Source organism: Loxodonta africana, chromosome 27 (assembly GCF_030014295.1).
Source record: "Loxodonta africana isolate mLoxAfr1 chromosome 27, mLoxAfr1.hap2, whole genome shotgun sequence".
Classification (NCBI taxonomy): domain Eukaryota; kingdom Metazoa; phylum Chordata; class Mammalia; order Proboscidea; family Elephantidae; genus Loxodonta; species Loxodonta africana.
Genome location: NC_087368.1, coordinates 14,525,803 through 14,669,981, shown reverse-complemented (window position 1 = coordinate 14,669,981; position 144,179 = coordinate 14,525,803). Strand labels below are relative to the sequence as shown.

At 44.4% G+C, this 144,179-nt stretch overlaps 1 long non-coding RNA gene and 1 pseudogene across 2 annotated transcripts; one reads left to right on the top strand and one right to left on the bottom strand.

The window, feature by feature from the left end:
* Window positions 1–28,264: 28,264 nt before the first annotated feature.
* On the bottom strand, window positions 28,265–92,829 carry LOC135228755 (uncharacterized). Of its 2 annotated transcripts, XR_010319566.1 has the most exons (7): window positions 92,638–92,829; window positions 79,255–79,413; window positions 78,962–79,076; window positions 70,491–70,658; window positions 60,776–60,873; window positions 30,429–30,647; window positions 28,265–29,969 (listed from the first exon to the last, which is right to left on the bottom strand). It is a non-coding gene; the product is annotated as an uncharacterized LOC135228755 (long non-coding RNA). The 2 variants fall into 2 exon arrangements; XR_010319567.1 differs by lacking the exon at window positions 70,491–70,658.
* Window positions 84,347–85,681, top strand: LOC100673935 (cellular tumor antigen p53-like; annotated as a pseudogene).
* Window positions 92,830–144,179: the final 51,350 nt, after the last annotated feature.

Genomic DNA, 144,179 nt, shown 5'->3' with positions numbered 1-144,179 from the left:
CCTGCTTGTTCAGTTTTTTACCTGTAGAATGTTTCAATATTGCACCTTGAGGCTTCAATTTTTTCTTCAATTCTTTCACCTTGCGAAGTGCCGAGCTTATTCTTCCCTTTTGGTTTTCTAACTCCAGGTCTTGCACATTTCATTATAAACTTTATGTCTCCTTGGATGCCATTTGAAATCTTCTGTTCAGCTCTTTTACTCATCATTTCTTCCATTTGCTTTAGCTACACGATATTCATGAGTAAGTTTCAGAGTCTCCTCTGACATCCATTTTGGTCTTTTTTTTTTTTTTTTTTTTGTCTTTTTAAGGACCTTTTGCTGTCTTCATGTATGATATGCTTTATGCATGATCCTACAACTTATTGGCTCTTCATTCATTAGTGTTCAGTGCATCAAATCTGTTCTGGAGATGGTCTCTAAATTCAGTTTGGATATACTCAAGGTTGTACTTTGGCTCTTGTGGACTTGTTTTAATTTTCTTCACCTTCAACTTGAACTTGCATATGAGTAATTGATGGCCTGCTCTGCAGTCAGCCCCAACCTTGTTCTGACTGAGATACTGAATGTCTGTTGTCTCCACATATGTAGATTGCAGATATGTCGATTTTATTCCTTTGTATTCTATCTGACAAGGTCTACGTGTGTAGTCATCATTTATGTTGCTGAGAAAAGGTATTTGCAATGAATAGTTTACTGGTCTTGCAAAATTCTACCATGCAATCTCCCACATAGTTTCTATCACCAAGGCCATATTTTTCAACTACTAATCCAAATTTTTTTTTTTTTAATCCTTCATGTGTGTTTCCAACTTTCTCCTTCCAATCACCAGTAATTACCAATGCATCTTGATTGCATATTTGATCAATTTCAGGCTGCAGAATTGGTAAAAATCTTCAATTTCTTCATCTCTGTCATTAGGGGTTGGTGTGTAAATTTGAATAATAGTTCCATTAACTGATCTTCCTTGTTGCAGTTGTTGTACTTAGGCACTGTCGAGTCAGTTCCAACTCATAGCAACCCTATGCACAACAGAACGAACCACTGCCTGGTCCTAAGCATCCTTAACAATCATTGTTACGCTTGAGCTCATTGTTGCAGCCACTGTGTCAATCCACCTTGCTGAGGGTCTTCCTCTTTTCTGCTGACACTGTACTCTGCCAAGCATGAGGCCCTTCTCCAGGGACTGATCCCTCCTGACGACATCTCCAAAGTATGTAAGATGCAGTCTCGCCATCCTTGCTTCTAAGGAGCATTCTGGCTGTACGTCTTCCAAGACAGATTTGTTCATTCTTTTGGCAGTCTGCGGTATATTCAATATTCTTCACCAACGCCACAATTCGAAGGCATCAATTCTACTTCGGTCTTCCTTATTCTTTGTCCAGCTTTCACATGCATATGATGCGATTGAAAATACCATGGCTTGGGTCAGGCGCACCTTAGTCTTCAAGGTGACACCTTTGCTTTTCAACAATTGAAAGACATCCCTTGCAGCAGATTTACCCAATTCAATGCGTCTTTTGATTTCCTGACCGCTGCTTCCATGGCTTTTGATTGTGGATCCAAGTAAAATGAAATCCTTGACAACTTCAATCTTTTCTCTGTTTATCATGATATTGCTCATTGGACCAGTTCTGAGGATTGTTTTTCTTTATGTTGAGGTGCAATCCATACTGAAGGCTGTGGTCTTTGATCTTCATTAGTAAGTGCTTCAAGTCCTCTTCACTTTCAGCAAACCAGGTTGTGTCATCTGCATTACGCAGGTTGTTAATGAGCCTTCCTCCAATCCTGATGCCCTGTTCATCTTCATATAGTCCACATTCTAGTATTATTTGCGCAGTGTACAGATTGAATAGGCATGATGAAAGAATACAACCCTGACACACACCTTTCCTGACTTTAAACCAATCAGTATCCACTTGTTCTGTCTGAACAACTGCCTCTTGATCTATGTAAAGATTCCTCATGAGCACAATTAAGTGCTCGGGAATTCCCATTCTTCGCAATGTTATCCATAATTTGTTATGATCCACACAGTCGAATGCCTTTGCATAGTCAATAAAACACAGGTAAACATCCTTCTTGTATTCTCTGCTTTCAGCCAGGATCCATCTGCCATCAGCAATGATATTCCTGGTTCTACGTCCTTTTCTGAAACCGGCCGGAATTTCTGGCAGTTCCCTGTTGATGTACTGCTGCAGCTGTTTTTGAATGATCTTCAGCAAAATTATGCTTGTGTGTGATATTAATGATATTGTTCTATAATTTCCACATTCGGTTGGATCACCTTTCTTGGGAATAGGCATAAATATGGATCTCTTCCAATCAGTTGGCCAGGAAGCTGTCTTCCATATTTCTTGGCATAGACGAGTGAGCACCTCCAGCGCTACATCTGTTTGTTGAAACATCTCAATTGATATTCCATCAATTCCTGGAGCCTTGTTTTTCGCCAATCACTTCAGAGCAGCTTGGACTTCTTCCTTCAGTACCATCGGTTCCTGATATATGCCACCTCTTGAAATAGTTGAATATCGCCTAATTCTTTTTGGTATAATGACTCTGTGTGTTCCTTCCATCTTCTTTTGATGCTTCCTGCGTCGTTTAATATTTTCCCCATGGAATCCTTCACTGTTGCAACTCGAGGCTTGAATTTTTTCTTCAGTTCTTTCAGCTTGAGAAACACCGAGCATGTTCTTCCCTTTTGGTTTTCCATCTCCAGCTCTTTGCACATGTTCTTATAATACTTTACTTTGTCTTCTCAAGAGCCCCTTTGAAATCTTCTGTTCAGTTCTTTTACTTCATCAATTCTTCCTTTTGCTTTAGCTGCTCGACGCTCAAGAGTGAGTTTCAGAGTCTCCTCTGACATCCACCTTGGCCTTTTCTTTCTTTTCTGTTTTCTCAGTGACCTCTTGCTTTCTCCATGGTTGATGTCCTTGATGTCATTCCACAACTCATCTGGTCTTTGGTCACTAGTGTTCAATGCATCACATCTATTCTTGAGATGGTCTCTCATTTCAGGTGGGATATACTCAAGGTTATATTTTAGCTCTCGTGGACTTGCTCTGATTTTCTTCAGTTTTAGCTTGAACTTACATATGAGCAATCGATGGTCTGTTTCACAGTCGTCCCCTGGCCTTGTTCTGACTGAAGGTATTGAGGTTTTCCATCTTCTCTTTCCGCAGATGTAGTCAATTGGATTTCTGTGTGTTTCATCTGGTGAGGTCCATGTGTATAGTCACCGTTTATGTTGGTGAAAGAAGGTATTTGGAATGAAGAGGCTGTTGGTCTTGCAAAATTCTATCATTTGATCTCCGGCATTGTTTCTATCACCAAGGCCATATTTTCCAAAAACTGATCCTTCTTCCTTGTTTCCAACTTTCGCATTCCAATCGCCAGTAATAATGCATCTTGATTTCATGTTCGATCAATTTCAGACTGCAGCAGCTGATAAAAATCTTCTATTTCTTCATCTTTGGCCCTAGTGGTTGGTGCATAAATTTGAATAATAGTCGCATTAACTGGTCTTCCTTGTAGGCATATGGATATTATCCTATCACTGACAGCGTTGTACTTCAGGATAGATCTTGAAATGTTCTTTTTGATGAAGAATGCAACACTATTCCTCTTCGAGTTGTCATTCCCAGCATAGACTATATGATTGTCTGATTCAAAATGGCCAATACCAGTCCATTTCAGCTCACTAATGCCTAGTATATTGATGTTTGTGTGTTCCATTTCATTTTTGACGATTTCCAATTTTCCTAGATTCGTACTTCATACATTCCAGGTTCCAATTATTAATGGATGTTTTCCCCACGTGTTTCAATTTGTCATACTGTGGGGGCTTGTGTGTTGCTGTGATGCTGGAAACTATGCTACCAGTATTCAGATACCAGCAAGGTCACCCACAGAGGACAGGTTTCAGCTGAGCTTCCAGACTAAGACGGAGTAGGAAGAAGGATCCGGCAGTCTTCTTCTGAAAAGCATTAGCCAGTGAAAACCTTATGAATAGCAGCAGAACATTGTCTGATATAGTGCTGGAAAATGAGCCCCCCCCCCCCCCCAGTCAAAAGATGACTGGGGAAGATCTGACTCCTCAAAGTAGATTTGACCTTAATGATGTAGATGGAGTAAAGCTTTCGCGGCCTTCATTTGCTGATGTGGCACGACTCAAAATGAGAAGAAACAGCTGCAAACATCCATCAATAGGCTGGAGTACCACACCCAAATGAGGGGTACGTTGCTTCCAAAATACAAAGACGTACAGCAGGGGTTGTGCCTCCTTTTCAGTTGTAGAAGGGGCCAGATACATCAACTTATCCTTGACTTTACAAGGAACATCTTGACATGACCACACCACTGGAGCCCTAGAAAGTTTACTGAGGTGGAAGACATCTGAATTTTTTTGGAATAATTCCCACCCTGTAGCAATATTCTACCAATAACTGTAGAGTCATTGATATGTCTTTCTTACTAAGTCCACTCAGCAGAATGTCATCAATGTGATGGGCCAGCGTGACATATTGTGGAAGGAAAGGGCGATTAAGGTCACTGTGAATTAAATTATGACACAGGGCTAGAGAGTTGACATACCTCTGAGATAAGACAGTGAAGGTGTACTGCTGTCCTTGCCAGCTGAAGGCAAACTGCTTCTGGTGGTCCTTCAAAACAGGGATGGAGAAAAACACATTGGCCAGATTAATGGCTGCATACCCCAGGAAATGTATTAATTTGCAGGCCACATTCCCAAGGAAACGCCTCTTCCAACTGATTGCTCATATCAGATCATAAAATGGAGTATGCTTACATAATGTCTGCCAAAACCCTGAGAATCATGGCCTACCCAAGTTGACACATAACATTAATCATCACAGTGGTGATGAAAATGTTCTGAAGTAGACGCTGGTGACGGTGAATAGGATTGTGAAAGTACATAAAGCCACTGTATTACACACTCACAGGCTATTAAAACAAAACTTTATTTAATGAGAAATTTACCAGTTAAAATACTATAAACTATACAGAATAAATTCAGCTGGAAAAATACTAAAACAAAACTAAATAGTACCTACTGAGGTGAGGAGAAGTAAGGGTCTGCTTCTGGAGTGGATGTTCCCTGGCTGTCAATAAGGAGCTGCTGTGGAGGAGGTGTGGCAACTAGCTCAGCCTCTGGTGCCCCAGACTGAGCTGGAGATGGGGCTCCAGTGTTGGAACAGAAGCTGGATCAATATTAGCTGTTCATCTGGGATGCAGTTGGAAGTGGCCCAGGATGGAAATCCACCCCTCCAGCTGGCCCTTCATCTGCTGTTGGTGATGAAGCTGGAGAAGGAAGACCTGTGGCTCCAACAAGTTCCAGTGTTGGTGCAGGATCAGAATGGACATCAGCCGGTGGTATGGAAGCTGGTTCTGCAGGTGGCCAAGGATACGAATCCAATGCTCCAGCTGGCTCTTTGTCTAGTGCCACTGCTGGAGCTCTGAGGAATTCCAGTGTTGGTGCAGGAACGGGATCAACATCAGCAGGTGATAGAGGAATCATTTCTGGAGGTTGTGCACGGTTGGAATCCAGCTCATCCAGCCAGCTGTTCTCCTGGTGCCCAGGCCAGACCTGGAGATGAAGGGTGGTGGGTTACAGCGAGCTCTGGTGTTGTTGTAGCAGCAGGAGTAGGGATGACATCAGCTGGTGGTCCAGGAGGCAGTTGTGGATGTATCCCAGGATAAGAATCAGACCTTCCAGCCAGCTGTCCATCTGGTACCAGTGATGCAGCTGGTGATGGTGCTCTATGGAGGTCCAGTGTTAGTCCAGGAGCATGATCAACTCCACCAGGTGGTCCAGGAGCCCATTATGGTGTTGGCCGAGGAAGAGAATCTGATCTTCCAGCAAGCTCTCTGCCTGCTCAACTTGGTGATGGAGGACCTGTTGTTGTACCCGGCTCCAACGTTGCTGCAAGGACAGAATATAACGCAGGAATTGGTCCTGGATTCTGTTCTGGAAGTCGCCCAGCGTAAAAATCCAGCTCTCCATCTCTTGGCAGTGCTGGAGCTGCTGATGCTCTATTGAGCTTCGGTGTCGATTCAGGACCAGGATCTCCATCACCAGGTTGTCCAGTGTCTCACTCTCTAGGTGGTCCAGGTTAAGAATCCGAACGTCCATCGGGCTATTCCTCTGCTGCCACAGCTGAAGCTGGTCATGGAACAGCTGTTGCTCTACGGAGCTCCTGTGTTGGAGGAGGAGCAGGATCGACATGAGTTGGTGGTCCAGGTTCCGGTTCTGGAAGAAGCCCAGGATGGGAATCCACCTCTCCATCCAGTTGTCCATCGGATGCTGGTGATGGAGCTGGAGGAGGGCCTGGGCTACATCGAGCTCTGGTATTGGAGCAGGAGCAGGATTGACAGTAGCCAGTGGTCCAGGAGCCAGCTCTGAAGGTGGCCCAGGATAAGACTCTGACCCTCCAGCTGGCCCTCCATCTGGTGCCAGTGCAGGCGCTGGTGATGAAATAGCTGGTGTGGTATGGAGCTCCGCTGTTGCATCAGAAGCAGGACTGACATCAGCCAGTGATCCAGGAGCCAGTTCTGGAGGTGACCCTGGCTGGGAATCCACCCCTCCAGCTGGCTCTCTATCTGGTGCCGGTGCTGGAGCTGGCGATATAATAGGTGGTGTGCTGTGGAGCTCCGGTGCCAATACAGGAGCAGAATATACCCCAGAACATGGTGCAGGAACCAGTTCCTGGGGCAAAGATGGATCTTGAGCTACTTTTACAACTGGCCCTGGCCTTGGCTCTGGAGCTGCAAGAAGAGAAATGTTCACCAATATGACTGCTTTTCCTCATGCCTTTCCGATGATGAAAAACATCTCACTGCCATCAAGAGAAGCCCATTCCCAAGATTTCCACCCCAGAAAGTCTTCCCAGACCATGGTCCACCAGAGGAGGGTCTGAGGTTACTCTGCGCTATAGGCCAACCCCAGCCTCTGGGGGTCTTCCCGTGTCCCCCTCACAAGCTCACATGCAAGCATGCCCAGTCCTCCTCACCCTCTGGCTGTGGCTCAGTGACCTCCATTTGATCCAGCTGGGCCAAGAGAAGCTGGGCATGGCGCTCCAGATGTGAGCCTGGCATGTTCACCTGCACATACTCCACCATGAGCTTTAGGCAGGGGAAGTATGGGGGCTGATCGAAATCCTCCAAGTATTCCTTCAGCCATGTGTCCAGGATAAAAGAGATGGCGCTGGGGGTGGGTGGTGAAGAGCAGGGTCAGAAGCCTTGCTTTCCTGCCACACTTCCCTCCCAGGGCACCCCTGCAAAGAGCCCTGTGTCTGCCCGTCCTTCCAAAGGTCAGCACCACCCTGCATCACACCCTCTGGCTATCCTGGCAGTAGCAGGCCTGGTCACTGAGCAGAGGGCTAGCACACAGCCTCCATCCCAGGGAGCTCCCCATCAATGGTCTGAACAACTCTCCCTCCTTGGAAAGCCTGAATTACATCCCTTTCTCTCCTCTGGCCCTCTCCCCACTGGACAGTAACCCTCTAAGGGCACAGAGATATGTGTCTGCATGTTCATCTCACAGCCTGGCACACAGTAGTGCTCTAGGATTATCTGATGCTGGGCAACATATGGAGGCTGTCCCCTGCCCCAGCTGCCCAGGCCATAGGGCCCCTCCTCTGGAGATTGTGCACCAGCATGCTGCCTGATTCTCTGCATGCATGTGATGGTCTTTTCTCCCATGGATGCTATTCTCCCCTGGGACAGGGGCCCCACATGCAGCTGAGCACCCACGACTGGGGAGTGAGATTCAGGAGCAGATTTCTCTCCCTCCCACCCCACACCTCCTATTTTGGGCCCCCAATAGGGGAGGGGGCAAGTGGAAATGTGAGGGGACTGTGGGGGGATGGGTTCTCTCAGAGGCCTCTCTGAGCCCCCAGCCTCCCCTCTGCTCCCCAGGACGCCCAGGTTCCACCCTCAGCTCTGTATGACTGCTTATGTCTTGCAGGGGGCGCTCCTAAACTCATTCATCTAGTGGAATCTAGATGTATGGGGTGCAGTGTCTGCCCAGCCCCAATCCAGACACAGGCCCCATACAGCCTCCACCCTTCTGTATAGACAGAAGCCCCTCTTTCTCCACCCAAAGTCCACTCACCCTTTCAGCTGCTCCTGGGGTTCACCGTCCTGGGCAGAAGAGGGGTGATTACATCCATACCTAGAGGTGGCGTGAGGGTGTCACATCTAATGCACTGTGGACACTATCTGCTTAAGGTATCTGGTGTTCCTGTCTGACTGCCCGACTAGAATGGAGGCCCAGGAGGGCAGGGCTTCCTATGTGCTCCATCTACTGAACGATGCTAAGTGCCTAGAACAGTGTCTGCAACAGTAGGGGCTTCATGGCTAACTGGTGAAGGAGTGAACCCAATCAGCACCTTCCCAGGTATCTGAGAGTCTTAGGACCCCTCTACTAGCCTCCAGGGATCCCTATTCTGGCTATACCAAGGTCAAGGACCCACTAAAAAGAATCTCAACCCCCCTTTACAAATGGGAAATAGGCTTGCTCAAGGGCACACGGTCACTGAGGGCTGAGCCAGACAGCTTCTTCATGGGTGAGAAGAAAATAATGAATGTGAACATCCCAGCCCTTCCAACACCCTTTACCAAAGAGCTGGCCTCTGATACACACTTCCCATGGCTTGTCCCACAGGGTCCTGATAGTAATTCTAGCTGATTTGTCCTTTCCCACCCCATTTGTCAGTGGAGCAAACAGGCTCTGAGTGGTGAAGTGACATTCTCCAGACTCACAGCTGGTAGGGGGCAGAGTCTCCACTGGCCTGTGGAAGGCAGGCGCTCACCTTTGGAGCAGCTGGTCTAGGACCTGCTGGGTGGTGGCATAGGTTCTGTAGGTTCCAAGGAAGATTTCGATGTAGGAGAAGTCACCCTTTAGGAAGGCGGGCACCAAGTTCTCCACCAGCTTCTCCAGTGAGCCTGCCTTGAAAGTTTTTGTCACCCAGGCCTCATCCAGGTCCTCTTCAGAACCACAGACACACTGGGGAGGGACAGAGGAGGGACATAGTGTCAGAGGCAGCCCCATGAACCACCAGGAGGGTTGGGGCCTGGAGCTCAGCCCAGGCACTCCCTCTCCTTCAGTGACCTGTGGCAGGAGGTGGGACAGGAGTGCCTTCAGCAGCAAACAGGCCTCGGCTTTCCAAGCAGGATTGGAGGTGGGGGATGATTACAGACATTAGGAACCTGAAGGGATTTTGTTAACTAAGTAACAATGGCATCTCCCTGGAGGAAGAGCAGTATCCCAGTGAGTCCTCACAGAACACCCCATTCCACAGATGAGAAAACAGAGGCTTGGTGACGTCTAGTGTCTGCTCGAAGTCACCTAGTCAGTGCCCTGAACCGTCCGATGCTAGGGCTCTGTGATGTTCCCTTTGTGCTACATGAGGCCTGTTCTGCTCCTGACTTAGAGGGGAATGTCTGGTGCAAGCTCACCCTTTCCCAGCTGGAGACAGTGCACAGAGCAGACACGCCCATGAGATAAGCAAGACATGGATTTTTCTTTCTGTACATTAAAGGGGGCTTTGAGAACCTGAAGCTGTGGAGCACCCAGATCCAGCCACGGGTGAGAGCTTGGAGATCCTGGGGTGGGAGAAAGACCTCCACAGAACTGAGGGTCTGAACAAATGACTCAGGAAGAGTGAATCCGAATGGCCAGTAAAGGAGTGAGGGGGGCTCCGCTTCCCAGGGCCAACAAACACCTCAAAGCCACCCTGCAGTTCCATTGGCCACCCTGACAGCAGATTGGCAAAATGGAAAAGAACTCTAATACCCAGAACTGGCTCGATGCAGGGACACGGCCATTGCCATAGAATACTGGGCCACAGGACTGCGAACGCTGTCTTGGGAAGGAGCCTGGCTCTAGTGATCCTAACTTGAAATGTGCACATCCTTCCCCTAGCATGCCACTCCTAGGAGTCTGTCCTTGGTGGGTCACTGTGTGAGGACACACATAAGCATTCCTGCAGCCCTGCTGAAAGGGCGGCAGAAGGAAATCAGTCCAGGGCCAGCAGCAGTGAGAGGCTCAGTCACTGTGGGGACAGGCCCCCCTTCTGGAACATTCTGCAGTGAGTGAGGACACAGTTCGTGAACTGGAGGGGTCACGTGATGTGTTCCTCGAGCTTGCAGGTGGCAGAAAAAGATGTTTCATAGCCTGAGCCCTGCGCTTCAGGGTAAAAGAAGCCTGCTAAGCGTGACGATGTGTGAGGCTGGGAGAAGGTGTGGAAGGACAGTCCAGCCGACTGCTGCCCAGGGCCCTGGGATTGGAAGTTAAAACAGCAGCAACACGCAAAAAGACGCATGGGCTGATGTGAAGCCACAACACTATGAAAAACCCCTTTCTGATATTCCTACAAATATGGGAAAAGAGGCTTTGTAGCTGGCCAGGGCAGGGAGGGCAGTGGCAGGGGCTTGGGGGGACAGGAAAGGTTGGTGGTCAATTTCATTGAGAGGGGACTGGGGGCCCTCGAGAGGGAAAGTCCTGGGAGGGAACTGGTGGTCTCCAGGATGGTGTCTGGGCCCCGGGCGCCCCCTGGTCATCTAGGGTCCCACCCGGGGACCTACTCCCCTCACCTGCACTTACCCTGAGCCTACACCAGCCCTTCCTGGACCCCGAGTGGATGATGCCATTCTCCTTTTCCTTGGGGATCTTCTTCGCCGGGCTCTGGAGAAACAGTGCTGGCAGTGGCCCGGGAGGCATCAAGGGCCCCTCTGTGCCACCTCCTTCACGTTCTGCCCCTTTAGGGCCTCGTGCCCCCTGGGCCTCAGAGCAGCTCCCAGTTTCCCATCTGTCACCATGTGATGAGCGGGTCGGCCTGGGGGCTGCACCACCCAGCCCCAGCCAAGCCCACGGATAGAAAAATCAAGCTCTGAGTATTGCAGCAGGATCTGGCAGAAGCTGGGCTGGCACAGGGTCAGCAGTGTCCCAGGCAATGCCAGTAGTTAGGACTGCGATTTGATTGCCCCACTCAAGGCGAGCCGTATCTCAGAGAAGGCCCAGGTGAGCGTGCTGACTCAGACTGTGACCCCGACAGTCCCTCCCTAAAGCCCTGGACTGAACTGGGACCTCTGGGCAGACTTAGGTTGCAGAGTTCTATGTGATCAGTGGGGTTGGGGCAGGGACGTAAAGGAGGTCTCCGCCTTGGTGCTCCAGCTCCCAGTCTCCAAGGCACCCAACCTGATGGACTAGGTCCGGCCACCACCCCATTCCAGGTCAGACCCAGCCCCATGAACCCAGTGACGGTGAGGGGCTGTGGGCCTGGAGCTTGGGGTTGCCCTCAAGCAACAGCACCATTTTCATCATCCTCATCCCCACCTCTCCCCTCCCAAATCTCCCCAGATCACATGGCCCTCCTTCTCTGACTCCCACCCACCTTTCTCCCAAATGGACCCTGCCTCAGCCAACAACTTTCTGTCTCAGCGGTTCTGTCCTCATTTCCTCCCTGCCCCTGTTACCAGGGACCCCATGAGGACAAGGGTCGACATGGCCTGGGGGCTGGTATAACCTGGGGTGGGATGTGAGGCCACCCAGGTGGGATCACAGTGGTGGACTGGCTTGGACTGGCAGCTCTGGCCACCCTGTGTTACCTTCGGTTTCCTTTTGGAAAGTGGCCAGAGCTGTCGGGGGTGGGATATGAGACCTTGTCTCAGCCTTTGGGACAGGGTCGAACTCCTGGATTTCTCAAGCTTCGGTACAAAAGAGGATGAGAAACAACAAGAAAACATGTTCTCAGCTCGAGTGTCTCCACTCAAGTGAGCTGGGTAGGGGGCCTTGTTTTGCATGTGGGTGCCTGGTTACCAGGGTTCCAAGTTCTATGTACTCTGTTGTCAAGGAAGTGAAGCCATGTCCTGGGTCCCCTTACCTGGGCCCGACCTCAGATGAGACCTCCCAAAAGTCTTCTCTGGGCTGCCTAATGCTCACCTCTCCCCATGCCATCTCCATAACTGTACACAGTGACACCAACACAGTCCTCTCTCCTCAGCCCACGGAACCTGGGGAAGGCTTGGGTGCAGCAAACAGCTGGGTTCAGACACAGCTCATCCCTCTTAACCAGTCTGCAACCCTATACAAGTCTTTCTGCTTCCCAGAGCCTCCCTGGTCCCCCACCCTTACAGTGAGGATCATTCTAGCATCTTCTTCTTAGGGACGTCAGCAAGTGTATGTGAGATAAGAACCTGTTGGCTGACGTTGCATGTAGCTAATTAGGGGCAGATTATCCAATAGGCAAGGTAAGCACAGGGCTTACCTGCTTACCAGGCCATCTATAGTGAACATTTTCATATTTTGTCACCACATCAAAGTCTCTGCTTCTAGGTATGGCTGGCATCTGTTTCTCTCAACCCCACAGCACCTTCCTACAGAATCAAAGCCTCTTTTCAAATTGACAATCCCTGATGGGGGCAGATAACCCAGTAAGCAAGGTAAGCACAAGTTTACTTGTGCTTAATTACTAATCTGTAGTGAACAATTTCACATGGGTTTCACCACATCAAAATGTGGTGTTGACAATGCTTACCTTGCCTTTTGGAATATCTGCCCCTGTAGCTAATGCACAAACTCAGAGGCTCAAGAATTTCAAGCAGGAGTGGGAAGCAGCATGCATGGTGGACACCTTCAAGCAGGGCTGGGTTCTGGTGGTGTGATCTTGGGAAAGTCAGTTCCCCTCTTGGCCTAACTGCACTAGTACCATTTACATCTTCTATTTTTTAAGTGAAGAAAACAAAAATATTTGATGCACACATACAGGGAAGAAATACTCATAACAATTATAGTCCTCATCTCTTCAGCTGATTACGTGGTCATAACTGGTATTTAAAACTACCTTCTTCTACCACCACTTCTGCATTCCTTTTACCCTCCACAAGCACCTCAACTGGCATGGTTCTTTGCCTGGTGGGGCGACCCATACCTTCTGGGCCATTAGCAATCATGTCAGAATTGAGTTCCTGTAGTTTTCCATTGCCTTTAATCACAGGGCATGGTAGTACTACGAGACGTCCTCAGGGATCTTCTGTGTCCCAGAAATCCTCTTCTTTACTTTTATCATGCAATATCACTCTGATTTCCCCTTGGTAATCAGGATCAATCACATGAGCCAATATGGTAACCCCTTTCTTTGCCTGTTGATCCAGAGGCACGAGGAGCCCAAAGTGGCTAGTGGCATTCTTTTTTTTTTTTTTTTAATTAATTTTTATTAAGCTTCAAGTGAACATTTACCATTCCAATCAGTCTGTCACATGTAGGTTTACATACATCTTACTCCCTTCTCCCACTTGCTCTCCCCCTATTAAGTCAGCCCTTTCAGTCTCTCGTTTCGTGCCAATTTTGCCATCTTCCCTCTCTCTCTATCTTCCCATCCCCCCTCCAGTCAAGAGTTGCCAACACACTCTCCAGTGTCCACCTGAGTTAATTAGCTCACTCTTCATCAGCATCTCTCTCCCCCTCCACTGACCAGTCCTTTTCATGCCTGATGATTTGTCTTCGGGGATGGTTTCTGTCCTGTGCCATCAGAAGTTCTGGGGAGCATTGTCTCTGGGATTCCTCTAGTCGCAGTCATACCATTAGGTATGGTCTTTTCATGAGAATTTGGGGTCTGTATCCCATTGGTCTCCTGCTCCCTCAGGAGTTGTTTGTTGTGCTCCCTGACAGGGCAGACATCGATTGTGGCCGGGCACCAACTAGTTCTTCTGGTCTCAGGATAATGTAGGTCTCTGGTTCATGTGGCCCTTTCTGTCTCTTGGGTTCTTAGTTGTCGTGTGACCTTGGTGTTCTTCCTTTGCCTTTGCTCCAGGTGGGTTGAGACCAATTGATGTATCTTAGAAGGCTGCTTGTTGGTATTTAGGACCCCAGGCGCCACAATTCAAAGTGGGATGCAGAATGTTTTCACAATAGATTTTGCCAATTGACTTAGAAGTCCCCTCAAACCAAGTTCCCCAGACCCCAGCCCCTGCTCCGCTGACCTTTGAAGCTTTCATTTTATCCCGGAAACCTCTTTGCTTCTAGTCCAGTCCAATTAGGCTGACCTTCCTTATATTGAGTGTTGTCTTTCCCTTCACCCAAAGCAGATTGATCAATAAAAAGCTCTCTCCCTCCCTCCCTCCCCTCTTTGTAACCACAAAACTCTGTGTTCTTCTCCGTTTTTTCTATTTCTCAAGATCTTATAATAGTGGTCTTATACAATATTTGTCCTTTTGCAACTGACTCATTTCGCTCAGCATAATGCCTTCCAGATTCCTCCACGTTATGAAACGTTTCAGAGATTCGTCACTGTTCTTTATCGATGCGTAGTATTTCATTGTGTGAATATACCACAATTTATTTACCCATTCATCCATTGACGGACATCTTGGTTGCTTCCAGCTTTTTGCTATTGTAAACAGAGCTGCAATAAACATGGGTGTGCATATATCTGTTTGTGTGAAGGCTCTTGTATCTCCAGGGTATATTCCAAGGAGTGGGATTTCTGGGTTGTATGGTAGTTCTATTTCTAACTGTTTAAGATAACGCCAGATGGATTTCCAAAGTGGTTGTACCATTTTACAATCCCACCAGCAGTGTATGAGAGTTCCAATCTCTCCACAGCCTCTCCAACATTTATTATTTTGTGTTTTTTGGATTAATGCCAGTCTAGTTGGTGTGAGATGGAATCTCATCATAGTTTTAATTTGCATTTCTCTAATGGTTAATGATCGGGAGCATTTTCTCATGTATCTGTTGGCTGCCTGAATATCTTCTTTAGTGAAATGTGTGTTCATATCCTTTGCCCACTTTTTGATTGGGTTGTCTTTTTGTGGTTGAGTTTTGACAGAATCATGTAGATTTTAGAGATCAGGCGCTGGTCTGAGATGTCATAGCTGAATATTCTTTCCCAGTCTGTAGGTGGTCTTTTTACCCTTTTGGTGAAGTCTTTAGATGAGCATAGGTGTTTGATTTTTAGGAGCTCCCAGTTATCTGGTTTCTCTTCATCATTTTTGGTAATGTTTTGTATTCTGTTTATGCCCTGTATTAGGGCTCCTAGGGTTGATCCTATTTTTTCTTCCATGATCTTTATCGTTTTAGTCTTTATGTTTAGGTCTTTGATCCACTTGGAGTTAGTTTTTGTGCATGGTGTGAGGTATGGGTCCTGTTTCATTCTTTTGCAAATGGATATCCAGTTATGCCAGCACCATTTGTTAAAAAGACTATCATTTCCCCAATTGACTGACACTGGTCCTTTGTCAAATATCAGCTGCTCATACGTGGATGGATTTATATCTGGGTTCTCAATTCTGTTCCATTGGTCTATGTGCCTGTTGTTGTACCAGTACCAGGCTGTTCTGACTACTGTAGCTGTATAATGGGTTCTGAAATCAGGTAGAGTGAGGCCTCCCACTTTCTTCTTCTTTTTCAGTAATGCTTTGCTTATCCGGGGCTTCTTTCCCTTCCATATGAAATTAGTGATTTGTTTCTCTATCCCCTTAAAATATGACATTGGTATTTGGATTGGAAGTGAGTTATATGTATAGATGGCTTTTGGTAAAATAGACATTTTTACTATGTTAAGTCTTCCTATCCATGAGCAGGGTATGTTTTTCCACTTAAGTATGTCCTTTTGAATTTCTTGTAGCAGAGTTTTATAGTTTTCTTTGTGTAGGTCTTTTACATCCTTGGTAAGATTTATTCCTAAGTATTTTATCTTCTTGGGGGCTACTGTGAACGGTATTGATTTGGTGATTTCCTCTTCGGTGTTCTTTTTGTTGATGTAGAGGAATCCAAGTGATTCTTGTATGTTTATTTTATAACTTGAGACTCTGCCAAACTCTTCTATTAGTTTCAGTAGTTTTCTGGAGGATTCCTTAGGGTTTTTCATGTATACGATCATGTCATCTGCAAATAGTGATAGCTTTACTTTCTCCTTACCAATCTAAATACCCTTTATTTCTTTGTCTAGCCTAATTGCCCTGGCTAGGACTTCAAGTACGATGTTGAATAAGAGCGGTGATAAAGGGCATCCTTGTCTGGTTCCCGTTCTCAAGGGAAATGCTTTCAGGTTCTCTCCGTTTACAGTGGCATTGGCTGTTGGCTTTGCATAGATGCCCTTTATTATGTTGAGGAATTTTCCTTCAATTCCTATTTTGGTAAGAGTTTTTATCATAAATGGGTGTTGAACTTTGTCAAATGCCTTTTCTGCATCTATTGATAAGATCATGTGGTTTTTATCTTTTGTTTTATTTATGTGATGGATTACATTAATGGTTTTTCTGATATTAAACCAGCCTTGCATACCTGGTATAAATCCCACTTGATCAGGGTGAATTATTTTTTTGATGTGTTGTTGGATTCTATTGGCTAGAATTTTGTTGAGGATTTTTGCATCTATGTTCATGAGGGATATAGGTCTAAAATTTTCTTTTTTTGTAATGTCTTTACCTGGTTTTGGTATCAGGGAGATGGTAGCTTCATAGAATGAGTTGGGTAGTATTCCGTCTCTTTCTATGCTTTGAAATAGCTTCAATAGTAATGGTGTTAAGTCTTCTCTGAAGGTTTGGTAGAACTCTGCAGTGAAGCCGTCTGGGCCAGGACTTTTTTTTGTTGGAAGTTTTTTGATTACCGTTTCAATCTCTTTTTTTGTTATGGGTCTATTTAGTTGTTCTACTTCTGAATGTGTTAGTTTAGGTAGGTAGTATTGTTTCAAGAATTTATCCATTTCTTCTAGGTTTTCAAATTTGTTAGAGTACAATTTTACGTAGTAATCTGAAATGATTCTTTTAATTTCATTTGGCTCTGTTGTGATGTGGTCCTTCTCGTTTCTTATTTGGGTTATTTGTTTCCTTTCCTGTTTTTCTTTAGTCATTCTAGCCAATGGTTTATCAATTTTGTTAATTTTTTCAAAGAACCAACCTTTGGCTTTGTCAATTCTTTCAATTGTTTTTCTGTTCTCTAATTCATTTAGTTCAGCTCTAATTTTTATCATTTGTTTTCTTCTGGTGCCTGATGGGTTCTTTTGTTGCTCGCTTTCTATTTGTTCAAGTTGTCGGGACAGTTCTCTGATTTTGGCTCTTTCTTCTTTTTGTATGTGTGCATTTATCGATATAAATTGGCCTCTGAGCACTGCTTTTGCTGTGTCCCAGAGGTTTTGATAGGAAGTATTTTCATTCTCGTTGCTTTCTAAGAATTTCCTTATTCCCTCCTTGATGTCTTCTATAACCCAGTCTTTTTTCAGGAGGGTATTGTTCATTTTCCAAGTATTTGATTTCTTTTCTCTAGTTTTTCTGTTATTGATTTCCAGCTTCATTGCCTTGTGGTCTGAGAAGATGCTTTGTAATATTTCGATGTTTTGGATTCTGCAAAGATTTGTGTTATGACATAATATGTGGTCTATTCTAGAGAATGTTCCATGTGCACTAGAAAAAAAAGTATATTTTGCAGCAGTTGGGTGGAGAGTTCTGTATAAGTCAATGAGGTCAAGTTGGTTCATTGTTGTAAGTAGGTTTTCCGTGTCTCTATTGAGCTTCTTACTGGAAGTCCTGTCCTTCTCCAAAAGTGGTGTGTTGAAGTCTCCTACTGTAAATGTGGAGGTGTCTATCTCACTTTTCAACTCTGTTAAAATTTGATTTATGTATCTTGCAGCCCTGTCATTGGGTGCATAAATATTTAATATGGTTATGTCTTCCTGATCAATTGTCCCTTTTATCATTATATAGTGTCCTTCTTTATCCTTTGTGGCGGATTTAAGTTGAAAGTCTATTTTGTCAGAAATAGACTCTTCTTTTTTGCTTATTGTTTGCTTGATATATTTTTTTCCATCCTTTGAGTTTTAGTTTGTTTGTGTCTCTAAGTCTAAAGTGTGTCTCTTGTAGGCAGCATATAGATGGATCGTGTTTCTTTATCCAGTGCGTGACTCTGTCTCTTTATTGGTGCATTTAGTCCATTTACATTCAGCGTAATTATAGATAAATAAGTTTTTAGTGCTGTCATTTTGATGCCTTTTCATGTGTGTTGTTGGCCATTTCATTTTTCCACATGCTTTTTTGTGCTGAGACGTTTTTCTTATTAGCTTGTGAGATCCTCATTTTCATAATGTTTAACATTGTGTTTGTTGAGTCGTTACCTTTTTTCTTGGCTTTTTTCTTGAGTTATGGAATTGATATTCCTTTTCGTGGTTACCTTATTATATACCCCTATTTTTCTAAGTAAAAACCTAACTTGTATCCTTCTATATCGCCTTGTATCACTCTCCATCTGGCAGTTCAATGCCTCCTATATTTAGTCCCTCTTTTTGATTATTGTGATCGTTTATCTATTGATTTCCATGATTTCCTGTTATGTGTATTATTTTGTTTATTTATTTATTTTTTAGAAGTAGTCTTAATTTCTTTGTTTTTGTGCTTTCCCTATTTGAGTTGCATTGATATCAGGACGTTCTGTTTTGTGACCTTGTATTGTGTTGGTACCTGATATTATTGGTCATCAGGCCAAACAATCTCCTTTAGCATTTCTTGCAGTCTTGGTTTAGTTTTTGCAAATTCTCTAAACTTGTGTTTATCTGTAAATATCTTAATTTCTCCTTCATATTTCAGAGAGAGTTTTGCTGGATATACGATCCTTAGTTGGCAGTTTTTCTCCTTCAGTGCTCTGTATACATCATCCCATTCCCTTCTTGCTTGCATGGTTTCTTCCGAGTAGTCTGAACTTATTCTTATTGATTCTCCCTTGAAGGAAACCTTTCTTTTCTCCCTGGCTGCTTTTAAAAATTTTCTGTTTGTCTTTGGTTTTGGCAAGTTTGATGATAATATGTCTTGGTGATTTTCTTTTTGGATCAATCTTAAATGGGGTTCGATGAGCATCTTGGATAGATATCCTTTTGTCTTTCATGATGTCAGGGAAGTTTTGTGTCAGGAGTTCTTCAACTATTTTCTCTGTGTTTTCTGTCCCCCTTCCCTGTTCTGGGACTCCAATCACTCGCAAGTTATCCTTCTTGATAGAGTCCCACATGATTCTTAGGGTTTCTTCATTTTTTTAAATTCTTTTACCTGATTTTTTTTCAGCTATGTTGGTGTTGATTCCCTGGTCCTCCAGAAGTCCCAGTCTACATTCTAATTGCTCGAGTCTGCTCCTCTGACTTTCTATTGTGTTGTCAAATTCTGTAATTTTATTGTTAATCTTTTGGATTTCTACATGCTGTCTCTCTATGGATTCTTGCAACTTATTAATTTTTCCACTATGTTCTTGAATCATCTTTTTGAGTTCTTCAACAGTTTTATCAGTGTGTTCCTTGGCTTTTTCTGCAGTTATCCTAATTTCATTTGTGATATCTTTAAGCATTCTGTAAATTAGTTTTTTATATTCTGTATCTGATAATTCCAGGATTGTATCTTCATTTGGGAAAGATTTTGATTCTTTTGTTTGGGGGGTTGGAGAAGCTGTCATGGCCTGTTTCTTTATGTGGTTTGATATGGACTGCTGTCTCCGAGCCATCACTGGGAAACTAGATTTTCCAGGTAATCAGCTAAAAAAAAATGCAGTCAGATCCCTATCTGAATTCTCCCTCTGGCTCCGGGTATTCGGATGTTAATGGAACTGCCTGGGGAGGGTGGGGGAGGGATCAGAGAGCTAGGAGTGTAGCACCACAGAATATAGAGGTGAACACTGCATTCACGCTCCGCCCCCGTCGGCCAAAATCCGGGCGGGATAGGTCCCCGGCTGGGACGCTGCTTTCCCCGCTCCGAGACCAGTCACTTCCTCCCAGGGACTTCTCCCTCCGGTGCTCGGCACTGCTAGCGCGAACTGGGTGGGCGTCCCCCCGCACGAACGTGCGGGCTCCGCCCCTGGGTCGCTTTAGGGAAATATAGCTGACCCCCCCCCCTGCTCGCGCCCCGCCCGCTTCCCGCCAAACTCCTGGCGGGACGGCTCCCCGGCTAGGACGCTGCTCTCTCTGCTCCAAGATTAGTCACTGCCTCCCGGGTGCTTCTCCCTCCGGCTGTGCCGCTACGCCGCCCGCACCAACCAGCTAGACTCCCTCCCGGGATGGGTTCGGGGGGGTAGGGCTGGGCCCTTTGTCTGTGCCGTCTGCGCCCTTGGGCTCTGCCCCAGATCGGGCTCCGAAGGTCACCTGCCTGGTATGCTGGCTCCTAGTTCTGAAAACGGTCGCTGTCTGCCCGTATTTGTTCGTTTTCCATCTCTAAGTCTCTGCTTGTTGTTCAGAGTTCGTAGATTGTTATGTATGTGATCGATTCACTTGTTTTTCCGAGTCTTTGTTGCAAGAGGGATCCGCGGTAGCGTCCATCTAGTCCGCCATCTTGGCCCCCGGCTAGTGGCATTCTTAACTTCCAGTTCAATCAGTGTTTTGTTTCCTGCTTAGATCATCCCTCACTTTGAAACTAAGCCTCTAGGCCTGCAGAGCATAAAGTCTTGAGGATAGGAAGCAAAAATTTTGCAAGTGAATCTCCAGGGGTAATAGTGAATGGTGCCACTTCCATTTCCATCCCTTGATTCCTGGACCCATGAATCCTAGCTATGGGATGGCAGGGCTTTCTTCCAAAATCCTAAGGATCTGCACTGTGATTCACTAATAGGAGACTCCACACAGCATCTCTATCTGCCACGGACACTTCCAGAAGCATTGGATCTGCCAGATCACATGACCCAAGCGGCAGAGCAGCCTGCACCATCAGCCTGCACCTGCTGCAAGGCCTTCTCTTGTTCTGGGCCCCACTCAAAACTAGCAGCTTTCCGAGTCACTTGATAAATAGGCACAGTAGCACACCCAAATGAGGGATAAGTTACCTCCACAATCCAAAGTGGCCCGACAGGTGTTGCGCCTCCTTTTTAGTTGTGGGAGGGGCCAGATAAATTGACTTTTCCTTCACTTTACAAGGAATATCTTGACATGCCCCATACCACTGGAGCCCTAGAAATTTCACTGAGGTGTAGGGAAACTGAATTATGGTTGGAATAATTTCCCACCATCTAGCATACAAATGTCTTACCAATAAGTCTAGAGTCATTGATACTTCTTTCTTACTAAGTCCAATCAGCATGATGTCATGAATGTAATGGACCAGTGTGAGGTCTCGTGGAAGGGCAAGAAGATCAAGATCTGTGACGGTTAAGATTGTGTGTTAACTTGGCTGGGCCATGATTCTCAGCGTTTTGGCAGTCCTGTAATGTTGTGATCACTTCCCTGTTGAGATTTGATACGGGATCACCCCATGATGGGATCTGCTGTGAGTAGCCAATCAGTTGAAGGGAGCTTCCTTGGGCATGTGGCCTGCATTGAGTGTGGGCAGACATTCGGGCAGGGCTCAGGGGTTTTCACTCATTCGGGGTCCTGCAGCTGGCTTCTGTTTTTCTGACTTCTACTTCTTGGGACTTGAGCTAGCAGCTTACCTGTGGTCTTCCTGCCAATCTTGGGATTTGCCCATTTTCACAGACTGTGAGCAACAGCCCTGGTCTCCGGCCTGCCCATCTTGAGTTTATAGCTCCTGTGGCTATGTGAATCAGAAGCCTCTTTCCTGACCCATGGACTTGGGACATTCCTGTCTCTCCAGCTTCATGAGCAATACACTTTCAGTTGCCTATCTCATGGCTACATCAACTCTCCAGCCATAGGTTGTAATTTACACTGCTGGGAACTTTATCACCTTCCCCTTCCACAAGACATCACATGGGTCCATAACTGATTGGACGTAGTAAGGAAGAAGTGTCAGTGACTCTGGACTTATTGGTAAAACAGCTGCATGCTAGAGGGTGGGAAATTAATCCCACAAAAATTCAGGCACCTTCCACCTCAGTGAAGTTTCTAGGGGTCCTGTGGTGTGGGGCATGTCGAGATATTCCTTCTATTTTCCTTCTTCACTGTCCACCTTTGGCATGCATATGAGGCTACTAAAAATATCATGGCGTGGGTTAGGTGCACCTTAGTCCTCAAAGTGATACCTTTGCGTTTTAATGCTTTAAAGAGGTCTTTTGCAGAAGATTTGGGTACAGATGACAATATTTAAAGACTAAAAAACAACAGGCTATCTCCAGCTTGTCAGGGAACACGAAACGTTAGATGCTAGTCATCAGGTCTAATGTAGAGATGAAAAAAGTGGCCAATACAGCAGCCTCCTGGACTCTGCCCTAACCCCTGGCTGGGTTGCTCTAGCTTCCTGATCACCATTGAGTTATTCCTCTGAGGTTCCCTTACACAGTGGCCTTTGGGTGCTGAAAGTTCAGCTCTGTTTCATGTTTCAGTTAAGCCAAGAAAGAAAATTCCTTAGTCTCTGTCCTTCATCTGTCTCAAATACTGCTTTAGTTTTCTTTTCCACAGTATCTTTCTCCCCTCCTTCCTGTCTCTTTTAGCTCAGCACACACACAGACACACTTACTCTTTCAGCCCCTCTTCACACAGAGGATCCCAACCAGAGGACTTATGACTACAGCCGAGCCCATGTTCACAGGCGACAAGTGATGACCACTACTACTCCTCTAGGTGGATAGGTGACACTCTGCACCACACACTTGGTGACCCAAAATCAGATTCTACTCAAGAATAGTGAATGGACTCTTAGGCTTCTATATCTGGTAAGAGCCCAAACCAGCTGGTAATAGGACATAAGTGATTCAAGGGCTACAATAATCATGACAGCGCAATCTAGTAGCCCATCTACGTATATTGAAAGAAAACAAAACAAGACTCAGTGAGAAAATATAAAATAAATCATTACAATTTCTTATAGATGGCTCAGAGACAGCAGTCGACATCAAACCACATAAAGAAGCAGACCATGATTGCTTCTACAACTCCCCAAACTAAAGAATCAAAATCTTTCCCAAATGCAGATACAATCCTGGAATTGCCAGATGCAGAATATAAAAAACTAATTTACAGAATGCTTCAAGACATCAGGGGTGACGTCATAAATGAAATAAGGCAATCCACAGAAAAAGCCAAGGAAGACACTGATAACACAGTTGAAGAAATCAAAAAGGTTATTCAAGAACATAGTGGAAACATTAATAAGCTGCAAGAATCCATAGAGAGACAGCATTCAGAAATCCAAAACATTAACAATAAAATTACAGATTTAGACAACGCAACAGGAAGTCAAAGGAGCAGACTCGAGCAATTGGAATGCAGAGTGGGAGATCTGGAGGACCAGGGAATTGACACCAATATAGCTGAAACAAAATCAGATAAAAGAATTAAAAAAAATGAAGAATCTCTAAGAATCATGTGGGACTCTACCAGGAAGAAAAACTTGCGTGTGATTGGAGTTCCAGAACAGGGAGGAATAACAGAAAACACAGAGAGAATAGTTGAAGATCTGTTGGCAGAAAACTTCTCTGACATCAAGAAAGATGAAAGAATAGCTATCCAAGATGCTCACTGAACCCCATTTAAGATGGATACAAAAAGAAAATCACCAAGACATATCATCATCAAACTTGCCAAAACCAAAGATAAAGAGAAAATTTTAAAAGCAGCCAGGGATAAAGGAAAGGTCTCCTACAAAGGAGAATCAATAAGAATAAGTTCAGACTACTCAGCAGAAACCATACAGGCAAGAAGGCAATGGGATGACATATATAGAGCACTGAAGGAGAAAAACTGCCAGCCAAGGATCATATATTCAGCAAAACTCTCTCTCAAATATGAAGGCGAAATTAAGACATTTACAGATAAACACAAGCTTAGAGAATTTGCAAAATCCAAACCACAGCTAGAACAAATATTAAAGGAAATTGGTCACAAAATCAGTAATATCAGATACCAACACAACACAAGGTCACAGAACAGAACATCCTGATATCAACTCAAATAGGGAAATCACAAACATAAATTAAGATTAATTTTAAAAAGAAAAAAATGCTCAAAACAGGGAATCATTGAAGTCATTATGTAAAAGATCACAATAATCAAAAAGAGGGACTAAATACAGGAGGCACAGAACTGCCATATGGAGAGGAAAACAAGGCGATATAGGACGATACAAGTTAGGTTTTTACTTAGAAAAATAGGGGTAGATATTAAGGTAACCACAAAGAGGTCTAACAATTCCATAACTCAAAATAAAAACCAAGAAAAACATAACAACTCAACCAACATAAATTCAACTACTATGAAAATGAGGAACACACAATTTACAATGAAAAACGTCTCAGCACAAAAAAGTAAGTGGAAAAATGAAATTGTCAACAACACACACAAAAAGGCATCAAAAGGACAGCACTAATCTATAATTACACTGAATGTAAGTGGACTAAATGCAGCAATAAAGAGACAGAGAGTCTCAGACTGGATAAAGAAACACAATCCGTCTATATGCTGCCTACAAAAGACACACTTTATACTTAGAGACACAAACAAACTAAAACTCAAAGGATGGAAAAACATAAACCAAACAAACAACAAGCAAAAAAGAGCAGGAGTAGCAATATTAATTTCTGACAAAATAGACTTTAAAGTTAAATCCACCACAAAGGATAAAGAAGGACACTACATAATGATTAAAGGGACAATTGACCAGGAAGATAGAACCATGTTAAATATTTATGCACCCAGTGACAGGGCTGCAAGATACATAAAACAAACATGAACAGGACTGAAAAGTGAGATGGACACATCCACAATTATAGTAGGAGACTTCAACACACCACTTTCGGAGAAGGACAGGACTTCCAGTAAGAAGCTCAATAGAGACACGGAAAACCTAATCGCTACAATCAACCAACTTGACCTCATAGACTTATACAGAACACGCCACCCAGCTAGCTGCAAAGTATACTTCTTTTTCTAGGGCACATGGAACTTCCTCTAGAATAGATCACATATTAGGTCATAAAACAAACCTTTGCAGAATCCAAAACATCGAAATATTACAAAGCATCTTCTCAGACCACAAGGCCATAAAAGTGGAAATCAGTAACAGAAAAATCAGGGAAAAGAAATCAAATACTTGGAAACTGAACAATACCCTGCTCAAAAAAAAAACTGGCTTATAGAAGACATTAAGCAGGGAAGAAAGAAATTCATAGAATGCAATGAGAATGAAAACACTTCCTATCAAAACCTCTGGGACACAGCAAAAGCAGGGCTCAGAGGTCAGTTTATATCGATAAATGCACACATACATAAAGAAGAAAGAGCCAAAATCAAGAGAACTGTCCCTACAACTTGAACAAATAGAAAGCGAGCAACAAAAGAATCCATCAGGCACCAGAAGAAAACAAATAATAAAAACTAGAGCTGAAGTAAATGAAATAGAGCTAACAGAAGAACAATTGAAAGGATTAACAAAGTCAAAAGCTCGTTCTTTGAAAAAATTAACAAAATTGATAAACCATTAGCCAGACGGACTAAAGAAATACAGGAAAGGAAACAAATAAGCCAAATAAGAAACAAGATGGGCCATATCACAACAGACCCAACTGAAATTAAAAGAGTCATATCAGATTATTACGAAAAATTGTACTCTAACAAATTTGCAAACCTAGAAGAAATGGATGAATTCCTAGAAAAACACTACCTACCTAAACTAACACAATCAGAAGTAGAACAACTAAATAGACCCATAACAAAAACAGAGATTGAAAAGGTAATCAAAGAACTCCCAACAAAAAAAGCCCTGGCCCGGACGGCTTCACTGAAGAGTTCTACCAAACATTCAGAGAAGACTTAACACCACTACTACTAAAGGTATTTCAAAGCATAGAAAATGATGGAATACTACCTAACTCATTCTATGAAGCCACCATATCCCTGATACCAAAACCAGGTAAAGACACCACAAAAAAAGAAAATTACACACCTATATCCCTCATGAACATAGATGCAAAAATCCTCAACAAAATTCTAGCCAAGAGAATTCAACAACATATCAAAAAAATAATCCACCATGACCAAGTGGGATTTATACCAGGTATGCAAGGTTGGTTTAATATTTGAAAAACCATTAATGTAATCCACCATATAAATAAAACAAAAAACAAAAACCACATGATCTTATCAATTGATGCAGAAAAGGCATTTGACAAAGTCCAACACCCATTCATGATAAAAACTTTCAGCAAAATAGGAATTGAAGGAAAATTCCTCAACATAACAAAGGGTATCTATACAAACAAAAAAAAAAAAAATTTTTTTTTTTTTTTTATACAAAGCCAACAGCGAATATCACTCTAAATGGAGAGAGCCTCAAAGCATTTCCCTTGAGAACGGGAACCAGACAAGGATGCCCTTTATCACCGTTCTTATTCAACATTGTGCTAGGGGTCCGAGCTAGAGCGATTAGGCTAGACAAAGAAATAATGGGCTTCCAGATGGGCAAGGAAGAAGTAAAATTATCTCTATTTGCAGATGACATGATCTTATACACAGAAAACCCTTAGGAATCCTCCAGAAAACTACTGAAACTAATAGAAGAGTTTGGCAGAGTCTCAGGTTATGAGATAATCATACAAAAATCACTTGGATTCCTCTACATCAACAAAAAGAACAACGAAGAGGAAATCACCAAATCAATACCATTCACAGTAGCCCCCAAGAAGATAAAATACTTAGGAATAAATCTTACCAAAGATGTAAAAGACCTATACAAACCAAACTACAAAGTACTAGTGTAAGAAACGAAAAGGCACCTACATAAGTGGAAAAACATACCTTGCTCCTGGATAGGAAGAATTAACATAGTAAAAATGCCTGTTCTACCAAAAGCCATCTATACATACAATGTACTTCTGATCCAAATTCCAATGACCATTTTTAACGTGATGGAGAAACAAATCACCAGCTTCATTTGGAAGGGAAAGAAGCCCCGGATAAGTAAAGCATTACTGAAAAAGAAGAAAGTGGGAGGCCTCACGCTACATGATTTCAGAATATATTATAAAGCCACAGTAGTCAAAACAGTCTGGTACTGGTACAAGAACAGGCACATAGACCAATGGAACAGAATGGAGAACCCAGATATAAATCCATCCACATATGAGCAGCTGATATTTGACAAAGGCCCAGTGTCAGTTAATTGGGAAAAAGAGAGTCTTTTTAACAAATGGTGCTGGCATAACTGGATATCCATTTGCAAAAAAATGAAACAGGACCCATACCTCACACCATGCACAAAAACTGAATCCAAGTGGATCAAAGACCTAAACATAAAGACTAAAACGATAAAGATCATGGAAGAAAAAATAGGGACAACGTTAGGAGCCCTAATTAAAGGCATAAATGGAATACAAAACATTACTAAAAATGACAAAGAGAAACCAGGTAACTGGGAGCTCCTAAAAATCAAACACCTATGCTCATCTAAAGACTTCATGAAAAGAGTAAAAAGACCACCTACAGATTGGGAAGAAATTTTCAGCTGTGATACCTCCGACCAGCACCTGATCTCTAAAATCTATATGATTCTGTTAAAACTCAACCACAAAAAGACAAACAACCCAATCAAAAACTGGGCAAAGGATATGAACACGCTCTTCACAAAAGAAGATATTCAGGCAGCTAACAGATACATGAGAAAAATGCTCTCGATCATTAGCCATTAGAGAATGCAAAGTACAACTACGATGAGGTTCCATGTCACTCCAACAAGGCTGGCATTCATCCAAAAAACACAAAATAATAAATGTTGGAGAGGCTGTGGAGAGATTGGAACTCTTATACACTACTGCTGGGAATGTAAAATGGTACAATCACTTTGGAAATCTATCTGGCGTTTTCTTAAAAGGTGAGAAATAGAACTACCATACAACCCAGAAATCCCACTCCTCAGAATATAACCTAGAGAAATAAGAGCCTTTACACGAACAGATATATGCACACCCATGTTTACTGCAGCACTGTTTACAACAGCCAAAAGCTGCAAGCAACCAAGGTGTCCATCAACGGATGAATGGTTAAATAAATTACGGTATATTCACAAAATGGAATACTACGCATCGATAAAGAACAGCAACGAATCCGTGAAACATTTCATAACATGGAGGAACCTGGAAGGCATTATACTGAGTGAAATTAGTCAGAGGCAAAAGGACAAATATTGTATAAGACCACTATTGTAAGAACTTAGGAAATAGTACAAACTGAGAAGAACACATACTTTTGTGGTTACGAGAGGGGGGAGGGAGGGAGGGTGGGAGAGGGTTATTTGCTGATTAGTTAGTAGATAAGAACTACTTTAGGTGAAGGGAAGGACAATACTCAATACAGGGAACGTCAGTTCAACTGGACTGGACCAAAAGCAAAGAAGTTTCCGGGATAAACTGAATGCTTTGAAGGTCAGCGGAGCAAGGGTGGGGGTTTGGGGACTATGGCTTAAGGGGACTTCTAAGTCAACTGGCAAAATAATTCTATTATGAAAACATTCTGCATCCCACTTTGAAGCGTGGCATCTGGGGTCTTAAATGCTAACAAGCGGCCATCTAAGATGCATCAGTCGTTTTCAACCCATCTCGATGAAAGGTGAATGAAGAACACCAAGGTCACAAAATAACTATGAGCCCAAGAGACAGAAAGGGCCACATGAACCAGAGACTTACATCATCCTGAGACCAGAAGAACTAGTTGGTGCCCGGCCACAACCCATGACTGCCCTGACAGGGAGCACAACAGAGAACCTCTGAGGGAGCAGGAGATCAGTGGGATGCAGACCCCAAATTCTCATAAAAAGACCAGACTTAATGGTCTGACTGAGACTAGAAGAATCTCGGCGGTCATGGTCCCCAAACCTTCTGTTGGCCCAGGGCAGGAACCATTCCCGAAGACAACTCATCAGACATGGAAGGGACTGAACAATGGGTTGGAGAGAGATGCTGATGAAGAGTGAGCTACTTGTATCAGGTAGACACTTGAGACTGTGTTGGCGTCTCCTGTCTGGAGGGGAGATGGGAGGATAGAGAGGGATAGAAACTGGCAAAATTGTCACGAAACGAGAGACTGGAAGGAGGGTGCGGGCTGACTCATTGGGGGAGAGTTAGTGCGAGTATGGAGTAAGGTGTATATAAGCTTATATGTGACAGACTGACTTGATTTGTAAACTTTCACTTAAAGCACCATAAAAATTATTTAAAAAAAAGAAAGGAAAGGAGTTATCTGCAGAGGATGGCAGGGCTTTGCTCCAAAATCCTGCAGATCTGCGCAGTGATTCACCAAGAAGGGCCTGTCCTTCAAAAGAAGGATGAAGAAAAAGGCATTGGCCAGATGAACGGCTGCATACCAGGTACCAGGAGATGTGTTAATTTGCAGTTCACTCCTCCAAGGAAACTCCTCTTCCAATGGATTGGCTGCTCACATCAGATCATAAAATGGAGGCTAATTACATAACGTCTGCCAAACCCTGGGAATCATCACTGAACCAAACTGACACATAACATTAACCATCACAGTGGTGATGAAAATGTTCTGAAGTAGGAACTGATGATGGTTGAATAAGATTGTAAAAGTACATAAAGCCAGTATACTACACACTTAAAAATTATTAAAACAAATTTTATGAGAAATCTACCAGTTAAAATAGAATAAACTATGAAGTATAAAGTGATCTGGAAAAATATTACCACAAAACCAAAGAAATTCCCGCTCAGGTGAGTTGAAGAAAGGGTGTGTTTCTGGAGCTAACGTTCCCTAGCTGTGAATGAGGGGTGGCTGTGGAGGACTTGCAGCAAATGGACTTGCAGGCAGAGCTGGAGATGGAGGACCTGGTGTTCTATAGAGCTCTTATGTTGAGCAGGAGCCGGATCGACATCAGCAGGTGGTCTGGGAGCCATTCAGGAGGTGGCTACGATTGAACTCTACGCCTCCAGCTGACTGTCCATCTGACGCTGGTGATGGAGCTGGTGACGGAGGAGTTGGTGCACTATGGAGCTCCAGTGTTGGTGCAGGAGCAGGATCAACATCAGCAGGTCGTCCAGGAGCTGGTTCTGAAAATGACCCATGTGGTCCCTGTCCGCTGGAACTCACAATCTGTAGGGGAGATATGAAGATGGATAAAAGCATGAAAACAAACACATGCAAAGAAAAAAGCATATTTTATAGAGAAAATAAAGCAGGGTGCTGTGAGATAAAGTTGGGGTGTGGTCCAGGAGGTCTCACTAAGGTTACATTTATGTCTGACCAGAATGACAGGAGGCACCAGCCCTGCGCGAGTCTGGGGACAGCGTGCCAGGGAGAAGACAGAGCTGTTGTGGAGACTGGGACACAGACGTGAGTTTGTCCAGAGAAGTGGTTGAAATGCAGCCAGTAGAGCTAGAGGAAGCTGAGGAGGAGAGGAGGCAGGGAGGAGGAGAACAGGTCCAGGACCCATGACCTGGTGGGCTGGTGGAGTTCTCTCTTGCTCTGTGATAACAACACCCCCAAAACTAATGACTCACAACACACAACAGCACACAGTCTCTGTGGGCCAGGAACCCAGGCATGGCTTACCTGGTGACTTCTCCAAGTTCTCAGGAGCCTCTGGTTGTGGTCTCAACTGAGTCTTGACTGGGGAGGATCTGTTCCCTACTCACTTCCGTGTTATCAGCAGGACTCCATGAGCTTTTGGACTGGGGGGCCTCACTCCTGTCTGTCTGTTGATCAGGACCCTCCCTCAGGTCTTCGTCACATGAGTCTCTCCACGGGCAGGTCATACATCACAGCTGCTGCCTGGAGGGAGAGAGAAAAATAAATGACAGACACGGGATGACTGAGAGAGAAACAGAGAGAGAGGATAAAAGAGAGCCACCACGGTGACCCCACTTGGGTGGCCCCACACCCCTCCTCAAGGTCATACCACCCCCCAGGCCATGCCAGCCCTTGTCCTCATGGGGTCCCTGGTAATGGGGGCTGGGAGGAAATGTGGACAGAACTGATGAGGCAGAAAGTTGTTGGATGAGGCAGGGTCCATTTGGGAGAGAGGTGGTGGGGGTCAGGGAAGGAGGAGCCATGTGACCTGGGGAGATCTGGGAGGCGAGGAGTAATAATGAGGATAAAGAAAATTGGGCTGCTGCTTCAGGAATAGCACACATTGAGGGCAACCCCAAGCTCCATCCCCACAGCCTCTCACCACACTGGGTTCATGGGGCTGAGTCTGACCGTGGCTGGGCCTAGCCCATCAGGTTGGGTGCCTTGGGGAGGCTGGGGGCTGGGGTGGCACATGGGGAGGCCTCTTTCACTTCCCTGCCCTGACCCCGCTGATCACACAAAACGCAGGGATGTAAGTCTACCCAGGGGTTTCAGTTCAGACGAGGCCTTAGGGAGGGACTGTCGGGGTCACTGGCTAAGTCAGCACTCTCACCTGGACATTCTCTGAGATCCAGCTCACCCGGAGTGTGGCACTCAATGTGCAGCCCTGGCTGCTGGCATTGCCTGGGCCACTGCTGACCCTGTGCCAGCCCAGCTTCTGCCAGATCCTGCTGCAGTAATTAGAGGTTGATTCCTCTATCTGGGGACATGGTCAGGGCTAGATGGTACAGCCCACAGGCCGACCCATCCAGCATGGGAGAACTGGGAGCTCCTCACAGGCACAAGGGCTTGAGGGGCAGAAAGAGAAGGAGGCAGCTCAGAGGGGCTCTTGACGCCTCCCTGGCCGCTGCTGGCACTGTCTCTGCAGAACTCCCCGCAGGAGATCCCCAAGGAAAAGGAGAATGGCATCGTCTCCTCGGTTTACCCCAAGAAACGGGCGATGAAGGGCTGCCGCAGGTTCTGGGTGAGTGCAGGGGGAGGGGAGTGACGTCCCTACCCAGGGACCCAAGGTGACCAAGACACCACCCTGTGGACCTCAGGTCACTCCCAGGGCTTTCCCTTTCGAGGGTCCCCAGTCCCCTCACAAGAAAATGATCTCCCCCGCTCCGCACTGTCCACCCTGCCCTGGCCAGCTAAAAAGTCACTCTTCCCATATTTGTAGGAATATCAGAAATGAGGTTTTTATACCGTCTTCACTTCACAAAAAAAAAAAAAATTTTTTTTTTCTTCTTTTCACATAAGCCCATGCATATTTTGCCTGTTGCTGCTGTTTGTGTTTAACTTTCAACACCAGGGTCTCAGGCAGCAGTCGGCTCGGCTCTCCTTGCACAACTTCTCCCAGCTTCACACATCATCACACTTGGCAGGCTTCTTTTATCCTAAAACGAGGGCTTAGGCTATGACACATCTTTTTCTACAACCTGTAATCTCAGGGAACACATCACGTGACCCCTTCAGGTCAGGGACTCTAGCCTGACTTGCTGCAGAATGTTCCAGAAGGGAGGCCTGTCCCCACAGTGACTGAGCCTCTCTCTGTTGCTGGTCCTGGACTGATGCCTTCTGCAGGGCTGCAGGAACGCTTACGTGTGTCCTCACACACTCACCCACCCAGGACAGACTCCCAGGAGTGGCATGCTTGGGGGGAGGATGTACACATTTCAAGTTAGGATCACTAGAGCCAGACTCCTTCCCAAAACAGCAGTCACAGTGCTGTGGCCCAGCAGTTTGTGATGCTGGCCACGTCTCTGCATTGAGCTTGTTCCAGGTATTATGGTTCCTTTCTGTTTTGCCAGTCTGCTGTCAGGGTGGCCAACAGAACTGCAGGGTGGCTCTGAGGCACCTGTTGGCCCTAAGAAGCTGAACCGCCTCTCAGTCTTTTACCGATCACTCACATTTGCACTCCCTGGGCCACCTGTTCAGATTCTCAGTTTTGCGGGGGTCTTTCTCCCACCACAGGGTCTCTAGGTTTTCAACCTTGTATGCGTCTGGGTGCTCCATAGCTTCATGTTCTCAAAACCCCCTTTAATGCACAGAAAGAAAAATCCATGTCTTGCCTATCTCATTGGTGTGTCTGCTGTGTGCACTGTCTCCACCTGGGAGGGAGTGAGCTTGCACCAGACCTTCCCCTCCGAGTCAGGAGCAGAGCAGGCTTCATGTTGCACAGAGGGAACATCATGGAACACTAATGTCAGACAGTTCTGGGCTCTGACCAGGTGAACTCGGGAAGACACTGGATATCACCAAGCCTCTGTTTTCTCAATGGGGTGTTTTGTGAAGACTCACTGGGATACTGCTCTTCCTTCAGGGCGATAACAATGGTTACATAGTTAACGAAATCCTTCAGGTTCCTAATGTTTGTTATCAGCCCCCACCTCCAATTCTGCTTGGAAATCCACGTCCTGTTTGCTGCTGAAGTCACTCATGTCCCACCTCCTGCCACAGGTCACTGAGGGACAGGGAGTGCCTGGTCTAAGCTCCGGGCCCCCAACCCTCCTGGTGGTTTATGGGGTTGCCTCTGACAATATGTTCCTCCTCTGTCCCACCTCAGTGTGTCTGTGGTTCAAACGAGGACCTGATGAGGCCTGGGTGATGAAAACCTTCAAGGCAGGCTCACTGGAGAAGCTGGTGGAGCTCCTGGTGCCCGCTTTCCTAAAGGGTGACTTCTCCTGCATCGACATCTTTCTGCGAACCTATAGAACCTACGCCACCACCCAGCAAGTCCTACACCAGCTGCTCCAAAGGTGACTGCCCTGCCCTCCAAAGCCCAATAGGGCCTCTACTCCCTACCAGCTGTGAGTCTGGAGAATGCCACTTCACCACTCAGAGCCTCAGTTTTCTCCCCTGAGAAGTGGGCTGATAAAGGTCCAATCAGCTAGAATTACTGTCAGGACCACATGGGATAAGCCACAGAAAGTGTATACCCGGAGCCCAGCTCTATGGTAAAGGGTGCTGGAGGGGCTGGGATCTTCACATGTTCTCCATCGCGAAGAAGCTGTCTGCCTCACTCCTCACTGACTACGTGCCCTTGAGCAAACATACCTCCCATTTGTAAAGGGGATGTTGAGATTCCATTTAGTGTGTCCTTGTCCTTGGTATCAACGGCACTGGATTTAGTTTTTCGTTTTGGCTTGTCCTTGGTATAGCCAGAAAAGAGATCCCTGGAGGCTGGAAGAGAGGCTACAGGAGTCTCAGATACCTGGGAAGGTACTGGGTGGGTTCACTCATTCACCAATGATCCGTGAAGCCCCTACTGTTGCAGACACTGTTCTCGGTATTTAGCATTGTTCAGTGAACAAAGCAGATAGGAATCCCTGCCCTCCTGGGCCTCTGTTCCAGTCCGAGAGTCAGACAGGAACACTAGACATCTTAAGCAAGTAGTGTCCACAGTGCATTAGATGTGACACCCTCACACCACCTCTAGGTATGGATGTAATCACCCCTATTCTGCTGAGTACGGTGAACCCCAGGAGCAGCTGAAAGGGTGAGTGGACTTTGTGTGGAGAAGGAGGGGCTCTATCTCTACAGAAGGACAGAGGTTTCAGGGGACTTGTGTCTGGATTGGGGTTGGCAGACCGTGGGCCACATTCATCTAGATTCCACTAGAGGGATGAGTTTAGGGGCGGCCCCTGCAGGACGTAAGCAATCGTAGAGAGATGGGAGTGGAACCTGGGTGTCCTGGGGAGCAGAGGGGAGGCTGGGGGCTCAGAGAGGCTCCTGAGACAATTCATCCTCCCAAAATTCCTTCACATCACAGGTTGCCCCCTTCTGAATTTTGGGCCCAAAACAGGAAGTGGGGGGGGTGGGGAGTGGAGAAAATTGCTCCCAAATCCCTGTCCCCAGTCATGGGTGCTCAGCTGCATGTGGGGCCCCTGTCTGAGGGGAGAACAGTGTCCATGGGACAAGGGACCCTCACACACGTGCAGACAACCAGGCAGCATGCTGGTGCACACGCTCCAGAGGAGGGGCATCATGGCCTGGACATCTGAGTCAGGGGACGGACCCTGTGTGTCACCCAGCATCAGATAATCCTGAAGCACTACTGTGTGCTGGGTTGCGAGATAAACCTGCAGACACATATTTCTGTGCCCTTAGAGGGTTACTGTCCAGCGAGGAGAGGACCAGGGGACAGAAATGGATGTAATTCAGGCTCCCCAAGGAGGGAGAGTTGGTCAGACCATGGATGGGGAGCTCCCTGGGATAGGGCTCTGTGCTAGCCCCCTGTCAGTAACCAGGCCTGCCACTGCCAGGATAACCAGAGTGTGTAATACAGGGTGGCCCTGACCTTTGGAAGGGCAGGGGCAGGCAGAGGGACTGGCCCATTGCAAGGGTGCCCCGGGAGGGCAGTGTGGTGGGAAAAGACAGGCCTCTGACCCTGCTCTTCACCACCCATCCCTAGCGCCATCTATTTTATCCTGGGCACATGGCTGAAGGAATACTCGGAGAATTTCAATCAGCCCCCAGACTTCCCCTGCCTAAAGCTCGTGCTGGAGTATGTGCAGGTGAACATGCCAGGCTCATATCTGGAGCGCTGTGCCCAACTTCTCTTGGCACAACTGGTTCAAATGGAGGTCCCTGAGGCAGAGCCAGAGAGTGAGGAAGACTGGGCATGACTGCATGTGAGCTTGGGAGGGGCACGACGGAAGAACCCCAGGGGTTGGGGTTGAGCCAGAGCTCAGAGTAACTTCAGACCCTCCTCTGGTGGAGCACAGTCTGGGAAGACTTTCTGGGGTGGAAAATCTTGGGAATGGGCTTCTCTTTGTGGCAGTGGGTGTTTTCCATCATTGGCAAGGCATGAGGAGAGGCAGTCATGTTGGTGAACCTTTCTCCTCTTGCAGCTCCAGAGCCGGGGCCAGCGCCAATGGTAAAAGGAGCTCGAGAGCTATCTTCGCCCCAAGAACCGGCGCCTGGACAATCTCCTGGGGTACATTCGGTTCCTGTAGCAGCACCAAATTGCCATAGTGCACCACCTATTATGTCATCGGCTGCAGCACTGGCACCAGATGGAGAGCTGGCAGGAGGGGCGGACCCCTCTCCTGGGCCACCTCCAGATATGGCTCCCGGACCACTGATGTTAATCCTGCTCCTTCTGCTGCTCCAACACCAGAGCTGCAGACAGCACCAGCTATTCCATCACCAGCTCCATTGCTGCCACCAGACCCAGAGCTGCCGGAAGGGTGGGATTCTTATCCTGGGCCACCTCCTGAACCGGCCCCTGTACCAGCTGGTGAGGTTGATCCTCCTCCTGCACCAAAACCAGAGCTCCACAGAGCACCACTGCTTCCATCACCAGCTCCTGCACTGGAACCTGACGAAGACCCTGCTGGAGGCTCAGATTCGTATCCTGGGCCACCTCCAGAACCAGTTCCCGGACCACTGGCTGATGTCAATCCTGCTTCTGCTCCTGTTTCAACACTGGAGCTTGACGTAGCCTAGGTCTTCCCCCAGGTCCATCAGCAGCATCAGATGGAGAGTCCGATGGAGAGGTGGATTCCCATCGTGAGCCACCTCCAGAACCGGATCCTGGACCACGAGCTGACGTCGATCCAGCTCCTGCTCCAACACAGGACGTCGACAGAGCAACAGCTATTCTGTCACGAGCTTCAGCTCTGGCAGCGGATGGACAGCCCGCTGGAGGTTCACGTTCTTAATCAGGGCCACCGCCTGAGCCAGGCCATGGGCCACCTGGTGATGTCGATCCTTATCCTGTACAGACACCGACGCTCAATACAGCACCGCCTATCCCATCACCAGATGGAGAGCCCGCAGAAGAGCTGGATTTTTATCCTGGCCAACTTCCAGAACACACTCAAGGACCGCTTCCTGAGTCAGATCTCGCTCTTGCAGGAACATTGGAGCTGGGTACAACAACAGGTCCTCCATCACCAAGTTGAGCACTGCCACCTGACAGACAGCCTGCTGAAAGATCAGATTCTCTCCCTGGGCCAAGACCATAACGAGCTCCTGGACCGCCTGGTGAGGTCTATCATGTGCCTGGACTAACACTGGGACTCCACAGAGCAGCATCACCAGCTCCAGCACTGGCAGCAAATGGGGAGAAAGCTGGAAAATGAGATTCTTATTCTGGGCTACATTCAGAGCTGGCTCCTGGGCCACCGGCTGATGTCAACCCTGCTCCTGTACCTCTACCAACACCAGGGCTGAATATACCACACCGCCGTCCATCTCCATCTCTGGCCCCGGCACCAGGAGAAGAGCCTACTGGAGGGCCCGATTCCCATCCTGGGCCACCTACAGAAATGATTCCTCAACCACCTGCTCCTGAACCAACACCCGAAGTCCTTAGACCACCAGCTATTTCATCACCAGGTCCGGCGATGGCGCTAGACAAAGAGTCAGCTGGAGGGGCGGATCTCCATCCTGGGCCACCTCCAACTGGCTCCCGACAAACAGCTGATATCGATCCTGCTCCTACTCCAACACTGGAGCCCCACAGGCTAATAAATCCTCCACCGCTAGCTCTGCCCCGGGCACCAGAGGCAGAGCCACTTGCCATGCCTCCTCCGCAGCAGCTCCTCATTCACAGCCTGGGAACATCAGCCTCAGAACCAGACTTTTTCTTCTTCTCACCTCAGTGGGTGTTTTTTCGCTTTTGTTGTGGTATTTTTCCAGCTCAATTTATACTTTATAGCTTATACTGTATTAACTGGTAGATTTCTTATTAAATAAAGTTTTGTTTTAATAGCTTTAAAGTGTGTCATATAGTGGCTTTACCTACTTTCACAATCCTATTCAACCATCACCAGTATCTATGTCAGAACACTTTCGTCACCACTGTGATGGCTCATGTTACGTGTTAACTTAGTTAGGCCATGATTCTCAGGGATTTGGCCGAAATTATGTAATCATCTTCCATTTTGTGATCTGATGTGATCAGCCAATCAGCTGGAAGAGAAGCTTCCTTGGGGATGTGGCCTGAAAATTAATATATCTTCTGGGGTATGCAGCCATTAATCTCCCTGATGCCTTTTTCTCTATCCCTGTTTTAAAGGACCACCAGAAGCAGTTTGCCGTCACTTGGTCAGGCCAGCAATACACCTGCACTAATTTATCTCGGGGGTATATCAATTCTCAAGGTGTATGTCATAATTCAGTCCTCAGGGAGCTTGATTGCTTTTCCTTTCCAGAAGGCGTCACATTGGTCCATTACATTAATGGCATTATGCTGACTGAACCTAGTAAGAAAGAAGTATCAATACTCTAGACTTATTGGTAAGATACTTGCATGCTAACCCAAAAACCAAACACACTGCCATCGAGTCCATTCCGCTTCGTAGTGACCCTATAGGACTGATTAGAATTGCCCGATAGAGTTTCAAAGGAGCACCTGGCAGATTCGAACTGCAGACCTCTTGGTTAGCAGGTGAAGCACTTAACCACTGTATGCCACCAGAGTTTCCATTGCATGCTAGAGGGTGGAAAATTATTCTGACAAAGTCCATATGCCTACATTTCAGTGAAATTTCTAGGGCTCCGGTGGTGTGGGGGATGTTGAAATATTCCTTGTAAAGTGAAGGATAAGTTGATGTATCTGGCCCTTCCTCCAGTAAAGTGGAGGCACAACATTTGTTGGGCCTCTTTGGGTTTCGGAGGCATCATATCCCTCATTTGGGTGTGCTGCTCCAGCCTATTGATCACGTGGTTTGAAAGCTACACCTTTTGAGTAGGGCTCACAACAAGACAAAGCTCTGCAACAGGTTCAGTCTGACGTCCAAGCTGCTCTGCCACGTGGGCCATATGATCTGGCAGAGCCAGTGGTTTGGGAAGCGACAGTGGCAGACAGAGATGGTCTTTGGAGTCCTGTTTAGAGTCTCGGGCAGGCCCCTATTGGTGAATCACAGTGCAGATCCTTAGGATTTTGGAGGAAAGCCCTGCCATCCTCTGCATTTAACTACTCTCCTTTTGAGAAACAGCTTTTGGCTTGTTACAGGGCCTTAGTAGAGACTGAATACTTAACCGTAGGACACCAAGTCACAATGCATCCAGAGCTGCCCATCATGAACTGGTTGTTGTCTGGCTTACGGAGCCATAAAGCCAGATGTGCACAGCAGCACTCCATCATTACATGGAAGTGGTACACACGATATCAGGCCTGAGCAGGACCTGAAGGCTCAAGTAAGTCGCACAAGGAAATGGCCCAAATGCCCATGGCCTCCACCCCTATTACATTACTTGCCCTTTCCTAGTCTTCATCTATGACCTCATGATCAGTTGACTGAGGAAGAGAAACTGATGTCTGGTTTACAGGTGTTTCTCTGCATGATATGCAGGCACCATCTCAACATGGAGAGCGGCAGCAAAGCACTACAGCCCCTTTCTGGGACCTCCCTGAAGGACAGTGGTGAGGGAATAGCCTCTCAATGGGCAGAACTTCAATCAGTGAACATGAGTTTTCACTTTACTTGCAAGGATAAATGGCCAGATATGCAGTGGTACACTGATTCATGGGTTGTGGCCAAGAGTTTGACTGGATAGCCAGGGACTTGGAAGGAACATGATTGGAATTTGGAGCCAAGGAAGTATGAAGTGGCATGTGACAGACCTCTCTGAACAGGCCAAAGAAGCAAACATATTTGTATCTCATGTGAATGCTCTGACTTACGCAGCGTTCTCTAAAGAAGCAAAACCAGTTAAGTGTATAAATACCTATATATAGAGAGAGATTTATATCAAGAAAATGGCTCACACGGTTTTAGAGGCCACAACACCCCAAGTCTGTGGGTCAGGATAGAGGCCTCTCCTGATTCATGTACCCTCAGGTGCTGGTGCACCCAAGATAGGGAGGCTGGAGAGCAGGGCTTTTGCTCACAGGCTGTGAAGATCAACAAATCCAAAGAGTGGCAGGCAAGACCACAGGTAAACTGTTAGCTCACGTCCCAAAAACTGGAGGTGAGACGAACAGAAGCCAGCTGCAGATTCCAGAATGACAAAAACCCCCCGAGCCCTGAGAGAATGTCTGCACAAACTAGATGCAGGACACAGGCCCAAGGAAACTCCCCTTCAACCAATTGCCTACTCACATCATGTGGCACCATGGGGGTAATCACATATCAAATCTCAACAGGGAACTGACCACAACATAACATGACTGCCAAAACTCTGAGAATCATGGCACACCAAGTTAACACATACTCTTAACTATCACAGTTCACCCCTTTCCAACTTTTCACCTCTACACATCTCCTTAAACTATACATAATTTCTGAATAAAGACAATTATAAAGGCATTCTTGTGCTAACATGATACAATGAACACACATACAAACAAAAATGCACTAGCCCTGTTTATATCTAATATTTTATAAGTTGAGAAAATAAAAATATTTGATGCACACATAAAAGCTGAAACACTCGTAACAGTGACACTCCTCATTTCTGCAATTGGTCACATGGCCAAAACTGGTATTTAGAACTACCTTCTTCCACCATCTATTCCATGTTCCCTTTGCTCTAAGCAAGCACCTCAGCTCGTCGTGGCTCTTTCCTGGTCGGGTGACCCAAACCGTCATTCCTAAAGGGTCTGGGCCATTAGTACTCATGTCGTAACTGAATTGCTGTAATTTTCCACTGACATTAATCACAAGGCATGTGTGATGGTTAAGACTGTGTGTGTCAACTTGGCTGGGCCACGATTCTCTGTGTCTTGGCTCTTGTACGATGTTGTGATCACTTCCCTGTTGAAATCTGATATGTGGATTTCAGATATGGAACCCCCATAATGAAACCTTCTGAGCGGTTATCAGTGCAGGTAGGGCCTGTGGTGGCTCACTCCCCACTCAGCCTTTCTCTCTTCACCCTCTGCCATGTACTTCCTTCCTGCTCATCTTGCCCAGGTTCTTGGCTTGCTCTGGATCCTGCAGCTGTCTCTTGTTCATCCGACCTCCAGTTCTTGGGACTTATCTGCTGATCCCGGGATTCATCAACCTTCACAGACTGGGAGTTTAAGAGCCCTGCTCTCTAGCCTGCCAATCTGGGCTTTACCAGCCCCTACGGCTACATGAATCACAAGAAGCCTCTCTCCTGATTCAGGGACTTGCAAATCTACAATCTCATGAGCTGCTTCCTTGATGTAAATCTCTCTTTCTATACATATACATACCCTTGACTAGTTTTACTTCTCTAGAGAACCCAGCCTAAGACAATTGCTACCAAGAGTGGTTCTAGACAAACAAAACTGTATGGATGAGTTTTCTAAATTAATTTTCAACTATGGTTAGTTTCAAAGATGTTGATGACTCTGTTCTCAGTAGTAAAGAAGGCACTGCTAATCCATGCCATGAGGCAATTCAAATATGCAAATTACCACCACCAATAGATTAGGTATTGGTGAAAGGCGAGGCTCTGGGTGATCGCATACATGATACCTTTCAACAATTTTCTCATAATGAGAAGTATACAGAAGCTCGTTGGTTGGTCCTACTTTCACTAGACAAACTGGTGAAAGAGATGCACTCAGGGCTTCAGTGTCAAAGCTCAAGTGCAGCATAAACAATCTCAAAGTGGAAACACTTGTGCTTTGAAAGAAAGCCTTATTTCTTGTAGCAATAACACTGATATTGCCAAAAACCAAACCCGAGTCTTATTGTAAGAGTGGCTGAATTACAATCCTACTTCAATTTCCAACCTCAAGAGGTGTCTGAAGTAAAAATGAGGGGACCGATTGGGAAGAAATAAGATCCTGAAACTTGGGATGGGGACATAAGGGAACGTAATTGGAAAGCTGGAGACACTGAGCCCCTAAATTCCATTTAATCACTCCTGTTGGTCGGGTTGCCAATAGAACCACTTTCATCTGAAGAGATTACTTGACGTTTGTCTGCTACACCACCCTGCCAAATAAAAGCATCAGCACCTCCACTTCCATTTAATGAAATTAGCCCTTGCCCAGCTGCCTCGAAAGAGCCCTTGCCTGAGCCATTCCCTGGGGCATCATTGGAGGCAGATGCTTTACAAGACAATGCTGAACGTTCTCAAAACAATTCCACACTACAGATTCTGGCTTCTAGACCTATAACTAGACTTAAGTCCCAGCGAACCACAAAAGGTGAAGTACAAAGTGTGACCCAGGAGGAGGTATGCTACACTCCAAGAGAAGAGAAGTGCTTGAGTTTTCTAATATGTACAAACAGGAACCTGGGGAATAGGTATGGGAATGATTATTAAGGGTGCAGGATAATGCTCCAAGGAACGTAAAGATGGATCGGTCTGAGTTTATTGATATGGGTCCACTAAGCACAGATTCTTCATTCAGTGTTTCACCTCGAGAAGTTAGGAAAAGATCTAGCAGTTCATTTGGTTAGGTTGCTGAAGCATGGGTCACGCAGTTGCCTACACTAAATCAAGTTGAAGTACCAGACCTGCTTTGGTATACTGTAGAAGAAGGTACTCAAAGGCTTAGAGATACTGGCATGCTAAAATGCATTTCTCACGTTAAACCCACAGACCCACACATGGATGCCCAGAGAACACACCTTTTACCACAACTGTGAGGAACAAATTTCTGAAGGGAAATTCAGCATCCTTGAAGACTGCTGTGACTGCTATTTTATGTAAATCAGATTTGACAGTGGGAACTGCCCTAACTGAATCAAGACACCTAAATACAATAGGGTTGATTGGACCCTGTGATAGTAGGGGCCAAGTGGCAACACTCAATCAGCAAAGACAAGTGGATGTGGTTACAGTAATGGATGGCAGAATCAAAGCAGTAATCAGAAGAGTGTGACTCATATGGACTTATGACTACTTAGTCATGGTGTCCCTGGGAGTGAATTAGATAGGAAATCTACTAAATATTTACTTGATCTGTAAGAACAGAATAATTCTAGTTCAGGTGAACAGCAGTCTAACTCGAATTGCCCACAGTCAACAACCATACTTGAGCAAATTTAAAGACCCACAACACCTTCAATGAAGGGGAGGCCAGGTCCCCATGAGGAAGGACTCCAATACACTGCTAAAAATTTCTATGCTCAATTCTCTCCTAGCCTTCCCCAAAGGTGTCTACAACCTTTTATGAGAGTGACTTTTCATTGAAGAAAAGAGAATAATCAGACTTTTTGGGGATTACCGGACAGTAGCTCTGAACTGACACTAATTCCAGGAGACACAAAATGGCACTGTAGCCCACCAGTCACAGTGGGGATATACAGAGGTCAGGTTATTAATGCAGTCTTGGCTCATGTTTGTTTTACAGTAGGTCCATTGGGTCCCTGAATCCCCCCACAGTGATTTTCCCAGTTCCAGAATGCATTATTGCAATAGATACACTCAACAACCAGAAGAAACCCCACGCTGAATCCCTCACAAATGAAGAAAGAGCTATTTTGGTAGGAAAAGCCAAGGGGAAGCCATTACAACTGCCCCTACCTAGGAAAACAGTAAACCAAAAGCTATACTGCATTCCTGGAGGAATTGCAGACATTACTGCCACCATCAAGGACTTGAAGGATGCAGGGGTGGTGATTCCCACCACATCCCCCATTCAACTCGCCTATTTGGCCTGTGCAAAAAACAGATGGATCTTGGAGGATGACAGTAGGTTATCAAAAATTTAACCAGGTTGTGACTCCAACTGCAGATGCTGTTCCAGATGTAGTTTCATTGCTTGAGCAAATTAATACATGTCCTGGTACCTGGTGTGCAGCTATTGAACTGGCTAATGCCTTTTTCTCCATAGCTGTTTCCAAGGACCATAAGAAGAAGTTTGGCTTCAGCTGGCAAGGTCAGCAATACACCTTCACTGGCCTACCTCAGCGCTCCATGAGCTCTCCAGCCCTATGTCATAATTTAGTCAACAGGGTCCATGATTGCCTTTCCCTCCCATAAGATGTCACACTGGTCCACTACATTGATGGCATTATGCTGACTGGATCTAGTAAGGAAGAAGTATCAATGACTCTGGACTTATTGGTAAAATACTTGCCTGCCAGAGAGTGGTAAATTAATCCCACAAAAATTCAGGCACCTACCACCTCAGTCAGATTTTTAGGGGTCCAATGGTCTGGGGCATGTCGAGATATTCCTTCTCAATTGAAGGATAAGTTATTGCATCTGGCTGCTCCCACAACTAAAACAGAGGCACAATGCCTACTGAGCCTCTTTGGAATTTGGAGGCAATGTTTCTCATTTCGGTGTGCTACTCCAGCCTATTTATCAACTGACTTGAAAAGTTGCTAGTTTTGACTGGGGCCCAGAACAAGAGAAGGTTCTGTAACAGGTTCAGGCTGCTGTGTAAGCCACTCTGCCACTTGGGCCATATGATCCGGCTGATCCAATGGTGCTTGAAGTGTCCGTGGCAGATGAAGATTCTGTCTGGAGACTTTGGCAGGCCCCTACTGGTGAACTACTGCACAGACCCTTAAGATTTTGGAGCGAAGCCCTGCCATCCTCTGCATTTAACTACTCTCCTTTTGAGAAACAGCTTTTGCCTTGTTACTGGGACTTAGTAGAGACTGAACGCTTAACATGGGACACCAAGTCACCATGTGGGCTGAGCTGCCCATTTTAAACTGGGTGTTGTATGACCCACAGAGACATAAAGTTGGATGTGCACAGCAGAACTCCATCATTAAATGGAAGCAGTATATACAAGATCGGGCCCGAGCAGGACTTGAAAGCCTGAGTAAGTTGCATGAGGATACAGCCCAAATGCCCACGGTCTCTATTCCTATCATATTACCGTCCATCTCCCAGTCTGCACCTATGGCCTCATGGGGAGTTCCTTCGGATCAGTTCACTGAAAAAGAGAAACTTGTACCTGGTTTACAGATGATCCTCTGCAATATGCAGGCACCACTCAAAAGTGAACAGTAGCAGCACTTCAGCCCTTTCTGGGACCTCCCTGAAGGACAGTGCTGACGGGAACTCCTCCCAATTGGCAGAACTTTGAGCAGTGCACCTGGTTGTTCACTTTGCTTGGAAGGAGAAATGGCCAGAGGTGAGCTTGTATACTGATACATGGGCTGTGTCCAAAGGTTTGGCTTGATGCTCAGGGACTTGGAAGGAATATGATTGAAAAATTGGAGACAATAAGTTATGGGGAAGAGGTATGTGGATAGTGTTCTCTGAATGGGCCAAAGAAGTGAAGATATGTGTCCCATGTGAATGCTCACCAAAGGGTGACCTCGGCAGAGGCTTAGTTTAATAATTAAGTGGATAGGGTGATGTGTTCTATGGAAACCAGTCATCCTCTTTCCCCAGCTACTCCCGTCATTGTTCAATGAACTCATGAACAAAGTGGTCCTGGTGGCAGGGATGAAGGTTATGCATGGACACAACAACATGGACTTCCACTCACCAAGGCTGACTTGGCTATAGCCACTGCTGAGCATCCAATCTGCCAGCAACAGAGACCAATACTGACTCTCCAATATGGCACCATCCCTTGATGTGATCAGTCAACAACCTGGTGGCAAGTTGATTATACTGGGCCACTTCCATCACGGAAAAGGCAGCGTTTTGTTCTTAGTGGAATACACACTTACTCTGGATAAGGATTTCCCTTCCCAGTATGCAAAGCTTCTGCCAAAACTACTATCTGTGAACTTACAGAATGTCTTATCCACCGTCATGGTATCTCACACAGCATTGCCTCTGATCAAGGAACTCACTTCACAGCAAATGAAGTGCAGCAGTGGGCCCATCCTCATGGAATTCACTAATCTTACCATGTTCCCCATCATTTTGAAGCAGCTGGTTTGACAGAATGATGGAATGGCCCCCTGAAGTCACAATTACAGTGCTAGGTAGGTGGGAATACCTTGCAGGTTTGGGGCTGTGTTCTCCAGAGGCTCTATATGCTCTAAACCAGCGCCTAGTATATGGTACTGTTTCTCCCATAATCAGGATTCATGGGTCCAGGAATCAAGGGGTAGAAATGGAAATGACACCATGCACTATTACCCCTAGTCATCCACTCATAAGATTCTTCTTCCTGTCCCTGCAACCTTATGCTTTGCATGTCTAGAGGTCTTAGTCTCAAAGGGAAGAATGCTACCACCTGGAGATGCATCACTGATTCCATTGAACTGGAAGCTACGAATGCCACCTGGTCACTTTAGGTTCCTTGTCTCTGGATCAACAAGCAAAGAAGGGAGTTACCACACTGGCTGGTGTGATTGATCCTTATTACCAAGAGGAAATCAGATTGATAGTACATAATGGAAGTAAAAAAGAGTATGTTTGGAATGCAGGCGATCTCTTAAGGTGTCCCCTAGTACTACCATACCTTGTGATTAAAGTCGACGGAAAACTACAGCAACCCAATTCCGACATGACTACTAATGGCCCAGGCCCTTCAGGAATGAAGGTTTGGGTCATCCCACCACGCAAAGAACCATGACCTGCTGAGGTGCTTGCTGAGGACAAAGGGAATATGGAATGGGTGGTGGTAGAAGGTAGTTCTAAATACCAGTTGCGGCCACGTGACCACTTGCAGAAACGAGGACTGTAATTGTTACGAGTATTTCTGTTTTGTATGTGTGCATCAAATATTTTTGTTTTCTACACTTATAAAATGTAAGATGTCAATAGGGCTAGTGTGTTTTCGGCTGGATGTGTGTTAGTTGTATCATGTTAGCTGCAAGTGTGACTTTGTAATTGTCTTTCTTCAGAGGTTTTGTATGGTTTGGGGAGATGTATACAGGTGCCAAGCTGACAAGGCGTGGACTGTGATGGTTAAGATTGCATGTCAGCTTGGGCTGGGCCATGATTATCAATGTTTTGGCAGTTCTATAGTATTGTGATCACTTCCTGTTGAAATCTGATATGTAATCACCCCAAGATGGAATCTGCTGAGTGGCATCAGCAGAGGCAGGGCATGGGGCAGTTCACCGCCCCTCAGCCTTCATCTCTCCTCCCTCTGCTGCCTACTTCCTCCCTGCTTGCCTCGCCAAGGCTTTTGGCTGATTCTGGACCCTGCAGGTACCTCGAGTTCATCTGACCTCTGGTTCTTGGGACTTGAGCTAGCAACCTACCTGCCAATCTCGGGATTCATCAGCCTTCACAGCCTGTGAGCAAGAGCGCTCCTCTTTGACTTGCCCATCTTGCGTTCGCCAGCCCCTGGGGCTACATGAATCAGGAGAAACGTCTATCCTGATCCATGGACGTGGGTTGTTCCAGCCGCTACAATCATGTGATTGATACACAAACACACACACACACATATATATACACGTATGTACATGTACATACGCTTTACTGGTTTTGCTTCTTCAAAGAAACTAGCTTAAGACCACACATATGCCCGGTTAGCAGGTGCTCTGTCTCCTGTTGGGAGCTCCATGAAGTTGCCTTCTCATACTCCCTGTCTCTATTCCTTGGTGGCTGTAGTCCAAGATGGCGAATCCATGCCACATTAGCTGGTAGGGGACCTCCACTCCATAGCTCTCTGTTTTCTCTGTTCTCTATCAGTTTCTTATTCCATTTGATGCTTGATCGATTTCTTTATTCCTTCAGTTGATGCTTAAGGTTCCAGAATTAATGTATATATTTGTTTTGTTTTCTGGGTCTTTGCTGCAGAGGGATAGCATGGTGCTTCTGTGTATAATGCCATGTTGGAAATTTCTTGGTTTCTTTACGTTGAGTTGCAATCCACACTGAAGGTTATCATCTTTGATCTTCATCAGTATGTTTTTTAAGTCGGCAAGCAAGGTTGTGACATCTGCATATCTCAGGTTCTTAATGAGTCTTCTTCCAATCCTGATGCCCCATCCTTCTTCATGTAGTTGGATTATTTGTTCAGAATACAGATTGAAAAAGTATGGTGAAAAGATACAACCCTGACGCACACCTTTCTTAACTTTAAACCACTCAGTATCCCCTTGTTCTGTTCAAATGACTGCCTCTTGGTCTATGTACAGGTTCCTCATGAGCAAAATTAAGTGTTCTGGAATTCCCATTCTTCAAAATGTTACCCATAATTTGTTATGATCTACACAGTTGAATGTCTTTGCAGAGTCAATAAAACAGGTAAACATCTTTCTGGTATTCCCTGCTTTTAGCCAAGGGCCATCTTACATCAGCAATGATGCACCTTGTTCCATGTCCTCTTCTGAATCTGGCTTGAACTTCTGGCAGTTCCCCATTGATGTATTGCTACAACCACCTTCAGCAAAATTTTACCTGTGTGTGATATTGATGATGTTGTTCAATAATTTCTGTATTCTGTTGGATCACCTTCATTTGGAATGGGCACAAATATGGATCTTGTCCAGTGGCTGGGCCAAGTACACGGCTTCCAAATTTCTTGACAAAGATAAGCGGGCACCTCCAGTGCTGCATTCATTTGTTGAAACATCTCAATTGGTATTCTGCCAATTCTTAGAGCCTCGTTTTTCGCCAATGCCTTCAGTACAGCTTGGACTTCTTTTTTCAGTAGCATTGCTTCTTGATTATATACTACCTCCTGAAAGAGTTGAACATCGACCAATTCTTTTTGGTACGGTGACTTCGTGTATTCCTTCCATCTACTTTTGGTGCTTCCTGTGTTATTCAATATTTTCCTGTAGAATCCTTCAATACTGCAACTCATGGCTTGAATTTTTTCTTCGCTTCTTTCAGCTTCAGAAATGGTTAGTGTGTTCTTCCCCTTTGGTTTTCTAATTCCATGTCTTTGCACATTTCATTACACTAGTTTACTTTGTCTTCTCGAACAGACCTTTGAAATCTTCTGTTCAGCTCTTTTACTTCATCATTTCTTCTATTCGTTTTAGTTTCTTTATGTTCAAGAGCAATATTCAGAGTCTCTTCTGACATTCATTTTGGTCTTTTCTTTCTTTCTTCTCTTTTTTAATGATCTTTTGCTTTCTTCATGTGTGATGTCCTTGATGCCACCCCACAACATTTCTGGTCTTTGGTCATTAGTATTCAATGCATGAAATCTATTCTAAAGATGGCGTCTAAATTCAGGTGGTATACACTCAAGGTCAAAGCCCTGGTGGTGTAGTGGTTAAGTGCTACAGCTGCTAACCAAAAGGTCAGCAATTTGAATCCACCAGGCACACCTTAGAAACTCTATGGGGGCAGTTCTACTCTGTTCTATAGGGTTGCTATGAGTCAGGATAGACTTGACGGCAACAGGGTTGGGTTGGTCGGTTGGTATGCTCAAAGTTGTATTTTCGCGCTCACAGATGTGCAAACTAAAACCATAAATTTCTTAGAAGAAAATGCAGGGGCAGTGCTTTGAGGTCCAGCTTTGAACAATGGCTTATTTAATATAATAATAAAAGAACAAAAGGCAAAATAAATAAATGGATCTTCATAAAAAGAGAAAACACTTTATCAAAAAAGTGAAAACACAAGCTACCAAATTGGAGAATATCTTCAGGAACTCTATGTCATATAAGAATCTAACAATCAAACTATATACCAAACTTCAACAAAAACCAAAACCAAACACGTTGCCAATGAGCCAATTCTGACTCTTAGTGACAAAAAGACAAATACAAAAATCATAAAATGGGCAAAGGGCTTGAACAGACATTTCACCAAAGAGGGCATTCAAATGGCCGCCAGACACATGAAAAGATGCTCAGTGTCATTAGCCATCAGAGGGATGCAAATCAAAAACACAATGAGATACCATGTCACTCCCACCAGGACGTCTAATCATAAAAAAAAAAAAAAAAAAACAGCTGTTGGTTAGGATGTGGGAAAATTGGAGCCCTTATCCATTACTGGTGGGAATATAAAACGGTACAGCAGTTGTGGTAAACTGTGGCACTTCCTCAAAAAACTAAAATAGGAGAGGCAGGCCCAAGATGGGGGAGTACTCAGATGCTTCCGGTGGTCCCTTTTACAAAGAAGACCCAAAAAAAATAGTGAATTGATTATATATATGAAAAGCAAGGACCCGTGAACATCAAAGCAAAGTTAAGAAACTGGACTGAGCAGCAGGGGGAGGGAGAGATGGTTCAGAAGCATGAGGAGTTGCTGGACCTGTCTCAGCGGGAACCGGCACCCCTAAGCCCCAATCCCCTGCCTTGACCACAGCAGGGCTCGCTGTAGCATACTGAATGCGGTTTTCTCAGCCACAGAGAGTGAGTAGCAGAATCTACTCATCCCTAAGGAATTAGCAAAGAACAGCCTTCTTGGCAAAAGTTAAGTGCTTGCATCTAATTTACCATGCAGATTTATCTGATCCCTCCTCTCTCTGCCCCAGGTCCTAAGTCACCTTCAGTGACAGTCACTTTTCCTGGGCCTGAGCCAGATCCTGCTGCACACCTTAAGCCATTCTCCTGCCCTTACAGAAGGAACAAATTAACAAACGGGGAGAAGAATAATTTCCTGGCTCCCCTAAACTGGGACCTTAGGGAAGAAGTGGCTCCTGTTCAGGCATAAACAGTCCTTGACTTGAATGCCTTTGACCCCTGCATGGACCTGTGTCCCATTTCAGTAGCTAAGCCTTTGCTGTTACACTGCAAGGGTTTATGTGCCTGAAGTCTGACTTTAACTGTTTCAGCTGTGGGGTGGAGAGCCAAGTTTTTGATATTTGACACTGCTCTGCCTGTTAAGCAGGGTCCTCACCCACCCACATCAGGGGCTTGAAGACTGGTGTTTCCACCCATACCACTTAGCCATCCACAACAGGGGTCCAAGGATAAGTGGTGCCTCCCAGTCCTTACAGTTAAAAGCACTGGGTGGCTATGGCACGGCTTCACAGCCCACCCACCTGTACACTCTAGAGAACAGGGACTCACCTTCCTCACAGACACCTGGGGGTTGGTTGTCACCCCCGACTTGTTCAGAGTGTGACCTCCTGCTGCAACAAGAAACTTGTGCATATACCAATCACTACTCTCCTCTCAGACCATAGGTGACAGCATGCACCACACACTTGGTGACCCGTTCACTGGACACCTGCGCTGAATCCATACAAGAAAAGTGAATGGACTCCTATGCTCGTATACTTGGTAACAACTCTAGCCATCTCATGAAAAGACATTACAGCTTAAAGGCTCCAATAATCACGTTAGCTCATTCCAGCAGCCTATTTGGGTATATCAAAACAAAACAAAGTAAGAAGCTAAGACAGTAAGCAAACAAAATAAATTAATACAGTAACTTATAGATGGCTTGGAGAGAACGGTCAATATCAAATCATATAAAGAAGCAGACACTGATCATTTCAACAAGCTCCCAAAACAAAGAATAAAAGAAGCTTCTGAATGAAGAGGCCTTCCTAGAATTACCAGAGGTAGAATCCAAAATATTAATATACAGAGCTCTTCAAGAGATCAGGAAGGAGATCAGGCAAAATGCAGAACAAACTAAAGAGTGCACAGATAAAGCATTTGAGGAAATTAAGACAGTTATTCAAGAACATAATGAAAAATTTAAAAGGCTGCAAGAATCCATAGAGACACGGCAATCAGAAATTCAGAGCTTCAACAATAATACTTCAGAATCAGAAAACTCAAGAGAAAGTCAGATGAGCAGAACCGAAGCAATGAAAGTCAGAATTAACAAGATTGAAGATAAAACACTTGATGCCAATATATTTGAAGAAAAACCGATAAAAGAATATTAAAAACTGAATAAACCCTAAGAAACATGTGGAACTCTATCAAGAGAAATAACCTTCGTGTGATTGAAGTACTAGAACAGGGAGGGAAAACAGAAAATACAGACAGAATTGCTGAAGATTTACTGGCAGAAACCTTCCCTGATACCATGAAAGATGACAAGATATCTATCCAAGATGCTCACCTAACTCCACACAAGATAGATCCCAAAAGAAAGTCACCAAGACATACTATAACCAAACTTGCCAAAACCAAAGATAAAGAGAATTTAGGTGCAGCTAGAGATAAAGAAAAACTCACCTACAAAGAAGAGTCAGTAAGAATAAACTCAAACTACTCAACAGAAACAATGAAGGCAAGAAGGCAATGGAATAACATACAAAAAGCCTTGAAGGAAAAAAACTGCCAGCCAAGAACCATATATCCAGCAAAACTGTCTCTCAATATATGAAGGTAAAATTAAGACATTTCCAGATAAACAGAAGTTTTGGGAATTTGCAAAAACTAAAACAAAATTACATGAAATACTAAAGGGAGTTTTCTGGTTCAAAAAGTCAATAGCATCAGACAAAAACCCAAGATTAAAACATACGACAGAGAAATCAGATATCAACCAAGGTAGGGAAATCACAAAAATAACTCAATAAAAAATTGCGCAAAACAGGGAAATAGAGACGTCATTATGTAAAAGAAGACATTAAATCAATCAAGAGGGACAAGAAAATGTACTCATAGATCTTTCATACGAAGAAGTCAAGGCAATACAGAGATAAAAGTTTAGTTTAAACTTAGAAAACTAGGGGTAAATAATACCATAACCACAAAGAAGATTAACACTCCTACACATCAAAATAAAATACAAGAAAAACCTAAAGACTCAGCAAAAACAAAATCAACACTGAAAAAAAGGAAAAGACAATTTATAAAGAAAAACTACTCAACACAAAAAATTCAGTGGAAAAAAGAAATGGTCAACAACACACACAAAAAGACATCAAAATGAGAGCACTAAACTCATACTTATCCATAATTTTCCTGAATGGAAATGGACTTAATGTGCCAATAAGAAGACAGAGAGTGCCAGAATGGTTAAAAAAAAAATACACGATCCGTTTATATGCTGCCTACAAGAGACACATCTTAGACTTAAAGACACAAACAAACTAAAGCTCAGAAGATGGAAAAAACATACATATCAAGCAAACGACAATCAAAAAAGAGAGGGAGTGTCAACAGTAATTTCTGACAAAATAGACTTTAAAGTTAAATCCACCACAAAGGATGAGGAAGGACACTATATAATGATTAAAGAGACAATATACCGGGAGGATATTACCATATTAAATATTTATGCACCCAACGACAGGGCTGCAAGATACATAAAGCAAACTCTAACAGCACTGAAAAGTGAGATACACATCTATACAATAACTTCAACACACCACTTTTGATGAAGGACAGAACATCCAGAAAGATGATCAACAAAGACACGGAAGATCTAAATGCCACAGTCAACCAACTTGACCTTGTAGACAAACACATAACACTCCACCCAACAGCAGACAAGTATGCTTTCTTTTCTAACGTTCATGGAACATTCTCAAGAAGACACCACATATTAGGTCATAAAGCAAGCCTTAACAGACTCCAAAACATAGAAATATTACAAAGCATCTTCTCTGATCATAAAGCCATAGAAGTAGAAATCAATAACAGAAAAAGCAGAGAAAAGAAATCAAACACATGGAAATGGAACAACACCTTGCTCAAAAATGACTGGGTTATAGAAGAAATTATGGACAGAATAAAGAAATTCATAGAATCCAATGAGAATGAAAACACTTCCTATCAGAATCTTTGGGACTCAACTAAAGCAGTGCTCAGACGTTAATTTATAGCCATAAATGCACAAGTCCAAAAAGAAAAAAGGGCCAAAGTCAAAGAACTACCCCTACAACTTGAACAAATAAGACAGCAGCAAAAGAAACCCTCAGGAACCAGAAGTAAGCAAATAATAAAATTTAGTGCAGAATTAAATGAAATAGAGAACAAAACAATTGAAAGAGTTAACAAGACCAAAAGCTCTTTCTTTGAAAAGATTAACAATCAATAAACCACGGGCCAGACTTACAAAAGAAAAACAGGAGACGAAGCAAATAACTGAAATAAGAAATGAGATGGGTGATATCACAACAGACCCAACTGAAATTAAAACCATCATTTCAGATTACTATGAAAAACTGTACTCTGAAAATTTGAAAACCTAGAAAAAATGGACAAATTTTAGAAACACACTACCTACGTAAACAAACACAAATAGAGGTAGAACAACTAAAATTCATATCAAAAGAAGAGATTGAAAAGGTAATTAAAGAACTCCCAACAAAAAAAAGCTCTGACCCTGATGGCTTCACTGGAGAATTCTACCAAACTTTCAGAGACGAGTTAACCCCCCCACTATTCAAGGTATTTCACAGCACAGAAAAGGATCGGATACTCCCAAACTCATTCTATGAAGCCAGCATTTCCCTGATACAAAAATCAGGTAAAGACACCACGGAAAAAGAAAATGACAGACCTATATCCCTCATGAACCTAGATGCAAAAACCCTCAACAAACTTCTAGTCAAAAGATTTCAAAAACATATCAAAAAAAAAAAATAATTCACCATGACCAAGTGGGATTCATATCCGGTATGCGGGGAGGGCTCAACATTAGAAATGCAATCAATGTAATCCAGCATATAAATAAAACAAAAGACAAGAACCACATAATCTTATCAACTGATGCAGAAAAGGCATTTGACAAAGTCCAACACCTATTCATGATAAAAACTCTCAGCAAAATAAAAATATAAGGGAAATTCCTCAACATAATACAGGGCATTTATACAAAGCCAGCAGCCAACATCACCCTAAATGCAGACAGTCTGAAAGCATTCCCCTTGAGAAAGGGAACCAGAGAAGGACGCCCTCTATCATCACTCTTATTCAACATTGTACTGGATGTCCTAGCCAGCGCAATTAGGCTAGATACAGAAATAAAGGGCACCCAAATTAGCGAAGAAGAAGTAAAAGAATCTCTGCAGATGACATTATCTTATATGCAGAAAACCCTAGGCAATCCTTAAGAAAACTACTGAAACTAATAGAACGTTTCAGCAGAGTACCAGAATACAAGAAAAATATACAAAAATCATTTGGATCCCTCCACACCAACAAAGAGAATATCAAAGAGGGAAATCCCCAAATCAATAACATTTACAATTGCCCCCAAGAAGAGAAAATACTTAGGAATAAATCTAACCAGAGATGTAAAAGATCTATACAAAGAAAACTACAAGACATTAATGCAAGAAACCAAAAGAGACCAACATAAGTGGAAAAACATACCTTGCTCATGGATAGGGAAACTCAACATTGTAAAAATGTCTGTTCTACCCAAAGTGATCCATAGATACAATGCAATCCCAATCCAAATACCAATGACAGATTTTAATGAGAGGTAGAAGCAAATCAGCAACGTCATATGAAAAGGAAAGAGGTCCCCAATAAGTTAAGCATTATTGAGGAAACGAACAAAGCGGGAAGCCTTGCACTACCTGATTTTAGAACCTATTATACTGCCACAGTAGTCAAAACAGCCTGGTACTGGTACAACAACAGATACATAGACCAATGGTACAGAACTCAGAATCCAGACATAAATCCACCCATATATGAGCAGCTGATATTTGACAAAGGCCCAAAGTCTGTTACATAAGGAAAAGACAGTCTCTTTAACAAATGGTGCTGACATAAGAGGATATCCATCTGCAAAAAAATGAAAAAAGACCCATACCTCACACCATGCACAAAAACTAACTCAAAATGGATCAATGACCTAAATAGAAAATCTAAAACAATAAAGATCATGGAAGAAAAAATACGGACAGTGCTAGGAGCCCTAATACATAGAATAAACAGTATGCAAAACATTAGTAACAATGCACAAACACCAGAAGAAAAACTCGATATCTGGAAAAAAAAAAACATCAAACACCTATGCTTATCCAAAGACTTCATCAAAAGAGGAAAAAGATAACGGACAGACTGGGAAAAAGTTTTGGGCTACCACAATTCTCATCAGCATCTGATCTCTAAAACCTACATGATACTGTAAAAATTCAACTACAAAAAGACAAATAATACAATTAAAAAATGGGCAAAGGGTATGAACAGGCACTTCACCAAAGAAGACATTAAGGCAGCTAACAGATACATGAGGAAATGCTCACAGTCATTAGCCATTAGAGAAATCTAAATCAAAACTACAATGAGACACCATCTCACCCAAACAATGCTGGCATTAATCCAAAAAATACAAAATGATAAATGTACAAGAGCTTGTGGAGAGACTGGAACACTTATACACTGCTGATGGGAATGTAAAATGGTACCACCACTTTGGAAATTGAGTTGGTGCTTGCTTAGAAAGCTAGAAATAGAACTACCATACAATCCAGCAATCCCACATCTTGGAATCTATCTTAGAGAAATAAGAGCCCTCACATGCACAGATACATGCACACCCATGATCACTGCAGCACTGTTTATAATAGCAAAAAATGGAAGCAACCAAGGTGCCCATCGATGGATGAATAGATAAATGATGGTATATTCACAAAATGGAATACTACACAATGGTTAAGAACAATGATGAATGTGTGAAACATCTATACTGTGGAGGAATCTGGAAGGCATTATGTTGAGTGAAATTAGGCAGCTGCAAAAGGACGAATATTGTACGAGACCACTATTATAAGAATTCAAGAAAAAGTTTAAACACAGAAGAAAATATTCTTTCATGGTTATGAGGGTGGGGAGGGAGGGAAGGGGTATTCACTACTTAGATAGCAGACAAGAACTATTTTAGGTGAAGGGAAAGACAGCACACAATACAGGAGAGCTCAGCACAACTGGACTAAACTAAAAGAAAGGAAGTTTCCTGAATACAACTGAACACTTTGAAGGCCAGAGTAGCAGGGCTGGAGGTTTGAGGACCATGTTTTCAGGGGACATCTAGGTCATTTGCATAACAAAATGCACAAAGAAAACATTCTGCACCTCACATTTGTGAGTGGAATCTGGGGTCTTAAATGCTAGCAGGCAGCCATCTAAGATGCATCAATTGGTCTCAACCCACCTGGAGCAGAGAAAACTGAAGAATAACAAAGACACAAGGTAAAGATGAGCCCAAGAGGCAGAAAGGGCCACATAAACCAGAGACTACATCAGTCTGAGACCAGAAGAACTAGATGGTGCCCAGCGACAACCGATGACTACCCTGACAGGGAACACAACAGAGAATTCCTGATGGAGCAGGAGAACAGTGCGATGCAGACCTCAAATTCTTATAAAAAGACTAGGCTTAATGATCTGACTGAGACTAGAGGTAACCTGCAAGTCATGGTCCCCGGACCCTTTGTTACTCCAGCACTGGTACCATTCCCAAAGCCAGTTCTTCAGACAGGGTTCGGACTGCACAATGAGACAGAAAATGATCTTAGTGAGGAGTGAGATTTTTGGCTCTAGCAGACACATGAGACTATGTGGGCAAGTGCTGTTTAGAGGTGAGATGAGAAAGCAGAGGGTATAAGAGCTGGTTGAATGGACACCGGGAATACAGGTTGGAGATGAGGAGTGTGCTGTCTCATTAGGGGGAGAGCAGCTAGAAGTACATAGCAAGGTGTTCGTAACTTTTTGTATGAGAAACTGACTTGATTTGTAGCCTTTCACTTAGACCACAATAAAGAAAAAGAAAAATTTTTTTAACCCAAAAATGGAGCTACCATGTGACCGAGCAATTCCACTCCTACGTATATACCCGAAAGGCTTGAAAGCAAAGGCTCAAATAGGGACTTGTACAAGAATGTTCACTGCAGCACCATTCACAATAGTCAAAAGGTGGAAACAACCTAAATGCCCATCTACAAATGAATGCATAAACAAAATGTGGTACATACATACAAGGGAATACTATCATCCAGTAGGAGAAATAAAGTCTTGATACATGTGACAGTATGCTGAGTGAAATAAGCCAATCATAAAAGGAAAAATATTACATGACCTCCATTGTATAAAAAGACAAGAAAAGGCAAATGTACAGAGCCCAAAGTTTATTAGTGGTTGCCTGAGGCAGGGAAGCAGGAGGAAACGGGAGTTGACGGTGTTGGAAAAATCACATTGATTAAACAAGGGTTGCATAGCTAAGTATTGTAATTGCTGTCAACTATATACCTGTAAAAAGCTGAACTGGCAAAAGTTACATGAGAGATATATTTATAATGACAAAAAAAAAAAAAAGAGCTGTTGAGGCTGCTTATGTATAACCAAACACCTCATGGGATTTGGTTCCTTGGCTTGGAGGTTCACGGTTATGATTTCAGGGACCATCCCAGTTAACTGACCTAACAATGTATTTAGTGCTTCTGGTTTACCTCCTAGTTTCTTTTGTAGTGACTGAGGTCTTAAAACGCTTGCAGGCAGCTGTCCAAGGCACAATTGATCTCTATTCACCTGGAGCAATGCGGGGAAAAAAGAGGGTCAGGAATAAGAGGAGGATATGGAATGTGTAGCTAATTGCCTCCATGAACAACCGCCTCCTTTGCCATAAGACCAGAAGAACTGGATGGTGTCTGTCTACCATTACTAAGCATTTGGATCAAAAAGTCCATAGAAGAATCCTGATTGCAGAACTTCAAATTCTCATGGAATCCATACTTTCTGGACCATACAGACTAGATTAACCACTGAAACTATTGCCCTGAAATGATTTTTAAACATTAAACCAAAAATATTCCCTGAAGTCATCTCAAAATCAGCCAAGAGTGTAGCAATATGCTCTTTTAAGAACCATCTACATAGGGTGAGTCTATGTTAATGAGGAAGGAACAACTCAGAAAAGGAGGGTGAGAATGGTTGCACAACATGAAGAACGCAATCAGTGTCACTAAATTGTACATGCAGAAAATGTTGAATTGGTGTATGTTTTGTTCTGTATATTCTAAAAAACAAAAAAACTAATAAAATTCAGAAAAAAAAATCTGTTGACCATAAAAAAAAAGACAAATGACCAATAAGGCTCTCCATGATTGTCCCCTATTACTCCTCTCTTATCATCTTCCCCTGGCTCACTCTGCTCCAGACTCACTGGTTTCCTTGCTCTTTCTAGAAACCCCACACACCCTGCTGCATTAGTGCTTTTCAACTTGCTGTTCATTCATCTTGGAGCACAGCTCACTCTGCTCCGGACTCACTGGTTTCCTTGCTGTTTCTAGAAAACCCCACACACCCTGCTGCATTAGTGCTTTTCAACTTGCTGTTCATTCATCCTGGACTAGTACCCTTCTCCCTATATCTGTGTCTCATTTCCCAATTCCTTCACCTTAACAAGGTCATCCCTCATCACCTATCTAAAACAACAAACCTCATGCCCTGGAACTCCAGGTTCATCTTACTGGTTTTATTTCTCTCCAAAGTACTTATTGTCCCCAAAATTAAATGAATAAGTAAATGAACATGTTTGTTCATTTACCTGTTATCACATTCTCCATTGAGAATTTAAGCTCTATTAGAGCACAGACTTTTTTTTTTTTACTCTATTTTGCTTATTGCTGAATTCTCAGTGGGCAGAATGGTTTCTGAACTATAGTAGTCACACAAATGGCCAAAATAACACACACCTGTTGAGTGAAAGAATGCACAAGGGAACCATTGGGCCATAGTCAATTCATAGCCAAGCACCATTTAAGTAGGGGAAGGGAGACAAGTGGATAGCTTAGGGGACTGAATACACTCATCTTCCCTGCCTACTCCTGGGTCCACAAGTTGTGTCTGGAAACTCTCCTGGGCACAGATTGACTGACAGCAACACCTGAGAGTCTTGGGTCACCACCTGTTTCCATTCCAGGGGATACAATATTGCCATATGAAAAGTACAAGTTGTGGTTCCAGAAGGTCTAGTTTTAAAATCCATTAATTATTTGGAAGGTTTGGAGAAAGTAACTTAACTACATCGAGTCTCAGTTTCCTCATCTGTAAAACAAGACAACAAAGGCTATTTTCCATATGGGATGCAATGAAGATTAAATGAGGTAACATGAAAACGACGTTTTGTAAACTGTTAAAAAAAAAAAAAAGGAATAAATATAGATTGTGATGGTAGAAGAGAACAATGCTGATTTGGACCTACTTAGCAACTTAGGATTGGAGGAAGACTCATTAACAACCTAAGACATGCAGATGACACAACCTTGCTTGCTGAAAGTGAAGAGGACTTGAAGCACTTACTGATGAAGATCAGAGACCACAACCTTCAGTATGGATTACACTTCAACATAAAGAAAACAAAAATCCTGACAACTGGACCAATAAACAACATCACAACAAACGGAGAAAAGATTGAAGTTGTCAAGGATTTAATTCTACTTGGATGCACAATCAACATCCATGGAAGCAGCAGTCAAGAAAACAGATGACACATTGCATTTGGGCAAATGTGCTCCAAGTATCTCTTCGAAGTGTTAGAAAGCAAAGATGTCACTTTAACAACTAAGGTGCGCCTGACTCAAGCCATGATGTTTTCAATTGCCTCATATGCCCATGAAAGTTGGACAATAATTAAGGAAGACCGAAAAAGAATTGGTACATTTGAATCACAGTGTTGGTGAAGAATATTGAAAATACCATGAATCGCCAGAAGAACAAACAAACCTGTCTTGCAAGAAGTACAGACAGAATGCTCATTAGAAGCAAGGTTGGTGAGACTTTGTCTCACATAATTTGCACATGTCATCAGGACGGACCTGCCCATGGAGAAGGACATCATAAAGTAAAGGGTCAGCGAAAAAGAGGAAGACCCTCAGCAAGATGGATTGACACAGGGGCTGCAACAATGGGCTTAAGCATAACACCAACTGTGAGGGTGGCGCAGGACCTGCCAGTGTTTCGTTCTGTTGCACACAGGGTTGCTATGAGTCAGAATTGACTGAGTGGCACCTAAAAACAACAGCAACCAACACAGAGTCATTGTAATTACAATTGTAATTGACGGATACCTGATTAGTCACACAAACAGTCAAAATGTTTGTTGGTTACTGCTATAAGCCTTGTTGGCCTAAAAGGAGGTAGTACAGATGGAGGAGTAGCGGGCTAAAGGAAAGTCCTGGGTTAAGAGGAGAAGATTCAGACACACGTTAGAAAGCTGTGGGGTAAGGTCAAGGGGCCAGAACGAGAGCTTCTTTGGGAAACTGGGGCATGCAGAAGCATCCGGGGATACTGAGGAATTTAAAAAGACATACAAACGCCTAGGTTAAGATGCTCACCCAGAAAAGACCTGAGAACACCTTTAACATTCACTTTGCATTGATCTCTGGGTCAGCGTAAACCTTGCTGAGTATTGAAGGAGTGTTGCAGGACAGACCCTATCTGCAAGGACCACAGAGGATTTTTTCTCTCATTGCTTACCTTTGCTTCTTTTTCCTGTTTTCTTTCATTTTTTTTCTTTTTCTTTTCAACTCCTAGTGTTCATGGAAGTCTCTGACAGAACAATAGCTGAGCACAACCTAAAGAAACAGAGACTTCAGTGAACACACACACCAAGTAATTCAGACTTTGCAAAACTAATCTGTGAAAGTCACTAAACAAATGGACTTCAACAACAAAACAAAGAGAGAGACAGAGAGGAACGGAGGAAGAAAGGAAAGAAGGAAGAAAAGAAAGTCCAGTAGAAGGGGGAGAATCTCATTTCAAGAGTCCTCATGTTACTCAAATATCTGATTTTCAATTAAAAAAATCACCAGGTATACAGAGAAACAGGGGAGAATGGCCCATTCAAAGGAACAAAGTGACAGAAATCATCCCCAAGAAAGCCAAGTTACTGGACTTACTAGATAAAGACTTTTAAACAACTCTTTTAAATATGCTCAAAGAGCTAAAAGAAAACACAAAGAACTAAAGGAAATCAGAAAAACAATCTATAAACAAAGCGAGAATATCCGTAGAGATATAAATTATATACATATAAAAAAAAGAACCAAACAGAAAAGTACAATGACTGAAATGAAAAATTCACTAGAGGGGCTCAGCAGCAGATTTGAGCTAGCAGAAGGAAGAATCACTGAACCTGAAGATAGGACAACGGAAATAATCCAATCTGAGAAACCGAAAGAAAAAAGAACTTTAAAACAATGTACAGAGTCTAACACACCTGTAGGACGCCATCATGCAGAAAATATACACATTATGGATATCCCAGAATGAGGAGAAAGTAAGAAAGGGACAGAAAGAATATTTCAAGAAATAATGGCTGAAAACTTTCCAAATTTGATCAAAGTCATGAATCTATGCATGCAAGAAGCTCAATGAACTCCAAGGATAAACCCAAAGAGATCCACAGTGAGACACATTATAATCAACCTGATGAACACCAAAGACAAACAGTTTTGAAAGCAGCAAGAGAGAAGCAAATCATCACATGCAAAGAATCCTCAAAAAGATTAAATATCAATTTCTCCTCAGAAACCACGAAGGCCAGAAAGCAGTGGGGTCACATACTTATGACAATGACAGAAAAAAAAAGAAACTGCCAAATAATAATTCTGTATCTGACAAAATAGTCCTTCAAAATTGAGGGCAAAAAATAGAACATTCCCAGATAAACAGAAGCTAAGGAAGGAGGAAATGACCCAAGATGGCAGCTTAGTCACACACACCATGCTGTCCCCCTACAGCAAAGAACCAAGAAACCAAGTGAAACAGATAAAGATGATGTCATGGATTGAACTGTGTCCCCCCAAAATATTTGTTAACTTGGCTAGGCCATGATTTCTAGTATAGTGTGATTGTCCACCATTTTGTCATTTCATGATATTTTTCTACGTGTTGTAAATCCTATCACTATGATGTAATGAGATGGAGTAGTGGCAGTTATACGGATGAGATCTTCAAGATTAGATAGTGTCTTAAGCCAATCTATTTTGAGATACGAGAGAGAGGAGCAGGCAGAGAGACATGGGAATCTCACACCACCAAGAATGCAGTGCTGGGAACAGGGTGTGTCCCTTTGGACCTGACGTTTCTGCATGGAGATGCTCCCAGACCAAGGGAAGACTGATGACAAGGACCTTCCTCCAGAGATGACAAAGACAGAAAGCCTTCCCTGGGACCTGGCGCCCTGAATTCAGACTTCTGACCTACTGGACTTTGACAGAATAAACTTCTCTTTCTTAAAGCCATCCACTAGTGGTATTTCTATTATAGTAGCACTAGATGACTAAGACAGATGACAATCTGGGAACCCAGAACAGCAAAGGAGTCAAACACCGAAGGAAAGGAGAACTGAATGAAGACTGCAAACAAGACTTACAGACTGTAGGCATCCTCCCAGCCAGCCCAGCACCATATGGCCATCTTAAAACAAAGTGAGTTACATTCCTGGGTGAGGAGCTCAGGAAGGCAACTTCACAGAACCCCCATTAAGAGACAGAGATACTGTGTAGACAAACGTGGAGCAAAACAAGGTGAGCAAAACACGAACCATACCTAAGGAAGCAAAGTGCAGGAAGGCAGGTGAGAGCCCTAGGGATCCAGGCAACCATAGAGTAGGGAGTGAGCTAGAAAATAGGGCAGAACTACTCACCAGCAGCAGTTTCTGATCATTAGGGCAGCTGGCACTGCCAGAGTGGAGGATCCTTGAAGTGGCAGCTAGAGATCTCTCACTTGACCAGACTCTGAACAGCCCACTCCCAGCATCTGGTCAGAGCTGGTCCTGATCACTGGTTGCACTCTGTGGGGAGTGCCTCAGCTCCCTCTCTATGCTCCCCGCTTCCCTCCCAGTTCCCAGGAGTGTGCCTCTCTTCCCTTCGCCACTTGGCAATCCACATCACACAGCCCCGTGCTGTCACACTTGCAACCCTAGGTTTTCATCTGCCCCGTCCATTCTCATGCCAACTTGCACACCTGGCAATCCACAGCACACAGTCGTACACTGTCGGACCTGCAACCAGAGGCTCATGCACGCTCCATCCACCCCTGCGCTACACAGCCCACCCCTCCCGCCACCAGACTGGCAATCGGAGGACTGAAACTCCCCTCTCCCGCCCACCATTCCACCCACCTGGCGATCAGCAGTGCAAGTTCCTGTGCTACCTACCCACTGACACCTGACCCATGCACTCTCACCCCAACCACTGGGAAACCCGCAAGGCACACACACAATGCCCAACCCAGAGATCAGTAAGAACGCTCCCTGCACCCATGCTCCAGTAACCAGCTGGAAAGACACATCACCTCAGCAGCAATGGCAATACATCCTGACAGGTGCCAACTGAACCTCTGCCAAATGATGATCAGGAGATCCTAGTGCCCTCAGCCTACATCTCACCATCTGCAATGCCACACATTCCATATCCAAAGAGTTCTTGCAGCCTGTCTACACTTGTTCTGAAACCCCTTGATACCCTACCACCTAATGAGATAACAATTTGTGCATGTACAGTGGGCCTACCCCATCTATTTGGGTAGCACTCTCTCATGCTGGATATGGAAACATCCTGCCCTGACCTCCAGAAAACACACTAACTCTATCACTAACCCAGAAGGATCCCATGGTCCCACAAGTGCTATGGAAGGAACCTGAACACCCAACACTTGTCACCCAATGTCAGGAGAAGAGCCAGCTCTCCCACCTCCACTCAATCCAGTAAGGGAAGACAAATGAGCCTACCCAAAGAAGATTCACACATGAGTGTGACAAACCATACCCCATAGTGAGAGGAAATCATCCTCAGCCAATATATACCACCAAAGTTACAAATAAGCCAGAACCACAAAATAAGTAATGCAAAGGAATAAAGTCATTCTAAAGAGAAAGAAAAGAAACAAGGCTCTGGATACATCAACACAAAACAAAATAAATTAGCATGCATCAGGAGCAAGGTAGAATGAAGAAAACTAAAGACACAAGGGAGAGATTAATCCAAAGGACTAATGGACCAAAACTACCACAGCCTCCACCAGACTGAGTCCAGTGCAACTAGATGGTGCCTGGCTACCACCACTGACTGCTCTGACAGGGATCACAATAGAGGGCTCTGGACAGAGATGGAGAAAAATGTAGAACACAATTCTAACTCACAAAAAAAGACCAGACTTATTGGCTTGACAGACTACAGAAACCCCAAGAGTATGGCCCCCATCACACTTTTAGCTCAGTAATGAAGTCACCCCTGAGGCTCACCCTTCAGCCAAAGATTCAACAAGCCCATAAAACAAAACAAGACTAAAGGGGCACACTAGCCCAGGGGCAAGGATGAGAAGGCAGGTGGGGACAGGAAAGCTGGTAACAGGGAACTCAAGGTCAAGGAGGGGAGAGTGTTGACATGTCGGAGGGTTGATATCCAATGTCACAAAAGAATATGCGTACCAACTATTTAATGAGAAGCTAGTTTGTACTGTAAACCCTCATCTAAAGTATAATAAAAAAAATCAGCGAAAAACATACAATCAAGAAAGAAATATATAAATAAATTAACACCTTAATACCTCAGAGACAGTAGACAATAACAAATCATAGGAAGAAACAGGATAAGACAGCTCAAAAAAGTGAGCAAGATAAAGGAGCAGAAAACCTTACTGAGGAAGAACCACCTAATGAGGGATTCAAAAGACATATATAGGACCATCAAAGAGATCAAGGAAAACACAGACAAAACCCTAGAAGAATTCAGGAAAACAATACAAGAACAAAATGACAAGATAGACAATTAGAAACCATACAAAAACAACAACTAGAAATTCAGAAGATTAACAATAAAAAATCAGAAGTAAATAATGCAATGGAGTACACAGAAGTAGAATTTAGTCAATGAGAGAAAGAACCAGCAAAATAGAGAATAAATTCCTTGTTACTAAGTTGTTTGAGGAACAATCACAAAAAGAATGACAAAAAATGAAGAAAGCTTAAAAGGTATATGGGACACTATCAAGAATAATAATTTACACATAACAGAAGTTCCAGAAGAGGAAGAGGAAAAAAAAAAAAAGTATAGAGAGAATTTTCAAAGATTTATTGCCAGAAAATTTCCCTAATGTCATCAAAGACGAGAAGGTTTCCATCCAAGAAGCTCAACAAACCCCATACAGGATAAACCAAACAAACCAAAACCAGCGCCATTGAATCAATGCCAGAACCCCCAAAAAGTCACTAAGACATATTATAATTAAACTTTCCAAGAACAAAGAAAGAATTCTAAGAGCAGCTTAAGAAAAACAGAATATCACCTACAAGGGGGCACCAATAAGACTAAGCACTGATTTCTCAGCAGAAAACATGCACCAAGAAGGTAATGGGATGACATATGTAAAGCACTCAAAGAAAAGAACTGCCAACCAAGAATCTTATATTCAGCAAAACTGTCTTTCAAATATAATGAAAAAACTAGAACATTTTCAGATAAAAGAAAAATAAGGGAATGTGTAAAAATCAGACCAACCTTTCAAAAAAACATTAAAGGGAGTCCTTCAGACAGAGAACCAACAATATCAGAGAACAATCTGAAACTAAGACTATAACAACATCACACAGATACCAACACAGATAAAGAATTCTCAAAAGTAAAATAAAGTGCAAAACTGAAAACAGGATACCAGAGATGTCAATCTGTAAACAATGACAGCTTTTAAACAAAAAGGGGGAATAAATGGAGAGGAAGTCAAGGCGATATCAAGATATAACACTGTTTTAAACTTACGAAGATAAAGGTGAATTTCAGAGTAACCACAGGCAAAATTAATAAATCTACTTACCAAACAAAAACAAAATCAAAAAGAATCAGTAAGCACAAAGTCAACAACAATTGCAGATATGGGAAGAAAATCCATAAACAAAAACAACTTAGCAAAAAAATTTAAGTGGAACAAAGAAATCATTAACACCACACAAAAAAAAGGCATAACAAAATGACAACGGTAAATACATACCTATCAATAATCACACAGAAAAGAGACAGAGAGTGCAGAACGGATAAAAGAAATCCATGATTCATCAATATGTTGCCTACAACACACACTTCGGACATGAGGACATAAATGGCTAAAAATCAAAGGATGGAAAAAAATATATATATCAAACAAATAGTAACCAAAAGAGAGTAGGAATGGCAATAATAATCTCTGATAAAACAGACTTAAAGTCAACATCCATTATAAGAGACAGAAGGGCATCATTAACTATTAAAGGGTTAATCCACCAAAAGGACATAACCCTAATAAATATTTATGTACCTAATGACAGAGCTCCAAAATACATAAAGCAAACTCCAACAGAATTGGAGTTCTACAATAGTAAAACAGACAGTTCTACAACAGTAGTAGGAAACTTTAACACATCACTTTCGATGAAGGACAGAACAACTTGAAACAAACTCAACAAAGATACTGCAGATCTAACCAACAGACTGGAAAAGTTTTTGGCTACGAAAAATCGAATCAGCATCTGATCTCTAAAATCTACATGATACAGCAAAAACTCAACAACAAAAAGACAAATAACCCAATTAAAAAACTGGCAAGGACATGAACAGGCTCTTCACCAAAGACATTCAGGAGCTAACAGATACATGAGGAAATACTCACGATCATTAGCTATTAAAATAAAAATGGAAATCAAAACTACAATCAGATACCATTTCACCCCAACAAGGCTAGTGTTAATCAAAAAAACACAAAATAATAAATGTTGAAGAGGTTGTAGAGAGACTGGAACACTTACACACTGCTAGTGGGAATGTAAAATGGTACTACTTTGGAAATCAATTTGGCGCTTCCTTAGAAAGCTAGAAATGATCCAGCAATCCCACTCCTTGGAATATATACTTGAGAAATAAGACCCCTCACATAAACAGTATATGCACACCCATGTTCACTGCGGCACCATGTACAGCAGGAAAAAAGATAGAAGCAACCGAGGTGCCCATCAACGGATGAATGGATAAATAATGGTATATTCCCATATGGAGTACTACCTAAAAATTAAGAACACTGAAGAATCCATGAAACATCTCATAACATGGAGGAACCTGGAAGGCATAATGCTGAGTGAAATCAGTCAGTTGCCAAAGGACAAACATTGTATGAGACCACTATTATAAGAACTCAAGAAAAAGTTTAAACACTGAGGAAAATATTATTTGATGGTTATAAGGGTGGGGAGGAAGTGAGAGGGGTATTCACTAATTAGATAGTAGACAAGAACCATTTTAAGTGAAGGGAAAGATAACACACAATACAGGGGAGGTCAGTACAACTGGGCTAAACAAAAAGCTAAGAAGTTTCCTGAATACAACCAAACACTTCGAAGGCCAGAGTAGCAGGACTGGAGTCTGGGAACCATGATTTCAGGGAACATCTAGGTCAATTGGCATAACAAAGTATATTAAGAAAACGTTCTGCATTTCACTTTGGTGAGCGGCGTATTGGGTCATAAATGCTAGCCAGCAGCCATCTAAGAGCATCAGTTGGTCTCAGAAAGGGTCACATAAACCAGAGACTACATCAGCCTGAGACCAGAAGAACTAGATGATGCCCGGCTACCACCGACGACTGCCCTGGCAGGGGGCACAAAAGAAAATCCCTGATGGAGCAGGAGGACAGTGGGATGCAGACCTCAAATTCTCCTCAAAAGATGACTTTATGGTCTGACTGAGACTAGAGGGTCCCTGGAGGTCATGGTGCCTGGAACCTCTTAGCCCAAGACTGGAACTATTCCCGAAGCCAACTCTTCACACAGGGATTGGACTGGACTATAAGACAGAAAGTGATACTGGTGAGGAGTGAGCTTCTTGGCTCAAGTAGACACATCAGACTAGGTGGGCAGCTCCTGTCTAGAGGCAAGATGAGAAAGCAGAAAGGGATAGGAGCTGGTTAAATGGACACAAGGAATATAGAGGGGAGAGGAGGAGTCTGCTGTCTCATTAGGGGGAGAGCAGCTAGGAGTACCTAGCAAGATATGCAGAGTTTTTGTATGAGAGACTGACTTGATTTGTAAACTTTCATTTCAACCACAATAAATTAAAAAAAAAAAAAAGATTCAGAAAATCTAAATTAACACAATCAATCAACTCGACCTTGTAGATATATACAGAACACACCACCCAACAGCAGCACAGTACACATTCTTCTCCAATGCGCATGTACCATTCTCCAGAATAGGCCACATTTTAGGCCACAAATCAAACCTCAATAAATTAAAAAACATCAAAGTACAGGTATGTACCACTTAATGTCCACAATACATTCTGTGAAATATGACATTACGTGATTAGGATGTTGTGTGAACACCACAGTATATACAGGAGAGAGGTACACAGGATGGTCACCAGCCACACCAAGGGACTGTGCAAAAATTTCGCTCTGCCGTAGTCAGTCCTGCATGGCTACTAGCCAGTCTCCAGGAGACACACCTGGCCCCCAACCTGCTGGGGCACGCACTTGCTGTCCAGCCAGCTGCCAGCTCCATCCCCTTCATTCCTCCCTGCCTTCCCCATCCCCCATAATGGCTTTAAACTCTTCCAGTCCTGCCCACCCTCCTTTACATCACATCTCCACATGCCTTTCCTATTCTTTTTCCTACCACCCCCTTGAGCCCAATAATTAGGTGACCAACCACAATGGGAGGAGCTGCAGCCTCAGGCCTCAGCTTCAAGTGTAGGGCGCCCAGACTGACTGGAGCTGTGGCCTCAGCAGGGCATACCCCTCAGCAGCTCTGGCAGCATCACCCTGCCTGAGGTGAATATAGCAGGACAGGCAGCCACACATGGGCACCGAGACCCTCACCCCTCTGCCCCCGGGGCCAGGGCAGATGTGGGACCCAGACAGCTAGTGAGAGAGGGATCAGATTCCCAGCAAAGTACATCTGCTACATCCTGTTCTGTGATTGGGATTGCTAAACTCTATTATAACTTTATGGAACCACAGACATGTATGCAGTTGGATATTACCCGAAAGAATGTTAAGCGATGTATACCTGTAATGCAGAACATCTTCTTTGATCATAACGCTATAAAGCTAGAAATCAATAATAGAAAGAACAGTAAAAAAAAAAAAAAAAACATGGAAACTGAATAACAACTTACTTAAAAACTATTGGGTAATCGAAGAAATTAAAAATGAAATTGAAAAAATCTTAAAATCCAATGAGAAAGAGGTGGAGCCAACATGAAGCTATAGACAGAAGCGCCATGCCATCCTTCTGCAGCAAAGACCAGAAAAACTAAGTAAAACAGATACAAATGTCAATCCTGGAAGCCGAAGCATCAAATGAAAGAATAAAGAACTCAATCAAGCACCAAATGGAATAAGAAACTGACAGAGAACAAGGAGAACTACAGAGTGGAGGTCCCCTACCAGCTAAGGCAGCACGCATTTGCCATCTTGGACCACAGCCACAAAGGAACGCAAACAAGGAGTACAAGAAGGCAACTTCACAGAGCTCCCAACAGGAGACAGAGCACCCAGTAACCAGGGATACATGCTTTCCCACCCTCACCCTTTTTCCCTCTATGTGGCCTCCACTGCTTTCCAATGGGCCACGGTTACTCAGCTGGAGAGACACCAGCTCACTGCTGGCTGATTTGCCATCTTGGAACTCAGCCACCAAGGACTGCAGATAAGGAGGACGGGAAGGCAAACTTCATGGTGCTCCCAACAGGACAAAGAGTACCCAGTAACTAGGGGTACACACTTTCCCACCTCCCAGCCTTGTTACCTCGACACAGCCTCCAATAAAAAAAGAATAAAATAAAATAAGAAGAGGGAAAAAAAAAGTGACCAATAAAAGTTCTTTCTGGTGGAACAGGGAAAGCTATTGATAGCTAGGAGAATCATGCTCCCCCTTGCCTGCTTTCTTCCTTGTTTCTGATGCCCCCTCGAAGGAGGTGGGTGCTAGGAACGGGTCACATTTAAAAACATTAAGTCAGCCACAGCTTTACTTGTTTGGAAGTCCAAGGCAAGAACCAATGATGGGCTCAGGAGAGACAGCACCAAGGAGCATAGCCCCTTCCCGCACCTAATGGGAAGGGCGGGGCTGCTCACTAGATGGGGGGTGCTCAGTCACAGGTCCTCAGTCAAGCATCTGCACCCACAGTCCTTCCCCTGGTGCACATTTATCCCTCAGGCGACTCACAGAGAGTGGCCTACGGCAGGACATGACTCAAGGATCCAGGATTTTAATTTTAGGCTCTCAGCCATCTTTCAGGATCTCTCAGGATCTCTTTACATCGTGGAGGGAGCAGATGTCTTTACCACTGCTACAGAATCTTCATCGAGGGTTGTTGCAAGTTAATTCCTGATCCTGTGGGAACAATGATAATTTTGTTTTATTTTTGCAAAAAAAAATTATATATGCACAGATTTGAGCTGCTTTACCTTTATCTAGTTTAGCCTGCAAGATTAATGCTCATTTAAAAATAAAATGAAAGGTTTTAATCTTCTGGCAACACATGGTTATCTTTGTATAAATCTTCCTATTCAAAAGAAATACATATATATACATACATACATTAAAATTAACTATACATAATTCTGTACTTTTTTCTCTTCTCGTTTTTTTTTTTTTTTTTTTTTAATTCCATAGAGGGTGTAGGAATCTTCAAGAAGAGAAAGAAGAGCAACTGGAGCAAATGATTCCCCTCTGTTCTTTTCACTTCAGTAGTCAGCAGCTGGGTGAGAAAGCTGACCCAGGCCACCCCTGGGTAACAAACTACACTTCCTCCTCACCCACCAGCTGGAGAAGCTCTGCTGCACCCCTTCTCTGCTGACTCCCAATCGACAAAGCTCCATCCCTCTAAGGAAGCGCTGACTGATTCTCTGTGTGCAGTACCACCGGGATCCAGCTACTCGGTGAGAAGAATTCAGTGTTAGAGCCTTAAATGAATTCATCGACATCATGAGCTCTTTGTGCTGCCACAGATCACCCCGCTCACAGCTGTGCCGGTCCCAGTGGAACCTGGACCGTCGTTCTTACCCTGACACAAAACCAGGAATAAGGACAGAGCTCTCTGTGATATTATAATGCATTCCCTTGTAAGGTCACACTCAGTCGTTGGTTCACATGAACAAAACCCACTATAACAACATATTAACTATGTTTTCTAAGACAGTAATCCCTGAAATGACAACATTAATATGGAACTTATTTATAGACTAAGAAGCCAAGATATTTTCTTTGTCAGAACTGGAATCTTACAAACCCAGCTGTTGAACAGCAATTGTCACAGATGTCAAAACGTCTTTCAACATTTAGACAGTCACCTAGCCATTATTCTCGTGGGATCCATGAGTGCCTGAGAGAATCATACTTGACGGATGCAAAAAATAGGATAGCCATATGGTAAATACAACTCCCCATGTCCCAATCATCTAGTCTAGCAATTTCCCTGCTATTCTATACTGAGATGCAGCCCATCGTCTCAATTAAAAGAAAGGGTTTATGCTTTTCCCCAATTGCTACTGAACATGAGAGCACGTAAGTTTTGTGAATCATCTTCCAATTCTCTACGCTGCACATAACCCACAAATGCTATTTATATTGATTCCAGAAGTTAACAATTCAGGGTCCCTATGCCAGAGAGAGAAGTCCCTGAGTGGCACAAATGCTGATGTGCTTGATTACTAGCTGATAGGTTGGAAGTTTGAACCCATCCAGAGGCGCCTTGGAAGACAGGCCTGGTGATCTACTTCTAAAAGGTCACAGCATTGAAAACCCTACGGAGCATTTCTACGCTGCACGCACGCTCTTGCTATGAGTCAGAATCGACTTGACAGCGACCAACAACAGCAACATACTGGAGGCAGAGTCCCTGGGTGGTGCAAACGGTTAAGCACTTGACTACTAACCAAAAGGGTGGTAGTTCGAAGCCACCCTGAGGCTCCCTGGAAGAAAGGCCTGCTGATCTGTTTCTGAAAGCTCACGGCATTGAAAACCCTACGGAACAGGTCTACTCTGCACACATGGTGTCACCATGAGTCAGAAATGATGCAAGGGCAACTGGTTTATTGGTTTACACTGGAGAGGGGTCTCATGTTCCATCAGTCTATCCTACCACTGCTCTCTTCTAGGAAAACTGCCATGGCCACAGCCGTTACTGAAGCAAGTAGCCCTAGGCCACAAATGTTTGGACCATGTCATGGCTTGAATTATGTCCCCCTCCACCACCAAAATGTGTGCATCAATTTGGCTGGGCCATGATTTCCAATATTGTGTGGTTTCCTCCACTGTATGATGGTAATTTTATGTTAAAGAGGATTAGTTGGGATTGTAACACCCTTACTAAGGTCACATCACTGATTCAATGTAAAGGGAGTTTCCCTGGGGTGTGGCCTGCACCACATTCATCTTTCACGAGATAAAAGGAAAGAGAAACTAGCAGAGAGGGGGACCTCATACCACCAAGAAAGAAACAGTAGGAGCTAAGCCTGTCCTTTGGACCTGAGGTCCCTGCGCCTGAGAAGCTCCTCCACCAGAGGAAGATTGAGGGCAACGGCCTTCCTCTAGAGCCGACAGAGAAAGAAAGCCTTCCCTTGGAGCTGACGCCCTGAATTTGGACTTCTAGCCTACCAGGTTGTCAGAAAATAAATTTCCCTTTGTTAAAGCCATTCACTTGTGGTACTTCTGTTGTAGCAGCACTAGATGACTAAGACAGACCAGGAGAAGGTATCAGCATCCATAAGATTGCCTGGTTTAAGAGCTTAGGCCAAAAGGGATGATAGCTACTACAGAACCTATCCAGGTCTATTCTTTTCTTGGACTTTGGTCCATACACAGACCATCAGTAGGTAGTAGGAGCAAGAATGGCGAGCACGAGCAGAAAAACCCCAGAAGAGAAACCTAAATGGAAACGCCATGTCATGTAAATGGCTAAGAAGTAGAGTACGAATGAGCAACCAGTGTTAGTGCAGACACACCCCGGAGTGGCACCAGACCAGGAACTATCTCCCTGCTCTTGAGTTAGGTCCCTCCCTGGCAGTAACAGAGGCCTCTGTTGATTTTGAGCCTCTGGGTCCAAGTCTTGCAGTAGCAGAACACAATTCTTCTAGTCTAATAGAACAAAATCAGCTCCCAGCATCACTTCTAGCACTGCGAGAAGCAGCTCTTTGGAGCCAGGTCATGTCAAAAATTAATGATCCAGCCCCTCGGAGCACCTGCACCTTCACCAACTCTAATCACTTCTCCCTCCCAAAAAAGACACCAAGCTCATCTCTTTAACAACCAGTAATTCTCAATCACAGGCACTTGGAAATGTGTACTGCAGGTGGGGTGGATATCTTTGGTTGACACAATGACTTGGTTAGGTTGGAGTAACATGGGCATCAAGTGACCAGGGATGCTAAATGTCCGAAATGGGCAGGACAGTTCCACATAATGATAAATCACGCCAATGTACCCTCCTTGAGAAATACTGGGCCCCCTCCAACATTCTGGGCAGACAAAACAGGGTAAGAAAGGCAAATTACAGACAGGAGAACAGTAAGAGAATAAGCAACATCCTCCCTCAGAAGTGAACCAGTCAAGTTAAGGCTGTCCAAAGGTCAATGTGATCCTCTATGCACCTCCTTCCCTCACCTCCAGCAATAATGATAAAGGCACACAAAGTTCTTACTCTCATATCCCCTCCCATGGGCCCAGTTAGCTTTCAATTTCATCTTTTAAACACTGCATTTCCACATCTTTTCATTTGTTCTAATTAGGAGAATTTCTTAGCAACTAAATAATTATTGCTATTGTTGATAATCGCAATGCCAAAACCAAACTCACTGCGATCGAGTCGATTCCAGCTCAGAGCAACCTGACAGGACAGAGTAGACTGCCACATAGGCTTTCCAAGGCTGTAATCTTTAGGGAAGCAGACTGCCCCATCTTTCTCCGTGTGAGCAACTGGTGGGTTCCATCCGTGACCTTACGGTTAGCAGCTGAGCACTTAAACACTACATGAGCTGCTTGATAATAGCAATAGAGTATCAACTGAAAATTTCTCCATGTTGCTAAAGGACTTAATTACTAAATCTGTGGTATAATACATCTATTGAAATTTCACTTTAGAGATTAATTCTTCAGAGGATAACTCTTCACAGATTAAGTTTATAAATTAATATCCTCTTGCGAAACAGTTTTTTGAGCCACGCTGGGGAAACAGAAGCCGTCAAATTCTCTTGCCACCTCTTCCAGACTCTTTATAAAGCTCTAGGCAGTATTCAAAGAGACGTTCTGCACAAACAAGCTTTACCACCGCTGGTCAGGGCATGGGGAGACCAAATGGAAAGAGACAGCTTAGCAGATTAAAGAGCAAATGTTTTAGAAGCAGTGCACTCAGTTATGTGGGACAGAGACATACAGCACTTTCTATACCAGGCAGATGTCAGCACAAGATACAAAGTTCACCAAGATACAACTACAAAGTGAAAGTCTCCCCAGGGTACAGAAGTCCGAAACTCAATTCTGCTTTAAAGGAGTTGAGGTTTTGACTTAACTAGAACACACCATCCTCCAACTGGGGGTTTCCACCCTGTATGAGTCAAACAGGGGTCATTACAGGCTGAAACAGTGCTGTCCAATAGAACTTTCTGTGATGATGAACATGCTCTACATCTCTGCTCTCTAATAAGGCAGCACTAAGCACATGTGGCTCCTGAGCACTTGAAAGGTGGCTAGTTCAACTGAATAAGTTTTCTTGATTGTATTTAGTCGTGTTAGTTTAAATATAAATAGCCACATGTGGCTTGTGGCTAGTGTACTAGACAGCATAGTTAAAGGCTTACACCATGGACTGGGAAAATAATCCAAAAGTATGTGAGAAGACAATCTTACTCATCTTCTGACTACCTGATAAAACACTTCCTTAACCCTTGCCCTCCATACACACCCAGACACTATGCATAAGATTTCACCATGCATCACAAGAGCAGCACTCTCAAATTTTAGCATACGTCAGAATGACGGAGGGCTTGTTAAAACACAGATCATTGAGCTCCAACCCCAAGTTTCTGATTCAGGAGGTCTGGGTTGAGCCCCAATCATTTACATCTCTAACAAGTTCCCAAGTAAGGCTGATGCTGCTAGGACCACACTCTGAGTACCACTAGAATGAAAACTTCAACTATTCAAACACCAACTCTCATGGATTGAGTTGTGTCCCCCCTAAAATGTTTGTCAACCTGGCTAGGCCATGATTCCCAGTATTGTATGACTGTCCAACACTCTGTCATCTGATGGAATTTCCATGGGTTGCAAACCCTACCTCTAGGATGTTAATGAGGTGGGATTAGGGGCAGTCATGTTAATGAGGCAAGACTCAATCTACAAAAATAGTCTGTATTTTAAATCAATCTCTTTCAAGATATAAAAGAGAGAAGTGAGTACAGAGACCTCCTACCACCAAGAATGCACAACCACAAGGGGGGCGCTTCCTTTGTATCCAAGGCCCCTGCACTGAGAAGTTCCTAGGATGGGAAGATTGATGACAAGGACCTTCCCTCAGAGCTCACACAGAGAAAAAGCCTTCCCCTGGAGCTAGCATCATGAATTTGGACTTCTAGACGCCTAAACTGTGAGAGAACAAATTTCTCTTTGTTAAAGCCATCCACTTGTGGCATTTCTGTTACAGCAGCACTAGATGACTAAGACACCAACCTATCTAGCAAAATACTTTCTCTCACTGTCCCCTTTCTGCTACACAGAAGTGCCCTTTCTTCTAGTAAAAACTTAACACCGAGTAGTACAAATGCAGCGTAGAGAGAATATAAATAAACAAGGCTACCTGTCTAAGACGGCTTCTCCACGTATTAGATCAAAGATCTGTCCACATTTGTCAGAAACTCTGTAAGTGTGTCTAATGCTACAGAGACCAGAAGCACAGTAAGGGTGAATGCAAGCCCGCCAGGATAGTTTATGTCTAATCCCCACACTGACCCTGCCTTAGAGTCGAGTTGGTGCTTTCTATCAAAATAATGCAGATCACTCGGGTCTGGATCAGGATTACAGCCTTTGTCACCTTTCCAACACATACTTCTGAAGAGTAACAAAAGAACACACATATCATAGTAAAGCGTTTATCAAAAGCGTATGTGAAGACATCTTTTTTCCATATTCCAAAAGAGAGGAGACAGAAATGTAAAGGCTCTAGAACAAAGAGACTTCTCCAAACAGTCTCTGGTCTTCCTCAATTACCTGCAAAAACTCTTCTGTATCAGCAGTCATTTGAAAATATATTTTGATTTGGGGGTTACTTCTCTGTGTCCTCTGGTCTACTTATGTATGCCTCACTTTCACACTACGAGATCGCCCCATCGAGTGCACTCTCCTGGCTGCTCGTCTGAGCAGCCTCCTTCCTGCCTTCTCCACCCTCCCCTTCCTTTCCTCTCCAAAAGAAGGCCTTCATCCAGAATACACTGTCACAATAAACTAGGACAGGATGTCTTCAAGCAAACTCAGATGCCGGTACTGTTCACCATTTTCCACACCACTGAGCCTTCACCCTTCTCCGAATTCCCACTGCCCCTCACTTACTGCCATCACAAAGATTAAGAGTGATCTTTGGGTCCTGGAAATGTGGGGGGCAGGCAGGTATTGTTTCCAAGCACTTAGAGAACCCCCTAGTTGCCACACAGTACTATGCCCATTACTTCCTTAGACTGCGTCTACAGGTCGGGAAACTGAGGCATGATGAGGTTAAATCATTAAAATACACTCCCAGAGAAACTCAGAGCAAGATTAAATTCCTGTATCTCCCACTGTAGTCACTCAACTGGGGCTCTTTTGGTGCCCCTGCCCCCTTCCTGTAGACACCTGGCATGTCTGGAGACATTTTTGATTGTCACGATTGGGGAAGGGGGCAGTGCTACTGGCATCCAGTGGGCAGAGGCCAGTGATGCTGCTAAACATCCTCCAACAACCGCCCCCAACCCCCCTACGAGAACTGTCTGGACCAAAATGTCAACCGCATTGAGGCTGAGAAACTCTGGTCTACTGGTATCTCTAGGATTACGTTCTTTGGCCCCTAACTGATAGTTAAAGAATGGCTTACTCTACAATTTTATCATTGGACAGCATTTACACATGCCGGTCTACTGCTATTTCTGACATGCTATGCTTTTTAGCTATTGTTCAAACAGAGGATACAGAGAGTCATAGAGGGATACGAGTAGAGCTCACAAAGCCCAACTCTTTTCTTTTACTAAGAAAACCTGGCAGGACCAGCTCCTTTCCTTAGCAACCTCCATCCCCTGAGCTGTGGTCTGCCTGTGCCTGGCTGCTCACCTGGAGTCTTCGGTTGATGACATGCTCTTGCAGCTGCGTTTTTTCTGCTTTACTCATCCCCACACACATGCGTCACTCCAGAGCAGTAATGATGTATGTTGATGGGAATCTCCAGAGATCTACACCCCCTAGTTGTGTGTTTTGCTCAGTAAATTACATTTATTACCGAGCCATGTGAGGCATCTAAGGACATCAGCCTTTCTGGTCGCCCTCTGTCTGAGGCTGGCAATGGGACATTATCTACTAAGGGCTCCAAAGTACTAAAGGAAGCTTAAGACAACACTCCAAACAGTTTTCAAGCTGAATACAACTTTTCTTTTTTAATTTTTCACTTTCTGTCCCTCTTTCCAAACCACCCTTGGCTCTGCCTAGATTTTATTAGTTGTAAATTTCTCTTCAAGGAGTCTGATTTGAGTTCAAGCTACAGAAGCTGGAGAGCTCGGAAAGAGATGTGGTATCTTTTCTACCCCTTCTTCCCAGACTTCCACCTGGACTCTCAGAAGGGTACACCAAACAGTGACTTTCTCCTTCTGGACTCAGAAATCTTCAGCACAAATGACAGTTCAAAGCCAGCCTTGGTCATAATTAATGTTCCCAATGCCAATGCCTGATTCACTGTTGTTAGGTGCCATCAGATTCCCAGTTCTTTCTCCCATGGAGCCACTGGGAAGGTTCGAATTGCCAACCTTATGGTTAGCAGCCAAGTGCTTAACAATTATGTCACCAGGGCTCCCTACCTGAATCACTAGGAACAGTAAAGAGATGAATAAATGGACATGTGACCACCAGTGACGAAGGATAAAGCGGAACTGGCAGAACCATGTGCTTTGCCAATGCTATTATCCACCAAACCTGGAATCCTCAACTCTCTGGCAAGCTGTTTCTTTTCTAGAAAAAGTAACTAACGAAAGAATAGTTAAGGAAAGTGATCCATGGAGAAGGAGGATGGTGGTTGAGGTAATGTGAGCTGGCAGAGCTAACAACATGATAGGGTACAGGAAAAGGGCAATCAGACCTGGTTCCATTCTGGACAACACACCTCAGGAAGGCCCAACAACCCTTCCCTGGTCCTAGGAAAATCACATCTCATACAAAGAAGTCCCTAATAATGCCTGAGATATTTCAATGCACATAATGAATTCCATCCTATCACCCAAAACCTAATGGTTTTCTCTTCACAATTACTGACTAGCATGGTGTCTATGAGTTGAATCAATAGATGCTTTGGAAACTCTTCACAGGCAGGGCATCCCGTTGCAGTAACTTCGAGAGGCTGGAGAGACAATAGTCCCTATGACTTGGCAAAGTCAGAGTAACAATGGCAGCCACTGCCCCTGCCTTACCCTGGAGTAGGGAGTGTGGCAGCCTTCAAACACACGTCTTCACAACTCATCAGCTCTGCTGCTTTTCACCACACACTCACTTCTGCATGCTGGACCACGATCGATCAATCACCAACTGCCAGAGACAAAAAAAAAATGAATGAATGCATTAGGCCAAAAGACCCACGACTTCAAGTACTAGGTCACTGCTCGAATGTATTTGTTAGAGCTGGCTAAGCACTTAAGAAATAGACCCAAACAAATATAATGTCTCAAGCTCTATAAAAGTTTACTTCTGGCTCCTGTACACATACCGGACAGGTGACAGGCCCGTCACTGTGGTGGGCTTTCTCAATGCAGTGATCCAGGTACCCAGGCTGACAACAGTCTTGCCATCTCTAAACAATTTCTAAGGTTGCTCTGGGGTAAGGCGGGGCCAAGATGGCGGAGTAGTTAGATGCTTCCAGCGATCCCTATTACAACAAAGACCAAAAAAAAAAAAACAAGTGAGACATTTATATATATGAAAAGGTAGGAGCCCTGAACATCACAGGCAAAGTTCAGAAATCGGACTGAGCTGAGCGGCAGGCGGAGGGAGAGATGGTTCAGAAGCGGCAAGGAGTTGCCAGACCTGACTCGGCAGGAACCAGCGCCACTCAGGCACAATTCCCCAGAACAACCACAGCAGAGCTGGCGGTAACGTACGGGATGCGGGTTCCTCAGGGAGAGACAGCGGGCCGCACAGTCTACTCACATCTCCCCAACCAGAGAAGAACAGCACTCTTGGCAAAAGCTAAGTACTTGCACTTATTTTACCACACCGCCAGCCCCCAAGCCGGCTTCAGTGGCTGTCGATTTCCCTGGGCCTGAGACAGGTCCTGCTGCGTACTCTGAGCCATTCCCCTGGCCTTGGGAGAAAAGATAATGTGCCAGCTCCACTAAGCTGGGAGGCTCAGGACAGAAGCAGGTCCTGTTCAGGCAGACTTCGAATACCTTTAACCCCTGCAGGGACTTGTGTGGGTCCATTTCAGATTAGGCCCTTGTTGGTAGACTGCAAATGTACCTGCTCGAAACGTGATTTCAACTGTTTCAGCTGTGTGGTGGAGAGGTAGGTTTTTGATGTTTGACACTGCTTTGCCTATTAAACAGGGTCCTCACCTACCCACATCAGGGGCCTGAGGACTGGTAGCTCCACCCACATCACCTAGCCACCCACAACAGGGGTCCAACTGGTGCCTACCAGTCCTTACAACTGAAAGCACTGGGTCCCCATGGTCCAGCTGCAGAACTGAACCACCTTTGCATTCTAGGGAACAGGAACATGCTTTCCTCACAGACACTCAGGGGACAGCTGACAACCACCTGCCTTGTTCAGAGCATGAATCCCTGCTGCAACCAGATGCCTGTGGGTACACCAATCTCCCCTGTGCCTCGAAGACCAAGGATGCTCTGGGGAGTCCTCTCCTTTCAAGCCAGCTAGCAGTGGAAAACACAATGGAGGAGCTTGCATGGGTGTTATTCAGTTTGTCTCTTTTCCCTAGAAATGGATCACAGTACTTCCTACTTCCACTCACACTTTGCTGGCTAGAACTCAGCCACTAGTTGGCTAGAACTATCCACATGGACTGCTAGGCAGCCAGGAGTCTCTCCTGTACAAGGCTGACTCCAGCCCAATCAGGAAGAGAGCATTAGGTGTGTTGTTGTTGTTGTTAGGTGCCGTCAATTCTAACTCACAGAGACCCTGTGTACAACAGAATGAAACACTGCCTGGTTCTGTGCCATCCTCACAATAGTTGCTATGTTAAAGCCCACTGTTTCTGTCACTGTGTCAATCCGTCTGATTGAGGGTTTTTCTCTTTTTGGGTGACCCTCTATTTTTCCGAGCATGATGTTCTTCACTGCCTGGACCCTCCTGATCACGCATCCAAAGTACGTGACATGAAGTTTTGCTATCCTCACATCTAACGAACATCCTGGCTGCATAAGGTTTAGAGCAAGAAATTTTGGATAAGACACAAGCACAGCAACCTTGACTTAGTTTCTTAACAACTCTGAGTCTTGATTTCCTCATCTGTAAAATACCCTGTCTTCCTCTGAGGGTCACTGTTGTCACTGTTCTTAGGTGTTGGTGAACTGGTTCCAACTCATCGCGACCGTATTAGGAGACTCAGAATGAGACAAAGCAGCAGTTCTCAGACTCCCTGTGCGTGCACATCACCTCAGCATCTTGGTAAAATGTAGATTCTAACTCAGGAGGACACAGTGAGGTCTGAGATTGTGCTTTTCTGGGAAGTTCCCAGGTGATGTCAATGCTGCTGGCCTCAGAGGAACAGAAGAGAGAGTAAAAAGGGATAGTTAGAGAATAGTTTTGTAAACCACAAAGTGATTTGCAGATATAAAGAATAATTTTCCTGGTCCTCACTTTAACTGATTATAAATGAATCCCCAACTAGCCAGCAGTTCTAGGATGTGTTTACTATGAGCATCAGATAGAATTTGACAGTCACAGGGTTTGGAGAATACGAAGAATTTAAGGAGTTACTATCCACCACTCCCTTCCCCCCCCCCTCTTATTTCTAAGACAAGGAATCAAATTCAGAGAAATCACTGATGCCCCCAAAATCTCTCAGTAACTTAGTGGTGTGGTAGGATTAGAATGCAAACATTTGACCTTTTTTCTGTCATTAAATAAACTAAATGATAACCTTGTAAAGAAAGGGTACTTTTATGCTTCACTGAACAAATATGATTCTGGTCCATACCCAAAAAGGTCCCAGAAGGTGAAATTCAACAAGAAAGGCCACCAGAGTACTAAATACAGGCAAGCTGTCACATGGTACACAGCAAGGGATTTTTCAGGAAAATGATCTTCAAAATGCAGTGAGCCCTAATAAAGTTACGTCCCATGTATCCAAAATATCATGTAAACGCAAATTTCCTTCTTTTTACTTTCTGGCAAAAATCAGAATTTTGTTTCCAATGTATACAAACTCTAGTCATTCCTATTCAGGGATAATTAGAAAAAGAGAGAGCTTGGGGTAGCAAACAGAAAAAGGAAATAAATGAGTTCCCTGAAGAACAACAGTGGTTTCTGTGGCGAGCCATGAAGACAAAAAAATCTAAAGCTTTTTTCTTTTTGTATTCCTGGCATGTAAATTATCCTGCATCTGAGATGATGGTGGGTCCTAGGTGCTTAGAGAAGAACATCAGATGTAGGATCACTGACGTGAAAGACAAGAGTCAAAAACTCCCAAGTCATAAATCAGAAAGGCACCGAATATCTGGAAACCAAATCGCAGTTGTCATCTCCAACAAAGCAAAGTGAATTTGAACATGTCTTGGTGAAATCAGGTAGGAGTACAACTGGGCCAATGAGCAACATCATGATAAAAGGAGAAAAGATTGCAGTTGTCAAGGATTTCATTTTACTTGGATCCACAATCAACAGCCATGGAAGCAGCAGTCAAGAAATCAAAAGACGCATTGCACTGGATAAATCTGCTGCAAAGCACGTCTTCAAAGTGTTGAAGAGCAAAGATGTCACCCTTGAAGACTAAGGTGCGTCTCACCCAAGCCATGGTATTTTCCGTCACATCATCTGCATGTGAAAGCTAGACAATGAATAAGACCAAAGAAGAACTGACGCCTTTGAACGGTGGTATTGGCGAAGAATATCGAATATACCATGGACCGCCAAAAGAATGAACAAATCTGTCTTAGAATAAGTACAACCAGAATGCACCTTAGAAGCAAGGATGGCAAGACTGCGTCTCACATACTTTGGAGATGTTGTCAGGAGGGATCAGTCCCTAGAGAAGGACATCATGCTTAAGAGTACAGGGTCAGCAGAAAAGAGGAAGAACCTCAACGAGGTGGACTGACACAGTGGCTGAAACAATGAGCTCAAGCATAACAACGATTGTAAGGATGGCTAAGGACCGGGCAGTGTTTCGTTCTGTTGTGCACAGGGTCGCTATGAGTCAGAACTAACTTGACAGCACCTAACAACAATAACTTATTGAGCAAGGAATGGTAAATGAAAATCAATACTTGCATGAAAAAAGCCAAACTCATTGCCGTCGAGTCGATTCTGACTCATAGCGACCCTATAGGACAGAGTAGAACCGCCCCATTGAGTTTCCAAGGAGCGCATGGCGGATTCAAACTGCCAACCTCTTGGTTAGCAGCTGTAGCACTTAACCACTATACAACCAGGGTTTCCAATACTTGCATATTCATTATTAATTTAAGATGAGTAAATATGAGTATCTTCATTTAGTGAGCAATTTTAAGTATTTTTAATAAAAATTAAAATAATACCAGGAATTTCCATACCCCACCTCACAACCCTCTTCCACCAGAAGGCCTTTGACTCCTCAATCAAGAATTCTCCCATCCCGGGGGTTTTCCAGAATCTACTGCAGACTGGAGCGTTATTAGTCTTCTTTGTACCGTGGGCTTCTCTGGCAGTCTGTTGAAGCCAAGGGCTCCCTCCTCAGAACGATGTGTTAAACGCAGGATAAAACACATAGCATTAAAAAGGAAGTCATGTGGAGAAATTAGAATCCTGGGGCATTGCTGGTGGGACTATAAAACGGCAGTCACTGTGGAAAACAGTTTGGCAGTTTCTCAAAACGTTCAACATAGAATTACCATATGACCCAGCAATTCCACTCCGAGGTATATACCCAAAATATCTGAAAGCAGGCACTCAAACAGATACTTGCAGACAAATTTTCAAGGCAGCATTATTCACAACAGCCAAAAGACAGAAACAACCCAAGTGTCCACCAACGGATGATAAACAGAACCTGGAACATACACACGATGGACTATTATTATTCGGCCATTAGGAAAAATGACGTTCAGATACATGCTACCACATGGATGACCTCTGAAAATATAAGCCCTTTTTTTTTTAGGGAGTTCAGGAACTTCAATTTAAGAACAAGTGATTGGGGAAGGGCTCTTCTGGGATGGTCAAAGTTTTTTCTTACAGGAAACAGACGGTGTGCAGAAAAGTTTTAAAAACCCAAAGATGCACAGAAAAATCCTGCTCGGGCTCAGTCAGGGAAGAAAAGAATGAGCTGCAAAGAGAAGTCTAACCTTGACTTTCTCCCCAAACCCAACACTATTCATGACGTGCCTTTAAAATCCTACATTAAGGAATTACCCAGAGAATTTGCTTGGCCCCAGCCCTGCAGACAAAGCATGTTTTATGTCCTGATGGCAAGTGAAGGGAGGCAGCACTGGGAACTGGAAGATACAGATGAGATCCAAGCTTCAGTCTTAGTCCCCTTGTTTTCTGCCACTAACTAGCCCTGTTAGCTTGGTCAGGTCACCTAGTTTCTGAATTGAAACTTCCTGGCTATAAAATGAAAAGTTTGAATTAAACCATCTCTGGAATTCTTTCTAGCTATGACTTTGTGATTCTAAGATAATGCATAACTATCTGGAAGAAATGTTAACGAGTCAAAAGCCTGAAGCCACCATCCTGGGCACAGCTAGCTGCTGGGCTCTGGGGGCACCTTCTTTCTGGACTTGGAGAGTCCTTCCCAAGAAGGTTACACACTTCCCTGAGGTTCCGTAGCCAGACTGCCTTCCCTGGAGCTGCAATGGAGGAGCCTCAGTCAGATCTCAGCACTGAGCTCCCTCTGAGTCAAGAGACGTTTTCATACTTGGGGAAACTCCTTCCTGAGAAGCTGGTTCTGTTCCCCTCACTGTCCCCAGCAGCAGAGGCAGTAGACGATCTGCTACTCCCAGAAGATGCTGCAGACTGGCTAGAAAGCCAAGCTGGGGCTCAAGGAATATCAGAAGCCCCTACGCTAGCCACCTCCTGGACGCTGTCATCCTCTGTCCCTTCTCAGAAGACCTACCCAGCACCTATCACTTCTGTCTGGGCTTCTTGCATTCTGGGACAGCCAAGTCTGTCACCTACACGTACTCCCCTGAACTTAACGTGCTGTTTTGCCAGCTGGCAAAGGCCTGTCCAGTGCAGCTGTGGGTCACCTCAACACCCCCGCCCAGCACCTGTGTTCACACCATGGCCATCTACCAGATGTCAGCATATGATGGAGGTCGTGAAGCACTGCCCCCACCTTGAGTGCCGCTCTGACTATAGCGATTGCTTAGACCCTCCTCAGCACCTTATCCAGTGGGAGGAAACCTGCATGCTGAGTATTTGGAGGACACCATCACTCTATGACATAGTGTGGGGTGCCCTAGGAGCCACCAGAGGTCGGTTCTGACTACCACCATCCACTTCAACTTCATGTGTAACAGCTCCTGCATGGGGGGCAGGAACTCATCCTCACCATCATCACACTGGAAGACTCCAATGGTAATCCGCTGGGACACAACAGTTTCGAGGTGCATATTTGTACTTGTCCTGGGAGACACAGATGTACAGAGGAAGACAATTTCCATAAGAAGTGGGAGCCTTGCCCTGAGCCAGGCTCGGGAAGGATCACTAAGCGAACACTGCCCACCAGCACCAGCTCCTCTACCAAGCCAAAGAAGAAGCCACTGGATGAAAAATACTTCACTCTTCAGATCCATGGCCATGAATGCTTCAAGATGTTCCTAAAGCTCAACGAGGCCTTGGAGCTCAAGGATGCCCAGGCTGGGAAGCAGCCAGAGGGGAACAGGGCTCAATCCAGCCTTCCCAAGTCTAAGAAAAGGCAATCTACCTCCCGCCATAAAAAACTTATGTTCAAGAGAGAGCAGCCTGACTCAGACTGATGTCCTTCACTTCCTGTCCCCCATTTACACACCCTGCCCCTGCCTTCCTTCCCTACCATTTTGAAATTCACATGCTTGAACCCCTGCTTCATACAGGTGTGCCTCCAAAACACTCAGGAACTTTTCACTTACCTTGGTCTGGGCCTCCACTAAAGATGTTGGCCTACACTGGTGATTTGGGGGGCATGAGGGCAGCTGGGACAATGCAGCTTAGATTTTAAGGTTTTTACTATAAACAATGCTTGGGAGAGAGAGGATAGCATTCCTGCATGTAAGAATTAGATTTTAAAACCAGTCATAGAACTGGCCATACCTGGGTTGGAAGCCTAGGTCACCAGCAGACTAGCCAGGGAAACTATCTCAAGGTGTTTCCCTCCTCCTGACAGCAATGTGCACATCTGTGAAATGCTGACACCCACCACCTACCTCGTGGGGTTTGACATGAGGTTAATGAAATGATGTGTGTAGGACTCAAAGATCCCAGAGGGCTGGAAGTCACCAGGCTGCTGGCCTTAAAACCTTCTTAGATCATATGGCATCTGGGACTGGGCCTCTGGGGAGTGCTGGTCCCTGTCCCTGTTGGTTGATGGATTGACTGGGCAGCTAGTTAAGGGGAGGGAGTTCCCAAGTCCCTTTTCTGCTGGCCTAGCCACGTCCTGTCTAGCCTCCAGGTAAACCTCAGCACCTACAAGGAAACCTCGCCCCATCCCACTCCCTGGAGGATTCCAGCTTTTACGTGGCATCTGTACCCACCACCACGTCTTACTGCCCCCAGATGCTCAGAGTCTAATTTCTTTGCACTCTGGAAGGCACATTTGCGTTCTTCGCCTGTATCCCTTCTCCTCGCCTCTTTTTATATCCCATTTTTATATCTGTTTCTTATTTTACAATAAAACTTTGCTATCAAAATAAATATTAGTGAGACTTTAAATTTCTTCTCACCCTATGTCATGGATTGTATTATGTCCCCCCAAAATGTGTGTAACAACTTGGTTAGGCCAGGATTCCCAGGGTTTTGTGACTGTTCTCCATTTTGTGATTGTAATTTTATGTTAAAGACGGGTGGGGTGGGATGGTAACACCCTTACCAGGTCACCTCCCTGAACCAATGTAAAGGGAGTTTCGCTGGGATGTGGCCTGCACCACCTTTTATGTCTCAAGAAATAAAAAGGAAAGGGAAGGAAGCAGAGAGTTGGGGACCTCATACCACCATACCTCATACCGACAGAAAAAGAAAGCATTCCCCTAAAACCAGCGCCCCAAGTTTGGACTTCTAGCCTACTGGACTCAGAGAGAGAATAAACTTCTCTTTGTTAAAGCCATCCACTTGTGGTATTTGTTATAGCAGCACTACACGACTAAGACTCCCTACCCTCACAGTAGGAAAATGAATTCTAAATGAGAATTTTCCAGAGGCTTCAGAAATACCTACACAAATCACCTAGTCAGACAATTTCAGACTTGGAAGGAATCTTAAGCAACACTTGCCACTTCACCAATCCCAGTGAACAGGTGAGAAAACTGAGGTTCAAAAAGCAAAGAGAGTTGGGGTCACATAAAGAGGCAATGTTAACAAGCTGTTGTGACTATTGCTATTTAGTGCTAGCAGGATTTTTTCCTCCAACAATTTTTACATGTACAATTCAGTGACATTGATTACATTGAAAATGTTGTACACCCATTACCATTATCCTTTTCCAAATTATCCCACCACCATTAACAGGAACTCAGTGGCCCCTAAGCACTGACTTCCCATTTACTCTTCCCTCCCACCTCGGCAATCACTAATAAGCTCTGGTCTCTAAAGATCTGCCTATTTCATGTAAGAAGGATCAAACAGTATCTTTCCGTGACTGACTTATTTTGCTCAACATAACGTTTTCCAGGTTCATCCACCTTATAGCATGTATCAGGATTTCATGGCTGAATAATAGCCCATTGTTACGTATATTCCACATTTTGTTTATCCATTCATCTCTTGATGGACATTTCCCTTGTTTTCAGGTTTTGGCTATTGTGAATTCTGCTCCAATGAACACTGGTATACAGGTTGCTGTTTGCATCCCTGCTTTCAGTTCCTTGGGCCACATGCTTAGGACTGGAACTGCTGGGTCATATGTTCTACGATTAACTTTTTTGAGGAACCACCAAACTGTTTTCCACAGCGACTGTGGCATCTTGCATTCCCACAAGCAATGAACAAGGGTTCCAATTTCTCCACATCCTCTCCAACACCTGTTATTTTGCTTTTTTTTTTTTTTAATTATAGCCATTCTAGTGGGGGTGAGGTGGTATGGCATTGTGGTTTTGATTTGCATCTCCCTAATGACTAATAATGTTGAGCTAGCACCAGCAGAATTCTAGGATTCGTCATTGCTAGTAAAAACAAGCTCATCAGTTTATTTGAAGAGAGACAGAAATAAACCTCCAATAAGCTGGGCATAGAATACGAACTGTAAGAGGAAGCAGGTGACTGGGGTACTGGCACCAAAGGCAGTGTACTCTACCTGGGTCAGGGTCAAAGCTGAGGGCCTCATTATACACTGTAACCTCCCCATCAATGGCAACAGCACCCATTTCCCTCAAACATCATGTCTACAAAATCCATTTCAAACAACTGCCACCTAGTTATTTCCAAAGAGAGAATGGATGAATGACTCTGGCTCCTAAGGTCAATGAAACCAATGTCCAAGTTTTGGGTTGTGAATAAAATCTCAAAAGGACAGAATTTAAGAAAATCCATACTTAGGAGGAAGTTTCAAGTTTTAGAACAAACTGATTTGAGAATAACTTTGATCTGCCTTCTGTGTCAGCTCTGAAGTATAGAGACTAATTAACCAACAGTTTTTACTAATACTCTCACCCCTACTTTCAAGGTATGTGATTATATACATTACTGATACTGATCCAATAATGTATATTTCCAGAATCCCACCCATGTGTGTAGACTAGCTTTACAAGCAAAGAAGTAGAAACTATGAAGTTATGGGGAAATTTGATTGAATTATGATTTCAACTTCACATTCAATTAACCAATTTATGCAAAGTGCTTTCAAACCCTGTATTATGATGCTTAATTGGTAGGTTACATTCTGCCTTCTCCCCCACTACAGACACACAACCAGCAAAGTAACCACAACGATCCCTCAGTCCCCACAACACCCATTACTCCTATAGAAACAGTTTTGCTTTCACAACTATTTTCTTTGAGCTTCTCTTTGACTGAGATCTCACAAAGCTTCTTGAGATCTTCTAGACTAGAGGCTACACACTGCTGGTTTGCCAGCTCCATTATTTCATCTCCTCCAGGAATTCCCAGAGACAGCAGTGCCACCTGCTGGTAGGGAGGGCACAATCTGCTTTCTGGAAGCCTATTTTATGGGTGACAGGAACGACAGCCTAGATTTCTGTCTTTGGGAGCCTTTCTTTTCTAGAGCACATTATAAGCATAAGCTACAACCTGAGATGTGTAACCTCCACAGGAGCCTCCATTGTGACTGGCAGGTCATCTGGAAGCCATGTAAAGCAAAGCCAGGCTAGCCAACAATGAGGCACTTCTGTCTGGAAATGCCTCCTCAATGTTCCAAATGCAAGAGCGGCACTGAATTCAGCATTTCCTGGCTCTCCTTTTCCCCCACTGCTTCAGTATCAGATAATAGCACTCCCAGCCCTGACCTGTGGCTATGCTATCTAGCTCCGTCTCACATCCTAAGGAAGGTGCTCAGACCCCTCTCAATGTGAAGGCTCTTACATGTACACAATGTGACACAGATCCTTCTCAAAGGACACTACTGTTTAGGCATGGAGGTCAGACTCTAATCTCTTTCATTTGCTCTCCATCCTCCCAGTGCCTAAACCAAGGGGCAGAAACAACAGAAAGGAAATGATTTTGTTGTTTTGAAAGTAACAGTAATGAGTTTTCATTGATTCAGAAAATAAAACCTTGCGCCATAGGTGACGGATATATGCTGTGTCCCTCAAGATGAACTAAGCCTGCCAATCTTCCTGGTTTTCCTTCCTTAACCTGATCAGTGTTTTTCAACCTTTTCACAGCCCCTTCCGTAGGCTCAACATAAGAACTGCACGCCCTTTGTGTAGTTTTCACAGGCAGTCCCCAGTTACAAATGTGCCACTAACGTGCAACCTGTAGTTACAAACCAATCCCCATAGAGCCTATTTAAATTAAAAATGTGAGGTATATACAATGGTTCATAATAATAAACTGGCATTACTTAGGGAAGCACATTAGACCACTGTTATTACCATATTATCATGTTAAAGATATTTTAGTGTAGTTGGAAATGATTCTTTAATGTTTACGTATAGAAAAGGAACACTACATCTTAAGACAAACATTTGATTAACTGACGTTAGATACAAACTGTACCTAACTGTTCCGACTTACGTACAAATTCAACTTAAAGAGAGATTTAGGAGAGGAACTCGTTCGTAATCCAGGAACGGCCTGCATGACAAAAATGACATTTTCTCATTAGACCTAAAAGCATATACTTTTTCAAGTTATACTACCTCTCTCAAACTTCAGGACTCCTTCCCCCACCATCACCAATACCAACTTAAAAATTTTAGGCAAAATTTTAAGTTATCCCCAAGAATTTGCTTTGTGTTCCAAACTATTAGCCGACAACCTATATTTCACTTTACTAGGAACAGTTGTTATGTTCCCAGTGACCCTGAGCTTCACAGCAACTTCTTCTACTTTTGCGCACCTCAGAGTTCTCTGCTTCCTAACAAATCTAAGTGCTCCCTCTTCAATTTTTTTTTTTTTTTTTTGCCTTGTCAAGCTAATTGGTTTCCTATCAAGTGTAGACATTTTGTCAGGATGCAGGGGCGGATTAAGCAGTAAGCAAGGTACTCACAGGATTACATTAAGCAAGGTGTGCAACAAGCTTAATTGTGTTTACTTACCAATCAGTAGGGCACAATTTCACGAGGGTTTCATCACCACTTTCATGTGGTGAAAAACAGGTAAAATTTTGACTACACACTAGTAAGTAGGCACAAGTAACTCCATGTGTACCTTGCTCATTGGATAATCCATCTCTGGAGTATGTCTTAGATGTTTGAAAATCATACTGTTTCCTAAAGAAACAAATCTGTAGCAAGAAGAGGAATAAAAGGGCTTTGAAAAGGTATCAGGATGTCTCCAGGCAATCAGGTAAATAAAGATCTTTGTCAATCTCATGCCAGAATAAATTCTAAGCAGATTACATTGAAACTCCAGAATACAGTAAAATTAACAAAGTAGTTAACCACTGGAAAACTGAAGGGACTTTTTATGTTTCACTGTAAGGATGTACAGTATGCCCTGCCTATTGCAGGTCTGCGGAAATGGAGGAGAGAGGTAGGGGATACCTTGCAGTTTTAATCTGCTCTGAAACTGCTGCACACACTTCTCCTTTGCAAAGAACGGTTTACACGAGAGATTCCCTCCCCACACATCCCTCTTCTGCCAGCCAAATGGTCTTCTTCAAACACACACTTTTCAAAGAACTAAGGAGGTCTGAAGAGGCTTAATTTAGACCCTGCGTTCCTCTCCCTACAGTCCATTAATAAGCAGAAAACAAGTAATTACCCGCTTGGACAGGCCCCGAAAAGCCTCAGTTTACAGCGACCCCCCACCCCACACACACGCACACAAAATCTGTCTTCTTGAAGAAGAATCTCAGTGTGCTGACCTGGTCCGCAGTTCACTGCACGCATTTCCTTCCTCACAATTTACCAGTCACCAATTAAGGATCTCATTTAGACCTGCTCCGCCACCGCCCAACTGCTTAGAACATTTTTACCCCTATAACGAATCTCTGGGTTCCTTCAGCCCACTCAAAGCGCCCAACTGCGGGGAACCCGGGCCCTTCAGCCCGCTCAGAGCGCCCAGCTGCGGGGAACCCGGGCCCTTCAGCCCGCTCAGAGCGCCCAACTGCGGGGAACCCGGGCCCTTCAGCCCGCTCAGAGCGCCCACCTGCGGGGAACCTGGGCCCTTCAGCCCGCTCAGAGCGCCCACCTGCGGGGAACCTGGGCCCTTCAGCCCGCTCAGAGCGCCCACCTGCGGGGAACCTGGGTCCTTCAGCCCGCTCAGAGCACCCACCTGCGGGGAACCCGGGCCCTTCAGCCCGCTCAGAGCACCCACCTTCGGGGAACCCGGGCCCTTCAGCCCGCTCAGAGCGCCCAGCTGCGGGGAACCCGGGCCCTTCAGCCCGCTCAGAGCGCCCAACTGCGGGGAACCCGGGCCCTTCAGCCCGCTCAGAGCGCCCACCTGCGGGGAACCTGGGCCCTTCAGCCCACTCAGAGCGCCCACCTGCGGGGAACCTGGGTCCTTCAGCCAGCTCAGAGCACCCACCTGCGGGGAACCTGGGCCCCTCAGCCCACTCACAGCGCCCAACTGCGGGGAACCTGGGGCCTTCAGCCCGCTCAGAGCGCCCACCTGCGGGGAACCTGGGCCCTGCAGCCCACTCACAGCGCCCGACTGCGGGGAACCTGGGCCCTTCAGCCCGCTCAGAGCGCCCAACTGCGGGGAACCTGGGACCTTCACCCCCGCTCAGAGCGCCCACCTGCGGGGAACCTGGGCCCTTCAGCCCACTCAGAGCGCCCAGCTGCGGGGAACCTGGGACCAGGGCTCGCCTGCAGGTCCAGCGGGCAGAGAAGCTTCTCCGGGCGGCACTCGGGCTCGGTCCCAGGTCACGCCGCCCCCACCCCGCCCGCACCGGGGCAGAGAGCGCTTCTGCGCAGCTGCGCCTGCAATTCGGCGTCGCCCACAGCCCCGGGATCAGTGCGGGTCCCCTGGCTTCAGAGGTTCGCGTCCCAAGGCCTGGGCCACTTTAACGTGACACTCCATTTCTTCCTTCATTTTCCCGCTGCATTAATGCCACCTTCTGCTGGGCCCCAACCCGTGTCCGCGCCTGGAACGCCCGCACCTCACCACCAGCGCCCTTTACCTGCCAGCATCCCTCTGGGCGGGAAACAAAGGCGGAGGCGACGCTGCCAGGCGGGCAACTCCCCTCGGGCGGCCCCATCTCCGGGGTGGGGAGGATGTAGAGACGCGTAAGAGGGTACGAAAGGGAAACCGAGGCACCGAGGGCGTGGCTGAGCCTGGGTCTGCGGCCACCTCAGAAGTGGGGCTCCCCGGGCGGGGCGGGTTAGCCCCAGACTAGCCCCGCCCCGCCCCGCCCGCCCCGCCCATCCCGCTCACCCGACCCGGCGGAGGGGTGGGGCCGGCAACCCCAAGGCGTCGCTCACCTCAGGAGAAAGGCTGGGGCTCCCTCCCATGGCGGGAGGAAAGCCCCGCCGCTCGCGCACGCGCACTAGCGCTCTCGCGCCTTTGCCCCTCTGGTCCACGCCCGCGCCCCTCCGACCGGGCTCTGGCCCGCCCCTGCCCTGCCCGTCAGCGTCCGCGACAGCCAATCCGCTAGCACGGGAGGCCCAGCGCCGGTCACGTGGCCACAGCAGCCAATCACCAAATTGCCCTTGGCTGCAAAGGCTCCGAAGTCTCTGTGGAGCTTGTTGCTACAGCGCGGAGGATGCGAGGCATGCACGGGAAGACTAAGACTGCTTGTTGGGGGACTGAGAAGCCCTGGATTGATCATTGGCTACATCTGTTAGTTTCCAAAATCCTAATGTGAATAGTCATTACCTGGGTGTCTTGTTAAAATGCAGATTCTGATCCAGTAAGTTTGGGGTAGGGACCTGAGATTCCAGCTTTCTAACTAGCTCCCAGGTGGTGGTGATGCTGCTCCTGGTCCGAGGACCACCCTTGAGGAGCAAGATTTTAAGGAAATCTGTCAGAAAGCGTAGGTTTTACACCTGACCCATGTTATTTTCAAGTTTTGAGACCTCTTCCTCCAGTGATGCAGAGCATTCCAGTGACTGACTAAGCACTGGGTGTCCTGATGACGCTCATAGTTTGGGCAGCGGCTGAGGGGAAAAACCCGCCAAGGAAACCCACTGCTGTGGTGTCGATTTGGACTCATAGGACCCTACAGGACAGGGTACAACTGCCCCATAGGGTTTCCAAGGCTGTAAATCTTTAGGGAAGCAGACTGCTTTGTCCCAGGAGCAGCTGGTGGATCGGAACCCCTGACCTTCCACCTCTGTGCTGTGTTTAATTCCCGCACCACCCACCCTTAGGCTAAGGGACAACAACCTATGCCAACTTGGGACTGGAGTGTGGAAAGTAGAGATGGGGACTGTATGATCCTTGGAAGTAACAGGACTGTGTTCTAAAATATTGGGCATGAGTTTCTGAGTGGCAGCTTTGCCAGACTCTGGCTTAAAGTGCCCGCTACTTTGTGGAATTTACACTCTGTTATAGAACTCCAAGGGCAAGTTCAGGGAGGGAGCTTGGAATACAGGAAAAAGATGCAGGTATCTGATCTTTGCAGCCTAAGCTAGAGTGGTTGTAAACTAACCTGCCTTAAAAAAAAAGCAGTGCTGTCGAGTTGATTCCGACTCATAGCGAGAAGTCTTAAAAAATTTTCCAGATACTCTTCTGTAATTCCAGAGTCAGGACTTCAAGAAGCCCATTGCCTCCGCCATCTCTCAAACTTGACCTGAACTTAGTGTACAGACTGGCCATCTAGGAGCTTTGCTGTTCAGCATAATCAAGCTCTTATTGCCCAGTGTTGTCCCTGATATGCTCCAAGAGTGTAAGGGCTAAATTCTCCAAAACCTTCAGACCAGGTGGTGTGATATTCTACCACATTGCTTCAAGCAGTTATTACTCACTTTACTCATCAAGGGGACTAAACTGCCATTTAGAGAAAACTTCATCCTTGTCAGTGTGTCTTATCAGGACTAGAAGTGAAGCCCAATCAGTAACCTCGGACATTGTTCATCACATTGCTCAGTATCAGAGCAGGCATAGCATAAAATTCAGAGTTTCTGGGAACACGTTAAATCAAGTTCTGGTTACAGCAGGAATAAACAGCTGTCCAATGGTGAAAAATACATTTGAAGTCTCAAAGAAAATTTCCTTTGCCGTCTTCTACAGTTGCTATCAGTCGGAATCAACCCGATGACAGTGGATTTGGTTTGACTTGGTTTCAGCATTAAACCAACTGGAGGAGTCCTGGTGGCTCAGTGGTAAAGTGCTTGACTGTTAACCAAAACTCAGTGGTTTAAACACACCAGGCTTATCATGGGAGAAAGATGTGGCGACCTGCTTCTGTGAAGATTACAACCTTGGAAGCCCTATGGGGCAGGTCTTCTCTGTCATATAGGGTCGCTATGAGTCAGAATCGACTCCACGGCAATGGGTTTGATTTCGGGTTTATCATTAAACCAGTGGTTCTGAAGTGTGGCTGTGCAGTAAAGGTTTTAAGGGTGTAGATTTGGGGCCCCTGTGCCCAGAGGTTCTGCTTGGTGTGAGGCCTAGAACCTGGGTAGCTATAGGTTTAAAAAGTCCCACAGGTGATTTGCTATCCAGCATGTGTGAGAACACCTGCGTAAGTTGCTAGATCAATGGAGTCATTCTCTCACAAGGAAAAGTCACGTCTGCAACACAGATCACTAATGACACGAAGACTGTGAAAACAGAGGGCATTTTCCACACAATATGTGAGAATACATAAGAAAGGCCAAAAACAATTCATAGGAAATAAATACACCAAGGACATTTCAGTGGTACAAATTGAAAAGCCAGGTCCACAACTCAGTTTCATTCCAGTTGATTAGCTAAATGTTTCAAAAAGAACCTATTATCTTTGTCAACCATGCCAAGCTGACCAGCTCTCTAGTGCTATCTTCACTTATTCTATGCCTCTCTTACCAAAAGCAAATTCCTGGTTGAATATCATTAACAGTTATTCTCTGAGGCTTTTCCCAAAGTGTGTAAGGAGTCACCAGGGGTACTTGTTAAAATGCAGATCCCCAGGACTCACCCCAGAGTCTCCTGTTACTTCTCTCATGTAACAGTCCTGAAGTCATTATTGGTCAAATGCGAGTCCAAACTGGATCTCCTGATAGAGAGCATCTACACATACGCAAGCCCTCAAATAAAAGGGCTATGATATTAGTTTAGTTTGCCATGCTGGCTAAATATAGGAGGGCCATTCCATTAAAAAAAAAAAAAAAAAAAACTCCAATGGATTCTCAGTTCTCTTTACTGGGATTGTAGGAAGTTCTGTCATTATTATTTTTATTTTTAATTAGGCATCGGGATACTGTTGTTGCACAGAGTTTTTCCATGGAATGATGTGTAATGTAGTGGAGCTTGACTCAGTTTTTAACTCAATTAGTGAGTTCCCCTCAGAATGCTCTCCTAACAACAGCCGTCTTTTTCTAAAGTGACTTTATTTTTGACACCAAAAATATGGAAGCCCAATGTGTGAGCCTTCAAACTAGCTTCCGTCCTGCTCTGATGCTTCTAAAAATATATTTCACAGCATCCAAATGGGAAGGAATGTTTTTCGCCTTGTAAACTTGTAGCTCTATCTATTGGGTAAAACAAGGGCAGATTTCATTGGTATTTAACTAGCATGAATACTGTGAATTTTAAACTAGAAAAAAAATTGTTTTCCCCTTTATGGGTGTCATCATTATAAACAGAGGCAACAGGAAACAAAGAGATGCTTACTTGGGAATATGAATTTGTATAAAGCACATCTAGGCCCTCATTCATTATCTGTTTCTCAGTCTACTTGCCTCACATATATAACTCGGCCCCACCTCTCTGCCCCTTGATAACTTAGCTCCAGCTACAACTATCTTCTTAACTTTTCCTCCAATACTCCAAGCCCACACTTGTTGCAGGAACACACTACTCTCTCTGGGTGGAATCTTCTGCCCCCATGTACGCACAGGGCCCTCTCTCCCTCACTGAACAAGTCTTTGCTTAAAGGAGTCCTTGTCAGAGAGGCCTTCCCTGGTCAAATGATCCAAAGAAGCATTTCCTCCAGCAACTGGTGCTCTCTAACCAAGCCTTTCTTAACCAGGGTTCTGTGAGAGAATTTCCCTAGAGAAAACAATGTCAGTGACTTTTGCATACCTCCCAAGGATGGTACATAGCTAACATCCTTCTAGTTGCATAGAAGTTAATTCATTGTACATAACAGCTGCTTTAGGACATTAGTGTTTAATTCTCCCGTGGAACTGATAGAAAAGGGCTGCTGTAAATGGTTATCCCACTTGATTTTTCTTCTGAGCTCTTATCAACATTTCATGAATTATTTTTTTTTGTCTCTAGAATGTAAGCGTATGGACCTTGATTTTGTTCCCTGCTTATCCTCCATGCCCAGAACTGGTATATAGTAAGAAAAACAAATCCACTGCAGTGCAGTCAATTTCAACTCATATTGACCCTATAGGACAGAGTAGAACTGCCCCATACAGTTTCCAAGGAGCGCCTGGTGGATTCCAACTGCTGACCTTTTGCTTAGCTGCCATAGCTCTTAACCACTATGCCACCAGGGTTTTTCTGGTATAGAGTAGACACTCAAAAAATATTTGTTGAATAAACTCCACAGCAGCAGTGTGTGTTATAACTTTTTATATAAAAGCTTTTCTATTTTTAAAACAATTCATGTTAAAACTTCTATATCCAGAAATATGTATAGTATGGATTTCCTGAGTGGTATGATAAGACAGAAAGTGTTAAAAGAATTGGCAAAGCTAAAATATTAGTCCAGATACTAATAAAAGAATGCTTTCATCATCTAAACGTAAATGACCAACTGCTCAATCAGGATGAGAGATGGGGGAGGGGTTAATAATTTGAGGATGTTTTCTACAACCCGTAATAACAGAAAATAGAGCAGGCTTTCATTCCAGACAGGATCAGAAATGGACTCTAGACATTGCTGTGGGTGAAGCACTCAGTAAGAATTAAAAACAATTAAATTCTTCATCCTCGTGAGACAGAGGAAAACCAAAAAACGTGTTTCAGGCACTCTAGATTTTTAAAAAGGAAAATATGATAAATGTAGGCCCCACCCAGGAGATAATTGAAAGCAAGTACTTTAAAAAGTCAATAACGCACAAGAAAATCCTATATACTTTTCCCCTTGCCTTCCATGAAAAGTTTGTACCAAGAAATAAAAGTAACAAGCATTTTGGGGTAGAAGCTAAAAAAAGAACTGGTAAAGCCATATAAATTACTAGAGAAAAAATAGGGAATTTTCCCCAAACTGGCAAGAGAGCTCATGTGAACAGGATAAAGACACCCAGTAAACTAAAAATGAGGAAAATAATAACTGTACCAGAAAGAATTTGAAAAGCACCTTGTAAGTGTCTTAACCCAGTAAAGTGTCTTAAAAACCAATAAAAGGAGATTGTTTCAACATGTAAATGGGAGGAAGTCACTCAAAGAATAAGTGGGATCTTTGATCTTTTTTTTTTTTTTTGATCCTTGTAGATAAAGGATTTGCTCGAGAATGGAAAGGGGGATATTTTACACGCTGAATTGTTTGATCCAAATTGAAAGAATAAGTGGAGACTTCCTTTTCCATGATGTCCCCAAAGATGAACTAGTTGGAATTACTTGACTGCACGCTACTCGAAGATACTTTACCAGGCTGGACAAAATCAATGTAGACAAACTGTCAGGACAGAGAGGTGGAGAATCTGCTGGCTCAGATCGGTGGCTTATATGTACAAATGTGTAGCTGTAACCCCATTCAGTGAAAGAGTTCAGAGGAGACCTGAAGAACCATGATCAGAAGAGCTTTGCTTTAATAACAGGCAAAGTCATAGAGCCTATAACAGCAATGAAAAAATCATTGAATATTTAAACAAAAGTCATCTTTGGGAGGAAAGACAATGTGAATTTTAAAAGTAAAAGCGTGCTTGATTTGCTGGTTTCATGAGAGATGCACTGGTCACTAAACAAATGAGAACTGATGAGTATCTTCTGGGTTATTATATTTCTTTCCAAGTGACTTTAATTAGGCTCTCCATGATGGCAACAGGGGTACAGACCACAAAATATTGCACAATCAGTAGACAGCAACGTGCCTTCCTCTGAATGAAGTCCAAAGAGTAGGAATCCTCAGGGATACCATTACATACACCTACTTCTTAACTTCTGTAGTAAAGAAATACTTAAGTGTTTGCTAAGTAGATTACTTTCAAAATTTGACATGCTTCAAACGCCCTCATCATATATGTTGTCTTGCTGTTTGACTAGGCAGGATAAGAATTACATATCACCATATTGTATTTTTGTTTATCTCTTCTGACCTTACTATTACTTGTGAATTTGTTAACCAGTTAAAGTTACAGGTTTAAAACGAACTAAAAGCCCAGCACACAGTAAGCATTCAACAAATGTTAACTGTGTTTAAATTGATTTAATAAATAAATAAAACTTCAGAAAACCAATCAATAGATTCCAGGCTGTCCACTCTCCCCTCCCAACCCCAATGTTCTTTCATTTTGTACTGGGCTCCCTTCTGGAATTTCATCAGCTATCTTTTTTTATCTCCAGCTGCATCAGCAACAGCCCTCTGGCAAAAAGTTCCTGCCAATAAGGGTGCAAAAAGCATAGTCTTTATATATTATCATACCTATTTATGGGAGTTCCTGGATGGTACAAAGAGTTAAGCGCTGGACCACTAGCCGCAGAGGCTGGCAGTTTGAACCTGCCCAGAGGTGTCTCAGAAGACAGGCTTAGTGATCGGTATCTGAAAGTTCACAGCCTTGGAAACCCTGTGAAGCACAGTTCTACTCTAACACACACAGGGTCACCATAGTTGGAGTGAACTCGAGGACAACTGTTTGTTAGCTTACCTAAAAATATTAAGGTTAATGAATAGTAATCCCATTCATTCACTCACACATGCCCCAGCTTTGAAGCAGCATTCTTTGAGTACGGTAATTTAGTCCTCATAAGTGTGTAAGCTTTCGGATGCAGCAGTCACCCATAGCTGAGGCACAGACAGATAAAACATGGCATAAAACAGAGAAAGGGAAAAAAGAGTGAGAGAGAAACAGACTATGGTTTAGGGAAGATGTTACAAGACAGACACCTACAGGGTGAGAGAGTCAAAGCGAAGGAGTGAAACAGGCAGCAATAAGAAAGTAAGAAGAGTTGGGGACTGTGGTATTACTAAATTACAGCCCATTTTTGCAACATGAGCATGCAAGATCTACCGTATCATATTTTTAGAGATCTAGAAATCTGGATTTATATAAGAAATTACCCATTTTTTAAAAAGAAATCTCTGTGGACCAAGCAAAACACATCTGCAAATCAGATATGAGCCACAGCTACAACTCTTAGCTAAAAGTGTCAATTCCCCAGCCTACAATCCCTCAAACTCCTTCCCTGAACTGTGTCATATGACCACTACTAGGTGCAGGAGAGACTGGGAAATAAAGTTTTTTTTTGTTTTTTTGTTTTTTTTAAGCTGAGTACATTGTTGTAGTAAAACCTGGACTCAGCTACTAAGCAAGGAGACCATACATCCAAAGGAAGGAATATGCCCCATGCTTTGAAATACTAGGTCTAAGAGAATTCCACAAACATCTACCTTCTCAGCAACCTCCTTTCTCCCTGCTCTTGAATGTTCCTTGGAGGTGCCTAGATCAAGCAACTAGCCTGAGTATAATGTGACTTCTACTGTTTTATTATACAACTGCATTCAATTAAAGGACTGCACTCACTGTGCTAAATGGGGCCATTATCAATATAGGGTGTGTCTGGGGAAAGCGGACAAATGAAAAAGGAAATATATGCTAGAAATACCAGGTGCAAGAACTTAAAACCTGAATCCCTGCTTTTCCTGGGGCTTTCAATATGTGACAGATGTACTTCTCCTGTCACTGTCCCAGTCTCAAGACAAGCTAATGTCCCAGAAGTCATTAGATTTAAATTACTTAGGAAAATGTCTCCCAAGTCAAAAGCTGTATGAACCAAGTACACATTTCTAATTTACACGTCAGTGACCATTTTACTGAAGAGTTAAATGTACCAACTTTATAGCATAGGAAGAAACGGCAATAATCTCCTAGTAATGATGCAACATCACTGGGTGGGGTTGATTAAGGCCTCTGGACCGTCTTAGGCTCCTTCTGCCTTTCTGACCTGCCACTCTTAGCATTTGGCTTTCACGCTCACGGTTGCTTCATGCTCTCAAGATGACTATTCCACCCCTTGCCTTATTTCTGTATTCGAGGCAGAAATAAGAAGGATGCAAAAAGGAAGAAGAGGTAGCACCTATATTGAGAAAGGAATGATTCCCCAGGGATGTCCAGCAGTCTTCATTTTAAGTCTCACTGGCCACAACTTGTCACATGGCTATTTCTAGATGCAAGAGCTGATGGGAAATGTATGTTTTAGCCAGACACATTGCTGCCTCGATGAAAGTCAGAATTCAGAGTTTTGATTTTAAAGAAAAAGTGGAGAATGGGGATTGGAATTAGCAACTAGCAGTACTCCCACACCATCTGATTTTCAAAAATAGTTCACTCTCTTTGACAAGAAGTTGGCAATTCTCTATAAACCTCAAGGATTTTTCCCTAATTTCTTTCCAGAAGCCACTTCTCTATCTTAATCACACACGAGTTGTACTACTTCCTTCTGTGGCCACTGCAGGTTAGGATTCCTTTTCTAGTTGTCACGATTATCTCAAAAGAGTAAACCTTAAACTTCTTTCTTACTGATTCATCATTTCACTCTTTTGCCCTTTTTCTCTCTCTCACACACAGGCACAGATACACCTGGTTTTACTCTTCCCATGTTTTTGAGAGTAGAGTGATGGTAACAAAGTGCCCTCATTTCATCCAGTCTAAAATCATCATTGTATCCTTGTCAGTGTGGGATCAAACTAAAGTGCATCTAGAGATAAAAGAGGAACCATTGGCAGAATGGGTACACAGAGGATAGAGGTATAGCAAATCCAAGGGAGGGCATCCAGCCACAGTAGAATGGACGGGAAAAAGGTTGCCAGGTTGGGCAAATAAAAATACAGAACGACCAGTTAGATTTAAATTTCTGATAAATAATGAATAATTTTAGTATAAGTGTATCCCAAATATTGTATGGGACACACAGACACTAAATATTTATTTGTTGTTTATCTGAAACTAAAATTTAACTGTTTACCCTGTGTTTTATCTGGCAACCCTGACCAGGAGGAATAGTGTCCACACCATCACAGAGCTGAATACTGCTACTGAGCCCACTTCTCTAACTACTGACTTCACCTACTCCCCTGGAGCTTTCTCGTAAACGTCTAGCCTGAGAACTACTCCCCAGTATTTTTGGAGACTCATCAAGGCAGCTAAAGCTGAAGCATTCTTTTTAATAACTTACTTTTTTTTATTATTTCCTGGAACACAGACTCCCTTGGGCATGTAGATGAGCTGCACGTAGGTCTCCGAATCCACTGAAATTGTGGCCTCACGTGGTTTTCATTTATTTATATTCATTCATCCTTTCATTTAGTCATTCAACAAACATTTATGGCTCCTTACTGTATTAAAGGCACTAAACAAGGTCCAGAGAAAAAAGTCAAATAAGACAGAGTCCCTTCATTCCAGATGCCCTTGTTATATGTGACATAACCTACTCTCGAGTGTAGTTGATGGTGGTGTGCCGGGGACCCTTGGTGAATCCTGCAGACATGGCTGGAGACTTTCCTGGCAACTTGCCATGGTATAAGTCTGTCATTTGTGAGCACATGGACCCTGAAAACTTGTTAGGAGCACACAATGCTTCAAAGGGTAGGCCACGCCATTGCATTGAGTACTGAAGGGAGCTTGAAGTGAAGGATAGTCTGCTATCTTGCATTATTAGATCATGAGACTCTTTCCACGCTGGCTACTGTGTAGCATTCACTCTAAGAGGACAGAAGCCCAAATGAGAAGCAAAGAATTGTAATTGGAGGTTTTCACTGTCAAGCACTGTGAATGAACAGGACACTTAAGGGAGAGAAGTAGTGAGAAGGTCTTTCCCACAGGACCTGATCATAGAAAAACTTCTTAACCTGCCCCTCCAAAGGCAGGGTTTGGAGAGGGAGTCTGGCGGTCTCTAATCTCTACCCTTTGAAACAGCTGAACAGTTTAAGGAAAGAAACCTCACAGGCAGAGATGCTGGGAAAACAGTGCCAGTTATTCGTGAGATTAAGGGCTTTGCTGAAATACTCTCACAACTAATGTCTAACTCTATCATTGACTTTGGACTGTCAAAGAAAAGAGCTAATATCAACCTTCCTTTTTCAGACCTCCTCCCTACGAACTCAGAATACAGAACTACTCACTTCTTCCCAGCCTCTACAAAGAAGGGAGCAGATTTTGAACATGTATTCTACTCCTGAGGGTTGTTGTTACCTTTTATTTGGAAGTTTCTGGTGATCAGATTTGAGAGACAGAAAGAGAAGACAGATTCAAAAGTTCCCAGATTTATCTTAAAAACACAGCCCATAGCCAGAATGCTCCTTAGAAGCAAGGATGGCGAGACTTGTCTCACGTACTTGGAACATATTATCAGGAGATTCCAGTCCTTGTGGATTTGACAGGCTTGTAAAACATACTACAGAAAAGCTTCACCCTTAGGTATGGGCCAGGGGCTCCCCTTCTCAGGATCTATGCCTCAGGGGACCCATGCTTTGGAGGGCTTCCTTGAGATTTTCTGTCCCCCTCTTGTAGGTGTCACAGTACCATTGGCGCAGGATGCCCAGAGCTCAGACTGGGATCTCCGTGGACCTTGCTGCCTGTTTTGTCCTTTGGAGCACTCTCTAATTCTCTACCTCATGGGTAGAGTTCACCTGCTGCCCCAAGAAACTCAGGCCCATATATCCATGGGATTGTCCCAGATCTTCTGGGCTAGGCCCTAGATCTACAATGGCAGTCTGGTGAGCAGATTGCTCCTGATGGCAAAAGCAGTACTTCTTGTGTGGGATCACATGAGATTAGAATAAGTTCACAGTTGGGGAAAAGATAATTTGCCAGCTCAACTAACCAGCAGAGCTCAAGACAGAAGGGGCTTCTGTTCCGGCATAAATGGTCCATTGGGTTTGAATATCTTTTCCCCCTGCATGGACCTGTGATGGCTTATTCCAGGAGAATAGGCCCTTGATGGCAGACTGCAACCATTTCAGCAGTGCAGTGGAGAGGTGGATGTTTGATATTTGACACCGCTTTGCCTACTAAACAGAGTCCTCACCTACCACATCAGGGGAAAAGGACTAGTGGCTCCACTCAGGTCATCCAGCCACCCGTGACAGGGGTCCAAGAATAACTGGTACCTCCCAGTCCTTACAACCAAAAGCATTGGGTGCCCATGGTCCATCTGCAGATCCTACCCACCCATACGCTCTAGGGAACAGGGACGCGCTTTCCTCACAGACGATTGGGGGACGTTTCTCAGCCCCCTGCCTTGTTCACAGCGTGACTCCCTACTGCAACCACATACCAGTACCTACAACAATCACCTCTGCCCCTCTAAGATTGTAGGACAGAGCTTGTACCACACACTAGATGATGAGCTACCTGGACACCTGAGCTGAATCCATACAAGAAAAGTGAATGGACTATTAGACTGATATATCTGGTAACAGCTCTAGCCATCTGGTGACAGGACAGCAGAGCTTCAAAGGTGAAAATAATCCAGCTAGCTCACTCAAGCAACCCATCTGAGCATATCAAAACAAAACAAGCGAAGAAGCTAGGATACAGGAGGCAAAAAATCTTGTCAGTGAGTCACTAGGGGTAATAGTGAGTGGTGCCACTCCCTTTTCCACCTCTCGATTCCTGGACCCATGAATCCTGGCTACGGGAGATACAACACCATATATTGGACGCTGGTTTAGAGCATATACAGCCTCTAGGTGAACACTGCCCCAACCCTGCAAGGTACTGCCACCTAGCTGGCACCGTAATTGTGTCTTTAGGAGTCCATTCCATCATTCTATCAAACCAGCTGCTTCAGGATGATGGGGAACATGGTAAGACCAGTGAATTCCATGAGCATGGGCCCACTGCTGCATTTCATTTGCTGTGAAGGGAGTCCCTCGATTCAAGGAAATGCATGTGGGATACCATGATGGTGGATAAGGCATTCTTTAAGTGCATGGGTGGTAGTTATGGCAGAAGCATTGAATGCAGGGAAGGCAAATCCATATTCAGAGTAAATGTCTATTCCCGTAAGAAAAACGTTGCCCTTTCCATGATGGAAGTGGTCCAATGTAATCAGCTTGCCATTAGGTTCCTGGACGATCAATTTAAGGGATGGGGCCATATCAGGGACTCAGTGTTGGTCTCTGCTGCTGGCAGATCAGGCACTTAGCAGTAGCTGTCGCCAAGTCAGCCTTGATGACTAGAAGTCCATGTCGCTGTGCCCATGCATAGACTCCATCCCTGCCATCGTGGCCACATTATTCATGAGCAATGATGGGAGTACCTGGGAAAAGAGGATGAGTGGTTCCAACAGAACACGTCACTATCCACTTCATTGTTAAAGTCTTAGTCTGCTGAGGTCACTCTTTAGTGAGCGTTCATATGAGACACAAATATCCTCACTTCTTTGGCCCATTCAAAGAGGTCTATCCACATACCTCTTCCCCATAAATCCTTGTCTCCAGTTTCCCAATCATGTCCTTCCGAGTCCTTGACAATCCAGCTAAACTACTGGCCACAGCCCGTGCATCAGTAGACATACAATCGCACATCTGGCCATTTCTCCTTCCAGGCAAACTGAACAACCAGGTGCACTGTTCAAAGTTCTGCCCATTGGGAGGATTTCCCTTCACCACTGTCCTTCAGGGAGGTCCCAGCAAGGGGCTATAGTGCTGCCGCTCTCCATTTTCAACTTGTGCTTGCATATTGCACAGAACCATCTGTAAACAAGGCACGAGTTTTCTCACCTTCGGTCACCTGATCATAAGGAGCTCCCCATGAGGCCATGGGTGCAGACTGGAAGATGAAAGGTATGTGACAGGAGTGGAGACCATGGGCATTTGGGCCATTTCCTCATGCAACTTACTTGGGCCTTCACATCCTGCTCAGGCCCGATCTTGTATATATCACTTCAATTAATGATGGAGTGCTGCTGGGCAAGTCCAACTTTACAACTCTGTGGGTCAGACAACATCCAGTTCATAAGGGATAGCTCAGGCCACAGGTTGACTCGGTGGCCCATGGTTAAGCGTTCAGTCACTACTAAGGCCCAGCAACAAGCCAAAAGCTTTTTCTCAAAAGGAGAGTAGTTATCTGCAGAGGATGGCAGGGCTTTGCTCCAAAATCCTACAGATCAGCGCTGTGATTCACCAAGAGGGGCCTGTCCTTCAAAACAAGGATGAACAAAAAGGCATAGGCCAGATTAATGGCTGGATAAATAAAATATATATATATATATTTTTTATTTTACAAGGTACCAGGAGGTGTGTGAATTTGCAGTTCACTCCTCCAAGGAAACTCCTCTTCCAACTGATTGGCTGCTCACATCAGATCATAAAATGGAGGCTGATTACATAATTTCTGCCAAACCTCCGAGAATCGTAGCCTAACCAAACTGACACATAACATTAACCATCACAGTGGTGATGAAAATGTTCTGAAGTAGATACTGACGATGGGTGAGTAAGATTGTAAAAGTACATAAAGCCACTATGCTACACACTTTAAAACTATTAAAAAAATTTATTTTATGAGAAATCTACCTGTTAAAATAGTATAAAGTGACCTGGAAAAGTACTACAACAAAACCAAAGAAATTTCCACTCAGGTGAGTTGAAGAAAAGGTGTGCTTCTGGAGCTGATGTTCCCTAGCTGTGAATGAGGAGTGGCTGTGGAGGACGTAGAGCAAATGATTCAACCTCTGGTGACTGAGGCAGAGCTGGAGATGGAGGACCTGGTGCTCTATGGAGCTTTGATGTAGAGCAGTAGCAGGGTCGACGTCAGCAGGTGGTCTGGGAGCTGGTTCTGAAAATGACCCATGTGGTCTCTGTCCCCAGGAGCTCACAATCTATCTGTAGGAGAGACACGAAGATGGGTAAAAGAATGAAAACAAATACATGCAAAGAAAAGAGCATATTTTGTAGAGAAAATAACATAAGGTGCTGTGAGATAAGGCTGGTGTGTGGTCCAAAAGGCCTGACTAAGGTGACATTTATGTGTGACCAGAATGACAGGAGGGACCAGCCCTGCTCTTGTCTGGGGACAGAGTGCCAGGGAGAAGACACAGCTGGTACAGAGACTGGGAGACAGACGTGAGTTTTTCCAGAGAGAGAGTTGAAATGCAGCCAGTATGGCTAGAGGGAACGGAGGAGGAGAGGAGGCAGGGAGGAGGAGAACAGGTCCAGGACCCATGACCTGGTAGGCTGGAGGAGTTATCTCCTGCTCTGTGATAAAAAAAAAAAAAAACACCCCCAAAACTAATGACTCACAACACAATACAGCACACAGTCTCTGTGGGCCAGGAATCCAGGCATGGCTTACCTGGTGACTGCCCCAAGTTCAGGAGACTGTGGTTGTGATCTCAACTGTGTCTTGACTGGGGAGGATCTGCTCCCTACTCACTTCCATGTTACGAGCAGGACTCTATGAGCTGTTGGTCTGGGGGGCCTCATTTCCTCTCTGTCTGTTGATCAGGACCCTCCCTCAGGTGCTTGTCACATGAGTCTCTCCATGGGCAGGTCATACATCACAGCTGCTTCCTGGGGGGAGGGAGAGAAATGAATGACAGAGAGAGAGATGACTGAGATAGAGAATAAAAGACAGCCAAGAAACATTGCCCCAAATGGGGTCATTATGAGTTGAAATCGACTCAGTGGCACCTAACAACAACATTCTTGAGAAGCGAGTACCTGAGTCCAATCCACACCAATGGGACGGGGTCACACAGGATATGGAGACCAGGAGTTAGGATAGTTGGGAGCCACTGTGCAGGTTATCTACCCCCTAGTCTGAGATGAGGCACTGGGTCGGATTCTATATAATGGAAGTTACTGGAGGGTTTCATGGAGAGGGTAACAATATCTGACGTTCATTTAATTACAACCCCATCCTAGTGCAGATTGGGAAATGAGGCCAAGAATGGAAGTGACTTTCCCAAGCTCACACCACCAGGGCCCAGCCCTCTTTGGAGATGTACTCCATGCTGCTTCCCACCCCTGCTTGAAAATCTTCCATCTCTGAGTTCGTGCATTAGCTACATGGGCAGATTACCCAATAGGCAAAGTAAGCACGGTGAACTCCACATCTCTGCTGTGGCAAAACCCATGCAAAATTGCTCACTAAAGATTAGTAAGTAAGTACAAGTAGACATGTGCTTACCTTGCTCACAGGGTCATCTGCCCCCCGTCAGGGATTGTATATTTGAAAAGAGGCTTTGATTCTGTAGGAAGGTGCTGTGGGGTTGGGAGAGACAGATGCCAGCCATACCTAGAAGGAGAGTACTGGATATGGTGGAAAAATATGAAAAAGTGAAAATGTTCATTACAGATGATCTGGTAAGCACGTAAGGCCTGTTCTTACCTTGCCTATTAGATAATCCACCCCTGATTAGCTTCAGGTAATGCCAATCCACGGGTTCTATAGGTATTATCTCACGTATACCTGCTAATGTCCCTAGGAAGAAGACACTAGTATGACCCCTGTTGTGTGGGTAAGGGGACTGGGGAGGCTCTGAGAAGCACAAAGACTTGTCCAGGGTCACAAACTGGTTGAGAGGGATGAGCTTTGTTTGAACCCAGCTCTGTCTGCTCAAAGCTGGGGCCCTGGCTACACCCAGGTTTTCTCCAGGTTCTGGGGGCAGGGGGAGGGCTGTGTTGATGTCACTGTGTACAGTTACAGAGATTGCATGGGGAGAGGTGAGCATTCAGCAGCCCACAGGGGACTTTGGGGAGGCCTTAACTGACATCAGGCCAAAGTCGGGAGGCCAGGCCGTGACCTCACTTCCTTGACGACAGAGTACATGGAACTTGGAACCCTGGTAACCAGCCCCCTACCCAGCTCACTTGAGTGGAGACACTCAAACTAGGAACATGTTTTCTTGTTGTCTCCCATCTTCCCTTATGTCAGAGCTTGAGAGACCCAGGAGTTTGACACTTTCACCCAGGCTGAGACATGGTCTTGTCTCCCAACCACGGACGCTCAGGCCATTTACCAAAAAGAATCTGAACACAGGATGGCCCAGGGCTGCCAATCCAGGCCAGGCCACCACTGTGATCCCACCTAGAAAGCCCCACACCCCTCTCCCAGGTCATACCATCCCCCAGGCCATGCCAGCCCTTGTCCTCATGGGGTCCCTGGTAACGGGGGCTGGGAGGAAATGTGGACAGAACTGATGAGGAAGAAAGTTGTTAGCTGAGGCAGGGTCCATTTGGTAGAGAGGTGGTGGGGGTCGGGGAAGGAGGTGCCGTGTGACCTGGGGAGATCTGGGAGAGGAGGAGTGATAATGAGGTTGATGAAAATGGGGCTGCTGCTTGAGGACTAGCACAGATTGAGGGCAACCCCTAGGTCCACCCCCACGGTCTCTCAACATCCTGGGTTCATGGGCCTGAGTCTGACCATGACTGGTACTAGTCCATCAGATTGGGTGCCTTGGGGAGCCTGGGGTCTGGGCTGGAAAATGTGGAGGCCTCTTTTATTTCCCTGCCCTGACCACCCCGATAACACAGAACACTGGGATGTAAGCCTACCTGGGGGTTCCAGTTCAGACCAGGCCTTAGGGAGGGACTGTACGGGTCACAGACTGAGTGAGCACTCTCGCCTGGGTCTTCTCTGAGATCCCGCTCACCCTGAGTGTGGCAGTCAACGTGCAGCCCTAGCTCCTGGCATTGCCTGGGCCACTGCTGACCCTGTGCCAGCCCAGCTTCTGCCAGATTCTGCTGCAATCAGATCCTGATTTTTCTATCTGTGGACTTGGTCAGGCCTGGATGGTACTGCCCACAGGCCAACCCATCCAGCATGGGGGAACAGGGAGCTCCTCGGAGGCACAAGGCCTTGAGGGGCAGAGAGGGAAGGAGGTGGCTCGGAGGGGCTCTTGATGCCTCCCTGGCCGCTGCTGGCACTGTCTCTGCAGAACAGCCCACAGGAGACCCCCAAGGAAAAGGAGAACGGCATCGTCTACTCGGTCTACCCCAAGAAAGGGGCCAGGAAGGGCTGGCACAGGTTCTGGGTGAGTATGGGGGGAGGGGTGTGGCATCCCCACCTAGGGACCTGAGATGACCAGAGGGGGCCCAGGGCCCAGACACAACCCTGTAAAACTCAGGTCCCTCACAGGACTTTCCTCTCAAGGGTCGCCAGTCCCCTCCCAAAGGAATCAACCTTTCTCCCCCCTCCCGCCCAGTGCCCTCCCTGCCTTGGCCAGCTACAAAGTCACTCTTCCCATATTTGTAGGAATATCAGAAACGAGTTTTTTATACCTTTGTCACTTCACATCCGCCCCTGCGTCTTTTGCGTGTTGCCGCTGTTTTAATGTTTAACTTCTAATGCCAGTGCCCCAGGTAGCAGTTGGCTGGACTGTCCTTCCACACCTTCTCCCAGCCTCACATATCATCACACTTACCAGGCTTCTTTTACCCTAAAGTTCAGGGCTCAGGCTATGACACACCTTTTTCTACAACCTGCAGTCTCATGGAATATATCACGTGACCCCTTCAGGTCAGGGGCTATATCCTGACTCGCTGCAGAATGTTCCAGAAGGGAAGCCGGTTCCCACAGTGTCTGAGCCTCTCGCTGCTCCTGGCCCTGGACTGATTCCTTCTGCTGCCCTTTCAGCAGGGTTGCAGGAACACTTATATGTGTCCTCATACACTGACCCACCCAGGACAGACTCCCAGGAGTGGCATGCTGGGGGAAGGATGTGCACATTTCAAGTTAGGATCACTAGAGCCAGACTCCTTCCCAAAACAGCGGTCACAGTCCCGTGGCCCAGTAGTCTGTGACAATGGGTGTGTCCCTGCATCGAGCCCGTTGCGGCTATTAGGGTTCTTTTCCATTTTGCCAATCTGCTGTCAGGGTGGCCAATGGAACTGCAGGGTGGCTTTGAGGTGCTTGTTGGCCCTGAGAAGCAGAGCCCCCTCTCCTTTACTGGCCATTTGGATTCACTCTTCCTGAGTCATTTGTTCAGATCCTGGGTCCTATGGGGGTCTTTCTCCCACCCAGGATCTCCAGGCTCTCACCCTTGACTGCATCTTCGTACTCCCTAGCCTCAGGTTCTCAAAATCCCCTTTAATGTACAGAAAGAAAAATCTGTGCCTTGCTTATCTCATGGGTGTGTCTGCTCTGTGCACTGTCTCCAGCTGGGAAGGAGTGAGCTTGCACCAGACATTCCCCTCTGAGTCAGGAGCAGAACAGGCCTCATGTAGCACAGAGGGAATATCAGAGAGCCCTAGCGTCGGACAGTTCTGGGCTCTGACTAGGTGACTTTGAGCAGACACTAGATACCACCAAGCCTCTCTTTTCTCATCTGTGGAATGGGGTGTTTTGTGAGGACTCAGTGGGATACTGCTCTTCTTCCATGGTGTTACCACGGTTATTTAGTTAACAAAATCCCTTCAGGTTCCTAATGTTTTTAATCACCCCCACCTCCAATCCTGCTTGGAAAGCTGAGGCCTGTTTTCTGATAAAGGCACTCGTGCCCCACCTCCTGCCACAGGTCACTGAGGGAGAGGGAGTGCCTGGTCTGAGCTCCATGCCCCTGATCCTCCTGGTGGTTCATGAGGCTGCCTCTGACAATATGTCCCTCCTCTGTCCCACCCCAGTGTGTCTGTGGTTCTGATGAGGACCTGGATGAGGACTGGGTGATGAAAACCTTCAAGGCAGGCTCACTGGAGAAGCTAGTCGAGCACTTGGTGCCCGCCTTCCTAAAGGGTGACTTCTCCTACATCGAAATCTTCCTTGGGACCTACAGAACCTACGCCACCACCCAGCAGGTCCTAGACCAGCTGTTCCAAAGGTGAGTGCCCCGTCCTCCACAGCCCAGTTTGACTCTGACCCCTACCAGTTCTGATTCTGGAGAATGTCACTTCACCACTCAGAGCCTCTTTGCTCCATTGAGAAGTGGGGTGGTAAAGGACAAATCAGCTAGAATTACTGTCAGGAGCCCGTGGGACAAGCCATGGAAAGTGTGTACTGGAGCCTGGCTCTTTGGTAAAGGGTGTTGGAAGGGCTGGGATGTTCACATTTATTATTTTCTTCTCCCCCATGAAGAAGCTGCCTGTCTCACCCCTCACTGACTACGTGCCCTTGAGCAATCCTATTTCCTATTTGTGAAGCAGGATTGAGATTCAATTTAATTTGTCCTTGGTATAGCCAGAACAGCAGCCCCTCTTCCTGGAGGCTCAAAGAGGGGCCCCAGGACTCTCAGATACCTGGGAAGGTGCTGGTTGGGTTCACTCATTCACCAATTACCCATGAAGCCCCTCCTGTTGCAGACACTGTTCTAGGCACTTAACATCATTCAGTAGACGAAGAAGATAGGCAGCCCTGCCCTCCTGGGCCTCCATTCTAGTCAGGGAGTCAGACAGGAACACCAGACATCTTAAGCAGGTAGTGTTCACAGTGTGTTCGATGTGACACCCGCACACCACCTCTAGGTATGGATGTAACCACCCCTATTCTGCCCAGGACAGTGAACTCCATGACCAGCTGAAAGGGTGAGTGGACTTTGGGTGGAGAAAGAGGAGCTCTTGTCTGTATGGACGGGTGGAGGCTATAGGGGTTCTGTGTCTGGATTGGGCCTGGGCAGACCCTGGGCCCCACTAGAGGAATGAGTTTAGGAGCACCCCCTGCAGGACATAAGCAGTCATAGAGCTGGGGGTGGAACCTGGGTGTCCTGGGGAGCAGAGGGGAAGCTGGGGGCTCAGAAAGGCCCCTTAGAGAACCTATCCTCCCACAATCCCCTCACATTTTAGCTTGCCCCCTCCCCTACTGGAGGGCCAAAACAGGAGGTGCGGAGGGCCTGGGGGGGGTGGTGGAGAAAATTGCTCCCAAATCCCGATCCCTAGTCATGGCTGCTCAGCTGCATGTGGGGCCCCTGTCCTGGGGGAGAACAGTGTCCATGGGAGAAGCAGCCCTCACACACATGCAGAGAACCAGGCAGCACGCTGGTGCACACACTTCAGAGGAGGGGACCTATGGCCTGGGCATCTGGGTCAGGGGATGGACTCTGTGTGTCGCCCAGCATCAGATAATCCTGGAGCACGACTGTGTGTCAGGCTGTGAGGTGAACATGCAAACACACATCTCTGTGCCCTTAGAGGGTTACTGTCCAGTGGGGAGAGGGCCAGGGGACAGAAAGGGATGTAATTCAGGCTCCCCCAGCAGGGAGAGTTGTACAGATCATTGATGGGGAGCTCCCTGTGATGGAGGCTGTGTGCTAGCCCTCTGCTCAGTGACCAGGCCTGCCACTGCCAGGATAGCCAGAGGGTGTGATGCAGGGTGGTGCTGACCTTTGGAAGGATGGGCAGACAAAGGGCCCTTTGCAGGGGTGCCCTGGGAGGGCAGTGTGGTGGGAAAGCAAGGCCTCTGACCCTCCTCTTTACCACCCACCCCCAGTGCCATCTCTTTTATCCTGGGCACATGGCTGAAAGAATACTCAGAGGATTTCGATCAGCCCCCATACTTCCCCTACCTAAAGCTCCTGGTGGAGTATGTGCAGGTGAACATGCGAGGCTCACATCTGGAGCGTCGTGCCCAACTTCTCTTGGCCCAGCTGGATCAAATGAAAGTCACTGAGACAGAGCCAGAGGGTGAGGAGGACTGGGCATGCCTGCATGTGAGCTTGTGAGGGGGACATGGGAAGACCCCCAGAGGCTGGGGTTGAGCCACAGCACAGAGTAACCTCAGACCCTCCTCTGGTGGACCACAGTCTGGGAAGACTTCCCGGGGTGGAAATCTTGGGAATGGGCTTCTCTTGATGGCAGTGAGCTGTTTTCCATCATTGGAAAGCATGAGGAAATGCAGTCATATTGGTGAACATTTCTCCTCTTGCAGCTCCGGAACCACGGCCAGCACCAGTTGTAAAAGTACCTCAGGATCTATCTTTGCCCCAAGAACCGGCTCCTGCAATGTGTCCTGTGGTATATTCTGCTCCTCTATTGGCACCGGAGCTCCAGAGCACACCACCTATTTCATTGGCAGCTCCAGCACCGGCACCAGATGGAGAGCCGGCTGGAGGGGTGGATTCCCATCCAGGGTCACCTCCAGAACTGGCTCCCGGACCACTGGCTGATGTCAGTCCTGCTCCTGCTGCAACAGCAGAGCTCCATACCACACTAGCTATTATATCACCAGCGCCTACACTGGCATCAGATGAAGAGCCAGCTGGAGGGTCAGAGTCTTATCCTGGGCCACATTCAGAGCCAGCTCCTGGGCCACTGGCTGCTGTCAATCCTGCTTCTGTTCCAACACCAGAGCTCAGTGTAGCCCAGGCCCTCCTCCAGCTCCATCACCAGCATCCGATGGACAACTGGATGGAGAGGTGGATTCCCATCCTGGGCTTCTTCCAGAACCGGAACCTAGACCACCAGCTGATGTCAATCCTGCTCCTGCTCCAACACAGGAGCTCCATAGAGCACCAGCTCTTCCATGACCAGCTTCAGCTGTGGCAGCAGAGGGATAGAACGAGGGAGGTTCGGATTCTTAACCTGGACCACCTCCAGAGCGAGACACTGGACAACCTGGTGATGGAGATCCTGGTCCTGAACTGACACCGAAGCTCAATAGAGCATCACCAGCTCCAGCACTGCCAAGAGATGGAGAGCTGGATTTTTACGCTGGGTGACTAGCAGAACAGACTCCAGGACCAATTCCTGCGTTATATTCTGTCCTTGCAGCAACGTTGGAGCCGGGTACAACATCAGGTTCTCCATGAGCAAGTTGAGCAGACAGAGAGCTTGCTGGAAGATCGGATTCTCTTCCTCGGCCAACACCATAATGGGCTCCTGGACCACCTCGTGGATTTGATCATGCTCCTGGACTAACACTGGACCTCCATGGAGCACCATCACCAGCTGCTTCACTGGTACCAGATGGACAGCTGGCTGGAAGGTCTGATTCTTACCCTGGGCTACATCCAGAACTGCCTCCTGGACCACCAGCTGATGTCAATCCTACCTCTGCTGCTACACCAACACCACAGTTCGCTGTAGCCCACCACCCTCCATCTCCAGCTCTGGCCTGGGCACCAGGAGAACAGCTGACTGGATGAGCTGGATTCCAACCCTGCACAACCTCCTGAAATAGTTCCTCCATCACCTGCTGATGTTGATAGCTCTCCTGCACCAACACCAGAGCTCCTTAGAGCACCAGTTATTCCACAACCAGCTCTGGCAGTGACACTAGACAAAGAGCCAGCTGGAGCATCGGATTCCTATCCTGGGTCACCTTCAGAAGCGGCTTCCATAGCACCGGCTGTTGTTCATTCTGATCCTGGACCAACACTGGAGCTTGTTGAAGCCACAGGTCTTCCTTCTCCAGCTTCATCACCGACACCAGATGAAGAGCCAGCTGGAGGGGTGGATTTCCATCCTGGGCCACTTCCAACTGGCTCCCAGGCGAACAGCTGATTTGATCCAGCTCCTGTTCCAACACTGGAGCCCCTTGCACCATTAAGTCCTCCAACTCCAGCACCATCTGGGGCACCAGAGGCTGAGCTAGTTGCCACACCTCCTCCACAGCAGCTCCTTATTGACGGCCAGGGAACATCTGCTCCAGAAGCAGACCCTTACTTCTCACCTGAGGGGGCAGTTTTTGGGTTTTGTTGCAGTATTTTTCCAGCTCAATTTATTCTGTATAGTTTATAGTATTTTAACTGGTAGATTTCTCGTTAAATAAAGTTTTGTATTAATAGATTTCAAATGTGTAATATAGTAGCTTTATGTACTTTCACAATCCTATTCACCATCACCAGTATCTACTTCAGAACATTTTCATCACCACTGTGATGGTTAATGTTATGTGTCGACTTGGGTAGGCCATGATTCTTAGGGTTTTGGCAGACATTATGTAATCACACTCTATTTTGTGATCAGATGTGAGAAGCCAATCAGTTAGAAGAGGCATTTCCTTGGGAACGTGGCCTGCAAATTAATACATTTCCTGGGGTATGCAGCCATTAATCTGGCCAGTGCATTTTTCTCCATCCCTGTTTTGAAGAACCACCAGAATCAGTTTGCCTTCAGATGGTAAGGCCAGCAATACACCTTCACTGTTTTATCTCAGATGTATATCAACTCTCTAGCCTTAGGTCATAATTTAATCAACAGGGACCTTAATCCCCCTTCCTTTCCACAATACATCACATTGGTCCATTACATTGAAGACATTATGTTGATTGGACTTAGTAAGCAAGAAGTATCAATGACTCTAGAGTTATTGGTAGAACTTTTGCATGCTAAACCAATAAACCAAACCCAGTGCCGTCGAGTTGATTCCAACTCCTAGCGTGCTAGAGGGTGGGAATTATTCCCCAAAATTCAGATGTCTTCCACCTCAGTGAACTTCTAGGGCTCCAGTGGTGTGGGCATGTCAAGATGTTCCTTGTAAAGTGAAGGATAAGTTGATGTATCTGGCCCCTCCTACAACTAAAAAGGAGGCACAAACCCTGCTGGACGTCTTTGTATTTTGGAAGCAACATACCCCTCATTTGGGTGTGCTACTCCAGCCTATTTATCAAGTGACTTGAAAAACTGCTAGTTTTGAGTGGGGCCCAGAACAAGAGAAGGCCTTGCAACAGGTTCAGACTGACGTGTAAGCTGTTCTGCCACTTGAGCCATATGATCCAGCTGATCCAGTGATGTTTGTAGAGTCAGTTGCAAATAAAGATGCTATTTGGGGTCTTTGGCAGGCTCCTATTGGTGAATCACAGTGCAGATCTTTAGGATTTTGGAGCAAAGCCCTGCCATCCTCCACAGATAACTACTCTCCTTTTGCAAAACAGCTTTTGTCTTGTTACTGGGTCTTAGTAGAGACTGAACTCTTAACTATGGGCCACCAAATCATCAAGTGACCTGTGTCGCCCATCATGAATTGGATGTTGTCTGACCCATAGAGCCATAAAGTTGGATGTGCACAGCAGCACTCCATCATTAAATGAAGAGGTATATATGATACAGGGCCTGAGCAGGACCTGAACACTCAAGTAATTTGCATAAGGAAATGGCCCAAATGCTCAGGGTCCCCACTCCTGTCACATCACCTGCCCTCTCCCAGGCTGCACCTATGGCCTCATTGGGAGTGCCTCGTGATCATTTGCCTGAGGAAGAGAAAACTCGTGCCTGGTGTATTGACAGTTCTGCGTGACATGCAGGCACCATTTGAATGTGCACAGTGGCACCACTGCAGCCCATTTCTGGGACTTCCCTGAAGGACAGTGGTGAAGGGATATCTTCCCAATGGCAGAACTTCAAGCAGTGCACCTCGTTGTTCACTTTGCTTGGAAGGATAAATGACCAAATATGCAATTGTACACTGATTCATGGGCTGTGGTCGATGGTTTGGCTGAATAGCCAGGGACTTGGAAGAAACATGATTGGGGAATTGGAGCCAAGGAGGTACAGGAAAGTGGTTTGTGATTGACTTCTCCGAAGGGACCAAAGAACTCACATTAATGAGTGGTGACTCCTTGTCTTTTACCAGGGACCCCTGTTCCTGCATTGGGCCTTTAGGGCAGACAAAAACCATTATTGCTCTAAGCACCATTGTGGATTGAAATTATCATTGTTGGGTGTTTTATCCTGTGATCTGCTGAACTGGAATAATGAGGAGAGGCATAGTAATATGTATAGGGCCTTTCCCACTTATTACTTGTGAGATCTTTAGCAAATTACTGCTCCTCTCTGACCCTTGGTTTCCTCAGCTTTACAATGGGAGTAATATTGTCTTCCTCACAGCAAATGGCCCCTGGTGAGGGTGAGTCTTAAAGGTGATTAGACACAAATGTTGGACTTTCAGATATTCCCAGAAAGTGGACAAGGCTTGAGGGCTTCTCTTTAGGGCCTGACTGAGACATATTAATCCTACCTCAAATAATAAAAAGAGAGCAAGAGTGAGTCAGGAAGTGAAAAATACAAGTCAGAGACAATTTCCATACTATGTGGTCCTGGCATTAATCTCCAATCCCTACTAACGAAGAATCAAGGGACTCCTCACCTGGGTGTGGCAAGGACTTCTCTGTCCTGGCCCAATCTTTTCTTCTGTCACCAGGCTCTGCAGTCCTCACTGGTCCTCCTTTGTGTGCCACGCTGTTCCACATCAAGCTTTCAGGCATTAGGAAAGGGGCTTTCTTAAAAAAAGTTCTTTGTCAGTTTTGGCTTCTACACTGAGATTGCAGAGGATTCTCATTCTTTTCCAGCCTAAAGGTACAGAGCTTTATTGGCTGTATTCACATAGCTTTAAGGTCCCTGGGTGGCTGTGGAAACAGCACGGGGATGGCGAGTGACCTCCTCTAACCTCACAAAGGGGAAGAGAACCAAAACCAACAGCCCCAGCCTGGCCCCATGAGGTGGAGGCCAAACACGCCTCCTCTCTGCACCGTCTTCACCAATTCTGACACCGACCTTCCCGCGCACAGCACTCTCTACTTCTCTGCTGGGCTCGATAATTCATTGCTGTGGCCACACAGAACTCACAGCCCATACTCGTTATTATGGGGTTTATTAGGGAAGTAACAGGTTACAATTCAGCCCCAGGAACACTCAGCGATACAGTTCTTCCACAGGCCAGTCTTCTCCCAGCCATGCTCACAGGCATACTTCTTCATGGCCCTAGGCCTCTGCCCAAAAGCACCCTCTCTCTGTGAGCTGGAAAGCCTAATGCATAGTCTCCCTGCTGCCGCGTGTCTACTGCCACTTCTCACTGCCTTTAGTGTTACAGTTCTCTCTCTCTCTGTCTCCTGGTTCCAGGAGCTTCTCGACATAGGGATCCCAGGTCCAAAGACATGCTCTCCACTCTTGGCTATTCTTCTTTGGTGGTGGTGGGATCCTCTCCTTCCTGGCTCTGGAGTGGCTCATTTCAAGCCCAACAGAATGGCAAACCTGACCAATCCCTTTGGTAGGCCACAATTACCATATCTGCACAGTCCCACCCAATCACTTGGGTGGGAGTTGCAAGACCATGGCTAGAAAGGCCACACAAAAGTCATCTATCACACTACAGTGGCGCAAACAGTTTACATTGGACTACGAACCAAAAGGTTAGGGATTTGAAACCATGCAGCAGTGCCACAGAAGAAAGGCCTGGCAACCTTCTTCCATAAAGATTACAGCCAAGTAAACCCTATGGAGCTTGATACTACTCTGTAACAATTGGGGTCGCCATGAGTAGGAATTGATTCAACTGCAACAGGTTTTGTTTGGGTTTTCATATAGCTTTAACTTTACCTTTTGCTATTGGGACATTAAGGAAATCACGCCTCCTTTTCCAAGTGAGCTGTGAAATACTGCTGCTGCCGGGTTCACTGGGAATGGCCGTGTACTGCCTGTGCTGCTGGGCGTTCTGCCTTGCTCTGGTTTCTGCATGCTCTGATCTGCCTCGCCAGACTATGCGGGGGTTTTAAAGCCTGTGCTGTTAATTGGGTGGCAAGAGATGTAAACAGACTACAAAGGCCTCCTCTGTGTCATCATAAGCTGTGGGACAAATTGGATATTGCACTGGGAAACATTCCCCTGTCCCCATCGCCCGCCCCCCCATCCCCAGCCCAGCTACAGCTGTCTGAGGTTTTTATTTCTATGGTTTGTTGTTTAACTATTTCATGCCCACTTCTATGCAGGCTGCCCAGGCAGTTCTCTAGCCCACACACTGCCCAGCTCAGGTGAGGCCCTGAATTCACCCTGGAACCAAGATAGAGCCAGAGAAACTGCCACCATGAGCACAAATTAGTGACACAAAGGTCCCCAGACAAACTTGTGTCCCTAAAGCCCCCAGCTGTCTGGGGCTGTTAGCTGAGCTTGAGGAGTTTTTAAATTTTAAAGCACTTCAGTCGCTAATATCAAAAGAGGCGCTGTCTAAAACATATAAGGTATACACATGGCAAGGGAATCAAATTCTGAACATCGGGACTGAGGGTAGTAGTTTTTTTTTTAATGTTATGAAGTTTAGCAAGAAGCACTGTTCTGTTTATGTAAATTTTATATGCAGTAATACAGAAATTTGTATTTTGGGACAAAAAACCTGAGATTCTTTGAAGGAAAAACACAAATAAGGACAGAAGAAATAACGTAGCAATGACAAGACCCCTTAGCAGTTACTCAACCCGTGTGGTAAAATTCAGGGGGAAAATGTTCTAATTGTCCCAGTCTGGTTCCAGCTGAGTCCTTCTCAAAGGACTGAGATAAAGTATATGTGCGGGTGGGTTAGAAAGAGAGACCAAAACCCTGTTGCCGTTGAGTCAATTCCGACTCATAGCGACGCTATAGGACAGAGTAGAACTGCCCCACAGGGTTTCCAAGGAGCGGCTGGTGGATTTGAACTGCCAACTCTTTGGTTAGCATCCGAGCTCTTAGCCACTGCATCACCAGGGCTTTAAGAAAGAGAAAGAGAGAGAATGTAAATGTGAGTGTGCCAGCGTGAGTTGTGTTTGTAATCACGAGTGTAAATGTGAATGTGTGTGACTATGAATATGAGTGTAACGTATATTTGAATGTGAGTGTAAGCTGTGTGAGTGAACAATCGTGTACAAGTTTGTGAATATGTGTATATAAGTACGTGAATGTGCGTCTGTGAGTCGTATAAGTGTGAGAGTAGCTATGTGTGAGTAGAAGTTGTCTGCTGTGAATGTGAGTGTACAAATCTGTGTGTAAGTGGGTGTGAGTGTGAATGTGTGTATGAGTGTAAGTTATGTAAGTGTGTGCATTTACTATGCATCCAAAGATGTAACTTTTGGGGATCTCAACTTTGAAATCTCCATTATTTCTGAGCACGAACACCCCCTTGTCCCCAGCGAGGTTAGCTTGGGACTTGGTAATGGCTCTAAGGAGCCCTGGTGGTGCAGTGGTTAAGTGCTTGGCTGCTAACTGAAAGGTTGGTGGTTTGAACCCACCAGCCGCTCCACAGGAGAAGGATGTGGCAGTCTGCTTCTGTAAAGACTGCAGCCTCAGAAATACTACGGGGCAGTTCTACTCTGTCCTACAGGGTCACTGTGAGTCGGAATCCACTCAACGGCAACGGGTTATAACGTCCATTCAGCCCTATTTGCCCAGGACAGAACTCATTTATGCCTGTTGTCCTGGCATAACTTTCATTCCTTTGCAGCCGTATTGATTTTTGGTTGAGGTATAACTCACATCAGTAAAGGACATAACTCTTAAGAGTACAGCCTGATGATCACTCTGGGGGAGTCTCCCAAGGTTTCTCGTCAGCCCACCTGAAAAGGGCGGATTTCATTGTCCACAAGCATTTTACTTCCCCTGTGGTCTTTGAGGAATACTTTATACATGCTGGAGAATCAAAGGAAATGTATTGCAGCTATTTGGAAAACAGGGAGGGTTTAAATTCCATTGCCTTGACTCGATGGGCTTTAACGATGTGTCGATTCTAGAAGGTGGAAATTATTAGAAACCTTCATAGAAGTTACAATAATTTAAAGTGTCTGAACTTCCCTTTATCCCGTCACTACCAGTCCAGCCTTCCCCTGACAAACTTGACTTTGGTTAAAGGAATGAGTCATCCTACTGGGAATCATATAGGAACTGTGGGAAAGAGTATGGGATTTGGAGTCGGCCAGGCTTAGCTTTGCAACTTGACTCTACCATTTGCTAGCTCTGTGTCTTTGGATATGTTGCTTTAATTTCTCTGGCCCTCAGTTTCTTAAAGTATAAAAGGGGCGACAGGATTTACTTTGCAGAGTCGGGGTCAGGATGATATTTAATGAATATAGGGGGCCTGGCACATGGGCGGAAACTCTGGTGGTGCAGTGGTTAAGTGCTACAGCTGCTAACCAAATGGTCAGCAGTTCGAATCTGCCAGGCACGCCTTGGAAACTCTATGGGACGGTTCTACTCTGTCCTATAGGGTCGCTATGAGTCGGAATCAATTTGACGGCACTGGGTTTGGTTTTTTGGTTTGGCACATGGGTACCAAGTAGATGATAGCTACGATTTAAGTCAGATTTAAGGATCAGAATAAAAGCAAAGTGTGGCAGATTATATTTTCCAAAATTGGCTGCAGGACTATTTCCAGTCTCACTCATTCTTCCAGAATTTTGCTGCTCCCTATCAAGAGGCAGGGTTTATTTCCCCTCCCTGTGAACCCGGACAAGACTTTCTGACTGCTGCAATAAGCAAACAATATGGCAGAAGCAATGTTACATGACTTCAGAGGCTAGATCAAAAAGGACGATACAGCTTTTGCCTAGTCCTCTCTCTCTCTCTATCAAGATGCTTACCCTTGGAACTCAGTCACCATGCTATGAGGAAGCCCATACTAGCCTACATAGAAAGACTCCTTGGAGAGGCCCACATGAAGAGGAACAGAGGCCCCCAGCCAATAGGCATTATCAACCGTCAGACTTCTGAGTGAACGAGCCTTCAGAGGATCTCAGCTCTCAGTCAATGAGTTTTCCAACTGAGGTCCCAGAAATTGTGAAGCAAATACAAGACATCCCTGCTGTGTCAAATTCCTGACCCACAGGATCCATGAGCATAATAAATGGTTGTATTAGCTACGAACTTTTAGGTAATTTTTTACACAAGCATACTAATTGGAATTCAGTCTAATCAAGGCGTTTCAGGTGGGGTTGACATTTCTCTCACACATCTGTATCAGGCTCTTTGCTTTCATTCATTCCCAAATCAAAGGTTAAGAGCCTATTTTACATATTTGTACTGTTGCTTATGTTTGTGGCCCAGTGTAGAGGTTTCTTCTCACAAAATTAATTGGTCCTGTACTCAAACCCAATGTGGTCTTCTATACCCAAGCTCCTACAGCCCTGTGTATTACTTAACACTGCCCATTTACTAGCCTGTGGGAGGTGGAACTATAAAATAATGTAACCATTGTATAACCAAAGATGTGTGAAGTTGTATATCCAAATTGCTGCTATCCCATCCAGACAGCAACTGTGGAAGACTGAATCCTGTTCCTTTGTTTTCCATGCCACAAAGATGGAAACTTTCTCCAGTACTATGAATTCATTTGAGGAAGGAGAGAATTACAGGAAACTAGCAAGACCTGAAGGATCCCTGGCAGGTCAGTGGTTAAAGCACTCGGCTGCTAACCAAAATATCGGTGGTTTGAACCCATCAGCAGCTCCATGGGAGAAAGATGTGGCAGTCTACTTCCGTAAAGATTTACAGCCTTGGAAACCCTATGGGAGACTTCTATTCCATCCTATAGGGTTGCCATGAATCAAAGTCGACTCAGTCGCAGTGGGTTGCTTTGGTTAGCAAGACCTCAGGTCACAGCCAAGGCCAGAAAGCTAAGGCAGCAGCAACACCAGTTTTGCAGACGGGTCCAAACCAGAGAATGGGATCCACAGGCAGGTCATGTGCATGAGAATCACACTGTGGTCTAGAGCAGTGGTCACAGGAGAGTGTGCAATAGAGCGGCTAGAGCATGAGCTTTGAATCAGACGAAGCTGGGTTCACACCTGGTTTCTCCACATACTGGCTGTGTGACTTTGAGTTTGTTCCTCAATTTTGTCATCTGTAAAATAGTACCTGCCCCTGGCAGAGGTGACTAACTGCTTTCCAAAGATATGCATTCCTCCTATATAGTGTGGTTGTGGCTGAGAAGCGGCTGCCCAGCATCTAAATTGCTGTGTGACTAGACCTGGTTAATGAAATACGAGCAGAGGTCACCTCTATCACTTCTATGCTGAGGTGGCTAAGTACCCACTGCACGTTGCCCACGCTAACTTCCCCTTTCCTGGTAAACTTGGAGGCCTCGAGTTGAAGATGGTGACATCACAAGGTACAGTGAGCCTGGATCCCTGCATCACCACTTGGAAGAGAACCACTCAACCAAGGACAGACACATTGCACTTTGTGTAAGTTACTATGTTAAAAAAAGAAAATTGGGGGTTCTTCGTTACAGCTACTAGCCTACCCAGACTCATACACTGTTAGATAACTGTTAACTGCATAATCGTAGGTAATTAAAAATGATTTTTTTTAAACCATCTGTCTTTCCTACTTGACTGGATGCTCCTTGAGAGCAAGGACTGGACCCTACTGACCCAGTGCCTTACACTGTGTCTGGTGCATATATAATGGATTGAATTGTGCCTCTCCGAAAAATGTGTCAACTTGGCTGGGACATGCTTCCCAGTATGGTGTGATTGTCCACAGTTTTGTCATTTGATGTGATTTTCTTATGTGTTGTAAATCCTACCTCTATGATGTTAATGAAGTGGGATTAGTGGAAGTTATGTTAATCAGGCAGGACTCAATCTAAAAGATTAGGCTGTGTCTTAAATCAATCCCTTTTGAGATAGAAAAAAGAGAATCCAGCAGGGAGACATAGAGACCTAATACCACCAGGAAAGAAGAGGCAGGAGAATAGGGGGTCATTTGGACCAGAGTCCCTGCACTACTGAGAAGATCCTCAGCAGGGGAAGATTGATGATAAGGAGCTTCCCCCAGAGCCGACCTAGAGATAAAGCCTTTCCCTGGAGCTGACCCCCTGAATTTGGACTTCTAGCCTCCTAGACTGTGACAGAATAAATTTCTCTTTGTTAAAGCCATCCACTCGTTGTATTTCTGGTATAGCAGTACTAGATAATGAAGAAAACATACAAGGCAGTGAGTAAAACTGAATTTGCAGCTTGATTAAGAGAAGAGAATTACAATCTGGGCTCTTTAACAAAAGGAGAAAGGAAAGGTTTATGTTTAAAAAAAAAAAAACTTCATTACTGAAAGTAGTTATTTAAACACTTGCCAGAAGTACCAAAAAAAAAAAAAAGAAAAAGGAGAAAAAAATATATACCTAGCAGTGAAGTTATGATTTGCCAATTGGCACTTTGATGCCAAGTGTAACTGGTGGAATGAGTTTTCCCAATAGAAAGTTTTGGAAACCAAGGTTTCCTATTAGATTTTCTTTAAAGTTCCACAAAGCTTTTCAAGGTTAATTAAAAAGGTTGGCTTAGCCACTGGTTCCTGCTTTCAGTGGATGAAATGGAGTCATTCCATCAGTGTAATGTAATTGTAATGACATTGTGTAATTGTAAAACAATTGTGTAAATGCAAACTTGGTAGCAAGAATTGTACCTGAAAATGATACCTTATTGGTAACATCTCGGTTTTCCCTTTGAATTATCAATGTGAATAAACATAACTTGCATTTATATAGCACTTCCTTTTTATCATTCCCGTGTGTTTTCACAACAATCCTGAGAATTAGGACACATTTTATTGTCATTATTTCAAGATGGAAAATCCATGAAATAAAGAGAGTTGTGATTTGGCCACTTCTCATGGCTCATGTGATAATCAGAAGCCAGGTCTCCTGACTCTCAGCATAGGCCTTTTTCCCCACCAGACCTCCCAGGTCGATATGTGTTCAATGTGGACGATAGCCCAGTAGGAACCAAATCAGACAATTTTTGAGTCCGATCTGGACAAGGTCTCATGTTTCGGTCTCTCATGGAATAAAAAAGTAAACTAGGACATGCACCTATAGTCCAACAACAGCCCAAAAACCAATACCAAATCCGTTGCCGTTGAGTCAATTCTGACTCATAGCGACCCTATAGGTCCGAGGAGAACTGCTCCATAGAGCTTCCAAGGAGCGCCGGGTGGATTTGAACTGCTGACCTTTTGGTTAGCAGCTGTAGCACTTAATCACTACACCACCAGGGTTTCCAAACAATGGCCCAGCTAGGGAGAAATAATCTAAATATGTGACCAGTTAAAAAACTAAATAGAATATTCATCCCTTTTCGTAGCAGAAGATAGAGCATAGGACCAAGAAGAAAAAAAAGCCATTGCTGTCAAGTAGAGTCCGACTCATAGTGAACCTATAGGACAGAGTAGAACTACCCCACAGAATTTACAAGGAGCACCTGGTGGATTCGAACTGCCGACCTTTCGGTTAGCAGCTGTAGCACTTCACCACTACGCCACCAGGGTTTTCCAGAGCATAGGACATGAGGGGTTAAATGAGAAATAAGTAGCACATATCCAAGAAGTATGATAGCCATTCAGCGGAGCCATTCAGAAGAGAAGAGGGGTTTGAGAAGTGCCCACAATTGTCAAAGACAATAGGACGATCAAGGAAGTAAGAAAAAGCCGGGTCACCACAGCCAGGGAAGCAAAGAGATTGAATAGGGAGAAGTTAAGCAGGAAAACAAGGCTGTGCGTTTCTAAACTCCCTGTGATTCTACCAGGGCTCCAAGCCATCCTGTCAGCCTTAGTCAATAGGACATTCATCCAAGGCATCACTGGGCACCTCCTTCCTCCTTCCTCTCATTTTCCGTTAGTGATATGAGTGCAGTCCTCTCTGTAACTGCTCAAACAGACCAGCCTCTCTTGGTCTCACATTCATGGCCTCTTTACTGGTCCCAGCAGCCCCCAGGATATTGTCTGGAAATGGATGCTTTAATACCCAAGACCTTTCTACTTCTTCCCTCCGAAAGGGATTTTTCCTCCCTCCCAGAAAATATTTCAAGAAAACAATTCCATTTTCTTGTGTGGCTGAAGACGTGCTGCTGCTGCTGCTGCTGCTGCTGAGGGGAAGAGCTCTCTGGATGTGATGGTGCTGAGAAGGACAAGAAGCTAACATTGTTTTTCCTTCCCCCATAAAAAAAATAAATAATTTTTTTTTTTTTTTTTTATGAACATATTGGAAACCCTGGTGGCACAGTGGCTGAGAGCTTCATGCTGCTAACCAGAAGGCTGGCAGTTCGAATCCACCAGGTGCTCCTTGGAAACTCTGTGGGGAGCTCTACTCTGTCCTATAGGGTCGCTATGAGTTGAAATCGACTCAACAGCAATGAGTTTAGTTTTTATGCACATCTAGAGTCCCTGGTGGGCAAATGGTTAATGTGCTGGGCTACTACCCAAAAGGCTTAAGGTTTGAGTCTACCCTGAGGCACCTCAGAAAAAGGCCTGGTGATCTAGTTCTAAAAAGTCAGCCTTTCAAGAATCCATGGAGCATAATTCTACCCTGACACACATCAGGTCACCATGAGTCTAAATCACATTGGTAGCAACTGGTTTATGCACGTAGTAATCCCATCCCTGGAGCCACGGTAGCTCAGTGGTTAAGAGCTACAGCTTTTACCCAGAAGGTTGGTGATTCAGATCCACCAGGCACCCCTTGCAAACCCTATGGGCTAGTTCTACTCTGTCCTATACAGTTGCTATGAGTCGGAATCGACTCAATAGCAACGGGTTTGTCTTTTTTTGTTTTTAATCCCATCCCTGGATTTGAGATAGGAGTGTCCATGTGATGTCAATGGTGCGACCCGAGGTCTTTGGCAGGGAAGGGGCCTCTGCTCTCCAGCAACCAATGTTGAACTGGGTTGTGATGCTGCCTGTTTCTAATGGGTCCCAGGACCCCATTCCTGAGAGATGTGTCCCATCCCTTGGCCTCCCTGCTCTTGACAATCTGACTTGCCATCATCCCTGTTCCCTTGAGTTTGGAATTGATATGTAAATAGATAGGAAGGTATTGCTGTGCTAAGCACCTTATAGTATTAAATCATTTAATCCTCACAAAAACTCTATGAATTAGATCCTGTTGTTAATTCTGTTGAGTTCCTGGCAGTTCCCTATCCATATACTGCTGCAGACAGTTTGGAATTTTCTCAAGCAAATTTTTATGTGCATGTGATATTAATGATTAAAAAAAAAAACCCAAACGTGCTGCCCTCGAGTCAACTCTGACTCAGAGCGACCCTACAGGACATTAGTGGTTGGTGTATAAATTTGCATCATAGACATATGAACTGGTCTTCCTTGTAAGAGTATGGATATTATCCTATCACTGACAGCACTGTACTTCAGGACAGACCTTGAAATGTTCTTTTTGGCAATGAATGTGACACCACTCCTCTTCAGTTTGTCATTTCCAGCAGAGTAGACCACATGAGTGTCTGATTCAAAATGACCAATTCCAGTCCATTTCAAGCTCAGTAATGCCTAGGATATCAGTCTTTACGTGTTCTATTTCGTTGTTGAAGACTTCCAGTTTTCCTAGATTTATGCTACGTACACTTCACATTCCAATTATTAATGGATATTTACAGCTGTCTCTTCTCATTTTGAGTCTTGCCACATCAGCGTACGAAGATCCTGAAAGCTTGACTCCATCTGAGTCAGTAAGGTCTACTCTGCTTTACGGAGGCAGCTCTGCCCCAGTCGTCTTTTGAGTGCCTTCCAGAATGAGGGACTCATCTTCTAGCACTATATCACACAATGTTCCGCTGCTATTCAGAAGGTTTTCATTGGCCAGTTTTTTTTAGAAGTCACCATGTCCTTCTTAACAGTCTATCTTAGTCTGGAAGCTCCGCTGAAACCTGTCCACCATGGGTGACCCTGCTGGTATTTGAAATACTGGTGGTAGCATAGCTTCCAGCATCACAGCGACATGAAAACCACCACAGTAAAACAAACTGGCAAAGAGTGGTGGGAAGACTACCTAGATAAAAACAAAAGCGAACCAAAAAAAATTATAAATATCATTGTGCTTATTTGAAAAGTTTTGTATAAAACACGGCAATGGCCTACATGACCACTCAACTTCTCTTTCAGATCTAGGATAATTCTTTAAAGTTTTGGCCCCTAATTCTTCTAAGTGTGTGGTGTTCACTCGACCACGTTCGTCTGCCCCCCTCTGGTGGCCATTATACAAATAACAGGTTGAAGAACAACTCTTAGGGTAACGGCTGCTTTCTCTTTCATTGATATTTCATTTATTCCTATGAACATCACCTACTATACACCAGGCTGTACACTAGGTGCTAGACATAAGAAACTAACAAGATAGAACACTGCAGTCAAGGGTGGTAGACAAACAAGTGAATAGGTAATTACAAATTAGTGAAACAAGGGTCATGGAGAAGTGTACAGAGAGTGCCGGGAGTGTAGACAGAATACTTGGGCTGGCCCTGGCATTGTGTCAGGGGGAATGAGGGGACGTGACGGAAGTCGAGAAGCTGGGAATTGAGAAGGGCAGGTAGAGTTCCTAAATTCAAGTAGGAGTAGGAGATAAGAGAAGCCATTGGGAATTCAGTGAGCTGCTAGGATGCTCGTTCAATATGGCAGAAGTCAGAACACAGGTTTCAAGGGAGGAGAGCAACAGCTGGGGTCAGAGAGATTGGTTGGGGCCAGATCACAAAAGGCTTTTTATGTCTCACTAGAGTTTGAGATTATATCCCCTAGGCTAGTGGTCCCCAAATTTTTTTGATCATATTCCTCATCAATAAAAATATTTGTGTATACACCTCCAATATATAAATATTTATTCATTTATACATTTTATACCTAGGCAGTGTAGTGTAATGGTTAAGAACTTGGTTTCTGGAGCCAGATGGACTATATTCCAAATCCTGGCTTTGCTACTTTTTAGGGGTGTGACCCTGAGCAAACAACCTCTCTGTACCTCAGCTTTCTCATCTGTAAACTGAGGATAACAGCAGACTCACCATCTCTGAGGGTTGTAGAAAGGGTCAAATTAAGTAATTCATGAGAACTTAGAACAATGCCAGGCACATGATAAATGTTATGTTAACTTGCTGTCAAGTCGATTCTGACACATAATGACAGTATAGGACAGGGTATGACTGTCCCATAGGGTTTCCAAAGAGTGGGTGGTGGATTCCAACTGCCAGTCTTTCAGTTGGCAGTCAAGCTCTCAACCATCGCCCCACCAGGGCTCTGAATATTATTCTATACATCTACTACAGAGTGCCATTATAAAAGCGGAGTTGGAATTTATACCTAGTAGGGGCTCCACCGGAAACCCTGCTGGTGTAGTGGTTAAGTGCTATGGCTGCTAACCAAACGGCTGGGAGTTGGAATCAGCCAGGCGCTCCTTGGAAACTCTATGGGGCAGTTCTACTCTGTCCTATAGGGTCACTATGAGTTGGAATCGACTCGATGGCACTGGGTTTTGTCTTTGGTTAGGGGCTCCACCTACCCCAGAAAATCTGTTTTAACACAAACTCACTTCAAAATGTCAAGAATTATTTTCATCCTCAAAACTTCTAACTGCAAGAGCAGACCACCTCTAACCCCTCACCCTACCTGGCAGTAAATAGCTTTGGCCTCTCCTGATTGTACTTATACCAAACTCATCAGTGCAGGTAATTCTTGCATTTAACTCAAAGCAGTGACCTGGGGCCTGGGCTGGGACCTGAGAACCTTCTTTTATAATAAGCTTCCAAGGAGTGCTGGTGCTGTTGGTCCAAGTACTACACTTTCAAATTTTGTAAAGAAAATATAAATATCAAATGAACTACCTTTGAAAAATATTTTTATTTTTCCAGCACAACCACATGGTGCCTGGCTACCATCACCAAATACTCTGACAGAGATCACAAGAGAGGCTCCCAGACAGAGCTGCAGAAAAATGGAGAACAAAATTCTAACTCACAAAAAAAATTTTTTTTTTTTTCTGGTTTGACAGAGACTGGAGAAACCACAAGAGTATGGACCCCGGAAATGAGGTCGGGGGCCGAGATGGCTGACTAGGTAGACGCTACCTCGGATCCCTCTTGCAACAAAGACTTGGAAAAACAAGTGAATCGATCACATACATAACAATCTACGAACCCTCAACAACAAACACAGATTTAAAGAGTTGACCTGAATGACAGAGACGGAGAACGAACAAATACAGGGAAGCAGCGACTGTTTCCGGAGCCTGGAGTCAGCGTCCCAGTCAGGTAACCTTGGCACCGGGCTTAGGACTGGGCCCAGGAGAGCTGAACACAAAATCTTGTGACAGCGCAAACAAGGGGGGCAGCCCTACCCCCCTGAACTGACCCCGGGAGGGGGCCCAGCCGGTCCGCGTGGGCGGCGTGGCGACGCGGCTGGTGGGAGAAGTCCCCGGGAGGCAGTGACTGGTTTTGGAGCCAGCAGTGCAGCATCCCAACCAGGGAACCTTGGCGCTGGTCGTTGGACTGGGTGCAGGGGAGCTGGACACGGCATCCGCTCAAGGCACAAACACGGGGTGCAGCCCTACTCCCCTAAACTAACCCCGGGAGGGGGCCCAGCCAGTCCGCGGGGGTGGCACCGTGACGCGGCTGACGGGACGAGAAGTCCCTGGGAGGCAGTGACTGGTTTTGGAGCTGGGAGTGCAGCGTCCCAGCAGGGGAACCTTGACGCTGGGCTTTGGACTGGCAGCGGAGGATCTGACTGCAGCTTTAGCGGGCCAGACCCTCGGGGGCAATCTCCACAAAGCCAGCACACATAGGCGACAGATAAAATAGTCATCCCAAGCAAGATAAGCAACTTTGGCTATATTCTGGGGTGCTGCTCTCCTGTTTTTCTGAACCACCACCTCCCCTTCCCAGGCGGCCTCATTAACGTTGGAATTTCCTGAGCCAGAGGGAGAACAGCTCCGGCTCCACGGCAGCTTTGTTTTTCCCTTTTTTTTGGTCTTTTCCTAACCCATTCTTCCGGCCTGAGAGAAGGAACCACAAAAAACCCAGAGACCAAAAATCCTTCCCTAATTGGACTAAAAATACAGAACCAGCTCCAGCCAAGCATATATGATCCAAATCTCGGGCTTTCATCCTTACAGGGAACAAAGTGGCGGTTATAATCCAAAGGCAGTTCTGATAGGGATCGGACTGCATTTTTTTTTTTAGTGGATTTACTGGAAAAACAAGTTTCCCAGGTCTGATATCTCTGCTTATTCAACAGAGCCCTAACTGACCCACAACAGGGAACTGAGGGCTGAAGCTCCCCCAGACCACCTAGCCTCTTGCCTTAGGGGTCTAAGGAGGGTTACACCTACCAATCAGTAGAGGTACTTGCATTGGGGGCCTAAGGTACAGCTACAGTGCCCTTCCACCAAGGTGCTATAGGAATAGAGACACACCTACCTCACTGACACTTGGTGGAAGCCTGTCAGCATCCTGCCCCCCCCTGGAGTGTGAACCCCAGCTGCTAATAGAATCTGGTGCACACAACTATCACCACTACTTCTCGAGGTGGATAGGTGTTAGGGTGCAGCACACACTTGATGACCCAAAATCAGATTGTACTCAAGAATAGTGAATAGACTCAGGCATATATATCTGGCAACAGCCCAAACCAGCTGGTAATAGGTCATAAGTAAGTCAAGGGCTACAACAAACAAGACAGCACAATCTAGTAGCCCATCCACGTATATTGAAAGAAAACAAAACAAGATAAGACTCAGTGAGCAATTATAGAATAAACCACTGTGATGGCTCGGAGACAGCAGTCGATATCAAACCACAAAAACAAGCAGACCATGACTGCTTCTACAACCCCCCAAACAAGAGAATCAAAATCTTTCCCAAATGAAGATACAATCCTGGAATTATCAGATACAGAATATAAAAAACTAATTTACAAAATGCTTCAAGACATCAGGGATGACCTCAGAAATGAAATAAGGCAAACTACAGAAAAAGCCAAGAAACACACTGATAAAACAGTTGAAGAACTCAAAAAGATTATTCAAGAACATAGTGGAAAAATTAATAAGTTGCAAGAATCCATAGAGAGACAGCATGTAGAAATCCAAAAGATTAACAATAAAATTACAGAATTAGACAACGCAATAGGAAGTCAGAAGAGCAGACTCGAGCATTTAGTATGCAGACTGGGAAATCTGGAGGACCAGGGAATTAACACCAACATAGCTGAAAAAAAATCAGATAAAAGAATTTAAAAAAATGAAGAAACCCTAAGAATCATGTGGGACTCTATCAAGAAGGATAACTTGTGTGTGATTGGAGTCCCAGAACAGGGAGGGAGGACAGAAAACACAGAGAAAATAGTTGAAGATCTGCTGACAGAAAATTTCCCTGACATCATGAAAGACGAAAGGATATCTATCCAAGATGCTCATCGAACCCCATTTCAGATTGATCCAAAAAGAAAAACACCAAGACATATTATCATCGAACTTGCCAAAAGCAAAGATAAAGAGAAAATTTTAAAAGCAGCCAGGGAGAAAAGAAAGGTCTCCTTCAAGGGAGAATCAATAAGAATAAGTTCAGACTACTCAGCAGAAACCATGCAGTCAAGAAGGCAATGGGATGACATATACAGAACACTGAAGGAGAAAAACTGCCAGCCAAGGATCACATATCCAGCAAAACTCTCTCAAATATGAAGGCGAAATTAAGATATTTACAGATAAACACAAGATTAGAGAATTTGCAAAAACCAAACCAAAGCTACAAGAAATACTAAGGAAATTGGTCAGAAAACCAATAATATCAGATACCAGCACAACACAAGGTCACAAAACAGAACATCCTGATATCTACTCAAATAGGGAAATCACAAAAACAAATTAAGATTAATTAAAAAAAAAAACTCATAACAGGGAATGATTGAAGTCAATACGTAAAAGATCACAATAATCAAAAAGAGGGACTAAATACAGGTGGCATACAACTGCCATATGGAGAGTGATACAAGGCGATATAGGACAATACAAGTTAGGTTTTTACTTAGAAAAATAGGGGTAAATATTAAGGTAACCACAAAGAGGTATGACAACTCCATAAATCAAAATAAAAGCCAAGAAAAACGTAACGACTCAACAAACATAAAGTCAAATACTATGAAAACGAGGATCTCACAATTTACAAAGAAAAATGTCTCAGCACAAAAACGTAAGTGGAAAAATGAAATTGTCAACAACACACATAAAAAGGCATCAAAATGAAAACACTAAAACACATACTTATCTATAATTACACTGAATGTAAATGGACTAAATGCACCAATAAAGAGACAGACAGTCTCGGACTGGATAAAGAAACACGATCTATCTATATGCTGCCTACAAGAGACACACCTTAGACTTAGACACACAAACAAAGTAAAACTCAAAGGATGCAAAAATATATATCAAGGAAACAATAAGCAAAAAAGAAGAGGAGTAGCAATATTAATTTCTGACAAAATAGACTTTAAACTTAAATCCACTACAAAGGATAAAGAAGGACACTATATAATGATAAAAGGGACAATTGATCAGGAAGATATAACCATATTAAATGTTTATGTGCCCAATGACAGGGCTGCAAGATACATAAATCAAATTTTAACAGAACTGAAAAGTGAGATAGACACCTCCACAATTACAGTAGGAGACTTCAACACACCACTTTCGGAGAAGGACAGGACATCCAGTAAGAAGCTCAATAGAGACACTGAAGACCTAATTACAGCAATTAACCAACTTGACCTCATTGACTTATACAGAACTCTCCACCCAACTGCTGCAAAGTATACCTTTTTTTTCTAGCGCACATGGAACATTCTCTAGAATGGACCACATATTAAGTCATAAAACAAACCTTTGCAGAATCCAAAACATCGAAATATTACAAAGCATCTTCTCAGACCACAAGGCAACAAAACTAGAAATTAATAACAGAAAAACAAGGGAAAAGAAATTAAATACTTGGAAACTGAACAATACCCTCCTGAAAAAAGACTGGGTTATAGAAGACATCAAGGAGGGAATAAGGAAATTCATAGAATGCAACGAGAATGAAATTACTTCCTATCAAAACCTCTGGGACACAGCAAAAGCAGTGCTCAGAGGCCAATTTATATTTATAAATGCACACATACAAAAAGAAGAAAGAGCCAAAATCAGAGAACTGTCCCTACAACTTGAACAAATAGAAAGTGAGCAACAAAAGAATCCATCAGGCACCAGAAGAAAACAAATAATAAAAATTAGAGCTGAACTAAATGAATTAGAGAACAGAAAAACAATTCAAAGAATTAACAAAGCCAAAAGCTGGTTCTTTGAAAAAAATTAACACAATAGATAAACCATTGGCTAAACTGACTAAAGAAATACAGGAAAGGAAACAAATAGCCCGAATAAGAAACGAGAAGGACCACATCACAACAGAACCAAATGAAATTAAAATAATCATTTCAGATTATTACGAAAAATTGTACTCTAACAAATTTGAAAACCTAGAAGAAATGGATGAATTCCTGGAAAAACACTACCTACCTAACTAACACATTCAGAAGTAGAACAACTAAATAGACCCATTACAAAAAAAGAGATTGAAACGGTAATCAAAAAACTCCCAGCAAAAAAAAGCCCTGGCCCGGACGGCTTCACTGCAGAGTTCTATCAAACTTTCAGAGAAGAGTCAACACCACTACTACTAAAGGTACTTCAAAGCATAGAAAATGACGGAATACTACCCAACTCATTCTATGAAGCCACCATCTTCCTGATACCAAAACCAGGTAAAGACATCAAAAAAAAGAAAATTACAGACCTATATCCCTCATGAACATAGATGCAAAAATCCTCAACAAAATTCTAGCCAATAGAATTCAACAACATATCAAAAAAATAATACACCATGACCAAGTGGGATTTATACCAGGTATGCAAGGCTGGTTTAATATTAGAAAAACCATTAATGTAATCCACCATATAAATAAAACAAAAGACAAAAACCACATGATCTTATCAATTGATGGAGAAAACGCATTTGACAAAGTCCAACACCCATTCATGCTAAACACTCTTACCAAAATAGGAATTGAAGGAAAATTCCTCAACATAATAAAGGGCATCTATGCAAAGCCAACAGCCAATATCACTCTAAATGGAGAGAACCTGAAAGCATTTCCCTTGAGAACGGGAACCAGACAAGGATGCCCTTTATCACTGCTCTTATTCAACATTGTGCTAGAAGTCCTAGCCAGAGCAAGGGCACCCGGATTGGCAAAGAGGAAGTCAAATTATCTCTATTTGCAGATGACATGATCTTATACACAGAAAACCCCAACGAATCCTCCAGAAAACTACTGAAACTAATGGAAGAGTTTGGCAGAGTCGCAGGTTATAAGATAAACATACAAAAATCACTTGGATTCCTCTGCATAACAAAAAGAACATCGAAGAAGAAATCACCAAATCAATACCATTGACAGTAGCCCCCAAGAAGATAAAATACTTAGGAATAAATCTTACCAAAAACGTAAAAGACCTATACAAAGAAAACTACAAAGCTCTACTACAAGAAATTCAAAAGGACATACTTAAGTGGAAAAACATACCTTGCTCATGGATAGGAAGACTTAACATAGTAAAAATGTCTATTCTACCAAAAGCCATCTATACATACAATGCACTTCCGATCCAAATTCCAATGTCATTTTTTAAGGTGATAGAGAAACAAATCACCAACTTCATATGGAAGGGAAAGAAGCCTCGGATAAGCAAAGCATTACTGAAAAAGAAGAAGAAAGTGGGAGGCCTCACTCTACCTGATTTCAGAACCTATTATACAGCCACAGTAGTCAAAACAGCCTGGTACTGGTATAACAACAGACACATAGACCAGTGGAACAGAATTGAGAACCCAGATATAAATCCATCCACATATGAGCAGCTGATATTTGACAAAGGTCCACTGTCAGTTAATTGAGGAAAAGATAGTCTTTTTAACAAATGGTGCTGGCATAACTGGATATCCATTTGCAAAAAAATGAAACAGGACCCATACGTTACACCAAGCACAAAAACTAACTCCAAGTGGATCAAAGACCTAAACATAAAGACTAAAACGATAAAGATCATGGAAGAAAAAAATAGGGACAACCTTAGGAGCCCTAATACAAGGCATAAACAGAATACAAAACATTACCAAAAATGACGAAGAGAAACCAGATAACTGGGAGCTCCTAAAAATCAAACACCTATGCTCATCTAAAGACTTCACCAAAAGAGTTTAAAAGACCACCTACAGACTGGGAAAGAATTTTCAGCTGTGACATCTCCGACCAGCGCCTGATCACTAAAATCTATACGATTCTGTCAAAACTCAACCACAAAAAGACAAACAACCCAATCAAGAAGTGAGCAAAGGATATGAAGACACACTTCACTAAAGAAGATATTCAGGCAGCTAACAGATACATGAGAAAATGCTCTCAATCATTAGCCATTAGAGAAATGCAAACTAAAACCACGATGAGATTCCATCTCACTCCAACAAGGCTGGCATTAATCCAAAAATCACAAAAGAATAAATGTTGGAGAGGCTGCGGAAAGATTGGAACTCTTATACACTGCTGGTGGGAATGTCAAATGGTACAACCACTTTGGAAATCTCTCTGGCGTTATCTTAAACAGTTAGAAATAGAACTACCATACAACCCAGAAATCCCACTCCTCAGAATATACCCTAGAGAAATAAGAGCCTTCACACAAACAGATATATGCACACCCATGTTTATTGCAGCACTGTTTACAATAGCAAAAAGCTGGAAGCAACCAAGGTGTCCATCAACAGATGAATGGGTAAATAAATTGCGGTATATTCACACAATGGAATACTACGCATCGATAAAGAACAGTGACGAATCTGTGAAACATTTCATAACATGGAGGAACCTGGAAGGCATTATGCTGAGCGAAATTAGTCAGAGGCAAAAGGACAAATATTGTATAAGACCACTATTATAACATCTTGAGAAATAGTATAAACTGAGAAGAACACATACTTTTGTGGTTACGAGGGGGGGAGGGAGGGAGGGTGGGAGAGGGTTTTTTACTGATTAGTTAGTAGATAAGAACTGCTTTAGGTGAAGGGAAGGACAATATTCAATACACAGAAGGTCAGCTAAAATGGACTGGACCAAAAGCAAAGAAGTTTCCGGGATAAACTGAATGCTTCAAAGGTCAGCGGAGCAAGGGCGGGGGTTTGGGGACTATGGCTTAAGGGGACTTCTAAGTCAATTGGCAAAATGATACTATCATGAAAACATTCTGCATCCTACTTTGTAATGTGGCGTCTGGGGTCTTAAATGCTAACAAGTGGCCATCTAAGATGCATCAATTGGTCTCAACCCACCTGGAGCAAAGGAGAATGAAGAACGCCAAGGTCACACGACAACTATGAGCCCAAGAGACAGAAAGGGCCACATGAACCAGAGACTTACATCATCCTGAGACCAGAAGAACTAGATGGAGTCCAGCCACAACTGATGACTGCCCTGACAGGGAGCACAACAGAGAACCCCTGAGGGAGCAGGAGATCAGTGGGATGCAGACCCCAAATTCTCATAAAAAGACCAGACTTAATGGTCTGACTGAGACTAGAGGAATCGCGGTGGTCATGGTCCCCAGACCTTCTGTTGGCCCAGGACAGGAACCATTCCCGAAGACAACTCATCAGACATGGAAGGGACTGGACAATGGGTTGGAGAGAGATGTTGATGAAGAGTGAGCTACTTGTATCAGGTGGACACTTGAGACTGTGTTGGCATCTCCTGTCTGGAGGGGAGATGGGAGGGTAGAGAGGGTTAGAAACTGGCAAAATTGTTATGAAAGGAGAGACCGGAAGGGCTGACTCATTATGGGGAGAGTAAGTGGGAGTGTGGAGTAAGGTGTATATAAGCTTGTACATGACAGACTGACTTGATTTGTAAACGTTCACTTAAAGCTCAATAAAAATTATTGAAAAAAAAAAAAAGAGTATGGACCCCAGACACTCTTCTAATTCAATACTGAAGTCACTCCTGAGGTTCCCCCTTCAGCCAAAGATTAGACAGGCCCATAAAACGAACAATAATGCACGTAGCTCAAACGTGTATACCAGACTAAACAGGCCCACCAGCCCAGGGGCAAGATGGAGAAGGCAAGAGGGCACAGGAAAGCTGGACACATGGAAATGGGGAACCCAAGGTCAAAAAGGGGAGAGTGCCGACATGTCGCAGGGCTGGCAACCAATGTCACAAAATAATATGTGTATTAATTGTTTAATGAGAAACTAATTTGTTCTGTAAACCATCTAGAGCACAATAAAAACAAATAAATAAAATAAATATTTTTACTTATCAGGACACAGCACACTTTTGTTCTCACTAAAAAATATATGTGTGTGTATATATATAATATATGTATATAAACCCTGGTGGCGTAGCGGTTAAGAATTCAGTTGCTAACCCAAAGGTCAGGGTCGTAAGTCTGAATCCACTAGGCTCTCCTGGGAAACCCTATGGGGCAGTTCTACTCTGTCCTCTAGGGGCGCTATGAGTTGGAATCAACTTGACGGCAAAGGGTTTGGTTATTGTTTGTTGTTGTTCATGTATATATATATATATATATGGAAACCTTGGTGGCGTAGTAATTAAGAGTTTGGCTTCTAGCCAAAAGGTCAGCAGTTTGAATCCACCAGGCGCTCTTTGAAAACCCTATGGGGCAGTTCTACTCTGTCCTACAAGGTTGCTGTGAGTCGGAATTGACTTGTCGGCAACGGTTTGGTTTTGTTTTCGTTTTATATGTATATCTGTGTGTGTGTTTTAGCAAAGGTAAATATGCTCAATTTTTTGACAATGTTGGTTTAGTGCTAAAGTCAGATTATTCCAGTACTTGAAAAAGAACTTGAGCAACATGCACAGATACCAAATGGAAAAAGCACTTTATGGACTTTGCCTAACAAGTTGTGATACTCATTTTTCAGCCTTATCCACCAGGTATGCAAAGCTTCTTGCTGAAATTCAGCTAACAATTTCCATTTTTCCTCATGTCAATCAGTTATTGTTGCAAAATAATTGGAAGGTTCTACATTTTCATATTGTTAACAAATTAGCTTATTTTAGTTTTTTAGGAGGACCGAACACCCTGTTTCCAAGTGTTTAAAGCATAGGAATGATGTTAATAGGTGGCCCACTTACATAATATTCTGCCTCAAAATCACCTAACACTAGAGACACTTACACTACCCATTGTCAGTATACTCTCTCCAAAGTACGAGTTTAATTTTTTTATTGTGTTGTAAGTGAAAGTTTACAGCTCTAGTTGCTCCTACGAAAATTTATAAACACGTCGTTATGTGGCCCTAGTTGCTCTCTCTATAATGACAGCACACTCACCGTTTCCATCCCAGATTTCCCTCACCCACCAACCAGCTCCTCTCCCTTTCTGCCTTCTCATCTTGCCTCGGGACTGCATGAGTTTATTTTGAAAAGCTGTTACTCTCTCTCTCTCTTTCATTTTGTTAGAACATAACCTTTGCCCTGAAAAGACAAATATATTTTTTCAAATATCCTTTAGGTGCATTCCTGACATCGTTTTCATCATGGAAAAGGTTAGCAAGTTTGGAACATTATTTATTTATAAAAGAAAAATGACACATTAAATTTGGTAACTCTTTTAAGTACATTGCCACAGGGAAGCTCCTTTTGCCCCCAGGTTGGTCATTTATTGTACAGATGGAGAACCACATGATGAGTTGACATGAGCTTCTCCAGGCGTGAGAACGTACTAGTTGAGTGTCAGACAGTTTAGAATATGTTCCTTTCACAGTTGGAGATTTTTCAGATCTTAAGTTGAAGTACAGGACAAGCAAAGCAATGCCTAGCATATAGCCAGTGAAATGCAATTGCACATCAGTTTCTGGAGCCGCCACGATTTTCAAACTTGTCAAACCCACGAATTCCACATCCTGTGTCCTTCAACATATGCAGCCACCCTTGGCCCCAGAGAAACCCTTTTAACCTCATGTACTGTGATTGTGGAACACGTTTTCTTTCTCACCCATTTATTCTACTCTAATTGGCATTTCTCCCCTTTTGTTAAAATACATGTAAAACAAAAAGCCCCCATTGATAATACACAGTTCACCACAGAGAATACAGAAAATGTACGTATTGTTCCTATTAGAGTGACTGACCCAGTGGTGTGCTGTTAAATGTTTAACAACCAGCTCCGTGTAAAGAAAAAAAGGTATTGATTTGCGGTGCCTGCTAATTCTCATGGTGTAAATACTCCCACCACGGTGAATTTCAAGCTACCAACGTGATGTCATGATCACAGAGTTGGGGAGAGACGCACAGCAGCACAGCAATACAGCCCATATCCATCACCAAGATACAACAGATGGAAGTAATCTCAAGAGCAGACATAATAGTAAAATGCAGTAAATCATAACTGGAAGTGATGCATTTTGAGGGCTGATTATCCTTTGCTTTTAAAATAATTTATTAAATTATAAGTTTACATATGTGATTTTTCAATAATGTTTGTTTACCAAGGAGTCCCTGGGTAGTGCAAACTGTTAACAAACTCAACTCCTAACCAAAAGGTTAGAGGTTCCAGTCTACCCAGAGGTGCCTCTCAAGAAAGGCCTGGCGATTTACTTCCAAAATGTCAGCGACTGAAAACTCTGTGGAGCACAGTTCTACTCTGACACACACGGGGTCACCATGAGTTGGAGTCAACCAGGCTGGCAACTGGAGCTGGTGTTTATCAACAGACTCACGAAATTCCTGGAAAGTTAATAATATACACTTGAGAGCCAGTACAAGCCAACTCCAGCAGCACTTTGATCTTACCATGCTAAAGGAACAAGGCCTTGTGGAGGACCTTGAGTTAAAGCTCTTTTCCATTCACTTAACGCTGACGGGCACCATACACAATAGCTTCTTCCTGATTCTTGGTTTTTTCTCTTACCTGGCTGAGCCAGAGCAGTAATGATAGAAGAGAGTAGTCTTGTCACAAAATTTTTTGATATATATCCTTTTGGATTTTTTTCATGTATTCGTAGGCATGAGTGTGTGTATGTGTCCAAAGAAAAACCAAACCAAACGCGTTGCTGTCAAGTCGATTCTGACTCATAGGGACTCTATAGTACAGAATAGAACTGCCCCATACAGTTTCCAAAAAGCGCCTGGTGAATTCGAACTGCCAACCTTTTGGTTAGCAGCCGTAGCTCTTAACCCCTAGGCCACTAGGGTTTCCATATGGGTCTAAGGGTACATATATGTATGACTGTATAATAAATGATATGAGACATTAAAGATTTTTGAACAATTGAAGATATAGGGAAAGGACCCGACTGAGCTTGGACCAAGCTAATCCAAATGGACTGTATTGGTGTTGCACACTTTGTGGTTTTTAGGGCTGGATGATATAAATGCCCTGGAGTCAGCCTATTGTGTGATTATCTCTATAGATAACAGGTGAGACTGCAATTAAAGAGCTGGGGCTTACATCCTTGTGTGCTGTGCTAGCATTACAGTAGAGTTTCAGTTTTTGCATGCGGAATTACTGGATCCGACTTTAGGTTTATTCATTTATTTAGTCAGTTAGTTGGCAACTTGCGCACCAAAAATGGTTCACTGTTTACCTTCTCATCAACAATATATAAAAGTCCCTCTTTTTCACATCTACAGCAATACACCGTAATATTATTCTTATCATTGTTTTTAAAACCTTTGCCAAACTTAGCAAGTGAAAAATATTGTTAGATATGCATTCTTTAATTATGAGGGAGGTTGAAGGTCATTTCATATCTTTGTTGGTGATTTGTATTTCTTTTTTTGAAAAGTGCTTGTTCATGCTCTTTTATATTGGCTTGTTTATCTCTTTATTGACTTGAAAGAGCTCTTTACACTTCTAGAATATTACGGTTTTGTCTATTATATACAGCAACCCCTCCCCCTCCAGTCTGGCATTTGCATTTTTATCTTGTCTTGTTGTTGTTGTCATCATTTGCCATAAAGAAATTTCCATTTATGGAGTTAAATATATGAATATTTTCTGTTATGGTTTTTCTGCTTTCTCTCAAATTATAAAAATATTCATCTATGTTTTCTTCTATTATTCTTATTGTTTAATTTTTCAATTTGTCTTTGATCCACAATTTATTATTAACAATACGTGAAGTAGAGATTTATTTTTTCCTAAAATATCAATTAATTATCCTAAGACTATCCTTTTATTTTAATAATTCACACTTTCCCTATTTAAGATTTACTTTTATAATACCCTAAAGCAAACAAAAAAAAAAGCAAGCACTTTGCGGTCGAGTCGATTCTGACTCAAAGCGACCCCATAGGACGGGGTAGAATTCCGCCACAGAGTTTCCAAGGAGTGCTTAGTGGATTCAAACTGCCGACCTTTTGGTTAGCAGCGATAGCTCCTAACCATCATGCCACCAGGGTTTCCTATAATATGCTATGTTTATATAAATAGGTGAAGATACAGACTTGTTATTCTGTTCTATTGATCTGTCTTTTTATCCCTTCACTAGTATCACGGCCTCCTCATTAGGGACATTTTATTGCACAATTCATCACCCACTACCTTTGTTTCTCTTATGTCTTTTTGCTATTCTCATTTGTTTACTCACCCAAATAGCTTTCGAATCACTTAGTCAACTGCCTTTGAAAATATGTAAAGATATTCAGACATTGCAATATGGGACTGGTATAGGAATATACACACTAATTGAATAGAATAGGAAGTCTAGAACTGGACCCAAGTTATACATGGGAACTTGGTTTGTGGGGAGGGGAACATTTCAAATCAGTAGGAAAAGGATGGATTATTCAATAAGCTATCTTAAAACAATCACTTATAGATTTGGAAGAAAATGTAAGTTAGCTCTCAACCTCATACCATAATAACCTCACACAAGTGAATTAAATGCACGAGAAGAAAATATAGGATGATGCATTTAAGATTGTGGGTTGAGGAGGAATTTCTCAGTGTGATACAAATCAGAGGCCATAAGAGGAAAATTTGACAGATTCTATTTCATAAAGTTAAAAGCTTTGTCATAACCACAACAACCGAAAAAAGAGAGAAAGAAAAATAGATGAGGGGAAAATAGCTATAATATGGTTAACAGACAAAGGGTAAGATATATTATGGAGTTCCTATAAATTAATAGTGAAAAAAAGAAACACAATTTTAAAATGACCAAAGGATATAAATAGTCGAATCATGAAAGAAGAAACACAAATGGCCATGAAAACTGTGAAAAGAAGCTCCATTTTGCTAGTGATCAAGAAAATGTACAACTAAACACCAATGGGAAACAATATTTGCTTACGAGATGGGCAAAATTTTAAAAAGATTGATAGCACCCAATGTTGAAGACAGTATGAAAAAATGGCCTTTCTTGAGGAATTGTAAATAGGAGCAAGGTTTTTGGAGACTAACTTGATGGCATCTATCCAGATGTTAACTGTATATACCTATGACCAGCAAGAACACTCTTTGGAACCGATCCTACAGAAATGCTAGCTTAAGTGTGTAAAAATATATGTATAACAATGTTTATTTTAGCTAAGGCACTGGAAACAGCCCAAATATTCTTTAATAGGCAGATGGATAAATGGATGATGGTGCAACCCTCCTTCAAATATTTACCCTGGTTAAGAGGAAAGTTGTGTATTAATAGCTTGGAAAGATATCCAAAACATGTTGATAAGTGAAAAAAATTGAAGCACAGAATAGAAAAATGATCCACTTATGTAAAAAAAAAAAAAAAAACGTGTGTGTGTGTCTCTGTGCAAGTGTGTGAAAGTATAATCCAAACTATAAAGAGTGATTACTTCTGAAGGAAATATTTTATGACACATTTCTGATTTTTTTAATATAATGAGCTTTTGAAATTAAATGTTTTTCTTAAAAGAACGATTTGGCAAATTCTGACAAAAATGTT